Source organism: Equus asinus, chromosome 2 (genome assembly GCF_041296235.1).
Source record: "Equus asinus isolate D_3611 breed Donkey chromosome 2, EquAss-T2T_v2, whole genome shotgun sequence".
Taxonomy (NCBI): domain Eukaryota; kingdom Metazoa; phylum Chordata; class Mammalia; order Perissodactyla; family Equidae; genus Equus; species Equus asinus.
In genome coordinates this window covers 101,306,279-101,450,457 of record NC_091791.1, presented here as the reverse complement: position 1 = coordinate 101,450,457, position 144,179 = coordinate 101,306,279, and the positions used below count along the sequence as shown (strand labels likewise).

The 144,179-nt window shown below is 45.7% G+C and overlaps 3 protein-coding genes and 1 pseudogene across 6 annotated transcripts; 2 read left to right on the top strand and 2 right to left on the bottom strand.

The window, feature by feature from the left end:
• Positions 1–46,428: 46,428 nt before the first annotated feature.
• Positions 46,429–57,190, bottom strand: MRPL46 (mitochondrial ribosomal protein L46). The gene is made up of 4 exons (XM_014842541.3): positions 56,888–57,190; positions 55,369–55,558; positions 54,448–54,621; positions 46,429–48,109 (listed from the first exon to the last, which is right to left on the bottom strand). The coding sequence occupies exons 1-4, from the start codon at positions 57,113–57,115 to the stop codon at positions 47,859–47,861; spliced, it is 843 nt and encodes a 280-aa protein (XP_014698027.1). The 5' UTR covers positions 57,116–57,190; the 3' UTR covers positions 46,429–47,858.
• Positions 51,180–54,138, top strand: LOC106831973 (tudor domain-containing protein 3 pseudogene; annotated as a pseudogene).
• Positions 57,191–57,402: 212 nt separating the features above from the next.
• MRPS11 (mitochondrial ribosomal protein S11) lies at positions 57,403–68,778 on the top strand. Its single transcript, XM_014842542.3, has 6 exons — positions 57,403–57,557; positions 57,680–57,799; positions 63,912–64,010; positions 66,220–66,349; positions 67,615–67,680; positions 68,405–68,778. The coding sequence occupies exons 1-6, from the start codon at positions 57,493–57,495 to the stop codon at positions 68,510–68,512; spliced, it is 588 nt and encodes a 195-aa protein (XP_014698028.1). The 5' UTR covers positions 57,403–57,492; the 3' UTR covers positions 68,513–68,778.
• Positions 68,779–85,848: 17,070 nt separating this feature from the next.
• On the bottom strand, positions 85,849–118,161 carry DET1 (DET1 partner of COP1 E3 ubiquitin ligase). Of its 4 annotated transcripts, XR_011497305.1 has the most exons (7): positions 118,017–118,148; positions 111,609–112,705; positions 108,640–108,827; positions 100,199–100,390; positions 96,712–97,021; positions 95,497–95,589; positions 85,849–94,925 (listed from the first exon to the last, which is right to left on the bottom strand). XR_011497305.1 is itself a non-coding variant. In XM_014842543.3 (5 exons), exons 2-5 carry the CDS (start codon positions 112,692–112,694, stop codon positions 96,832–96,834), a joined length of 1,656 nt encoding a protein of 551 aa, XP_014698029.3. In that variant the 5' UTR covers positions 112,695–112,705; positions 118,017–118,161; the 3' UTR covers positions 96,362–96,831. The 4 variants fall into 4 exon arrangements, 3 of the variants coding, with proteins under 3 accessions (XP_014698029.3, XP_070351711.1, XP_070351714.1); XM_014842543.3 differs by lacking the exons at positions 85,849–94,925; positions 95,497–95,589 and having other exon boundaries at positions 96,362–97,021; positions 118,017–118,161; XM_070495610.1 differs by lacking the exons at positions 85,849–94,925; positions 95,497–95,589; positions 118,017–118,148 and adding an exon at positions 116,748–117,243 and having other exon boundaries at positions 96,362–97,021.
• Positions 118,162–144,179: the final 26,018 nt, after the last annotated feature.

The following is a 144,179-nucleotide window of genomic DNA, read 5'->3' as shown; positions in this document are numbered from 1 at the left end:
CATATTCTGTATTATTTCAATATTTTGAAATTCATCAAGACTAGTTTTATGGCCCAGTATATATTCTAGCATAGTGCACATTCCATATGCATTGGGAAAAAATGTGATTGTATATATTATAGATGATGGATGTGTTGTTCCGTAATTGTCAGGTCAAGTTACTTCGTAATCTTGTTCAAACTTTCTACATACTTATGTTTTACTGGTTCTATGAATTACAGTGATGCTGGTAAAATATCCAACAATGATTGTAGATTTTCCTTTTCCTCCCTTTATTTCCATCAATTTTTGCTTCATGTATTTTTGTAGCTTGTTATTAGGCAAGTACAAATTTAGGATTATCATATCTTCTTGATGAATTGGCCCTTTTATTATTATGAAATGACCCTTTTATCTCTGTAATACTCTTTAACTTGTGTGATATTAATATAGCCATTTCAGTCTTCTTATGCTCAGTGTTTGCAAGTTACGTATTTTTCCATCCTTTTACTTTCGATGTGTCTATTTCTTTAGATGGCAAGTGGGTTTCTCAGAGACAGCATATAGTTGGGTCTTACTTTTTTATCCCTCTGATGACCCCTACCTTCTAATTGGAGTGTTTAGTATTAGTCTTAGTACATTTAACAAATTTATGGATATGGTGGATTTGGTTCTATCATCTTATGATTTTTTGCTTTTTGTCACCTATCTTTTTTGTTTCTCTAGTCTTCCTTTTCCTACTGTCTTTTGGGTTAATTGAATTTTTTTATATTCCGTTTTATCTCCTCCATTGGCTTTTAAGCCATATCTCTTCACATAATTTTTTGGTAGTTCTCTTAAGATTACTATATAATTTATCACAGTGGACCTTGAATTAATCTCATGCTACTTTGCATATAAGAACTTATAACAGTAAAGTTCCATTTATCCTTCCTACCCTTTGTGATATTGTTGTCATATAATTGCCTTTTACACACTACATTGTTATTATTTTCACTCTAAAGAGTTGTCCTTTAAATAATCTATGAAAAAATCTTTCTTTTTCCCATAAATTTACCATTTTCAGCAGTCTTTGTTTCCTCCTGTTGATTCAAACTTCCATCTGGCATCATTTCCCCTTTTCCTCAATAACCTCCTTTAGCATTTCTTATAGTGCAGGTCTCTCAGTCTTCACTTATCTGATAATATCTTTATCTTTGTCTGCATTTTTTTCATTTATTTTGCCTTCATTTTGAAAGATTTTTACACTGGACATAGAATTCTAAGTCGATGGATTGTTTTCTTCCTGATTTTAAACATCATTCCATTCTCTTCTGGAATGCTTTTCATGAGGACCCAGCTGTTATTCTTATCATCATTCCCCTGTGTGCTGCCCTTTTAGACTTTTTATCTGGCTGCCTTTAAGGTTTTTTTTTTTAACCTATTGCTCTCATCATTTTGATCCTATGTGATTTTCTTTGTATTTATCTTCCTTGGGATTTGCTCTCCTTTTTAGACCTGTACATTGCTGTTTTTGATCAAATTGGAACATTTTTAGTCAATATTTATTCAAATATTCTTCCTACCCCATGCTCTTCTTTTTTTCTTTTTTCTGGGATGCCAAGAACATGTATTCCAAACTCCTTAATATTACTTTCAAAGGTTATTGAGACTCTATTCGTTTTTGTGTGTGAGTGTGAGGAAGATTGGCCCTGACCTAACATCTGTGCCAATCTTCCTCTATTTTATGTGGGACACTGCCACAGCATGGCTTGATGAGCAGTTCTAGGTCTGCACCCAGGATCCAAACCTGTGAACCCCAGTCTGCTAAAGCAGAGAGCACAAACTTAACCACTATGTAACCAGGCCAGCCCCAAGACTCTATTCTTTATTTCCATTTTTTTCTCTCTCTCTGTTTCAGTTCAGATAATTTCTATTGGCCTGTCTTCAAGTTCACTCATCCTCTTTTCTATTCTGATCAATCTATTGTATTCTCATCCAACAGAATTTTTATTTTGGATAGTTATTTTTTAGCGTTAGCATTTCCATTTGGTCTGTTTTACAGTTTGTATATATCTTTTAAAATTCTCCTTCTCTTCACGCATCATATCATCTTTTCCTGTAGACTCTAACATATTCATCACAATTATTTTAAAGTCTTATGTGCTAAAATTGACATCTGGAGCAACTCTGTGTCTGTTTCTATTGACTGGTTTTTCTCTTACTATGGGTCTTCTCATGTCTAATCATTATTTTTTATTATATCCTGGACATTGTGGATGATATGTTATAGAGACTTTGGATGCTGTTATCTTCCTTAGAAGAGTATTGATCTTTGTTCTAACAAGCAGTTAAATTAGTAGCAGATAAACTTGATCTTTGGAGCCTTAATTTTAAGCCTTGTTAGGATAGTTCTTTTCTCCTAAGGAGCAGTCCATAGTCCTTGTAAATGATCCTTACCCCTAGAGTTTGACCCTTCTGGCATTTTAACAGAAAAGCTGAGATATTTGTCAAGCTCTTTTATCTTGGCAGAATTTGAACTCTAAATTGTGTGTCCACAGCACTGGGGAGTTGCTGTAATATCTGCTTACTAAGATTCCCTAGAGCATTCTTCTGGGGTTCCTTGGAGTCTTGCTCTCTGTCTTCACAGTTTAGGATTCAACTAAGGATTTCAGAGGAAATTGTATGCAGATTTGGGGGCCCCCCCTCTCACAAATGACTCCCTCCTTTCCTGGACATCCCTCCTTCAATTTTCAGCATCCTGGCAGCCCTGAACTCCAACCTCCATCCGCTCAGTCCTTTCAGAATTCTGTGTGAGCTCTATTCCCATACATTGAGCAGACTGGGGAACACTCTCAGGGAAAAGATGGATAAAGGTAGATCTCACCTAGGGTGTTTCCCTTCTTTCATGGCTTGTAACCCGTCAAGTTTCTGTCTGCTTTTTGTCACTCTACAGTGCCTTCAAACAATTACTTTTATATTTTTGCCAAGAATTTAAAATTATTGTCACTGAGAATGTTAGCCTGATATAAGGTCCTCTGCTATTATCTGGAGCCAGAAATCTTTTGAAATATGTTTACTATTCAAATTGAGCAACATCTTAGTCAGTTGTCCATATATCTCATCACTTGAAACTCAGCCCTCCAGCTTTCTGTCATTTATCTGGCAAGCATCCCAACATCCTTCTAGGTAAATCCATTTTGGTTTGAGTTAATCAGAGCAAGTTCTATTGTTTACAGTCAAGGACTGGAACTAATACCTAGGGTTTATACTGAAAGCATGTTGCTCATATTTTGACTACATGAGTAGCTTCAAAGACCTCGCTACAACCACTGGCCATCCATGGCTCTCCCTGAGTATGTCACCTCAGATCACTGCTGCCTTTAATTTTTTCAATTTTTTTCACTTTTTAAGTTAACAAGTTGACAAAATATTTTAGTTTTATAATGATTATATTTCTGCACATGGCTAAGTATATTCCTTCCTGACACCATTAAGTCATTTCACCCGTTTGTTGGGATACTGCTGCACTAGTCCCTTTACTCTGCACCCTCCTGGTCAGAATTCCTCTCCTTTACTTCAGTTCTAAAGGTCTATAACATCCTCACCAAACCATCTGCCTTGCTCTCCACCGATTCATATACATGTACATGCCCACACACAAACACACACATCTTCCATAGCCTGCAAATGCAGATGTTCCAAACTTTCACACCATTTCCTCCTGGTGACAGGCAGAGAAGAATTCCAGACAATTAGTAAAGGAGAAAAAGATGTATATTTGGAAGGTGGTGTATGACACCAGAGGCAGAAGTCAAGAGAGAGAGAATATTGTGAAAGCAGGAAAGCCGCCCTAGAGAATTTACGGAAGTCCTCGTGAGTTTGTTGGGTTGTGCATTGTCCAATCATTTTCAGAATTCCAAACAAAGTGCTGTGCTTGTGTTAATGACTCTTTAATTTACCCAGTGAAGACCAATTCATAAAATATTCATGCTCCATGATTCAGGATTTCCTCTGTCTCTTTGAGGTGAATCTTTCTCTCCTGGGAGAGACTAAGAATGGGAATGGGCAAAGTCTTTTTAAAAGTGGGTTCCTGGATCACTCTTCCTGCCAAAGTCAAGAAGGAATGAAGAGAAGGAGAATGAATTTTGGTACTAGGCAGACCCAAAGTTAAGTCTCCGCTCAGATTCTCTGGTTTTTTTTTTTTTGTGGTTTTGGGCAAGTCAGTCACGAATAATAATAGCCAGCACATATAGAACCTTAAGAGTTGTGTGTCACTCCAACACTTTAAAAGTTTTATTTCACTTAATCTTATAACTACATATTGAGGTAGTACTACTATTATTCCTATTTCACAGATGAGAAAACACCATCATAACAACATGTCATCTGAGCCCCGTATTCATGGCACTTGATCCTTGGTTTCATGAATGCTGTGCATCAGATGAAAGTGGCAGCAGGATTGCAGCTATAATAGTCTCATTGTATGGTTGGACACAACTCCTGGTTGTGTCAGTTCTGGCTTTGTGGCTTTCAAGCTTGGGTCCTAGACCTTCTAGAGATTCTGTAAGCTTGTTAGTATACTGTATTCATTTTCTATTGCTGTGTAACACATTGCCACAAACTTAGTGGCTTCAAACAGCCCACATTTATTATCTTATAATTTCCATGGATCAAGAGTCCATCACATTTTAGCTAGGTCCTCTGCTCAGGACCTCAGGGAAATCAAAGTGAAGCCAGCTGTGTCCTCTTTGAGAGGCTTGACTAGGAAGATCCACTTCCAAGCTCTCTCAGGCTATTGGTAGAATTAATTTCCCCGTAGCAATGTGATAAAGGTCCATGTTTCCTTAACTGACAGCTGAGGACCACTAGCAGCTCCTAGAGATTGCTTTTGGGTCCTTGCCTCTTGGTCCTCTCTACAATATGGCAGTGAGCTCTTTCAAGGCCAACAGGAAGGTGTCTGCTATTTCTTCTCATATCTTTTAAGGCATACTCTAATTAGATCAGGCCCACCCAGAACAATCTCACTTTTGACTGACTCAAAATCAACTGATTAGGGACCTTAATTATAGAAGCAAAATCTGTTTTGCCACATAATGTAACATAATCCCATGAGTAATATCCTATCATATTCAAAGTTTCTTCCCACACTTAAAGAGAGGGGATTAGACAAGTCATGCACACCAAGAGGAGAGAATCCTGAGGACCATCTTAGAATTCTGCCTACCACATTGCCATAGACTGAATGTTTGTTTCCCCCAAAAATTCACATGTTGAAATGTAATCTCCAGTGTGATGGTATTAGGAGGTGGGGTTTGGGGGAGGTGATTAGGTCTTGAGGGTGGAGCCCTCATGAACGGGATTAGTGCCCTTATGAAAAAGACCCCAGAGGGCTCCCTTGCTCTTTCCACCATAGGAAGACACAGAGAAAGATATCTATGAACTAGAAAGCAGGTCCTCACCAGACAGTGAATCTGCAGGTGCCTTGATCTTGGACTTTCCAGCCTCCAGAACTGTGAGAAATACATTTCTGCTATTTATAAGCCACCCAGTCTACAGGATTTTTGTTATAGCAGCCCAAACGGACTAAGACATACATATCCTATTTTAATTCTCTTCCTGCTTAAACTTGGCAAAATAGATTCTGCTGTCTGCAATTGAACCCTGCACAAAACAGTAAATAATATAAAGAGCAAGAGATTTTGAGGAAATGAGAATAGAGGATTAAGAGGCTATCTAACCTGATGGAGTAAGGATTCAGTTATCAATAAAGGATGTGATATTGTTAGTTGATAAAACTTAGTGACAAAACTATTTCTCAAATATCACCTGTGTCTGAATGGAATGAAGACTTTGGTGGTCAGAGTGGCAGCTATGACAGAATATTATCAGAGGCTTGAGGAATACAAAAACTGTGAACTAGACTAGGATTTATAATTACACTACTAAGCTTAGAAAATAAAAATTAAAAGGCTGATGTTTTCGGTTTTCCACTCAAAGTATGGTCAGAGAACCAGAGAGTTTCTATGACTACCCAGAAAGAATGAGTGTCTTATCTCTAGTAAGGCTGATGTAACTAACATCAAACTCAGACTCTGCTGTAGTTTATTTAATTACATTGGAGCTTGAACTCAAAGCCCTATCATGTCTTTTTTTTTTTTTTAAAGATTTTATTATTTCCTTTTTCTCCCCAAAGCCCCCCGGTACATAGTTGTATATTCTTCGTTGTGGGTTCTTCTAGTTGTGGCATGTGGGACGCTGCCTCAGCGTGGTCTGATGAGCAGTGCCATGTCCGTGCCCAGGATTCGAACCAACGAAACACTGGGCTGCCTGCAGTGGAGCGCGCGAACTTAACCACTCAGCCACGGGGCCAGCCCCTCTATCATGTCTTTTGAAAAGGCAATTGTTAGAATAGAGGAAGACCTCAAGAACTGGGATAGTGACATTTCAGAGGATCCAGATGATACAGGACCCATGAGCCCTGTATCATGAGGCTGGTTCTATCTTCTATCAAGACCCTGTAATGACTTCACCTGAGATAGCTAAATTGTAAGAATTCTCCTTATGACTTATTTCCATCCTCTCATTATCTCCAGACCTATAATGAGGGTCAAATCACAGTATTCCCAAGGAGGCCAACTACAATGTCATACCTGGAAGAAGACAGCCAATACACCAAAAGAAATACAGGATCTCACCATTTATGTCAAAAATATGGGAAGAGAGTCCTGGTTGCAGGTAAGATGGAGTAAGCACACTTTACTCTGTATCTCCCAGTGAATACAGTTTTAAAACCTGGATAGAATGCATGGAGCTACTTGAGGTTTCTGAAAAATAAATAGTACAAGGTGGGGAATTAGACCAGAACTTGAAGTATCACTGAACTAGTGGTGAATATTCTATTTTTTCTCTGGTATCCCCCAGCCTGGATTCAAGAAAGTCAGAAATCCAACAATGGGCACCAGGCACAGACAGAGAAAGCTCAAGGAGGAACCCTCCAGTTCTGGCTCAAGGAGCAAGAAAGGGAACTCCTAATGCTTAGAGAAAGACTGAGTAGAGAATTCCATGGCTTCACTTTTATGGCTAGAGGACAAAAAAGAGAAGCACCAGGAACTGGAAAGTCCAAGAAAGATCACAGAGAGGGAAGAGCTCAGGAAAGTGATCCCATAAAGTTGTCTATAAATTCTGGGCTCACTCCTGAGTTGCACATGTGTGGATCTGGCCCTAAACAGCACACCAAAGACTGAGAATTGAACTGCAGCATAGACCCCCACCCGGATCCCAGACTGGCCACTGGGTGGCACACGAGTGAGACAGATTCCATTAGCACTGCAAAGGCTTTGAAGACCCTACTGGCATTGAAATGACAACCCACAGATGCCTAGTTGGAATGTGCAGGCTGAACCTAAGAGGGTGAATTGCCTGCCATAACAAAAATATCAATATTCTCCATAGAATTTAGATAAGACCCAGAGTCTCCTAACATAATACTTAACATGTTCAGAATATAATAAAAAAAATTACTCAGTATTAGAAGAAGCCCCAAAATTTAAACTCACATAGGAAAAGACAACAAACGCCAATGTTGAGATGTCACAAAGACTTTAAAGCAGTTATTTCAAAAAGACTTCAGAAGTAGGGATCAATTAAAATGAAAAGAAAGATAGAAACCCTCAGCCAAGAAATAGAAACATATAAAGAATTCTGAACCAATAAAAATTTTAGAACTGAAAAACACAATTACACAAATTAAAAATTCACTGCATGGTTCAACAGCAGAATTGGAAGACTGAACAAGATAAAGATATCAATTCTTGCTAAATTAATCTATAGTTTAATACAATTCCATTCAAAATCCTAGCAGGAATTTTTATAGATATAGACAAGTCAATTACAAAATTTACATAGAAGGCAAAGGAATGAGAATAGCCAAAACAATTTTGAAAAAGAAGAATAAAGTGGTAGGAATCCCACTACTCAATTTGAAGATCTACTATAAAGCTATGGTAATGGAGACTGTGTCGTACTGGCAAAAGGAGAGGCAGAGAGGTCCATGGAACAGACGAGGGAGACTGGAATCAACACACGTAGAGGACAACTGATTGTCAACAAAGGTGCGAAACGAATTCAATGAAAAAAGTACCTCCTTCAACAAATTTTGTTAGAACAATTGGATATTCATGCTCAAAAAAAAATTAACCTCATAACTTATTTTTAAAAATTCAAAATGGATCAGTGATCTAAATGTAAAACTTAACGCTATAAAACTTTTAGAAGAAAACATAAGAGAAAATCTTTGTGGCCTGGGTTAGACAAAGGTATCTTAGATCTGACACCAAAATCATGATCAGTAAAGAAAAATTGACTTCATACAAATTACAAACTTTTGCTCTTTGAAAGGCATTGTTATGAAAGTGAAAAGACAAGCTACAGACTGGGAGAAAATATGTGAAATCATGTACCTGACAAAGGACTTCTATCCAGAATATCTGTTTTTATAAAAACTCAACAGTAAGAAACCAGACAACTCCATTTTAAAATGGGCAAAATGGAAGAGAGGATCTATGGATGACAAAAAAGCGCATGAAAAGATGTACATCGTTAGCCATTAATGAAACACAAATTAAAACACATCTACAAGAATGGCTGACATAAAACAGAAAACTGACAATACCGAGTGCTGGCAAGAATAGGGAGGAACTGAAACTGTCATACATTGTTGGCAGAAATGCAAAATAACATATTCATTCTAGAAAACAGTTTGGCAGTTTCTTTTTTTTTTTTTTTTTTTAAGATTTTATTTTTTTCTTTTTCTCCCCAAAGCCCCCCGGTACATAGTTGTGTATTCTTCGTTGTGGGTTCTTCTAGTTGTGGCATGTGGGACGCTGCCTCAGCGTGGTCTGATGAGCAGTGCCATGTCCGCGCCCAGGATTCGAACTAACGAAACACTGGGCCGCCTGCAGTGGAGCGCGCGAACTTAACCACTCGGCCACGGGGCCAGCCCCTTGGCAGTTTCTTATAAACTTAAACCTTCTTATAAAGTTATACCTACCACATGACCCAGAAATCCCACTCCTCAGATGTTTACCCTAAAGAAATGAAAATTTACATTCACATGAAAACCTACACACGAACATTAATAGGGTCTCTATTCATAATCGCCAAAATCTAGAAACAACCAAAATGTCCTTCAAAAAGTGAGTGGGTAAACAAACTGTGGGACATCCATACAATGGAAAATTCATCAATAAAAAGGAGCAGACTGTTGATACACACCAACAATGCGAATGAATCGCAAATGCATTATGATGAATGAAAGGAGCCAGTCTCAAAAGGGTGTATACTATATGATTCCACTTATACGACATTCTCAAAAAGACAAAACTAGTGATGGAGAACAGATCAATGGTTTCTGGGAGTTAGGAGCGGGGTGAGTATGACTACAAAGGAGTAGTACAGGAAGATTTGGGGAGTGATGGAATTATTCCGTAACTTGTGTGTTAAAACTCGTAGAATTATATTCCAAAAAGAGTCAATTTACTGTACATTAATTTAAAAATTAAAAAAATATTTATGAGGAACATGTATGAGAATGGAGTCTCATGGACCTGCCAGGGGGAGAGGAAGATAATTTTAGATCAGGTCAAATTTTCAATTACCCACCAGAGATTCTAGATGCAAAATATTGACTCAAGCAACTGGGAAGGATTCCATTTATTTGCTTGATTGATGAAAGTCAACAGTAACCTATATGAATTTGAAATGCCGGGAAGAACTTGATAGAACATAGAAGAAAGAACCCAAAAAGCTGGGGAGATAAGCATATAAGAGCAGTTTTATCATGTGTTCACAACTCCCACCCCAAAAATAACCCACAAGAGAATTCACAAGACAATCTCTACGCCATGGCATTGAAAAGTACATTGACGAAGAGCACCAACATCCTCTAAAATCACTTTAGTAGCTATCCACTGTAGGTAGAGTATAAAAGTAGGCAACGCTGCCATTATAATAATCCCCTTGATTTAAGTGACAATGATGGAAATATAAGATGACAAAGGTCTAGTAGATGTAGTAAAATACCCGAGAAAAGGTAGACATAGTTATCCTAAAAGTAGTAGAGCCAGAGGAACCAACAGAATGGTTTTACCGATAGAGATCTTTGGAGATAATTAGGCTGGTAGTATAACTAAGATAAATGGGCTACTCCCTAAGGTGTTTCTTCACGTGTGGGACAAAAAAAAAATGCTAGGCTTAGAAAGCAGAGAAGATTGGCTGGAGCCACCATTATAAAGACTCACTACCTTTCACCCAATTCCCAGATCTAAATCAGTGCAAAGAGCCAGCTTTCTGATTGAAAACGAGATTGGGTACCGTTAAAAAAGAATTATGTAGTAACATCACAAGCATGTACCATAAAACTTTCACCTGACTCTTACCAAAGGGAGAGAAAATACATTTCGGGGTAATCGTACCCTGGGGAGAAAAAGGAGTGCCTGGAACTTTCGGGGATTACTTGACCCTGGCTCTGAGCCAACGCTAACCCATGGCAACACAGCGTGTCACTATGGTCCACTGCTAAGGTGGAGGCTTGTGGAAGTGAAGGTTAATGGAGTTGGGTGTGAGTCCTGCCATGGTTATTTCATCAATTCATGATCCTACAGTTGAAATAGAGAATACAGTAGCCCCCCTTATCTGCGGTTTTAGTTACCTGCAGTCAACGGCTCTCCAAAAATATTAAATGGAAAATTCCAGAAATGAACAATTGCTAAGTTTTAAATTGCCCACTGTCCTGAGTAGCATGATGAACTCTCACCCAGGACATGAATCATTCCTTTGCACAGGGTACACCCGCCCCTTAGCCACTTAGTAGCCACCTCCGTTAGATCGACTGTCGCAGTATCACAGTGCTTCTGTTCAAGTAAGCCTTATTTGACGTAATAACGGCCTCAAAGCACAACAGTAGTGATGTTGGCAATTCATACATGCCAAAGAGAAGCCGTAAAGCGTCTCCTCTAAGTGAAAAGGTGAAAGTTCTCAAATTGATAAGGAAAGAAAAAAAAGCGTATATATACTGAGGGTGCTAAGATCTACGGTAACTTTTATTACAGTATATTGTTATAACTGTCCTATTGTGTTTTTGTTATTGTTGTTAATCTCCTAATTTATAAATTAAACTTTATCATAGGTATGTTCGGTACTATCTGTGGTCTCAGGCATCCACTGGGGGTCTTGGAACGTATCCTCCGCGGATAAGGGGGGACTGCTGTACTTACCCGTAAGGCCACCAGCTTTATGTGGGACACAAAGCAAGAGAAGGCTCTGCAGTAGGCCCTGGATGCAGTGCAAAGCTCTGCCTCTAGGACTTCCTGACTGGGTCAAAGTGGCTGGCTGGGAGCCTTGTAGAGCCTGGGCCAATCTCAATATGAGAACTGTAGTGGAGGCATCTGAAACAAAGCCATGCCCTTTCAGGGGATCAATGGGCCTTGGGCTATGCAGCTTCCAGGTGTTCTTGCCAGCCTTTCTGGTCAGAGGGGGAAGGGGTGCTACACTCAGCAGTGGGCTGGGCTATAATTCCCTGGTCAGACTGCACCATCTACTTGGTTCTGCAGATGAGCAAAGCGCTGGTTGGAACTACTACTTGGGCTCCACAGGTAGAAACTCAGCCTGCATAGATCCAAGGGCTGGTTGTTTCAAGCCCCTCCCTCTTCTCCATCCCAATCAGATTCCCAGTGGCAGAGCCTGGCAGGTCCCACTGCAATCCCCATGGGGTGAGACTGGAGTGGGGGCTCCCTAGAAATGACCCACAATGCTGGGCGAGCTGGATGTCCCCTTGGGCTCTCCTTTCCCACTGGAGGAACCATAGGCTCAGGGGAGACCTCTCCACGAGGAGCTGAGCCGGCCTGGGGGAGGGGCAATATGGTCAGCGTGGAGCTGCTCCTCTTGCAGGTCTAAGGCAGTCTGTCTCGGTCTCTGTGGTGCCAGTGAGTGCTTCAGCCTCACCCCTGTGTTCTAGGATTCTCTCAGTTGTGTCTTTCCATGCATAGCTGTTAGTTGTTCTTGTGAGGGAGAGCGAAGTCAGCACCAACCTATGTCACCATCTTGGGGACATCACCTCAACAGTTTGTGGCTTGCTATTAGCTTGGCAGAGACAGAATGTCCAACCATGGGGAAACTGGTGGCCTTGAGATTGAGCTGCCCATTGTGAACTGGGGGTTGCCAACCAGCATTAGGGTGTATCCCAAACACTTCATGATCAGATGTAAGTGGTATATCATGAATAAACTCGGCTGATCCAATAGACACAAGAAAATTGCATGACTCATATTCCAAAGGTGTCTACTCCCTCCACACTTCCACCCCTTCTTCAACCCATGCCTAGAGCCTTAAGAGGTGTTCCATATGACTAGTTGACTGAAAAGGTAAAAACTAGAACCTGATTTTTAGGTGGCTCTGCGCAATCTGCAGGCATCAGATGAAAATGGACTATAACCCCACCTAGGGATATCCTACAGAACAGTAAGGAAAACAAATCTCTCCCAGTGGGCAGACTTTTAAGAGTCTATCTCATGCTTCACTTTGTTTGGAAAGAGAGATGCTCTGGGTGGGGATCTTCTGGGACTCATGGTGTGATCAGACCTGGATCAGACCTTACTACCTCCAAGGTAACAAGACTGGAGATCGGTGACAGAGTGTTGGAGAAGAGGCCTGGGAATGGACCGCTCAGAATGGACAGTGTGTGAATGCTTTGCAGTTCCTACTAAGGAGGAAGCTCACAATAAATGGGCAGATAAAGTAAGCTTTTCTGTGGATGCCAAGGCCTCTTTCCTCAGCTATCCCTATGTTTGCTCAACAGGCTCATGAAAAACATGCCATAGTGACAGGGTTGGACTCAACCACAAGGACTTCACCTGACTGGGATACTGCCACTGCTAAGCAACCAACTTGCCAGTGGTAATAACCACTTGGGATCCCTGGACAAGTCATAGACCCCTGGGGGAAGAGCCTTCTACTTTTGGGCAGATTGGCGGCACTGAAATCCCGCCTCCATGGAGGGGGCAGTAATTTGTTCTTACTGGAATAGACACTTAATTCTAGATATGGATTTGTCTTCTATTGTGGGCTGAATTGGGTCCCCCCCAAAATTCGTATGTTGGAGCCCTAACACCCTGTACCTCAGAATGTGACTGTATTTGGAGATAGAACCTTTTAAAATGTGATTAAGTTAAAAGAAGGGCATTAGGGTGGGCCCTAATCTGATCTCATCTTCTAATAAGAAGAGGAAATTTGGATACACAAAGAGACACCAGGTATGCTTGAGCACAGAGGAAAGGCCGTGTGAGGACACAGCGAGAAGGCAGCCATCTGCAAGCCAAGGAGAGAGGCCTCAGAATAAGCCCAACCTGATGATACCTTGATCTTGGACTTCCAGCCTCCAGAACTGTGAAAAAATAAATGTCCTTTGTTTAAGCCACCCAATCTGTGGCATTTTGTTATGGCAGCCCCAGCAAACTAATACATCTTCTTTGCCTACCATGCTTCTGAAAACCACAATTCATGGACTTACTGAATTCCTTATCCAAAATCGTGGCATCTCTCAAACACTGCTTCTGACCACGGAATTCATGTACAGCAAAAGAATTGTAGTGATGGGCTGATGTGCGTTCACTGGTCTTCCCATGCATTCCATCATCCAAAAGCAACTGGCCTTATGGAACGGAGGAATGACCTGTTGAAGTTATGGCACCAGTGGAAAGTCAACATCTGGATCTGGTGAAGTTGAGGTGTTGCCCTACAAAATGTAGTCCATTCTTTGAGTTAATGACCACTTTTTCACCCCAGGAAACAAGAGGTAAAAGTGAGAGTTGCTCCTCTCATTATGATACCTAATGAACCACTTGCTAAATTTTTGCTTTCTATGACTTTGGGCTCTGCTCAATTAAAGGTCTTTGAACAAAGGGAGGCATACTTTCACCAGGGGACACAATAATGGATCCATTGAACTGGAACCTGGGACTTCCAACTGGAAATCTGAGACTTACCATGCCCCGATGGACAAAATGACGGTCCAGATGATCAGAGTAGACTGCTGTCACACATGTGGACAGAAAGGACTATTTCTGTAAGCCAAGGGATTCCCTGGGGCACCTCTAAAATTGCCATGTCCAGTGATAAAAGTTAACAGAAGGTAACTTCTTGCCCCATACGGACAGAGCCATTTAGTATTCAGATCCCCAAAGAATGAAGGGTGGTTCACCCCACCAGACAAAGACGCATAGCCAGCTGACTCTTTGAGGACAAAGGGAACATGGATGGGGAACATGAATGGGTAGTGGAGGAAGGACATTATAAATGCCACCTGCAGCCTCGTGGCCAGTTGCATAAATAAACTCTGCAGTAGATACCCGTAATTTCTTCTTTACCTGCTGTGTCATGTACATATTTATGTATATTTAATATATTTTCTTTTTTCTTCCTTCTCTTTTTACTCTACTATTTTATATAGTCTATGTGGGTGGTAGTTAACCTTACAATTTTGTCCACAGGCTACAGAATATCAATATGATATAACGACTGAACTAGAGGAGAAATGGATATCACCCAGAAAACCTGAACTCGTATCTGGATGCAACAACTAATGAAACTTTGGGTCCTTCCTTTCAGGGATTGTATTTTCATTGTACGAGTGACAGTTGTATTATATTAGGCAAGCACAGTTATTGTGACTATTATGGTTGGAAATATAAGCATGAAAGCAGGGCACATATTGATGTTAGGCAGCAAAGGGGTAGACTGTAGTGACATCTGTAACTTCTGAACACCTCCACGTCCTAAATCCTGCCTTTCGAAGATATAATCCAAAACCCACATTTCCCAGCCTCCCTTGTAAGTAAGGTATAGACACGCAATGAGCTTCCTTCAGGCAGATGCATCAGCACGAGACTTAGCAGAAGGGAGGATAGTGAGGTCAATCATGAGAACAGTGAGATCACAAGCAAGGATGCGATCTTAGGCGGTTTTGCAGGAGCTGTAAGAGAAGTTCTGGTGCAGCAGAGGTCCAGTTTTTGCTTGTGTAGTGGTTGAGCAGAAGGTCACAACACCTGCAGGATTTCTAGATGAGAAAATAAGTCATCAGGATTTTGATATATCATTCTCCATGTCCAGGCTTTGCTTTCCTCCGTATTGGATTCATTCTGACGCAGGTTCTCCCCTTCACAGTGGCTCCTGGAAGCTTCAAATCCAGTAGGAATAGGGTTTCCCTTGCCAGTAGTAAAAAGTTGGTTTTAAAAGTCCCTAAATTGAATCTCATTGACCCAGTTTGGGTTACATGTTCATCACTGAATCGACTGCTACAGCCAAAGGGATTGACTATGCCAGACCCGGGTGATATGTGTACCCTGAACAGTGAGAACAGGATGCAATCTAAAGGGGAGAATGGATTTCTCCAATATCTTTCCTCCCATGTACTTCATCACCCAAAAGCAACTGGCCTTACAGAATGGAAGATCAACCAATTGAAGTTATGGTACCAGCAGAGAAACAACACCTGGTGAGGTTGAGGTGTTGCCCTACAAAATGTAGCATATGCTTCACATTAGCTACTACTAACCTAAGGGGGATTCTCACACCAAATCAGGATGTTACTAAAGGAAAAGAGGATGGATGCTAGGCAGGTAGAAACAACAACTGTCCACTAGACAGGAAGTTCTGGCTCCTCCCTTCAACTGCAAATGGGACAGAGAACGGCACAGCCTGCAAGCTAAGACCCTGACTATTCTCACTTTGTGATCCCAGCAACACTTTTGGTTTGCTGGAGCAAAATTCAGAAGGCCTGGTTTCCAATTCTGACGTCTGTAAACTTGGGAATCTCCCTTAACTTTGCAGGGCTTCCATCCCCTTCTTCACCAAATGAATAGACATTCAACAAGGTTAAAACTCATAAAACCACTTCGAAATCTGTAAAGTACTCCATAGATATAATGGATCATCTTTATTGCTCCAAGGAAACCAGGGACAACCTGAGCCTGGCTCATCCCATTTGCAAATGATAGGGAAATTGAGGTTGATGGAAGACGGTAAGACAAATAGAGGAGTTTAGATTGGAACCACTGTCACGTGCCCTTCACCATACAGAAAAAACCCATCCACCTCTTTCTGGGCTACTGATCAAATTTTTCTGAGCTCTTCTCCTTCCCTGGACAAGAGTGAAGATAGCAGGTGAGCTGTGACCAAAGGTTTATATGTTTGACACAGAATTCCTCACTGAGAACATTTCTTCTCAGGAAAGAAACTGGATAGAAAAGCACAGATTCCTACAGAAGGACATTTACTGCAACAATTATTGGGATAACAAAAGTTTGAAAGTAAATGCCTCCAATAAAGGATTGATTACATAATTACACAAATTATAGTATTATCTCTTCAGCGGCATACCAGGAGGTCCTATGAAATGATGATATGGATATTATACAGAAGGATATCCAGGATGTAATAGCTAGAAAGAGCATATACAGTATGATCCTGTTTTTATCAATCAATCATACAGGTGTACTCATAGGCATAGACAAGGATTGAAAAGTCATACGGTGGAGTCACACCACACATGAATTTAACTTCTCTGAATTCCACGCTACACATTCCACAGCCAGGTCAGGGGACGGGGGTAGGGAGAAAGAGCAAGAACAACTCTGAAGTTTCAGCCCCTCTCAGTTCCCACTTGCCTTCCAGAATGTGAGCATCCTCCCATGCTGAGTGTGGCTCTAATGTTCCGTGACATATATTTTTCCCCTAAATGCAAGCCAACTACTTTTTCTGGGGCTCAACTACAAAACAGTGATCTGGTCCAAACCCAGAGGGGAAGGGTTGGGTTGCATGGATTGAGAGATAGTAGGCCACTCCCAATGCGCCACATTCCTGAGGAATTGTCCAGGGCAATTTTTCTCCTTATGGACCAACTTTACATCCTGACACCCATGGCCAGGTTTCACCCAACAAAATGTGTACAGTGGGAATCTGTCTTTTTTTCTTTATGATAATCTATATCTCCAAGTTTCCTAAAATGAACATGTATTTATGTAATATATTTTTACAGGATAGGTAAGACCCACTGTCCTAGAGGGTACTTGACTGAGTACCCTCCAGAAAGTTCCACTTTGGGATCTCAGCTCTGTTAGCCCACAGGGCAGCTTCTTTTCAGGGCTCTGTAGAGCCAGCTGCCCTCCTGCAGTGGCCTGCAAAGCTGCTCTCTCCCTTTCTCTCGGCCCTTATCAGCAAGGATCTCCGTGGGTTATAGCATTAGGCTGGGCGAGGCAGCTCTGAAAAGCTGCAGGGCCTAGGGTGCCAGGCAGCTCGGGGCCATCTCAGCCCATCCCTCCTGGGCTCCATCAACCCTTGTTAGTCTTCATTACCAGCCTGAGCCCAGACAGGCTGCCTCCACGCTGGGTCCTTGATTTTTCTATTTTGAGAGGGCTACTCGGGCCAAACCACCAAATCAAGTTACGCCCCTGACGTCTTATGTTTGCGGGGCTCTGACGGCTCCCCACACACTCAGTGCCCATAGGCTAGGGATGGTCCTGCCCTGGCCCCCCAGCGCATAGAAACACACTCTCTCATAAGCACACACACTCGAATGCCCACACACACACAAACACCCTCACAGGCTTGCAAACACACCGATTCACCCACGCTGACACGAATAAGCATCCTCCATCACAGCAGCACGAACACCCACACTCAGGCTCCTCAGAAGTCATGAGAGACCCAGGGCACTTGTAGTTTTGAGGCTTCCAGAATATTAAAGGATGAGAAATTGCTACAACCAAATCCCCATGTTTGTAGCTGTTCTAAAAGTTTGCATTTAACAAATTATCATCGTGTGTTTTAAATGCAATATAATTGTGCTATCCACAAAATAATTATAGGATTTATGAACTATTAATTCTTCAGGCACTGCAGCAGCATGCTTCGGTAACGCGATGTGCTTAGAGCCGTATGATCAATGGCTTCTCCTCTCCATCTTGTCAGCACATCTCAGACTGACTCCGTGTGTAACTTCATTTGGGGATAATATCAAGAACCCATATCTGAAGGCTGTTGTGAGTGTGAGACCCAGTCGAGGGCTCCTTTCAACTCCTGAATACACACCTGCTAGAGAGGCCCTGCGCTCGCACACACTAACACACGCCTATACCTTCCAAGTGAAAATGTGGAGTCCTGTGGCTCATGGTCACTTCCGTTACCTCTTGGCAGTCATGGGAACGTCTCAGAGCCATAAGGGACCCTCTGTGCTGTGATCCAGCCCCTCTCAGGACAGAGGGTTCTCCGGTAACACCCTGAATGGAGGATCACTCGGCCTCATCTTAAGCTCTTTCAGACCATGCCTGACACAGCAGCCTGGACCAGCTCAAAAGGGAAGGAACATGAAGCCAGCCATCCTAGAACTTCCATGAATCAGCATCCTCATCCTCTTCCATCAAGCAGCCCTGAGACAGACATTAACCATCACCACTCCATGCAGGGCTTCTGTTCTGTCCACCTGTGCCTGAGAAGGTGTTGCACACACACCCTCACACTTACCTCTCACACAGACTTACATGCTCACACTCATACATGTTCACACTCATACATGTTCACACTCACTTTAAAAGACAGTATGGTGTCAGGGGAAGCCCCTGGTCTTTAGAAGCAAGCAAGCCACCATCTGAAGCTCTCTTCGATTCCTTGTGAGTGGTCACTTAAAGAGTCATTTGCCCTCTCTATGCCTCAGTCTCTCATATCTTTAAAGTGGATCCAGAAAAAGCCTGCCTCCTAAGCCACTGGTAGGATGTCCCTGAGGTATTTGTACAAGCCCTGGCAAAGTGCCTGGCACACCATTTCTTTGCTGTACCTGTTGCTCTTCTCTGTCAGTTCCTCTGTTTGGGACTGATGTTAAGAAATGACTATCCTTGTTGGGGAAAAAAGTCCTAAATTCAAAGAAAAACTTTGTGTATGCAATATGGGGCAAAGAGCATCAAACTGAGAATCTAAGATCTGAACTCTGGCTCCTGTTCTGCCAAAAGTGAGCTGTGTGCAATTGGCAAGGCATTAAATACGCTCAACCCCAGTGTCCCCATTTATGAAGGGGTACATGGATTAAATCCGGGGTCCTTTTCAGATTCAGTGTTCTAGAACTCTTCCCAGAGGGCGACTCCTTTATCCACAGTGCACACCAACGTTCTCAAACTGGACTGGTGAAATTGGTAAATTAGACCTGGTACCGACATGTCCAACCCTGTACATATTTCTGGCCCCTCGGTAAGATCCTGCCTCTGTCATGACATAAGAAGCCCTAACTCTTTCTGTGTCCCGTCCACTGAGCCAAAAGGAACCTCATGAGTGAAGGCCGCGTAGGCTGCCCTGAGGTGGAGGGTCTCAGGAGCTGGGGGATGGGCAGCCAGGGGCAGGGTAGGCAGAGGAAGACTTCACAATGGAGTTGAGGAAAGGAGGAAGGTTGAATCTGCAAAGTCGGAAATGGGAGCATCAGGAGCTGGGACAATCTGGAGCAGGTTGGCATGTGGCGTGTGGAGGGACAAAGAAAATGGTTCCAGACCAGTTTAGGTGGTGCCAACTGTGTGGCACAGGGCAAGTCCAAAACCACGGAGGGGTCAGCAAACGCTTGGCCAAGGCCCTGGACATCACTAGGGCCAAGGCTGGAAGAGAAAGGCAGAGATGAGGAAGTGACGTTGATCTAAAGGACAGGTCACTTCTCTGCCTCACCTCAATCAATGAATTAAAGACCTTCACAAGGAAGCATCAACACCGGACTTCACCCAGGAGAAAGTCTGTCCTCATCCAGGGAACAAGGTGACAAACCCAGAGGGAAAGCTTGTATTCCTTACAACCCTTTCTGGAGGATATTTGCTCGACAGCCTCTAAATAGAGGCTCGTTCACTACCGGCCCAGCAAGAAGGCGCCCCCACAACAATCCATCATCAGCTGGAGCTGCAGAACTTGAAGGAAATAATGGCACACTCAAACTAGATAATTGAGAAGAGCTCAATAAAGGGGTTATTTACAAAGGGGTGAGCAAGGCTTAGAGGAAACAAAGAGATAGGGCCCCGTGCGGACTGGCAACAGAGGGCAACCCTAACCTCCCACGGGCAGAAATGAGACAAGAGGAGCAGCAGGCGGCAGAGCCAGGAGACAAGGTGGAGAGGACGCCGCGGGGCTGGCAGGGCTTAATACTCTATGTCAAAATGACACTAGAATAATGTTCGTTAATGTTAATATTTTAGTTAACACTTAGTTGATGTTTTGTAATATGTTTATACATATTTTGAATTTGAAAGGTATTAAGGTCTTAGTTTCACTAATTATTTAAAAAGGAATTTTAAATATTTAATTTTAAAATACCAGTATTAAGACTAGTATTTCGGTATCACATAAAATAAATACTAAAACACGGTATTATCATTTCATTCTGATATTGAAAATCAGTCCTCTCTTGGTTGCAAGTGATAAGGAACTCAGTCCACACTGGCTGAAGCAAAAAGGGAATTTACTGCCTTGGTGTCTGAAAATTCCAGGGTGTGGGCTAGCTCAAAGCCTGGCTTGGTGCAATAGCTCCAACAGTGTCACCAGGCCTTGGGTGACTCAGGCTTTTAGCCTGACTCTGGCCTCCTCCATGGTTGTCTTGATTCTCCAACAGGCTCTCCCCTCAGAGGCTCCAGGGCCTGCAGCAGCTCTAGACCTTGTACCCACTCAAAGCCACACCCAGCAGAGAGGCGCTCTCCGCCAGAAGTCCCCTGAGGTCGCGCTGCCTCTCAGTGGTCTGCTGGGGGTTGTGCCCATTGCTGCAGCAATCTCTGAGACCTGGGTTGTGAGCTTCAACCATCCCGGGAGCCTGGGGTGGGCTTAGTCTTGTCTGAACCATCAAGATTGAGGGTAGGAAAGAGGTGGTTCCCCCAAAGCATAGGAAACTGCCCCCAAAAGGGAGAGCTGATGCTGGGTGACAAAACAACACATGCCCACCCCAGCTGTGCCCCTCTGTGCTTCCATGGAACCCTGCACTTCCTTCTTAAGTGACCCGTTCATGCTATTTAAACCAAAAACAAACCAAAAACCCTTAGACTAAATTCCTAGAGGACAGGGACTCTCCTGTCTCCCCATCCCTGGGAAGTGCCGGCATTGCGCAGCTGCTCCAGAACTCATCATGTGATGAGCAGCTGTAAGCAAGGCCAGCTCGCCAGAGGACTCCCTATCCAACAGGCTGATGGGACAAAGCTTCATAGTCGCCCACTGGCTTCTGAACATAAACTTGAATGTGCCCAGGAAGTGCCTGGAGAGCTTTTAAAAATGTAGATTTCTTGGACCTACCCCGGAGGTTCTGATCCAAGAGGTCTGGAGTGGGACCCGAGACGCTGCATCTCCATGAGCTCCCAGGTGCTGCTGGCTGGTCCGGACAGGACTCTGCGCAGCACCGTTCCAGAGGACCCACTAGGGGGCCCAGAGCGTCAGGGAAGAGCGTCATCCTGGCCAAGAGCCGGCCTACCCTTCACGGTAAAACAGCTGTATTCAAAACGGTACTCCAGTGACTGCTGTGTTAACGCAGCATTTTCAAGAGGCTTTGCTCAATGAGGCTAGAAGTTCCAGAACTCTCCAGTAAAAGATTTATGCAATTCAAGTGATTCAATTTGTAAAGGTATTTGTCCCTTCGTGGAGGCAAAGCCATGTTTTTCTAGTTAAAAGCTAATTACTGGCTGATATGCCAGTCTCACTGCTTTCAGCACAGGAGGCAGAGGGAGTGAGAGGGCCTGGTGGCTGTGCTGGACCCCCCGAGAGTGAAGACAAGACGGGCACTTCTCCATCCCTCAGACGCCCTGCAGAACGACCTTCACACCTAGGGTCTTCATTCACTCAACAAGCATCGGAAGTATTTTAAAAGAGAGATGTAAACTGGATCATGTCACTCCCCTGCTTAAGAGGCTCCTGAATGCAGAGGATAAGTACAAAATCTTTGACACAGCCCATGAGGACTAATAAGGCCCCTCCCCATCTCTCCAGCCTCATGTCGTACCACTTGCTCCTTGACTTGAGGACCAGCCATAACAGGCTTCTCTCTTCTGGTTCCTCTAAGGCACCAAGTCTTTTCCTGCCTCAGAGCTCTTGCACATGCTCTTGCCTCCACCTGAAAGGCCCTGCCAGCCTCAGCTGAAATATCACCTCCTCACATAGACCTTTCCTGATCAGTCCTCTCTCAGTCTATTCTTTTATTTTAGAGAACCCATCAGTGAAACAGATTTCAGATTCCAGAGACATAACCAAGTGAAAATATAGCACATGGTCAATATGACATTTTGAATCAGTAGAACAAAGAATGCAGTATTCAATAAATGATGGGATAAACTGTGTCTCTAGCTGGAAAAATAAGTTTGATTTCAACCTTATTCCTTATACCACAATAAATTCATGAAGGAAGAAAGGTCCAAATATATAAAATAAAACCACAAAAGTACCAGAAGAATGTTTACATTTTTGGAGTGGGAAAGGCCTTTTTTGAAGTATGGTACAAACCCAGGAACTATGATAGAAAAGATTGATTACACTAATTTCACAAAAACAAAATTTTCTTTATGAAGAAAAGATAAACAGAGTCACAAGAAGAGTAAAATCTGAGGAAAATATTTGCAACATATATCATAGACAAAAGGCTAAGTCCCTTATATATAAAGAGCTTCTACTAATCAATAAGATCAACACTCCAATAGAAAAATGTGGATAAGATAAAATCATTAACAATAACTGAAATAAAATGGATTTTAAACATATAAAAAGATTTGAAAATTTAAATGAGACACCATTTTTACCTAACAGGTTGGCCAAGTTGACAAAACTTAATAGCAGATTGTTGGCAAGGGTGTGAAGAAACCGACAACCTCGTTCTATGCATGTGACCTTTACGGAGGTAATAAACCATAATACTTAAAATGTGCAGAGTCTCTAATCTAGCAATTGCAATTCCAGAAAATTATCCTACGGATATGCTTGCACATGTGTGAAATGACATATGTATAAGAATATTCATTGTGGCATTGTTAAAAATTCAAAAGCCTGGAAATAGACTAAATATCCTTCAATATCAGACCGGTTAAATAAATCATGTCACAATCCATACAATTGAATATTATACAGCCTTTAAAATGAATGAGGCAGCCCCCAAGAACTGATATGGAGCATTCTCTAAGATATATTATTATGTGGAAAAGCAATTTATTGAAGAGGGTATATACCATGTGAGAACGCGTGTTTAAAAATAAAAGAATATGCACGCATATACTTATATGCGCATTGATTAACGTTGGAAGGAAACGCAAGGGGCTGGTAACCGAGGCTGCCTTCCAGGAAAGGAACTAGGAGTGGGCAGACTCATTTTTCACTGCACAACCCTCTGTAACTTTTGAATTTTGTATGTACTATGTATCAAAATAAATTTTTGATTAAGAACAAATGAATTAAAAGCCATTTCACAGTGGGAAAATACCGAAAGGAAAAAAAGCAGAAGCAAAATGTTACCAACGATTGTGTGGTGGTACGAGGAGTGCCTTTCACTTCTTCTCTGTGTTTTTCTATATTTAACCCTGTTTCTTTAATGAGCATGTACTGATTTAAAATCGGGGAAAGAATCATTTTTACAAAGCGTTGGCAGAGTCACTAATCACCTTCTTTCCCGTTGAGCCGTGTGTGTTCCCAGCTGGAGACGGCATGAAATCCCCCAGCCACATCTGTTAATCCTGCGCCATCCTTGTAAAGACCCTCCGAGCCTCCGCATGTGGCCTTGGGGAAACAGGTCATCCCAGCGGCTTCTCTGGTCCCTCTCCAAGCAGGCTGGGGATGGGACCTGTGCTGAAGCAACAGCAGAGCTCCATCTCCAAGAGCCACAGCGGGCCCCCGCAAACTTGGAAACACCACAAAAAACAGTTCACATTTCAAAAGCGCCTGGGGTTGCCAAAAGCATCTCATACAACCTCTTATTTGATTCTCACAATCGCTGTGAGATGTAGCTCTAATTATTTTCCCCATTTGAAAGCTAGTGAAGCTGATGGTCTTAGAGAGAAAGTGATTTGTCCAGGCTCACACTCCTCCATGTCAGAGGGACGGGAGCTCAGTCCTTGTCTTCTAACTCCAACTGTAAGCTCCTTCCGCTTAATTAGGGTGCACTGCTGTAGACACTAACTGTGCTCACGAAAACTGGCCTCTTGCTCCTGGGCACACAACTAGATTACACTTCCTGCCTTTCTGACAATTAAGCGTGGTCATTGAATTAAGTGTCTTCTTATTCTGATGTTTTGACGTCTGGAGCCTTATTAACCCTGGGGAAACTGCCCCCCAGAGTTAGCAGACTTCTAGCGATAGTAAACCCTGCCAAGAGCCCCCTGTCTTGTGCAGACTGGCCAGTACAAACCCCAGCCCCCAACCCTCTGCTTTCGCGTCTCTTATACTGCAGCTCTTATACTTACACGATTCCTCTGTCCCTACCACCCTGGGGCCAGGCATCAGACAGGAGTGTGGGGGCAGCCCCTAACCCTGAGCCCCCTGAAATTATTCAAACTAGCCAATCCTAGACCTGCTTACCCTGCCTCGCCCGTTCCTTCCCACAAAGAACACAATAGAGGCTTTTCCGCAGCTCCCCTTGCTCCTTCGGGCTCCTGATGACCCTGCCGCTTCCCCACGTGGTCCTGCGTGGCGTGGCGCACCCCCTCCTCTTGGGCACTGTGAATAACACACTATCTTTTCAGTGGCAGATGGCTCCTGATCTGCTGGCCTCACCAATGGAATGTGATCAGGAGTGAAGGCTAACATTTCCAGGGCTGCTCCATGAGAGCCCCTCATACAAGTTCCTCTTTCTCTCTCCCCCACTCTTACTCTCTCTCTCCCTGTCTGTCAGCTGTATGCACAGCATCCCATTCAGCTGAGTATTTTCAAGTCCTAGGGGATGGTAGAGCTGCAAAATGGAAGGAGTTTGGGTGCTTGAGTTACAGCTGGAAGGCCACCTGTCAAACACACATATCCTGCTATCTGAGCAAAAAATAAGCTTCGATTATGTTATGACATGGCGATTTTGAGCTTCTCTGCTACAGCACTTGGACTGCCCTGACAAAGTCAGTTGCCAAAACACGTCTTCGGTTACTTCCGTCTCCTACACAGCTCTGCCTGTTTCCCAGACTTCTGTTCCCCACCCTTCTGCATTCCCCCAAGGCCCTGGAGCTCTACAGCCCCCCTCAGCTTGCCTAAGTCCCCCTGGAAGAGCATCCTATTATGTCAGGTATATTCTCCCAAAATCAATTCCACAAATGTCTGCTAAGGACCTACCATGCATCAGGCAGAGAAGAGGATGTGAAACAAAGGTTCCAGCCCTAAGAGAGGCTGAGCACCAGCTAGTGGAGGTCAGGAGTGAGGCTGGGCCCAGGGGACACAGGGCTGAAGCAGAGTATCTGCCACCTTGTATCACAGACTCTCTGATTGCTACGTATGCAAGTTTCAACAACAAAAGAAAAGGAGAAGGAGATGGAGGAGGAGAGAGAGAATGAGACTGCAATTAACTCAGACTCAAAGAACTGAGTCTTCACCAATTAGGGGCCCAAGAGGGACCAGGGAGCAACTTGAGAACCTCAGGTCACAGGAAAGAGAGGCCCAGGTGCTCTAAAAACATAGATAAGAACACTGGAGACCAGCAACACCCCTGGCCCACATGGTTTTGCAGTGGGCGCTAGAGCTGCCTGCCTTTCGTCCCTGAAACCAGGCCTCCCTTAGGAACATCCAGAAACATCCAGCAGCTCACCCCTCCCCAGTGTCTCGTCAAGTTAAGAAGGGTTTGTGTCTACACTCTGGTCTCGGGCCTCACGCCCTCTGCACTGCTGAACACTCCTCCATCGCAGCCGCAGTCCTGGGAGGCACACATTGCACTCAGCAAACGTGCAGGGTTTGCTGCAAGGAGTCGGGGATGCAGCATGTGTAAGACACTGTCCTAATCAGAGATCACGTGCTTGCAAGGAACATAAAGGCCTCAAATTAGCTCAACTAATGGAGGGTTTTATTGAAGGCTACCAGGAAAACTCAAAGAAATATTGAGCAGGAAGTGAAAGTAACTCTCACAGAGCTGGACAATCCTTCGGGGCTTCTCTCTCCCTCTCCCTCTCCTGTCTCTGGGTGGCATGATCATGTGTTCTCTCTGTAGAACGGCTTCATCTAGGAACTGTGGTTCGGGCTCACCCATGACCTAGGCTTTCCACGGACTTCCAGGTGCCAGGCTGACTTGAGCTCTGAGTCCATAGGACCTCTAAGCTTGGTACCCCACAGCTCATCAACTCCTCCCCTCAGAGTCTTGATTCCAAATTCTTGAAAGATGAACTGAACAGATTAGGTCATATGTCCACCCCTGGCCTAATCAGCTAAAGTTCAGGGGGAGAGAGATGATGTGGAACAAAGAGCTGCCCCTTCCAGAGACTGGGAGCCCTACAAGGTGAATAAGTAGATTGTAGGCAGGCACACAAACTCACTCACACATCCACTGCAGACTGGCCCTGCCTCTCAAAAAGCTCACCATCTACTGGAAGAACTTCAAGTATACTCTCCAAAAACGAAATGAGAGCAAGACATCAGTCCCATTTCCCAGAGAAGAACAATGGGTCCAAAGCAGAAAACCCCATGGCAGGTGAGGAAATCTGGGTCCCTATAGGAGCGATCCACTCACACTTCACACAGACTCATTCTTGTGCCCCAGTGACCAGCCACTTGAGCCTGTAGCCCAAAACAACCTCTCCATCCTCAGCCTGTCATCAGAAACTTCTGGTGTACTCTTATGTGAGAAGAATGCCAAGTTAGAGGTGGCTTTATGACCCAACCAAACAATACCATCCCTGCTCCCTAGGATCATAAATGTCAACACAGACTACACTGATCTGAAAGCATCTAAGATATCACAATGTGAAAATACAGAACGTAAAAAAATAAACTAGTCCCATGGTGGGAGGAGGGCCAGACTAGAAATGCCGAGACCCAGTTGCTTGTCCTGACCCTGAAACTTGCTCACCAAGTGAAAGTGGACAAGTAACCTCCTCTCTCTGCACCCGGATGACCTCTACAGTCTGCCCTTCCAGCTTCTTTGGTTGAGGGACATCTTGGACAAGGTTTGTGGGGTGGTATGTAAAAGAGAAGATGGTTCATGCTTTTCCCTACTTGGAAAAGATTCCCTACATGAGACTGGGTCCCAGAATTGGTTAAAAGATGGAAGGGAGAGAGCAGTTGACAACAACTGGAAACGGTTTTCAGGCCTGGTGCCACCTGGGGGAAGGACTGAGTCGCTATCATGGGACAAGTACATCTGGCTGAACAGCAGACTGGTATCCTGCTGAAAGATTTGGTCAGCCATAAAAGAGAAGGACATCTTGCCATGGTGACAACATGGATTGATCTTGAGGGCATTATGCTAAGTGAAATAAGTCAGATATAAAAAGACAAATACCGCGTAATCTCACTTATATGAGGAGTCTAAAAAAGCCAAACTCATAGAACAGAGAGTAGAATGGTGGTTGCCAGGGGCTGCAGGGTGGGGAAATGGAGAGATGTTGGTCAAAGGGTAAATATTTCCAGTTATAAGATGAATAAGTTCTGGGATCTAAGGTACAGCACAGTGACTACAGTTAACACGACTGTGCTGTATGCTTGAAAGTTGAAAGAGTGGATCTTAAATGTTCTCATCCAAAGAACAAAAAAATGGTAACTCTGTGGGGTGACAGATATGCTAACTAACCTTATTGAGGTAAACATTTTGCACTATCTATGTATATCAAATCATCACATTGTACATCTTAAATTTACACAATGTTATATGTCAATTACATCTCAATAAAGCTGGGGAAAAAAGGTTTGGGTCCTGATGTTGCCTCATGATCCTCAGTAGGTGTGGGTATGCAGATGGAGGAGCTAGAGTAGGAGGGGGCAACCATGAAGTAAAATATTTTGTTAGTGTGTTCTTCTCTACAGGGTCTCTAAGGAGCCTACTGCGGGATTCTTCAAGGCATCCTGATATGAGGAGCACTTCTGTCACGAGGCACAGAAACCCCACCCAAATTTTCTTAAGCCAAAAGAGAATTTAGTGGTACACATAGCTGAAAAGTTCAGAGGCGGGGCTGGCTTCAGGCACAGCTAGATGCAGGCATTCAAAGAGTATCACCAAAACCTCGTTCTTCATCTCTAAGGTCTGCTTTCTCTGGATAGGATCCATTCTCAGAAAGGCTCTCCTGACATACAAGATGACTACAGTGGCTCTAACACCACACACTTCCAGGCTCATCCTATAAGAAAGTGTAAGTCTGCTATCCCAACACTGAAACAAATAAAAATCCCAGAGTTAAATCTCAATAGCTCTGATTGGCCTGACTTGAGTTACGTGCTAGTTCCTGAAGCTATCACTGACCACAGGGGGATGAAATGCACTGCCTGTATACGCCTGAGCCTTATGCTCCAGCCCTGGGGCCAGGGATGAAGTCAAGTCAAAGCACGTGGGCTGAGAGAGAGGGAGGGGTGGACCTTCAGATGAAAATGGGAGCATGCTATTACCAGAAACATGGGGAATAGATGCTTGACAGGCAAATAACTTGTGTCCTCTACAGCAAGTTATCCTAAACTGAGTGGGCATGTTGCTGAGAAGGCATTTCCACTGCAGATGGAAATCCTCGTGGGAAAGAATTCCATCACAGCCACTTCTGACATATCCACCTACCAAGGGCTGGTTCTTATTCATCATTCTACCCCCCGAAGTGCCTAAGACATGACCCACCTGGTAAACAATGGCACTTAATATCTGCTTCTCAGATTGAACTGAATATCTGTAGTGACCTGATCACAATTAGCACTGTATGCAGCACTTTATATAATTAACCAAGCACTTTCATATCCATTATCTCATTTCATCCTCCCAAAAATCCAGTAAAAAGGGCATTATTAGCCTCATTTTACAGATAAGAAAACTGCAGATCAGAGAGGCTAAGGAACTCGTCAACTGGTAAGTGACTTGCCCAGCTGGTGAGTATTGGAGCAGAGTCTTAACCCCAGATTTTTCAACCTAAAACACAGGCTCTTTCCTCTCCACTGTGTGGTCACCCAGGGGAGCATGGAAAGGACATCAGCACCAGGGTTTGGGTCCCTGCTGTCCCAGCCCAGACAGACTCAGACACAATAAACCACCTCCCACCTGCTGGCCAGGCTGGCCGGCGGGGTCTCCTTCCCTACACGCGGGAGATGGTCCTGCTGCCGTGTCATGTGGCCTGGGGGCAGGAATAAATCCTGAGCTGAGCCCTGTGGTGCCAGGCAACCTGATTGATCCTCTGTTAGTGTCCCCACCTCCTGCCAACCTTCAGGCCTCTATTGAGGCTGGGACCAGGGCAGGGCTGAGTTATGAACCTCATTTACTGACATATAAAATCCAAAGCTTTGTTTCCCCAAGATTCCGCTGAGCATGCATGTTTTCAATAATGACTCCAGCCACTGAAAAACATGCCTATCCATTTCATGACTGCCTTTGAAAGAACTGATATGCTTCTCAGCATTTGTTTACTTAATATTTCCAAATAAAATTTAGAATTTTTACAGCATTGACATTAAATGTGCCATTTATTTTGAACTGTATATAAAAGTGTTTATGAGAACTGTATGCATTTCCAAGTGTTTACTTAATCTTCTAAATTAACCTTTGAATTTCTGCAAAGTACCTCGTTAAGCATGTCACTTTTTCTCTTATCACAGTACATTAAAATATTCACAAGAATTGCATTGTTTTTGAGCATTTATCTGCTTAATTGAAAATTTGTGTGTGTTTATGCATTTATTTAATTAATTGAAGGTTTTTAATTTTCAAGAAGGGTAAAGATGGCTAACCAAATGTAAGAACTCTGAGAAACTACAAAGGAACTGAAATAAACTCTAATGTTGAAATAAAAGAATGACAATGAAGACAAGCAGAGGCCTGAGTGGGGAGAAAAGACTAGAAATCCGAGAAAAGAAAATGCTGCAGAACTGACTGGACAAAGAGATGTTCCAGCTATAAATCACCAATAAGTGTTATGGACTGAATGTGTCCCCTCAAAATTCATATGTGGAAGCTCAACCCCCCCAATATGATGACATTAGGAGGGGCCTTTGGGAGATAATTAAGTTTAGATGAGGTCATGAGGGTGGAGCCACCATGATGGGATTAGTGTCCTTATGAGACGACAAAGAGACAACACAGCTGCATCTCTCCACCCTATGAGGACATAGCAAGAAGGCAGCTGTCTGCAAGCCAGGAAGAGAGCCCTCACCAAGAACTAAATCTGCCAGCACCTTGAACTTTGAACTTCCCAAACTCCAGAACCATGAGAAATAAACGTCTGTGGTTTAAGCCACCCAGTCTATGGTGTTTTGTTAGGGTAGGCTGAGCTATAATCAGCATGGTTGGGCCCAAGATAGAAAATATATAACAAATATAAGCATCCCAGGGGACTCAGGCACTGTTCACCTCTCACTACCCCTCTTGCCCACCATATTCAAAACAACAGGGTCCTGGTTTTCTCAGTAATCACCTACAAGAACCAATGGGCTTATCAACCAGATTCTTAATGTTTTTCCCCATCATAACACTTGTGAAAGATGTGAAGAACATAAGTATGATAGACTCCCAAAGTATAAGCAGATTCTAACAAAAACCTCACACCATTTTTCAAGGAAGTAGGATATTACAATAATTCATAGTTATTCCACCAATTATGATTTACTGATCAATAAATAATTTTGGATCATGAGCTACAAATTTATTGCCCATTGGCTAAAAGTAGTCTAGCCAACAGAAGTATTTCCTTCAGCCTGCATAACATTTTTGAAATATTGGAATTTTTTGCTACCATGCAAATGAGATGATTTCATACTAAAAAAACAATCATCTGGGCTTCCAGTTAGGATGAAGAAAGTCATGAAAAACAGTCACTCTCACTATAATAATGAGAAAACATTAGATATACCACAAAACCAAATTTTGGAAACCCAACAAAGAGCTGAGGATACAGAGAAATCTAAATAAACTAAATTCTACAGAGAGAGAAGCCTTTCATAAATGAATAGAGACTAGTGGCTGTTTTTATCCTTGGGGACATGGGCAGGCAGAGAAGCAAACCTGCAACAGGTAGGGGTCCTTTGCTGAATGAAGGGGAAACCAGATTAACTTATAATGACCATTAGGGCTGGCATGATGGATTGGATTCTGATGGAGCCCTCATGTAGAGATGGCACTCACTGCCAAGTCTCCACCACAGGATGTTTATTGCATATGCATCATCATGTGGACCTGGCCTGGAAAGGAGAGCAAGGGATCTCCCACAGGAAAAGATCCCAAGGAAAAGGCCTGAGCACATCCTCAAAACATCTGAAACCAATGGTGAATGAAGCCATTATTTTACTGCTGAGAGAAGAAAGGGTATCATCTCTCTTGGGATAAATATTACCTACTTCATTTTCTACTGTTCTTTTATACACAACCTCTAGCTTGTGACCCAAAATTACAATAAATGCAAAGTAGAATGACAATTCTAACCAACAGAAAAACAGTCAAGAGAAGCAGATCTACAGATGACCTAGGTAGTAAAATCAAAACTGAGAAGAGCTTTGAAATGACAATTACAAATATTTTAAGAAATTGGCATAAAGTATAAATGTAATGGGTAAAAAGATGGAGAATTTCATCAGAGAAACAGAAACTCTAAAGAAGAATCAAATGGAAATTTCAGGCCTAAAAAAATAAATATAGCCATGTGCCACATAATGACAATTCAGTCAATGACAGACCACATATACGACAGTGGCTTCATAAAATTAGTACCATATAGCCTAGGTGTGTAGCAGGCTATACCATCACTTCATGATGTTCACACAATGACAAAATTGCCAAACTGTGCATTTCTCAGAACAGATCCCTGTCATTAAGCAACAGGTGACTGTATCTGAAATGAAGGAGTAACTTAACAATGGACAAAGCAGAAGACAGGACCAGTAAACTCAAAAACGGGTCAATAAGAAATATAACAAAACTAAAGCACAAAGAGAAAAGAATGAAAAATAAAAACAACGTAACATCAGAGTGTGATGGGGGGAAAAAAAATCAAACAGTGTATATAAAAACAGTTGAAATCCAAGAAGGAGAGGAAAGAAAGAACTGGGACAAAAGAAGTACTTGAAGAGATAATGACCAGAATTTTCAAAATTCTGTGAAACGTGTCAACCCAGAGATCCAAAAAGCTCAGTGAATCCAAAGTTGGGCAAATACAAAGAATACCACATCTAAGCATATCATAGTAAAACCACTGAAAAACAAAGATAAAGAGAGAATTTAAAGCAGCCAGAGAAAAGAGGGACATTAAAGTTAGAAGAATAACCATAAGATTTACAGCAAACATCTCAACAACGTAAGCATTGCTTATAGCAAACAACGGAATTCAGAAAACAACAGAATGACATTGTTTAGGTGCTAAAAATAAAAAAAGAGAAAAAAAACCTGTCTATCTATAATTCTATATACTGTGAAAAGATTCTTCAAAAACGAAAGCAAAATAAAGTCATTTTCAGAAAAACAAAATAAGGAAATATTCATCAGCAGTAGACAGCACTAAGGGAAATACTAAATGAAGCTCTTCAGGCTGAGGAACATATGGAGGCCCAGATCTACAGGAAGGAATAAAGAACAGAGAAAAAGGGTAAATATTGGTGATTTTATATATATTTAAAGCCAAAAAAAAAAAAAACACCCTAGCATTGAATTGTGGGGTTTACATCATGCTCGGATGTAAAATACATGAAAAATAGCACAAATGGTGGGAGAAGTAAAAGGAATCACACTTTATAAGATTCTACATTGTTTAATGGTATAATACTAATTAATACTAATTATATGATTCACTAAGTGTGAAAAGTTAAGGGTGCATGTTATAATTTCCAGACCAAACATTTAAAATAATATAAGGAATTATAGTTTAAAAGCCAACAGAAGAATAAAACGGTGTAATAAAAAATGCTTGATTAATTCAAAAGAAGGCTGGAAATGAGGAATAAATACATAAGAAAGACATTGGACACATAGTATAGCAAGAAAGCAAACATAAGGGCCAGCCCAGTGGCACAGCAGTTAAGTTCACCCAATCCACTTCAGCAGCCCAGGGTTTGCCAGTTCAGATCCTGGGTGCGGACCTATGCATTGCTTATCAAGCCATGCTGTGACAGGCATCCCACATATAAAGTAGAGGAAGATGGGCACGGATGTTAGCTCAGGGCCAGTCTTCCTCAGCAAAAAAGAGGAGGATTGGCAGCAGACGTTAGCTCAGGGCTAATCTTCCTCAAAAAAAAGAAGCAAACTTAAACCCGATCATATCCTTAATTATACTTAATGTAAGTACACTAGTCACTTCAACTAAAAGAAAGAGTGTCTGGATAAAGAATCAAGTTCAAATTATGCTGTTTGCAAGAGACACATTTTAAATATAAGGAGACAGTTTGAAAGTAAAAATATGAAAAAAGATATATCATATAAATGTTAATCAGAAGAAACTTGGTGTGGCTATATTCATATCAGACAAATAGACTTAAAGACAAAGACTATTACTAGAAATAAACAGAACATTTTATAATGATAAAAGGGTCAATTCAAAAAAAATAGACAATTCATCAGGAAAGCATAACAACCACAAATGTATATGCCCCTAAAGACAGAGCTTCAAAATACATGAAGCAAAAATTAACCTACAGGAGAAATAACAAACCCCTCAATCATAGCTGAATATTTTTAATTGGTAGAACAACTAATGAAAAAATCGAGAGGAGTATAGAAGATTTGACCATTATCAACTACTTTGACCTAATTAATATTCATAGAAAACAATATTCAACAACTATAGAATATAACTTTTGTTAAATTCACAGGGAACAGTCACCAAAATAATCCAAATGCTGGGACATAAAGCAAGTCTAGATAAATCTTAAAGGGCTAAAATCATAGAGTATGTTCTCTGACCACAATGGAATAAAATAGAAATCATTAACAAAACAAAACCTAAAAACTTCTAAATATGTAGGAATTAAGTTACACCTTAAAAAAAAAAAAAAAAGCTCCAGGAATCAAAGAAGAAATACCAAGGAAATGAAAAAATATTTTGAAACGAACAAACAACATACTAAAATCTATGGGATGCAGCTAAAGCAGTACTTAGAGGGAGCTTTATAGCTTTAAAGGCATCTATTAGAAAAGAACAAAGTATAAAATCTATGGCTACATATTCTACCTCAAGAAGCTAAAAAGAAGAAGAAATTTAACCCAAAGTATAAGAAAGAAAATAAAAACATAAGAGCAAAAACCAGTAAACAGAAAAAAGAGAAATAACAGAGAAATCCAACAAAGCAAAAATTTATGTTTTTAAAGGTTAATAAACTGGCTAATGTCTAGTGAGAATAATCAAGAAGAAAGGAGATAAAACATAATACTAATATTAGGAATAAAAAGGAGAATATTATCGTAGATCCTACAGATATTGAAAAGGTAATGGGGGGATTATGAAGAACTTTATCCTAATAAATTGGACAACTTGGAGGAAGTTTTTTTTTAACTCTTGAAAAACTCCACTTTCTGAAATTGATACAAGAGGAAAGAGGAAATCCTATTTTTGTTGAGTTTATAGTTAAAAATCTTATACAAATCAAACTTCAAATCCAGATGGCTTCACTGATTCTACCAAACATTTAAGGAGGAAAAAAAAAATAGCACAACCAAGAAAGTGAAAAGGCAAGCCACAGAATGGGAGAAAATACTCACAGCACATATGTCTGACAAAGGACGTGTGTTCAGAACATATTAAAAAATAAAGAATATATATATACATATCAGATATATATACATCCAATATATTATATAAAATAATAATAAGGCACCTCAATTAAAAAAGAGGGCAAGGAATTGAAAAGGAACTTGACAAAAGAAAATACTGAATGGCCAATAGATGCACGTAAAGGTGCTCAATTTCATTATTCACTGGGACCTGAGAGGCACCACTGCACACCCACCAGAATGGCCAAAACTGCTAGTGAGGATGGGGAGCCACCGGAACTCTCAAAGATTGCTGGTCAAAGTGTAAGCTGACATAACCTTTATGGGAAACTGTTCATCTCTAATAAAGTTACACAGACCTATCTATGGCCAAGCAATCCCACTCCCATGTATATACTTACCCAAGAGAAATGAGTGTATATGTCTACAAAAAAGATTTACACATGAAAGTTCACAGCAGCTATATTCACAACAGGCAAGAAGTCAGAACAATCCAAACACTCTCCAACAAGAGCACAGGCAAACAAACTGTGGTATTTGGTACTACTCAGCAATAAAAAGAATGAACTACTGATTCACACAACATGGATAAATCTTCAATGTTATATAACACAAGAAAAGTCAGACACAAAAGAATACATATTGTAAGATTTTATTCATAAGAAGTTCAAGATCAGACAAAACTAACTTATGGATATAGAAATCAGTGGTTACCTTTTGGTGGGGAAGGGTACCTATTGACTTGGAAAGAAACACAGGGAACTTTCTGGAAGATGGAATTGTTCGATATCTTTATATGGATGGCGATGACATATATAAAATGTATACATATGTAAAACTCATTAGGATTCATGCATTTTATTATATGTAAATTATGCCTCAGAAATAAAGCCCCACATATATCTTGTTTCTTCTGAAAACATGAGAAAATCTGGTAACACAGCCCACCTTTGGCCACAATTGACTGGAGGAATGCACGTGGTACTACACCACAGACCCCACCACTCTCTATTGTTCACCTCCAACCCATCACACTCATTTCTGTTACCTGCCTGGCTCCATACTGCACAAAGATCCCACCACCTTGGCACCCACCTCAGGCTGGGAGTCCTGAGGGAGGCACCACAGCAGCCACCCACCCAGACCGCCAGCTAGCGGACCAATCAGACTCTAGTTGCTTTTCTGCCCAGCATCTGAAAGCAGGTCTCTGTCCTTCACACTGAGCCAACAATTCAATGGGGCAGAAAGCCTCAAAAAAGAGATCTTCAACTTCTGAATAATAAAGACTGCTCAAGCAATTAATTAGAGAAATAAAAGAAATGTGACGGTATTTGCATTCCAGGCTGGTGAAGCAGTTCATACTGATTACTTTTTTAATCATTTAAGCAAATCATGTGCAAACTCTGTTTTAACAGAGACGTACACTCCCTGTTGCCCTAGTTCAACCTCCAGACACCGGGCTCCACCTTGGTCTTGCGGCTGTGCTGGGGGACACCACGGGGAGGGGGCTTCACCAGGCAGCTGACAGTGCTGGGCCAGATATCACATCCACGAGCCAGGTCCCTCAGCCACTGGCCTGGCACCTCTAGGCTGCAGACCTGTGACACTCGAGTCATTGATCTACTGGTCTGGCACAGCCTTGACCTATCAGAACCGACACCGGCCAAATCACAGAGCAGGGCTCTCACAACCCTCTCAGTTAATGTACCAGCGGGGGGTCGGGGAGCATCAGGAGGGGAGGGACCAGGGCTAATGGGCTAGGAGGTGGACTCTTGAGCAGCAGCTATTTACCAACCAGGATGAAAATTTGTAATATTTATTAAGCAGCCTTATCACACCAGAGCTGTGCTGGAACCAGCTCACGCTACCCCCTTGAAAGCCAAGTTTGGGCGCCTCTTCCCAATTTCTCACTTAGTGACACCACATAGTGGCTCAAAACCGGCCACAGCAGGAGTATTTACACCATGGAAATGGATGAGTGCTACAAAACAGCACTCCCTCCCCACTGCCCAGCACCTCCAAGAACCAGTTCATGCTGCTGGTGCTAAGTATCTGCTACAACCCCACACTCAGGACAGTCTCTGGACTCAGGGACCCGGGGGCCAGGCAATCTTCTAAGTGCTTTAAATACACACACGCATTTAATCATTTAATCCACACAGCCACCCCACCACATATGTCCTATTTGTATCCCCTTTTTGCAGATGAGGAACTGAGGCACAGAGAGGTCAAACAACTTGCCCAAGGCCACACAGCTATTAAGTGGCAGAGCTGAGTTCACACTGGCTGTCTAGAGCAGGAGTCCACATGCTTCATTGCTACATTCCTACCTGACACTGCCCCCCAACCCCTCTGACCCCACCCCCACCCCAGGCAATAGCTTCCGGGGGCCATGGGCTGTCCTCACAGGCAGGGAAGGCCCTAGGATTCAGACGCACACTCCATTGCCCGGGCTGCACTTCTTAAGGAGGGCAGGGAACGTTTGCATCTAGTCTTGAGAAAAATTCCCCTTCCACCACCCCAACCCCAGAAACGTGCCTGCTGATGCCTTCTAAAACGCAAGGTTGAGTTTCCGTTACAGAAACAGGTAGACCATCCGCATGCAGCATTAACAGGAATGAATGGGCTTTCACATCCCTGCCTGAGCTGCAGCCGCCCTGTCCTGCCTTCCTCGCTCCAGTGCTGGGGCAGAGACCCTTCCAGGCCCCTGGGAAATCTTGGCCTGGCCCTAGGCACAGCCAGCACCCCCGGCCCTGCCCCAGCCCTGCGCAGGGCCTGAGAAGGCCTCTGGGAGGCCCTGGCTAGCGGCGCCAGGACCAGATGGCCGGGGAGATTTCCACAATTCAATTTCCACATAATCCATAAACGTGGATGACTCATATTCCGTCAGGTGCACTGTGTTGTAATCCCAGGGAAAGCTGTGCACAGCAAAAAGCCTGGCCCGCCCTACTCCACAGGCCCCGGGGTGCTGGGAAATCCCTGCTTTGCTGGGAGGGGGTCAGGAGGGCCAAGGAGCCCTGCCAGGGGGCTCCTCAGAGCCTGGTATGTGAGGGCAGGAGGGGAGGCCCCTAGGTTTTCAGAGCCTTCCAGAAGGTATCGGATCTCATGCTGGCGTCAGGGAGACTCCACACGGCGTCTGGGCAAAAGCCCCAGTCTGGGAGTCAGGACTCCCAGGGTTGCTCATCCTTGCCTCGGGCTCTGTTTGAGGCCTAAAACGAGACTGGCCCTCTCTGGGCCTCATTATTCCAGATCTAGAGGAGGTGGAAGCAGGGGACTGAAGGAGCTCACCTGCGTGGCCCACTGCTGGGTTTGAATCCAGCCAGCACTGCCTCCCTATCACACGTCAGGTGCTGCTCACCAGACAGACTCACCCAAGGCCACCCTAAGGCAGGCGCCCACCATATTGACTGTTTCTGGTACCCCAGGGTGTCCTTCATGGCTCCTGAAGACCTGGATTTCAGTAACAGCTCTGCCACTTGCCAGATGTGTGACGAGGGCCACGCCACTTCACTTCCCCAGCTCTCAGCTCCCTTCGCCTGTCCATTAGTGATATTTACACAGCCCTGCCTTCCTCGGGCTTGTTGTAAAGATCACATAAATTCAGGACACCAGATGACAGGGAGAATCTAGCAAAACAGTCTGCTCGAAGTAAAAATATATTAAATTGAATCAAATACGTGTGAAATGTTTGGATGTTGGCGCTATTACTTTCTCCCTGGCTCTTCTTCCCTTTCAAATCTCACCTCTCCTGGGCTCCCACACCCTCTTCATGACTCTGCTTAATCCCATGAGCTCGTCCTAATGTGTTGGTGACTTGGTTGGCGACTTCCACCTCACCACATCGTTGCATACTTGCAGTGGCCTTCAATGCCTTAACTCAGTGTGTAACAGGTGGGTGGCCACTCAGAGGCCCTCACATGCCAGGAGGCTCTGGAGAAGGGGCAGCCTGGGCTTTCTGAAGCCCTGGGCAGCCCAGCTTTTGGCCTGGATCATCCAGGGCCGTGGATGCATTTGTGTGTGGCGCCTCCCTTGTGGACACCACATATACTGCCTGGGACCCACCCTGATCACCAAAACCCAATCACCAACGCGTGGCAGCCCCCACCAGCACTGTGAGTCCAACTTCCTTATGTCCCAGTCGAGGAAACCGAGGCCCACATGGGGGCGTATTACTCGTTCAAGATCCAACAGGTCCTTAGACATTTTGCGAACAGGAATAAGTGATGGGTAATAGTCCCTCGTGATTCCATAGGCAAGAACTCTGACACAAAGAACAGCTCGCCACAGCCAGCTTCAGAACTAGGAATTCAGATTTGGGGGCCAGTGTTCAGACCACAGGTGCACATCCCAACTGTTAAGGAAAGAGAGACCCCCCCCCCCCATCCTTTCCTATTTATGTCAGGCAGCGAGAGTGCCCTTGCTCCTGAAACCCTTGCTCTGGCCTACTGATGCTAAATCTGGTTATGCAGGAGGCTCCATGAACATTTCCACGACTCGGCTGAGGGCCATTCTCCCAACACTCTCCAAATGCTCTGGTCTAGATGACGTGGACCCCCACGAGGCTGGGCTCACTGTTGTCATTTGTGATCCATGCAGAGAAGGCTAAAGACGCCCCTGAGCCACCTAGTTCAGGGCTACAACAAGCTCCGCCCCAGAAAAATCCTGGAATGGGTGGGCGCCGGGGGGAAGGTCACTGCACTCATTCATTCAACAAACACTGAACATCTGCTCTGTACCAGGATTGGATCCAACAAAGATCCCAGCACACTTGGAGGAAAGACCATCAGTCAGGGACGAGAACATTCTAAAGCGTAGATGTCACCTGAGCAGCAGTCAGGGTCTGGTTAGGGAAAAGTCACCCACGCCAGGGAGTTCAGAAGAGGGGATTCAATAGAGGAACTAGTCACAAAAGTGTTGGAAAGACCAAAAATCAAAAACAGGCAATGGCGAAGCAACCCAGGGATCAGCACGAGTAGAGCCACCGCCAGCCCTAGAGCTGGAGGCACAGAGGAGGCAGGTGGTGCCGCCAGGAGCCTCAACCATCCTGCAGGAACTGGAATCATGCAGACGGCTGCCTGCGGGAGACGGGACCGCAGAGGGGACATCAGGCGTGCACCTAAGTAAAGAATGAGGAGAAATATCTGCCTTCTCCCTTCGCCCTCCAATCTCTCACCAGCACCTCTCATTGGCCAAACCCAACCGGAAACCAGTAGCAAGAAGGCTTGAGAAATGTAATTTTCAAGGGTCAGCACCTCCCCCGGATACACACCACACACACACAGACACACGCACACTGCAGAGCACAGCAGGGGAAGGGTGGGGAGTGGGTCTGAGAGCAACAGGCAACAACCTGAACAGTATGTGAGGCGAATACTGAAGAGCCTATGTAGGATGTGAACGTTCAAGAATGAGCATGTGTATTATGACATCAGTTTCAGAGGGGTGTGTGTGTGTGTAAGAACATGCATGTTAGCGGGCCTGTTCGAGGGTGTGTGTGTGTCAGAGGGACTTCATGTTCGTATAAACGTGCGACAGGAGCAAGCGTTCGAGGGTGTGTGTGTGTCAGAGGGACTTCATGTTCGTATAAATGTGCGACAGGAGCAAGCGTTCGAGGGTGTGTGTGTGGTGGAACACTCAAGGGTCTGTATATGTGTGACGAGAATATTTAAAGCTCTTGGGGGGGTGTGTGCTGTGAATGTTCAAAGCTGTGTGGCATGATGTTTAAGTGTGTGTGTGTGGCTGTGTGTGAGACAGGCGAGAAGAAGTGGGGATGGGAGAAAGGATGTGTACAGGAATGTCCTCTATGGACATGGTAGAAAATGTAGCCATGTGTCTTCTCTGGGGACAGACCTGCATCCAACCTTTCATTCTCACATATGCACACAAAATGGCTAAGAGGATGGTGTCCACAGAAGGCTGCATAGGAGATGTGGCTACAAGAAACATAATAATTGTTTATTACAATTTACAACTACATAAACAATTTAGCAAACATACTTTTCCATCCAAATGAATATCAGCTGCTTCAAAGTAGTCACTGTAAAAAGTTAAATTCTTATTTTATTGATGCAGCCACAGCTCCATGAAGTTTTGGGGCCTGCTTTCAGGCAGTTTGTGTGCCATACACAAAATCTACAACCATTACTACAGTCATCACGTATTCTTATTGGCCGAGGTTAGAACTACCCAACTTAATCATTCAATCACTCCCATCACTGGCTTGACTTAAGAGCCTTTCTAAAACCCAAATCTCTCTCCTTAAAAAAAAATGCTAATTGGGCCGGCCCCATAGCGTACTGATTAAGTTCAGCACACTCCACTTTGGCAGCCCAGGTTTGTGGGTTCAGATCCTGGGTGCAGACCTATACCACTCGTCAGCCATGCTGTGGCAGCAACCCATACAACACAGAGGAAAACTGGCAGAGATGTTAGCTCAGGCCAAATCTTCCTCAGCACCAAAAAAAAAAAAAAAAGGAATGCTAATTTATCACCGTGGAGGTCAAGCCTCCTTTGGGTATTTGGGTTAAAACACAAGCTTCAGAGCTTGATAATTAGCTGCTGCAGATGAGAGGGTGCAGGGAGCTAGAGGAACAACAGGGAACCAAATGAATACCATAGAATCACATGATATGCACATTTGACTTTTATGCATTCAAACCATTATCTGGGATTTTTTAAAGGTGAGATTAGTAATTTGTAAACAGTGCAGGCATTTCTATCCTCTATGGGTGAGCTTACTGCTCCCATGGGCTCCTGCTCTGGAGTGAGCCTGAGACCGGTGAGGAGAATCCAGCGGGGATCCCGAATGCCTATCTTGGTGAGTGTCACATGATACTGTGTGATTCTGAATCCCCTTTATTCTCCCAAATTGCCCCAAGATGGGCCTTTCCTGGGGAGACACAGGAGTTGACTGCAGTCAATTGCCCCTCAGTGAGAGGTATGGGAGCCCTAGTGCTTTACACACCACAGTCCCTAAACACCAGCCAACTGGTTAACTTTGTGCTCAACCAAATAAACCATGATTGGTCCCATCCCTGGAGAAAACCAATGGACTCCCCTAAGGACCTGTGCCGGTCACCAACGTGACACCTTTCAAAAGGATAGCTCAATGGGAACTTTGACTAGTCATGATACAGGACATATGCACGGACTTCAGGATCCAGCCTCCAGGTAAGATATGGCTCCACGTAATACGAGATCAGGGAACCCATTCTCTTGCCTTCAGACAGAACAACTCTTAAGCAGTCTTGGACAGTTAAGAACTTAGAACACTGTAAAATAATTCCCACACTGCACTCCAGCCCTGCAGAACTTCTCTCAGGTCTCTGTGGGCTACACACACATGCTTCCCACCCTTCCCCTCTGCCCACTCATTCCTCCTTATTCTTCCCATGACTGCCCAGGAGGCCGTCCCTCAGCCTGGACCCGGCTGGGTGCACAGCCCGTGTGTTCCCACGGCACAGCTCCTCCTTGCCAGTTGACAGGTCTGTTTCCCGCCCCCACCCTCACACTAAACCAGCACAAGGACGGTGGCCAGGACTATTTTGATCACCATTTTATCCCCAGTACTTGGCAGTCAAACCACCTCCTCCACAAACATTTGTTGAATGGTAACTGGAAGGTCTCAGGGATCCACTTTAAAGTCTAATAATCCGAAATGTCAAGGCATTCTTCCCACATTGTAACTCCCTGCATTTCAAGCGTACCCCTCTAAGTCAAAGGAGACTGCCCAATACCCGCTCTGTAAGCACACACACACCTGAGGACCATGACTCTCCTCATTCTCCTCTTTAAGTTCAATGACTTCAGTCTCTTCAGTTTCATTGCTCTCAACTCCAAACCCTCTTCCTCTTCTCCCAAATTGCTCCAGTTCAGGCTTTCCAGGGGCCCAGGGGTCTGTAGTTGATTGCCCCTTGGTGACAGGCGTGGGAACTCTGATACAAAGGTAATCATCCAGGCAGCATGGGGCAGTGAGTGGCTTTAGAATCACATAGCTCTGGGTTCCAACCCTGGCTCCACCACACATTGGCTGTGAGAACTTCAGAGTCCCTTCACCTCCCCAACCTTGTCTGCTGATCAAAACATGGTGTGAGTGAAAGTCCCCACACGGGGCTCCCCTGAGAATCATGTGAGACAGAGCACGCGAACACACCCCACACCTGTGCTGGCAGGTGAATGTCAGCTTCAGGCTGCCCCTTAACCCCAGGACAAGGCACTGGGGGCTCTGCAGAGCCTGGGAAGGTTCCTCTCCAAGGCATGAAGCAGCCTAAGGCCAGGCCCAGTGAGGCAGCAAGGAACAGAGTGGTTGTCAGGCAAAACCTGCCACCTTGTGGTGCTCATGCACATGAGCCCCGTCCACCAGTCGGGAAGCCCCGCCTTACCCTCTCTGCCCCCTGCTGGCTGCCTACTGTGGGGGTGTCCTCTCTCCTCTTCTCACCCCTGTCTACCACAAGGCTTCCTGACCTGGAGGTGTCCTCCCAAACTCCCTAGGCCCAGGATGTTCTCAACTTAGCCCACCAGACCTGTCGTTCTCAAAGGCCCCTCCTCTGGATAGTCCTCCCCCTCCTAGGCCAAAGGAGGACCTGGGGGTCTCTCCCCTGACCTCAGGCCCTTCTTCAGCCACTCAGCAGCTACTTGGGGCCTGGGGATCCGACTTTTCAGCGATCAACCGGGTACCTGTACTGCCAAGTCCTCTGAACAAAACCTGCTGCTGGCTCCTCTGCTCCACTTGAGGATGGCTTGGGGCAGGGTAGCTGGTGTGTGTGTGTGTGTGTGCACGCGCATGTGTGCACATGCATACACGCACAGGCACCTATTCCTTGCTCTGGTCTAGCAACGCCCTCCCCAGCCACCCCACCCCGACTCTCAGGGCGCCTCCCAGCGCCAGCCCCGCGGCTGCAGCAGTGATTCAGCTGTCTGGGCCTATTCCTGAGCGTCTCTAGCACCTCTCCTGGGAGCAGGGAGAGCAGTTCCTCCTTCACTTCCTGGGGTCTGAGCAGTGACATTCCAAGGCATATGGGAGGTGACTGATAGCCAGAAGTGACTGGCTATACCCCAGGCTTCTAGGGAGAAGGCAGAGGAACTGAGGCTGCCCTGCGACTCCAGGCAGACAGGCTTTGTCCTGCTGTGTGTGCTTGCAGCCCGGTGAGCTGTGAGCTCTTAATAACAGGGCTGCTGCGACCTTTCGGCTGTGCTCCTTTGCCCCTGCTGGGCTAACAGAATGGGTCAGCAAGTCCATTCTGTTAGGGGTGCCTCATAAGCCTGTGCCTAATGCTGGCTCTGGATTTCCTGGTGCACAGTGGGACAGGGCTGACATGCCCAACCAGCTGGATGCGGTTATGGGACTGACCCGCCACCCACCCATTTTGAGATGGGCTGACAGGAATCCATCAAGGTCCAAATTTCCCATGTCCCTTCCGAAATAGGTCAGAAACACTTGGTTGCCACAATGTATAAGCTGGAAAAGGTGAGAATAGGAGTTGTAAAGGCTAAAGATGATACAGCTGAATTCAGGAGAATTGAGGAGCCTAAACATGCCGGAAGGAGGGAAACATTTACTGAGTGTTTATAACAAGCCATGCACAGTGCTAAGTACTTTCACATAAAGTATCACATTGCCTGAGAAATAGTATCGTCTTCATCTTACAGATGAGAAAGGGAAAGAAAGGTTAAGAACTAGCTTTGTACAAAGATCTGAGTTCTAATTCTGACCCCACTACCTACTAGCGAGTACCCCTAAGCAAGTTAACCTCCGAGTCTATTTCTCATCTATAAAATAGGGACGATGGCCGTGCTGCTGGTTTGAACATAAGTGTACATTGCAGAGATGGACCCTAGCCCAGTTCCTGGCAGTCAGGGCTCATGCCACTGTTGTTAATAGCGACAGCAGGTGTAACTTACCCAAGGTCATAAAACAAATTCAAACACAGGTTTCCTGATTCCCAACTTCAGTGCTCATGGGGAAAGAAACTGACTGACTTAAACATTTTTTGAGTATGGCCATGAGGCAGGCTCTGTCCTAGGATGCAGAAGTTCAGTTAGGTATAGGACCCAGACTAACAAACAAGTCATGGTCCTATAAAATGCTAAGTGTGGAAGCACAGACCAGGTGCAGGAAAGGCTGAGCAGGAGGTTAACTCTTGAGGCTAAGTTACCAGGAAAACAAGTTTCTAAGAGTGGTAGCATTTTCTCCGTAGTACCGGCAATGTTGAAAAACGAGTGACTGGAAATCACGTGGGAAGGCAAGGACCAAGAGGGGACTAAACATTTGCAGGAGCTTACTGGTGAGCTGGGTGGTGTTTTACATGTTACATACACACACACACACACACACACACACACACAGGCATTTCTCTTCTTAGGGTGTTTTATGTTTTACACACACACACACACGGGCATTTCTCTTCTTAGGGTGCATAAACACACCTCAAACTGTAACTCCTGACCCCCACATCACACACGTTACTCTTTCCTCCTCCCACTGCTTTCTTTGAAGGCTCCCATCCCCTAAAACACAGAGAACATTACCTCTTACTTTGTTCCCTGGCGATCTTCTCTCAAAGGATAGACTAGAAACAAGTTTTCAGTCACATGTGGCAGCCAAGGGAAGACTCAGACTGGCATTCAGCATGTATAGTCATTTCTACTAGAAAGCCAAAAAAACTTACATTCTGCAAAATCACACTCCAAAAACTTACAAAGCTTCTGGGAAAGAGGGGTTGGAGCAGACCACTGAAAACCACAGAATGTTGTAGCCACAGCACAAAATAGAACCAAGCCCAAAGATGATGCTCCTGGAGTTAAACTCCCACTGGCATGTGCACTGGCCCTTTGCAGCCTTCAATCCTGGGGCTCATGCATCTTCCTGAGATGTGGGTCCTTTGAGATGAAGGTCCTAGCAGAGACCAGTTCCATCAAAATAAAAAATGTGACCCAGGACAAGACCTTCGTCATCAATTTGGTAAAACAAACAGAAGGCTGGCATAGGCACAGCATCTTCCTTTCTACTCAATTTCCCCACACAGCCTAACACAGTGGAAAGGCTGGTAGTGATTCTTGGAGCTACTAAACTAGCCACCACTTGTAATAAAGGAAGCCACTTCTACAAAATTTTTGGCTTTTTTCTTAAGGTATTCAATTCTGTCCCTGAGCACTTCAAAATATTAATGTTCTGGGGAAAATCTTACAGGAACTAACCTAATTTTGGGTTGCCCTGACACCACTTCTCTATTTACCAATTGTATACATGCTATTTCCTATGAAAGAGACAACTCTGTAACAAAATAAACCATCTTATGACAGGTCATTAAGATTCTGGTCCCAATTCCAGCGTGTGGGTTTTTCCCCTACACCAAGCAATTCTCAGACCCCAGTTGGGTGTCCTACAATTCAACTCAATACTGACACTATCTGCCTGGAAAAAGCATCATATCCCACAGGTTAAGGGCTCAGTCCTACAAGACTCCCCACCCCATTTCAGATGCCAACCCTCCAGTCTGGGTCATCATTTGTGCTTCTAACCAACTGGCCATAAATCAGAGGTTCCAGGGACCCCCTCCTTGGGTTCAATTAATTTGCTAGAGCGACTCAAAGAACTCAGAGAAACATTTTACTTACCAGAATACCAGTTTATTATACAAGGATATAACTCAGGAACAGGCAGACAGAGACATATGTAGGTCTAGGTATGGGGAAAGGGCGAGGAGCTTCCACGCCCTCTCCGAGCACCCCATTCTCCCCAAATCTCCACATGTCCACCAACCCCGAAGCTCTTCGAATGCTGTCCTTTGGGTTTTTATGGAGGCTTCATTACATCGGCATGATTGATTACATCATTGGCCACTGGTAACTGCTTCAACCTCAAGCCCCTCTCCCCTCCCCAGAGGTCGGGGGTAAGCAGGGTTGGCTCCCCAGGTTGCAGCCCCTATTCCTAGGTCACCAAGGGGCTTTCCAAAAGGCACTTCATCAATATAACAAAACACACCTTAATTGCTCTCGACACTTAGGAAATTCCAAGGGTTTTAGGAGCTCTGTACCAGGAATGAGGATGAAGATCAAATATTATAAATCATGATATGACATTCGCAAGCTTGTATCATAAAGGGCCATCTGTTTAACCCAGGAGGCTGTCTGCGAGGAAACCAGGGAGTCTGATGGGATCCAGGACCGCAGCCTTGTGGTTGGAGCCACTCTTCTAGGCAGACAGAGGCATGCCTGAGATCCTCGCTTCTTCCACTCACTGAGCCAATGTTCATTGAGTGCCTTCCCTGTGCCAGGCACTGGGACCAGTGGTGACCCAATCAACACAGTGAGGGGTCAAGAGCCCCAACCCAGAGGCGAGAGATCGGCTTCTCCTGCACCATCAGTGCTGCGCAGGAAGACTCTTAGCTGAGGGCCACTCAGCTGTGATTCCTCTGTTTGTAAAACGGAGACAACAAGCTGACCCTGCTTATTTCACATGACTGTTTCAAAACAGATAAGACAGGATTAAATTCTGTTTAAATATAAAATGCCTTAAAAAAAAAAAAGGAAGAATGAATCAAAGAAGAAAGGAAAAAAAAGGAGGAATAATTATTTCCTAGGTTAAACTGACATACTTTCATATGAAGTAGGAAGGGAGGGAAAAAGAAAACGGAAAACAGCTAAGAAACTACACAAAACTATTTTTTCCCCACAGGGATAGAAGCTTTCACAAAACTCCAGGCTTTTAGAAGCTTGACTGATTTTCTTCTGTTTTTTTCTTCCTGGACCCAGGAAGTCAGCTGATTCACTATAAAGTAATGCAATACTCAATTACCAGCTTGGGAAGAAAGGGAAAGACCCCCTGAGAGACGGCTCTCTCCCTACCAGGAGAAGTCAGTGGTCCTCGAAGGGCCGATCAGCCGAGAATACACAAGGACAAACCCGTTTATTTCTCAGAACGTAGTCTGCTGCTTGATACTCCCTACAAAGATGGGGGAACCACAAAACGTCATTGAGGCCCCAGACGCAGACCTGTCCGAGCGTTGTCCACAGGCAGCTCAGTCCATCAGAGGTCCAAGAGAAATCTCCTAACCTGGGCCAGGTATTTTGGTTTCAAATAGTCACCCAGCTCCTCCTTGCTGACCCACACATGGCGGTCTTTCTTCCCAGCCTCGGAGAAGTCTCCAGTGAGTAGCAGTGCTTTGAAGAAGAATACTTTGGCTCCAAGGATAGTCTCTGTCCTCATTGCCTGGGGGAACTTGAACTTGTAGTGGCCACAGGGTGCATTTCCCAGGAACTTGGCTTCCATGTTGTTTTCTGAGGGGGGGACAGAATTGGAAGATGAGGATACACCCACCTGTTTACTCTGACTCCCAAACTCACCGGGAGTCTCTGGGAGAGCCATTTCCAGCCAGAGGTCAAAGCAATCCCTGGAAGGGTCACTCCTGAAAGGCCTGCTCTCCTCCCATCAAAATGCTCCCGGCGCAGGGCTCCCAACTCCCTGGGTCCACTCCATGCGCCAAACTCCTGCATTTAGACTGAAGGGAGCAATGCGGTTCAAATATCACCACCTGGGAGTCAGAGCGTGGAGCTTCTGGACTCAGCCCCATCTGCTGAGGAAGGACCAAGACACTGGGTATCTGTAAAGCAAAGTTCATCTGCCTTTTAAAGGGACCGTCACATCGAAAGCCAAAGAAGAACCTGATTTAACTTCTGTAGGGTGAAACATCATAATCAAAGTTAAGACAAAGACAGATAGATAGATAATATCGTACCTGTAATCTATAACAGAGGGTTAATAACCCCTACCCAGCATTTCAAAGGATGGGGAAATGACGCATTAATTACTAAAGAGCATTCAGAAAACTGGCTAGCTAAAGAGGAAAAGTGAAGCTGGATCCCTACCTCAGTCCTCACATCAAAAGTGATACCATATAGATCAAAGATTTAACAATAAAAATTTTAAATTTTCCTGAGAGGTTTCTTTATTCTGGATGGTAGTTTCATGGATGTTTAATATTTTCTAAATTTTTCTGTATTTTTTAAGTTTTCATTAAACAAAAAAGAAACCACGACTGCTAAAAAAAAAAAAATGTGGGATACTTTCTGTGTCATTTTTGAGACAGGAAGTCCTAACCAAGACACAAAATTCAAAACTCCAACAAAGAAAAGACATATTTATCTACCCAAAAATCAAATCTGTCTGCAAAGAAAAATGAAGCATAAAAAAGTAAGGACAAAATAGGAAAAATATTTTCAACACATTCAACAAATGAATAATATCTTAAGGTATAAGAAGTACTTAAAAATCAATGAGGAAAAAACCAACAAATCTAAAAGAAAAATGAACCAAGCATATGAACAGGAAGTTCACATGAAGATACATATCAACGACCTATATACTAACTAAAAGATGCTCAATCTTATTAACAATTAAAGAAATACAAGTTAGGGGGTCAGCCCTGTGGCCCAGTGGGTAAGTTTGTGTGCTCCACTTTGGCAGCCCAAGATTTCGCCAGTTCCGATCCTGGGTGTGGACATGGCACCGTCATCAGGCCATGCTGAGGCGGTGTCCCACAGAGCACATCCAGAGGCACTCACAACTAGACTATTCAACCATTACTGTGGGGCTTTAGGGAGAAGAAGAACAAGAAAAAAAAAAAGAAGATTGGCAACAGATGTTAGCTCAGGTGCCAATCTTTAAAAAAAAAAGAAATACAAATTAAAACAACAACATATTATAACTGAAGTTCAAAAATTTTGAGCTATACATCACTTATCAAAAATAAGGGGGAAATAGGTACTCTCACACTTATCGTGGGAGCGTAAATTAGTTAACTGCTCTATTTGGCAAGAGTTATCAATTTTAATTATAGACACCCTTTGATCCAGCAACTCTGCCTCTAGAACTTTATCCTCCCAAATATATTTATTTGCCCACGTGAGCCCAGATGAGTGTACAAGGATGTCCACTGCAGCTTCACTTGTAAAAGTCACAGCCTGGTTAAACAAACTGCAGTACATGCACACCATGAGACAGCATGCTGGTGTAAAAAAGTGTAAGATATGTGTTTGTGTGCTGATGTACAGAGATGCTTAAAAGTATATAAGAGAAGACAGGAAGGTATGCAACCGTAATATATATGCTCCCACCATGTGGAAAAAAGAAACAGATTAAATACACATATGGTTGCCATTTCCAAAAGGATCCACAAAAAACTGCTAATGATGGTTGCCTCTAAGAAGGGAAAATTACTTCTTATCCTACACTGCATTTACTAGACACTGATAACTTTCTCACCATACACAATGAATTGCTTTCTCAATATCAGAAAACAATACCATGACGAGCATTAGATGAGGAATCCATGTATCATGTGGGCTCACCTACCACACAAAATGTCAGCAATGTGTATCTGTGAGCAGAATTATATTAGCAGATAAACAGTTATTATACGTGTCCTCATACTTTTCTGAATTTTCCACTTAATTCTATGAATACGTATTACTTTTCCATAATCTGGAAAAACTGGATTAAAAAATATAATCAGGGGCCAGCCCCACGGCCAAGTGGTTAAGTTCACATGCTCCACTTCTGCAGCCCAGGGTTTCCCTGGTTCGGATCCTGGGCACGGACCTAGTACCGCTCATCAGGCCACAGTGAGGCAGCGTCCCCCATAGCAGAAGCAGAAGGACCCACAACTAGAATATCCAACTATATACTGGGGGGGATGTTCTGGGAAGAAGAAGAAGAAAGAAAAAACAAAGAAGAACGGCAACAGATGTTAGCTCAGGTGCCAATCTTAAAAAAAAAAATAATAATAATCAAATCAAGAAGAAAAAAGAAACAGTTCATTGAGCAAAGAATCTGACTAGGCAGTTCAGGGAAGAAGAAATACAAACAGCCAATAAACATAAGAGAAGATGGCTAATCTCACTAGCAATCAGGAAAATGTTAACACAAACGAGTCATTTTATACTGACTGGATAGGCAAAAGTGAAAGAGAGACTATTTCATATGTTGGTGAGGTCCAGACAAATAGACCCCCCTGTGCACACTCCTGAAAATGTCAAATGTTACATACATTCTACAGGACAAGGGGCAGCACCTATCAAAAACTTAAATGTGCCTGTCCTTGCCCTTTAATTCCACCTCTGGGAATTCCATCTTGCAGAAATACTGGGGAAGTGTGGCGCTAACCAGGAAGAAATGAATGGACTTTGACTTTTTTATATGTATACTTTTATATTGCTTGACTTTCTCTTTGCCATTTTCATTATTTTATGTTATTTGCCATTTTAATAAATTTGCAACAAATCAACATTTTATACGTACTTATGAAACAATTTATCTTTTATATATTTCCTTTCGCATTTATTTACGACAATGAGAATGTTACAGGAGGAAAGTGTAGTGCCAAGTGGTGCCCCTTCCACAGGTACGCAGGAGGTGGAGCTGACAAGCATCACTCAGGAATGTTTGACATGAGGGAAGCTGAGCAACTGAACACAGGATCCTGGGCAGACATCCAGCTGCCAACTCCTACGTGACGGCTGAGGAAACCAGGAGAGCAGAAGTCCCCACCCATTCCATTCTGTCTCGCTACCTCTCCTGCAGGCTGCGCAGGCCCCTCATGGGAAAGGATCAAGGGGACACGCACAGGCTGCTGACGTTTCTTTAGCAGGTGCTTATGCTGGTAGTGGGGCCAGTAAAAGTGGCTCTGCACTGAGACTACCAAATCAACATTCAGCAAGTGCCTACTATGTGCCAGGTCCTTTGCTGAGAGCTGGGGTGACGGAGAGGAGTAGATACTGTGTGCGCCTTCAAGGAGCCAGAATTCTGGATGGGGAGAGAACTGTGCTAACAAACAATTACAGAGCAGTGGGGTAAGTGAAAGAGCGTGTTCTCCACTGGAGCTAAAGCTCCCGGGGAGCAGGGGGAGCGTCCTCTTCATCACTGTGACCCCACTGCCTGGAGAGTGCCCAGCAAACGGTCGGCACAGAGGAGATGTCTCTCGCATAAACTGAGTAAGGCACGCACAGTGCTATGGGAGCCTAGAGGGAGCCTTGCTCTACCTAGAGGCTTGGAGAAGGTTCCACCACAGAGGTATAATGTACGAGCTGAGTCTTAAAAGCTGAGCAGACACACACGGAGGAGAAAGCATTCCAGTCAGGGACCAGCACACCTCAAAACAGAGCTGCGTGAAAGACCACGATTCAAGAAATGCAAAAGGTGCGCCAGGTTAGAACTTAAAACATACACTTATAAGCAGCAAGACGGAAGACTGACAAGCTCAGGACCGGAGCATAAAGGACTTATAGGCCATGCCTAAAAGTCTGAACTTTCATGGGAAGCTTTCTAAGAATTGTAGGCAGAGAAGTACAAGGGATTTGCGTTTTTGAAAGCTCATCCTGGCCGCGCCGAAGGATATGAGACGAAAGCACAGGGGAACTTATTTGGCATCTACTTCAAGAGTCCGTTTGAGTGGTTCTCCGCTACCGTGATTTCACTCCTCAAGTAAAATTTGGCAATGTCTAGAGACATTTTTGATTGTCACACTAGGGCGAGTGGGGATGGGTTAGTGCTACTGGCATCCAGTGGGTAGAAGCCAGAGACCCTGCTAACATCCTACAACACACAGAACAGCCCCCAAAAAGAATTATCGGGCCCCAAATGTCAATTGTGCCAAGGTTGAGAAACGCTGGTCTAGTGAGATGTGAAAGGGGTCAGAGCTAAGGTGTGGAATAACGAGAGGAATATTTAGAACAGGCCAGGTAGGACTCGAGAACTTGTGGATGTCAGAATGAGGTCAAGGATGACTCTGAGGTTTCTCGGGTGAATGGGTAAGTGGCGGTGTCAGTAAGCAAGGCTGGAGGACAGGAAGAGAAGCGGGTTGGGAGGACGGGAGGAGCACTGACTCTGAACGCACTAAATTTAAAACTCCCAGTGGGGAGAGGGTGAGTGCAGGGCTGGCACCATCCTGGAGGGTATTTCCGTAGGTCCCAAGACGCATCCTGAATTGGATGCTTGCCCCTGAGGCCAATGTCTTAAGATAAGCAAACAAGCTTCTTTCACAGAAAGTCTGGGTGCTTTTCCATCAGCTGCCACCGCGCGGGGCCCTGGGGCGGAACCTAAATCACAGCCAGAGCAGCTTCATTAGCTTCATTAAACAGAGTATCAAATACTGAGCAAAATGGAGTCAAAGATAATAATGAACCAGGGTATCTTCTTCGTAATGATACCAGACAGTCAAGAAATAAAAAACCTCTTCATTTTCAAAGAGACACCCAAAATTCACAGTCAATTTTAGAAAGCAGTGGATTACCTAGAAACAAAGTATGGGCTAAAGAAAGAACCAAGTGTGACAGACCATATTCTAGATAGGACAGAAGTAAAGATACTTCATACCCTTTAAGTTCTCAGAACAATGACGGTGCTTTTAAAAAAAAAGGGATCACTCTACGTAAAGCAGATCAGGAAAAGGTCCATCCTATGCAGAGACAAAAGAAAATCCGCTTCCTCAAGAATCCATAGATTATAATAACCAAATATACGTGGGAAAAAAGAAAAACAAACAGCAAACCCTGATCATTTTTATGACAGTAAATCTCAATAATGAAGCTTTCAATGATGTAAGAATTGAAAAGCATTTTAATCTAAATACAGACTTCCAGAATCCTATCTGAACTAACAGTCTCACTGGTCTTCCAAACGGACAGACAGGAATGCCCCTGAGGCAAAGGCGAGTAGGACCTCCTAAGCCAGCAGGGCCCATCACAGCTACATCCTGTGAGGAGAATAGTGGGCCCAGAAGAAGATCCAGACCAATTAAACCAGAAAAAGTACTAGAATTATCTATTCCCAGGGAGCAGGCAAAACTGTGGAAACCTGGAGAAGAAATGTTTGCATTCACTGGGAAGCCGACAAGTTTTACTAAGCAGAAGCTGAAGCTCTCCATTCTCCAGGCATGACAGCAGTTGTTAAATTCACTGATTATGGAAACTCTGAAGAAGCACAACTAAGCAACATCAGGCCCATTCAAATAGAGGCATGGGAGGAAGAAGGTGCCTACGACCGAACGCTTGAGTTCCAGAAAGGAGGTGATGGCCGGCCAAGACAATCCGCTGAGCCAACCCAGCAGTTTACCAAACTCCCCGGGCTCGGAACTCATCTGAGAAGAGTCTTTGCAAAGAAAGGAGTCGTTGACTGAAGCCTCCTGGTCAAAACCTGTTGACAGACCTACTTTCCCTTCAGAATAAGATGCTGCCATGGTGGATATTATTTGGAGAACAAAAAAGCAGATTTTAGGAGGAAAAAAATTTAACCCACACAAAGAATGGGAAAAAATAGAGTTAAACAAAGCAAATATCTTTTTTATAAGTGAAAGAATTTTCTTTCTGCCATCAATAAAACATGCTATTATAGTAAATAAATAAATAATAAAAAAGAAATAAAGTTTAAAAATCTCAGTGGGACAAGGATAGACTTTCACCGGATCGAAGATTTTTTTCTAGCTGAAATGCTTACAAATATCAAAGTGTCCATTAACCTCTCCACCTCCTACTCTTAAAGCTGTCCTCACAGTCAGCCCATAAATCTTCCAGCTGAGACGGAAGTAAGTCTTGTGGGGTTAAGAGGGAGGCAGAGAACTCACCTGAGAGCATGGCGAGGGTTCGCTCTGCTGTTCCCCGCAGGCTCTCCCCAGGCTGCCACTCTGCCTGGGGCAGCAGCCAAACCTCCTGATCTCCGAGCTTTTCTTTGACCAACAGGACAAGGTTCCTGTCCAGCTTCCGGAGCAGTGAGGTTCGGTCATTCTTTTTATCAGCTTCTACGGAGGAAACGGGGTCAGAGGAGACAAGACGACTGTGAGCTGCCAGAACCAAGGGGAGGGGAGTTCTACAGTCTTCCTTTAAGGCAGAGCAACAGTGCATGCCCTCAAAGCACTCAGAATCCAGGGACGACCCTGGCTCATCTCTCTACCTCCAACCTCTTTCAGGGTGGAGTCTCACAACCTTGAGGAAACTAAAATGTAAGAAGAGGAAAGGCAAAGCTGATCTCCTTTGAGGGGCAAAACAGAAAGAAAGCACTTTGAGCCTTTGGAAAAGAAGCAATATCCATACTAACTCAAACACTGCTACTTCATCGGTTTTGACACTATTACTGACTTAACTAGCCCCCACTTTCTCTGTTCTTCAGTCTTCATCTGTGAAATAAGGATAAGAAAATTCAACCCCCAGCTTTAAGAGGGATACTAGTGGGAAAGGCTTAATCTCCCCCACTCTCAGTCTCAATTAGGAGTTAAACTCATATAACATTCATAAAGTTTAACTGAGAGAGGAGGCTATGCCAAGCCCCTTACCTCCCACTCAAAAATAACACAGGCGTCTTAAAACTTGTATGAGTAAATGTGAGGAACAGGGAGATGAATTTACTTTTCTCCCATCTGAAAGCAGTTTTGTTATTTGAAATTATTTGTTACTGAAAACGTGAAGCAGGGGCTAAGCAGCTGTCCCTTGTCTGGGAACCAGAATACCCCGCTTTCCCTTCCTTCTTGCTGGCCTGAAATGCCCACAACCTGTTATGCGAGCTCCAGGTTTGAACTGTAGGAATTTCTGCTCCCACACATCTTCCAAGTCCTGCACCAGCAGGATATTCCGTTCACCATCTTCTTCATCATACAGGTCAGCCTTCCTCTTTGCTAGTTGCTGGGCTTCACTCAAAGCACGGAGCTCATGGTCTGAATACAGGCTTCTCTCGATCTCGATCTGGGAATATTAAAAGGGCAAAAATCTACCCCAATCTGGGAAAATTATAAGGACAAAAAAACGGGCAGAATAAAACACAGATATAGCACACTTGACAGACTCAGAAGTTTACTGCTGAACATAACCAGATATACAACCAAAACACCACAGAGAAAAAAGGGAAAGAAAAAAGGTCACCTGCACTTTGGGCTTGAGTTACATTTGCCAAAATCTTAGAATGTGACTGGAGCTCAAGCCCACTACAAAGAACAAAGGACAGGACAGACACTGCGTGCCCTTTTACACGCTTCTCATGTCACTTTGGGAACAGAATCTCACTCACCGTGGGCTTTCCTGCCTCAGGGAGTTTACAGTTGCTGTTCGTTTTTCCTAGAATGTTTTCCCTCACATTCTTCTCCTGGGAGATTCCTACTCTTCCTTCACATCTCAATTTATTTATCTCTTTCTCAGAGAGATACTCCTTGACACCTCCCATAAAATCAAATTAGATGTCCCTGCTAAACCCTCTCACAGTACCCTGTGTTTTCCTCTACAACAACCGGAATCTGCAATTCGTGTATAGTCATGTGATTATTTGGTTATTGGCTGGCACCCCTCCACTAGACTGAAGCACTCGAGAACGAGACCTGGGTCTGTCTGACTCATCCCCGCTCCCCTAGCACTTAGCACAGTCTCTGTACAAAGTAGGTGCGAAATGATTATCTGTAAAGTGATTAATAAAATATTTGCAGAGTAAATGAATAAACCAAGTAAAAAGCCAGGAAGTGAAGTTTATAGCTCTCAGCAGTTCAGACAAAAATATCGCAGATTCTGGAGAAACATAGCATCCTTCAGTCGCTGTCTTTGGGGATTTAAGACCCTCACAGTCACTACACCCAGTTTTTGCCCCTGTTTCCTCACTTGCCCCTGACACAAACAGACTTTATCACAGGCACCTTACAGATGTGCCCACGGCCTTCTAACACTCGTCACACAAAGACTTTCTCCAAACTCAACTACCTGCGATAGGAACGGAGTCCGTCTAGTTCACCACCGCATCCCTAGTGTGTTGAATGAAAAAGGAGAGCACCTCCAAAGAGCTGCTTAAGGTGACAATAAAGAAGGCCAATGAAAACAAACTGTCTCTTATTAAACGCCTACTACGTACCAAACCAACCCACCAACGTAGGTACCGTTTTGCAGGTAAGTAGACTGAAGTTCAGAGAGGTGGGCCAACTTGCCCAAGGTCACACAAATTAACTAGTCCCGGAGTCGGGATAAACCCAGGTCCACGTGCCTCTATTGCTCCCCAACCGCACCTTGAAGCCGCGACCCGCACCTCAAACCTACCTGCTGTAGCAGAGCCGCCATCTCTTCCTGCAACGGGGTCAGCGGCTTTGAGACCAGCGGTGGCCGCTGCAGGCACATCGCGCCCAACAGGCGCCATGGAGACCCGCTGCTCGAGGGTGCGGCCGCAAGAGCCAGGTTGCGAGAACCCAGGCTACCGGCCCAGAGCCCGTCGAACCGCCGCCAGTCCCTCGCCGCCCCTAACAGAGCCCTCCTCACGGGCGCCGCCATCTTTCCGCCCTCCCACAATGTACCGCGGCTCCCAGCGGGCTCCTGGGCTAATCCCAAATTCCCACAAGGCAGCGCGGGAGCGGCCTGAAGGAAAGTCCTCAGTCCCCGGTACTACTAGAACAAACCACTCCAACATGGAGGGGTGAGCGGAGATCTCATGTGAGAAGATTAGGGAAAAGGGGGGAAATTCTCAGTGGACGCTCGCAACGATAGTTATTATAGAGCACTTAAATGGGAATAAAAAATTTTAATGGGGCTTATGGAGAGGAACCAGGTGACTTTTCCTCTGCACCCTCCCACCCAAGCGCTAGTGGTACTGGCGCCGCCCCAGCTAAGCCGGCTCCGCGGACGGGAGCCGACTGGGGTCAATTCCAGTCATGCAGGTTGTAAGAAACGCGGGATCTTGGCTCCTGCGGTCATGGATTTGGCCGCCGACGACCAGGTAAGAGTGATTACCCCCTACGAGCCCACGGCCACCCCCGGGACGGCCCTCCTACCCGTGTCGCACGAGCCACGTGGACGCCAGTGGCCGCGAGGACCTCATTGAGCTTTCCTTCCCCGCAGGGTCGCGGCCGGGGCGCCGGCCCCCGCCATCCACACGGGCGCCTGGCAGCTGCAAGACGCGGCGGCCAAGCCGGAAGTTGAGAAGGCGGCAGCCCCGACCTCGGGCGGCAGCAGCTTCAGGTGAGGGCCCCTGGTCCAGCCCTCGGGGGGCTGCCCACCCTCCAGAGTCAGAGAGCCTGTGAATTGCCAGCTGTGTCACTTGCCATCTAAAAATGGAGATGATGCCGTGAGAGGTTGAGCGGATCACATGAGATGAGCCTTGGCACAAAGAGGGTGCTCGGTGACCGTTTGACGAGTGAATGAGTGAACGTCGGAGGTGTATGGGAGGTGTCAGCCTTTTTTCCGTCTGAAAGGGAGATCAGGCAGTCTAACAACCTTCCCGGGCCTCGGACACAAAGCGGGGCCGAGGGAGCTACGCTATGGCACAATTATTGTGCACTTTTTAGAGCTGGTCTAAGGTCCTGGGTGGGTTTTGTGCTCAGCCCTAGGGCCCCGCATCTTCCTTTCCGTCAGTCCCACCACCTCTGTGTGCTGAGTGGACGTGCTTCACATCCATTGAACGCACATTTGCTGAGAACCTGCTTGGTGCCAGGCACCATGCCAGGCGCTGGGAATGCAAATACAAAGGGTCGTTCCGCCCCACAAGTAGTTCACGGTCTACCAGGGGAGACAGAGATGCAAACATTTGCACCATAGTCTGATCAAGAGTAGCCTGGAGGTAAGACCTGGTTGCTTGGAAGTGTGAAAGAATGAGCGTCTCACTCCTGAGGAAGTCAGGCGAGACTGTGGGAGATAACGTGGAGCAAAGGACAGAACTGGATGGGAGTTCAACCGGACAAGAGGAAAGGGATCATTCTAGGCACAGCTCACAGTCTAGAAGCGTGCACTATGAAAGAGCATGGTGCGTCAAAGTGCATGTGCGATGGCAGCTGAGGCCAGCGAGTCAAGGAGGAATCAGAATGCTGAGGGTCTTGTCTGTAACCCCGGGGCTTTGACACGGTCCCCGTGGCAGGCAGTGAGGAGCTGCTGAAGGAATTTAAGCCCAGAGTCTGTGGGCATTCAGCGATGTCAGGCACTGTTCAAGGTGCTGGGGACACATCAGTGAATAAACACACAAAAATCCTGCCTCCACGGAATCTTAAGTTCTAGTGGATGGAGGATAACAAATAGAAAACAAGTAAAATGTGAGAGTATGACAGACGGTGAGGGTGCGTCTAGTGTTTGTGAGGAATAGCAAGAAGGCTATGTGGAGTGAGGAGTGAAAATAGGAGAGGGGGCGAGGGCTGCAGCAGGCACACGGACTGCATCCTGTGTGGCTTTGTAAGCCATCGTGAGGACTTCAGCTTTTACTCTGAGTGAGATAGGACGCCACTGAAGAATTCTGGATAGAGAGTTGAAATGGCATTGCTTACATTTTAAGAAGTCCCTTTGGCTGCTGTGTTGATATCGAACTACAAGGAAGCAAGGATGGAAGCTGGGAGAAGTCTTCTAAACAGTTAGATGATTTTTGAAGTAATCTGGGCAAGAAGTGATGGTGGCTTGGATCAGGCTGATGGCTGTAAGGGGAGTGTAAATTGTTGGAGTGAGACAATTAGAAAGTAGAACCAATAGGATTTGTTAATGTCAAGTGTGACAAAGGAGCGGAATGAAGGAACCCTCTAAAATTTTGGCGTAAGCAGCTGGAAAGATGGAAATCGTTTCTTAAGACGGGGCAGACTGTGGGAGTTTGGGTTTGGGTGGTTAAGTTTGAGATGCTTGATTAACATCCAAACAGAGGTACAAATGTGGGCTGTTAGAAATGGAGCTCAGGGGACAGATCTGGGCTATGGATATGCATTTGGAAGGCTTGTCATATAGAGGATTTTTAAAACCATGATACTATGCAAGATCATCAAGAGAGTAAGTGTAGATAAAGAGGAGAAGAGGTCCCAGACTGAACCCTGGAGCCCTCTGACATTTAGTAATTTGGGAGGTGAGGAAGAATCAGGAAAAGAGATGAAGAAGGAACCTCCAGAGAGGTAGTAAGAAAACCTGGAGAGTTTGGGGGTTTTTTTTTGTTTTTTGGGTTTTTGTTTTTTTTTTTTTTTTGAGGAAGATTAGCCCTGAGCTAACATCTGCTGCCAATCCTCTTCTTTTTGCAGAGGAAGACTGGCCCTAAGCTAACATCCATGCCCATCTTCCTCTACTTTATATTTGGGATGCCTGCCACAGCAGGCTTGCCAAGTGGTACCATGTCCACACCCAGGATCCAAACCCAGCGAACCCCAGGCTGCCAAAGCGGAACGTGTGCACTTAACCTCTGCGCCACCAGGCCAGCCCCCTAGAGAGTTTCTTTCTTTTTTTTAGTGTGATTCAAGGGCAGAGAAATCAGCTGTGTCAGATACTGCGATATGATAGGCCCATATGCTGATGACAGAAATGCTCATTGGATTTAACATTGTGGGTTGGTTGGTCACCTTGACTAGAGCATCTTTGGTGGAGTGACAGGGCTAAAGTCTGATTAGAATGGGTTCAAAGAGAATAGAAGAAGGCAGGGAGAGACAGCGAGCATAGTCGTTCTTTAAGTGGGTTCTGCCATGAGGGGGGATAGAGAACTGGGCAGTAACTCAAGGAGGCTTTGGGATCAAGAGGTTTTCGTTTCTCAGTTGGGGAAATGATAGTATGTTTTGCTGATGGGACTGATGCAGCAGAGAGGGACAAGAAGGATGATGTGGGGGCAGGAGCATCGCCAGCATGATGCCCTTGAGAGGCCAACACACAAGTGGAGCATCATAACAGGAGAGAAGGCAAAGATTGCGGGCACAGATGTTTGACAGTGGGAGCTGGAAGAAGCTGATTGCTTCTATTTCTTGAAGGTCATCAGCTGGCAGTGAGGAAGCAGGAAGGAGTTGGAGGTTGGAGGAGACAAAAGAAGATATAAAATAGTCGTCCAGGAGAGTGGAAGGATAATTGAACTGGAGATATGCTGTATGATTGCCAGGCCATGCTGAGGGCCCACTTGATGTTAGAAGTCATTAAAATAAAGCAGTGGTTCTCAACGGGGGGCGGTTTCTGGCTCCAAGGGGACTTTTAGCAATGTCGGAAGACATTTTTGGTTGTCACAGCTTCAAAGACACTATCTAGTGGGGAGAGGCCAGGGATGCGCTAAACACCCCACAGTGTGCAGGACAGCCCTCCACAACAAAGAACTGTCTTGTCCAAAGTGTCACTAGTGCTGAGGCTGAGAAACCAAGGTACGTAGAGAGAGCAGTCGACATTGCTGTGTTTTTCTCTAGCCAGCTGTGCAGATGCATGCACAGGCTCGGAGTGGCTGGAGAGATGGATTTAACCAGGGTTCAGGGTTTGCCAGGAGAGGTCAGTGAAGTAAGAGGGGGCAGAGAAATGAGGGTGTATGCAAGGGAGTAGTCATAAGGATTGGTCATGGGATTCACTGCAGGTCAAGGGGGAAGGGAGGGCATGACGGGTGTGAGGGAAAGTGAACAGGTGGTAGGATCGGGGATTGAAGGGTTCCTTGAGTAAGAGGGGTGGAGGGAGCGGGGGGTGTGCCAGGAGCTGGCGGCCTGAGTGGTGGTGGAAACCACGGTCATGATGGAGTTGCAGGTGTGGTGATGACAAGGGTAGGTTTGACCACAGGAGCAAGTAGCCAGGGTAGGATAGAGGACACGGGATCAGTGGGGAAAAGGAGGTCAAGAAACAGAAGCCATGGGGTTGGAAAGATCTTGCTGAAATTACACATGTACCGATGACGGGAGTAGTGAGCCAGGAGCTATAATCTTTGCGTTTCTCTACACTTATTTGCATTTTAAAAAATGTTGTTAGCCACAATTAGAAAATGGGTTGAAGACCGAGAGGCAGGGCCCTCCCTCTTTGGGAGTAGAGCCACAGCTTACCCAGCCCACATTCCGGCATCTGCCACTGGAGTCAGGGTCAGTTTGTGTTGGTTTGTTCGGGGATCAGCGAACTCCTGCCTGAAGTGCTCACGGCGGAAGTCAGCCTGCTTCTTAGACCCTCAGCACTGTTTCCAGTCCTCCTGGGCCATTCAGAAGAGACGGCGTGTGTGCTGGCCCCTCGCTGCGTTTCCCTGTCTGAGGATGGGCGTGAAGGGGCAGCAGACCAGGGCCAGAAAACTTTCCTTCCTTTTTCTGGGCTTCTTGGGGTGAGCCACTTTTCCGTGTGTACATTGCACCTGGAGGTTTAAAGGACTGATTTTGTCCGTACCTTCAATTAAATGGTTCAGGCTCCAAATCCTTCCTGGTTGAAAACCTTGCTGCACATAAAAGCATTACATGGGTACGTTCAGACTTGAGCAGTCTTAAGTTTTTTGACCCCCAAGTCAATAGGGGAAATAATCAATGGGGAAACGATAATGCTTAAACATTAACGTCATCTCGAAGCCTCGTCCGTTTTCTGTCTCAGTGTGCAGGCTGCTCAGCTGGCCGCTGCGGAGGGAGTGAACCCTCTAAGATCGGGCCCAGCAGGAAGGAATACACTAATGCTTGAATACTACTGTTATTGTTTTGTTTTTTAAAAATATCTTGGGGCTGGCCCCGTGGCCAAGTGGTTAAGTTTGTGCGCTCCGCTGCAGGCAGCCCAGTGTTTCATTGGTTCGAATCCTGGGCACAGACATGGCACTGCTCATCGAGCCACACTGAGGCAGCATCCCACATGCCACAGCTAGAAGGACCCACAACGAAGAATATACAACTATGTACCGGGGGCTTTGGGGAGAAAAAGGAAAAAAATAAAATCTTTCAAAAAAAAATAAAAATATCTCTAGGAAAGCAGGTAGGGCTGGGGAGGACGGTGCTCAGATAATAGTGTATTTTCTGAACAAGAATCCTGTGTCTCAGGAGGCTGTGGGGGGTCCAGCCCGGATCTGATCTGTGTGTGTGGGCAGGGCACAACAGCACGGTCACTGGCTTCTCAATTGCTGAGCGACAGTCGTGTGTATTTGAGTTAAAGAAAGCACGGCTTGGTGAGCCAACTCCGAACTGAGGCAGGTCTCCTGGGTCCAAGGCCCGACTTCCCTTGCGAACCCTGTCCCCCTATTTGTCCCTCGGCTTCTCCACCTGAAAATGAAGAGCACTGACCTAGAGGCAGCCAGAGAACAGGCTGGGCTGAGACAGTGAAAGAGCTTGAACTCAACACCATGTCTAGGCCGGTGTTCTCAACCCTGGTTCACATCTGATTCCCCTGGAGTACCTTAGAAATAGATTCTCGCGTCCCATCCAGAATTCGGGGTGGAGCTTACACATCAGAATCCCGTGGTTCTGCTGTTCGGCCAGTATGGAGAACCCCTGGTCTGGGATAGGGGTTGACAAACTGGAACATAGTCACACCCATTAATTTACTGTTGTCTGTGGCTGTTTTTGTATTACAGTGGCAAAGTTAAGTAGCTGCAACAGAAACTTCATGACCAGCAAAGCCTAAAATATTTACTCTCTGGCCTTTGACAGAAAAAGTTTGCTGGCTGCTATTCTGATTTTTTTTTTAAGTATTATTAAAATTATTTTGTCTTTTTTTTTTTTTTTTTTTTTTTTGCTGAGGAAGATTCACCCTGAGCCAGCATCTGTTGCCAATTCTCCTCTTTTTTTGCTTGAGGAAGATTAGCCCTGAGCTGACATCTGTGCCAATCTTCTTCTTTCATATATATATATATATATATATATATATATATGTGGGTCACCGCCACAGCATGGCTGATGAGTGGTGTAGGTCTGCACCCAGGATCCAAAACCACAAACCTGGGCCACTGAAGCAGACCATGCTGAACTTAACCACTAGGTCTCGGAGCCAGCCCCTATTTTGTCTTTTTTTCTAGAGAGTCAAGATATCATTTGTGTGTGATGAAACAAGAAAACAAGAAATGCCTTTATTTTTTAAATTGCAGAAAGAGCAGCCTATAGAAGATTGAAAACAGTGATCTGGTTATACTACAAGGGATGGGGAAGCTGGGGACTGTGGATTAAATTTTCGTCTCCTAGTCGAAAGTCACTAGGTGTGTCTACAGTCAGCAACTCGAGAAACGGCCGCTTGAGCACCGTGTTTGTGGCTACAAGCGGGAGCACCAGAAGCACTGGGGGTCTCGGGGGCAGGCCCAGGGGAGGGCTGCTGCTCTTAAGTATGAGTTCATCTGTGCGGTTCGATTTTTTTAAAACCGTGTGATGTGTTTCCTTTTTTATTTAAAAAAAAAACCAGCGAATTTTATGTAAAATGTTTCTTCTACTTGCAGCATTTACCCTCCAATTCCAGGACAGGAGAGCTCTCTGAGGTGGGCAGGAAAGAGATTCGAGGAGATCCCGATCGCACACATTAAAGCATCCTACAACAAGTAAGTGGGAGGGAGGCCTGGCGGGCCAGGGTGGGCGCCTTCCTCTTGGCGCAGAGGGCGAGCCAAGGCTGGCTCTGGGCGCCCGGCTGGGGGTGCAAGTCAGGTGCTGCGTTTTGCGTGACAGCTCATGCAGAGGTCCCCCGGGCTCCCTCCTTGTTTCGGGAAACCACCTCTGTCTTTATCAAGTTTATTGAGTTGGGCCTATCATAGTGATAAGATTTCTTTGCTTTCCTTCGGAATAGTATTTCCTGGTCTGTTCAGTCGTTGGAGAGAGCATATTTAGGGGCAGAAGGTCCCTCCATGATGGCCTCTATTAAGTGTTACTGAGTCCTGGGGGATAGGGGATGGGTGATATATAAATAAGGTGAGAGAGATGATTTCAGGATATTTGATTTATTAACAAACTAACCAAAATGTAAACCTCCAAGTAAGTCTTGTCCCTTTGAAGTACTCACCTTGGGCCACAGTGCACTGACCTCCAGCCTTGTGGGGCTAAACGTGAATGGTGATTTCTGTGACAAGACTAGCGTGCTATGTGGCTCACACACGGGTGCCAGGGGAGCTCCCAACTGTGTGTTGGCAGCAGAAGCCTTGCTGATGTTAGTGACAGTTTTGCAGGCCAACCCCCACGATTTAGAGAACAATACAAGAGACTGTTGGTCGTCATGGATAGAGCGTGGGGCACAGGTGAGATGCCCTAGGATTCGTTTCTGCATCCATCTGATAAGCTCAAATGAGAGCAGCTGGATTTCTTTTTCTTCCCTTCTCAGGGTAATGAGGACAGAGGTTAGCCCTCTGTTTTTGTTAAGTGTCTATGGCCTGCTCTGTAGATCTCTGCTGAGGTTGTCTCAGGACAAGCAATTCTCTTGGCTGTCTGTTCAGTAGAGAAAACCCAAGAAGCCCTAATCATAGCCATAGCCAGGCCAACAACAGATGGCCCGCCCCAGGGCTGACCAACCCAGGATGTCTCTTCATAACCCTCCGCCAGCACCCCCTTCACTGTCAATGCTGCAGAGCTCTTCAGACCAGAAGACGGGACGATGATGACCCCAGGGGAGATGGAAAACACGTCTAAGGATTTCTTGAAGTCATCCTTCATTTTAATTTAACTTGTTAACGTTAGAGATGATTAGAAAAAGTTTCACTTATTTAAAAAAAATTTTTTGGTCATAGAATAGAGTATCATAAGCATTAAAATTATCCAATATGGTAATATTGCTAACTTTTTTGAGGTATGATAATGTTTTGTGGGGCTTTTTTGAAGAGCCCTTATCTTTTAGAGATATACGCTGAACTATTTACAGGTGAAATGGTGGGTCTGGGATTTGCTTCAAAATAATCCGTTAGTTGGGAAAGAAGGGAGTAGAAACAGGGTCTGTAGGTGAAACTGAATTGGATATGAGTTAATAATTGTTGAGGCTGAGTGATGGGTCCATGGGGGTTCAATACTGTTCTGTTCACTTTTGTGTATATTTGAAACTTTCCTTAAAGTTTTTTTAAAAATTACCTGATGTGAAACATCTAACTTCTTAGGAAAAAAAGCCAAACAAGGACATCAAATCTAATTTAAGCAGCAGCTACAGGGAAGACCCAGGAGGCAAACGTGCCCCCTTCTTCTGGGTGACACCCAGCCCCCCTCAGATCATGAAGCCTCTCTTATGCTGTAGCTCAGGCTGCTGTAACAGAGTACCGCAAACGGCGTGGCTTAAACAGCAGATGCTTCTTTCTCACCATTGTGGAGGCGGAAGGCCCAGATCAGAGAGCCAGCACAGGCGGGTTCTGATGAGAGCTTCTCAGTGTCCTCACATGGTGGGAGGGCCGAGGGAGCTCTCCGTGTCCCTTTCATAAGGGCACTAATCCCATCACAAGGGCTCCACCCTCATGACCTAATCTCTCCTAAAGGCCCCAACTCCAAACACCATCACGTTAGGAGTTAGGATTTCAACATGCATTTTGAGGGGGCAGAGACGTTCAGTCTGTAACAGAGCTCTCTTTAGTTTATGTGACTTGTCCGTTTTCAATGAGGCTTACAGGATAATTCTGACCCTTCCTGATGCCTCCTATCGAGTTCAAAACACATGCATCCGATTAACCCCAAGTGCAAGCAGCTGGGTGTCTGTCTCATTCAGGCTTGTGGGGGCATGGTTAGCACTGTCCGTCGTTTCCCTGGTCGGTCCTCATATCCTCTGTGCCACCCCTGCCTTCCCAGCACGCAGATCCAGGTCATGTCTGCCGCGAACCAGCCGCTTGCCCGCGCCTCCTGTGGCACAGAGGGCTTCCGGAACGCCAAGAAGGGCACGGGCATCGCAGCCCAAACGGCAGGCATAGCCGCCGCGGCGGTAAGTGTGTTCTCTGCTCCCTCTGCTGCGTGCTCCACCTGCTGTGTGGCTCATCCCTGGGGGGAGTTCTTGAACTAGCTGCTCAGAAGCAGTTGGGTATTTGCCAGCTCTTGGCAGACGCTAACACTGAGGTGGTGCGAATGGGTCTGGTGAAAAGGCTTCTCTTTTCTCCTTCTCTCAGTTTCAGTAGAAGTGACACACTTGCTGTTCACTCCAGACGCAGTAAGAGCAGGTGCTGAAGGCTCAGTTTACAGATCAGGCGAGGGGCCGGGGTTGGTGGTATGTCGGCTTGGAGAAGGGGAGCTATGGTGAGGTCTCCCGTGCAACAGCGGTTTGAGTGAACTGTTGCAGGCCTTTCTAGCAGTGAACTGGCAGTGGACTGCTCAGGGTGTGTTTATCGAGCGTCTGCTCCATGCCAGACATTTACATCTATTGTCCTGGACCCTCAGGAGACCCTGGTACTGCCCACGTTTTGAAGAGCCAGTCGAGATCAGAGCATACGGCTCGCTTGGAGCTGTGCAGCCAGTTCCATCCTCTGACCTGACCCCAGGCTGGCGTGGGACAAAGCCTGTGCGCTGTCCGCAGTAGCACAGGCCTCACCGAGGGTCACACTCTGCCATCCAGAGCATTTCCTGAAGGAAAGCCCTGACCTTCAAACATAGCTCAGGGCCCCAAAATATTGATTGCTGTGTGTTAATGATCATCAAACTGTGCTAAATGTCCACCAGTGGACAGATTATAGACACTCAAAAGAAATACGTCAGCGTTAACAGTGGCTTCTGCGTGGTGGGTCAACATGACCTCTCTGTGTTTTCCAGACTTTCTATAGTGAACTGCCTTTATAATCCAGAAAGAAAGATTTAACTATACCTAAAAGTTTAACGTGATATGGTAACACTTTTTAAGTGGGTGTTTAGGCTCAGCCTTGCAGTCTGGGGACCTCCTCATGGCCTGAAATTCTGCCTTTACCCACCTGAGGCGAATCTGAGCGAGATTAGAAATCTCCATTAGGTGGCAGTGCTGTCCTGAGCTAAAAGGCATCCCAGTTGACTGTAAACCTGTGACCTGACAGGTTCCATGCTCTCTGCTGCTGTCTGTCCTGCACTGCAGCCATCTGTCCTGTGCTTCCTTCCCTGTGCTCCGCCTGGTCACCTCTGCAGGTGCCTCTCCCTGGAGCTCGTCGCCCTGTTGCCCCCGCTGGGAGTACGAGGCCAGTTGGAGCAGTTCTCTCTCCAGAGCACTAACCACCCTCTGCTTCTCTCCAGAAAGCTGCCGGGAAGGGCGTGACCCACATCCGAGTTGTGGTGAAAGGCCTGGGGCCAGGGCGCTTGGTAAGTGTCCGTGAGTCCCGTGAGTCTCCACCACGTGTGCTCGCTGCTTTAGTTAGTGTGAGAGGCGGGGCTTGAGTGCAGAGTCAGGAGAGCGGGAGGCCCTGTAGTGGATTTCCATGATGGCTTAAAGTTTCTTTCTGTTGTTCTGATCTACTAAGCTGCTCAGAACAAGCCCAGGTCACTTAGTTTAACTCATCGGACACTGACTGAGTGCCTGCTGTGTGCCAGGCACTGGGAAGAGAAAGGTGGTCCCTGGGGGCTATCAGTGCCCACTAGTGAGGGCAGTGGGAAAGCTTGTGCCCAGGGTGCTGGGAGTCCACTGGTGTGATCAGGAAAGCTTCCCCAAAGAGATGACATCTCTACTGACTTTTCAGAAATGATGAGGCGTTAGCCAGGTGTAGCGGGAGAGGGACGCTCCAGGCAGAGGAAACTACAAAATGTAAGGCGCAAGGTGTGTTGAGGCTGACAAGTAGTCTTTGTTGTTAGATCGTAAAGCTCAAGGGGGGAGGTGGCAGGTGCAACTAGAGAAGTGGACAGCACTGAGGACTCGGTGAAGGGGTTTGGTTGGGAGACTTTTGTGAGAATAGTGTTGGGATGGGAGGTCTCCAAGCCAGAGAGCCTCCCCACTCTCCTCCCTCCCCACCCCACCCCGAGCCCTGTCAGGACGTGCTGGGGCTTCGTTTCTGGGAGCATGCCATTCTCCTGTTCCTTCTGCTCCTTCCAGTCTGCCATCAAGGGACTGACCATGGGGGGCCTGGAAGTGATCTCCATCACAGACAACACCCCCATCCCACACAACGGCTGCCGCCCTCGGAAGGCTCGGAGGCTGTGAGGGGAAGGAAGCCTGCACTGCACCCAACCTCAGGTCACACCTCTGGCCGGACCTCGTGGATCACGCTGTCAGAGATCACAGGCAGGAGGGGAGAGGTTGCCCCCTTACGTGGTCGCCTCTGCTCCTGCCTTGGGCTGGAGGTCGCTGTGCACTGAAGTGAAGCCGCGCCTCTCTGGGACACAAGGGGAGCCCCAGGGCAGCTGTGGCTCAGGCTCCAGCCAGTAAATGCTGCCTCTGCTCTGCAAAATAAAAACATCTCGACCATCTCTAGTAGTTTAGGAGGTTTTTGCTTCCAGAGTTGCAAACAGTAATCCCTGCTTCCCCTGAAAGAGAGACTGACTTGAGGGGAGACCCTGGATGGCAGGGTAAAACGTCAGTGTGAGCTGCCTTTTACCAGATGCTTCCCTCTTTGGTTTCAGATATTTCCTTTTTAGCCCCTTATCCAAGGTTTCCAGAGCTCATGTAGCAGCTTTTGTTACTAGCTTGTAATTTGGCCCCCGATTGAGAGCTGCTTGCCGCCTTCTCCGTCTGGAGTATCCTGATAATTTCACTGTCAGCGGGCATATTTGAAGTTAGCCCTAACAGTGAGGGAGGGTTGTCCGCAGTTGGCATTCTCTCAGAGTGGACAATCAGAGATTCCCCCCAGTAGTATCATCTTTTACGTGCTCTGTGGGCTTCCGCACTCTCAACACCCAACACTGAGTGGCCCTAAAGCGGGGAGGGTAGAGGTAGAAAACAGGATTCTCTAGAAAACAGGGTGGAGGGAGGGATGGGCGGGAGCAGAGCCCAAATCCGGAAGTGCAGGAAAGCAAGTGGCATGGAGCCCAGGTGGTGCTGACACCAGGGGGCTCAGCTTGGGCCGCCAGGCCTGACCAACTGCTCATTAGTCAAGGCCCTGGGGTCCCTGGATGCTACACGGAAACCACAGGTGAGGGCTTGAGAGACCCTTCCTCCTGGACAAAGGGCCAAGGATGTGAGCACCGCCGGGAGGTCAGGAGGAGGGGCACGTATACACAACAGCACCGCACCTCCCACCACCGAGGGGAGGGCTCTGGGGTCCACGTCTGCCCAGCCAGCTGAGCTTGGATCCGCCTGAACCCCACGTGGTTAACCCCCAAATGCCCTCCTACATAGCAAAGCGGCTGTGTGACCCAGGGTCGGAGAAGGGGGAAGACCATGCCCTGGATATGAATTTAAAGGAAAATTATCTCCCCCCTGCCTTTCCCATCCTTAGCAGGACCTGTGAGGGTTAACTTGTGACCAGTGACAAACCCAGCTGGAGGCTTCTGGTGTTAACCACTGCCGGAAAGAGTTACATTCTGACCACAAAACTACATGTAAACACGATGCGTAAAAAACACGGGGCTGTCAAGAACTGCTCTGTGATTTGCTGTAGTTTGGCCTTTATTCGGGTAGACAGAGGGCCTGGAACCATGAGACAGTCTATCAGTCAGGTCCTGAACAAGAAACAGATGGTTTAAAGGTTTGAGAAAGCAGTTTAATGAAGGTTCTTTACAGAGCTGTAGGCAGGGATGAGGGAGTGAAGAGATGCTGGAGCATTCAAGGACTAGCATGAGCAGGAAGCCGGCACCGCCTCCTGCCTGCAGGGGCAGGGGTGGAAAGTTCCAGAAGCTGGCAGGACCTGTGGTCACAGAGGGATGCAGCCTTTGCCCAAACCATGGCTGGCAGAGGGAAACGGACGAAATGCCCTGGCTGCCCCACCCTCCAGTTGCCTGCTGGTGTCTGCAGAGAGACCCCAAAGAGAAGCAAGAAGGCAGGGAGAGGGTGGTGTGGTCCTCGGAGGGTCAGCCTCTCAGGCTGCAGGATGGGTCTGTGGGGCAAGTGCAGAACAGGAAGCACAGGTGGTCCCTGTCACTCCTGGAGAAATCCTCCGCACACTAGTTTTAGAAAGAGGGCTTTGAGGAGGAAGGTACTGCCCAGGAGAGCCTGTGAGCACAGACAGGACACTGGGAACCCGAAAGGACCAGGGGTCTTGGGCTCAGCAACGGATGCCTGGCACAACCCAGGAGCCAGTAGCATGGGCTGCCATTGCCACGGCGTATGGAGAACGCACGCTGCTTTCCTGGGAGCTCTCCATGTGCACCGTTGTGTCCGGGCTCCGGGAGGCCGATGAAACTCGAGCTCTCTTAAATTGTAGTACCTCTTCATGGTTGGGTTCAGCCCCTCCTCGGGCAGGCTGAGGCACCTTCACCAGAGGCAGACCTATGAAGGCCGTTTACCTAAATTCCCGAGCTGTCCCCGGCCAGCTGCCGCAAGCCCTGCTCAGCAACCGGCCTCCGGCCTGAGAGCACAGGGGGCCGTGTGCTCACGCTTGCCCAGGCAGAGGAGAGGCAGAACCTAGCGCTGGGTCCAACTATCAGTATCGGCACAAGCGGGGTGGGCATCAGGCTCTGTGACACACTTGCTCATCTCCGGGCAGCAGGGCCTCGGATTATTTCTCTAAATGCGCCTGCAGGTTTGCTGCCAGCTCGAAGCTGGTGGCCTAAAGGGAAGCCTCGCCTCTCCTCTGCCTCTGCCGGCAAAAAGACAAGTACGCTTTCTTTCCTTTCAGCTTAGATACGGTGTTTTCCCTTCTTTCAGCCACAGTCATCACCTGACACCGAGACATACTGTCACCACCAAAATAAGCCTGTTTCACACTAGAATACCTGGATGCTGGCAGCGTATCACTCAGCACTTTAGGAGAAATCATTTTCCAATCGCCTCTGCGTGGCCATTAAAAAAAATGCATATGTACCTTCCCCCTGGGGTCCTTTATTCATTTTCTCTATTCATTCTTCCCTATGCTAGACTGACATATTCCCTTTTAAATCTGAGTATTATCAGCCCAAAGTGATGGAGTGGTCACTGCCAAAGCAGAAATTGTCCGTTCAACCAAATTGAGCAGGCACAAGTTATTGCACGAACACAGGCTGGGCACTGGGGGTGCAGGGACATGGCACTGTCATTACCATCCTGGAGCTCACAGTCTAAGGGAGCTAGATAGGCATGTGGCTGAGTTAGTCAGGAAGAAGTTCCATAAAAGAGGCACGAGTGTTTGTTGGTGTTTGGGTGAAAGAATGATCCCCTCAGATTAAGGGATGGAAGGGAAGGCTTTGTGGAGGGGATGGTGGGCAAGACAACCAAATGGGTCAACAGGTGTCCTTAGGATTGGAAACTGGCAAAGCAGCATGGCCCCAGGTTAAGGGGGTAAGACATCATGAGGTACTGGGTATGGCTTAGTTGGCATGGTGGATCATGGGGTTCTGACTGGATAGGAAGATGGAGGTAGAAGCTTATCAAAGGATTGGGGGGAAAGGAATGAGTCAAAAAACTGTGGTCACTCCAAGAATAAAGAGTAGGTTCAACAAAGGTGATGGAGAAACGGAGGGGGCATGTAGAAGGCTGTAGTCAAGAAGGAACTTCAGAGTTAGAGTTTAGAGCTGGCTCATTTAGGGGATGAAGCCAGGTGTGTAGGCATCTAAAATAGAGTGGAAATGAGTCACTGAGGTTCAAGTCAAGAAACTATGAGATGTGGCCAAAGAAAGCTGTCTTGTTGGTGAAGCCCCAAAGCGGATGTCAGGGAAGGGGATAGAGAAGAAGTCTGTGCGAGAGTGAATTCCCCAACCAAGGGGAGAGGCCCAGAGTACAGGAAGCAGCGCAGCAGTTGAGGAAGAGGCGGGTGATGGATAGCGAGAGCTTTTAAAGAGAAGGACTGTTGAGAGGACGTGGCAGAACAATGTCCCGGAAGGGGGATGAGGTGTTGGTAGCATGCTGACACGTGTCCCCGCCACTGGGGGTGAGATGTGCGGGGTTGGGGAGGAAAGGGGAGGAGTGTGGTGATGAGAGGCGTCTCCCCTTAGAGTCGAGCTCCAGGGACCAGAAAGGAAGGGAGGGGTGAGAAGAGTCCTGGAGAAGACTGGGCTGGGAGCTGGGGCCGGGGCTCGGCTGCTGACTGGATGGAGGGGCTCAGAAGCCGTGGAAACAGCAGAGGGCACGTAGAGCCTGGAGGGGATGAGGACAGGGACCTGCCATAGCCGTGGTCTGGACTGGAACCTGTGAGCAGTGTCTGCTCGGCTTCTAACCTGCTTCTGTAGAAAATACAAAAGGTCAGCACCCATGGAAAATACAAAAGCTCAATCTTACTAGTAATCGAGGAAATGGAATTAAAATGCATAACCGTCATTCCCCAAATGATGTAATCAAAGCCATGGTGGGGATGAGATTGCCCGGGGCAAAAAGCAGAGAATGAGGAAAAAAAGACCACCAAGTTTTAGATGCAGCGAGGAGGACGAGACTACAAAGGAGGTGGGGCTGGAGCCTTCAGAGAGGCAGCAGGTGTGGCATCCCGGAAGCCAAAGTGGCGAAGGTGTGAGCTCCTCGAGAAGGAAGGGACAAAGTGCAGACTGTGGCTGAGAGGCCAGCTAGGAAACCCAAGCAAGATGAGGGTGGGCAGTGCCCATTGGATCTGGCCCCGTGACGGCCACCGTTCACCAAAGGGAAAGGGGTGGAGGAGAGGGCAAGGTGAGGACACGGAGATTCGGCCAAGGAGGCTGAGTCTTCTGGTCAAGGCTGTGTCATGGCCACAGGGAATGTGTAAGGAGCCCGGCGGGCCGGGAGTCAGGGTGTAGAGGAGCCCTGGACCTCAGGGAGGAGGGGGAAGAGTGGCGCTAGGGGGAAGAGTGGAGCTGGGGAGAAGTAGACCTCGGCCAGGTGGCAGGAGGCCAGGCCTCAGAGGGGGACAGCCGGTGGGGGCTGCCTGCGAAACGCATGCCCGCTCTAAGCTGGGAACAGCAGCGTCTGACTTGAACAACGTGGCACCGACAGCAGAGACAGAACGTCCTCACAGTCGGTACACAGAGGACGTTTCTTTTTCTTCCCCAGCAGTCCACACCATTGTTCTAAAATAAAAGGGCCTCTGAGCCCTTAATCAGGGAACATCAATAATAGAGCCTCTTCAGAGGGAAATTTGAATGTCTGTCAACATTTAAGATGTACGGCTCTCTGGCTTTGTAATTCCCCTCTAGGAATTTGTCGTAGACAGCAGCCTGTCCAGTAGAACTCGCTGCACAGTGGAGACGCTCTCCACTTGTGCCGCCAGCACACAGCCGCCAGCCCCACATGACTCTCGAGTACTTGAGATGAGGCTAGCATGGCTGAGGAACTGAATTCTAAGTTTTACTTACTGCGAATTAACTGAAATGTATATAGCAACACGTGGCTGGTGGCTACCAGACTGACAGTGCAGCTTGGGTATTCTTTCCCGTGTGTAGCAAGGACGCAAGATAGATCATCACTGAGGCACTGCGAGTAACGGTAGCAGATTGGACCCTAAATGCCCATCAACAGGGGCTAGTTAAAGAAATTCCGGTCCATCCATATAATGGAAGCTTAGCCCTGAAACAAGCCCAGATGTATTGCTAAGTGAAAAATAAAGGGGAGCGGGCAGGACAATGTGCATAGTACAGTCACTGATTTTTGTAGAAAAGACAGGATGTGTGTACATAAATACATATGCATTGAATGTCTGGAAAAACATGCCCCCAAATGGCAGCTTTCGCTCCAGGGAGGGAAATGAGAGACTGGGAGACAGGAGGAAAGAAGAGTTTTTACCTTTTTCACCTTTAGAAGAGGGTGCCAGGTACATGTTGTTGCTTATTCATATTATTTAATGAACCAATTAAAATAAAAACAGAAATAAAGAAGTGGTTTATAAACAATATATAGAAGCTGCAGGGTCAGGCATTACGTACATGATCTGCTGAAGTGTGCAATAACATTTCTTTCAATAAATATTTTGACACCCAGGGACCCTGTAACACCCTGCCCTACTGGTGGTCCAGTATTTGCTGAAATGCAGCAGACTTGGCTCGGAAATTTGTTCTGGTAATTAATCTGCCTTCTCCACTCTGCCCGCCCGGGTTCAAATTAAATTGTGCACATGCTCTGTGATTTAGCATAACAAGTCTTGCCAGAAAAGTTGGCCTCGGTGTCATCCTCGCTTGGCGGGAAGGAGGGACCAACAGAGCAGGGCTCCGTTTCCATAGTGCCCTGTGGCTGCTACACCGCCTTGGATTTGCGTAATCCCCTTGAACTGAAAGGAAATGTCAACTGAGGGGCAGCGTGGTATCACAGGGGCCCTGGCAGGCAAGACACCTGTTGTCTAGACCCAGCATGGAGGCCGTCAGGCCACACTCCTCTCCCCTCACAGGACCTCATTTCCCGCCTCAAGACAAAGAGGGGCTTGCGTGGGACGCAGCTCTTGAGGAGATGGCCTCCCAGGAGCCTCCACTCACTCATGGCTGGGAGGGAAGGTCAAGTCCTGAGGTGCTGGACTGCACTTGGGGAGAGGCTTGGGTGCAACGAAGGCCTGACGGGGGCCCAAAAATGCGACTAGCCCTTCCCCGGAGTGCGTGCCCCAGCCAGAGCTCCCCTGCGGGCTGTCCCCTCCAGCCTGCTGAGGTGGGGAGACCGGCGCTCTGGCCTGGCTTTGAGTCTCAGCCCTTCGTCAGTCTGAACCTCAGCTACTCCGCCTCCCCGAGGCTGTCAGGGGTGCTCGCTATGACAGCTGTGCACTTTGCTGTACACAGCTGGTGCTCATCCAGGACATTTCTGCTCTCTTCTCACCCTGCTCCCTCGGGCCCAGTCTGTGGGGTCCTGGCTAGGGACAGATTGAGGAATGCACACGCATGCCTGTCTTGCTGCCATCATCATCATCGTCGTCGTCGTCATCACCAAAGCTTTTTTCCCTGTGATTTTAATCAGAAAATGTTCTGTAGAACCCAATCACCCAGTCTCCTCCTCCCTTAAATCCACTCACCTGTGGATTAAGCCAGATTGTTAAGAATTTGCGGGCAAAAATTAAATTAAAAAGCCAAATGACTCGAGAGTCTCTCTTCCCTCCCTCCTTCCTGGGAAGTCTATCAATACTCAGGTACGGTATCTCAGGGGTAAACCTGGTCACTGCCCTAAGCAGCGTAGAGGCTAGCGGAGGAGGCAAATTCTGAAAAAGTCCGTTGTCACACCACCAGTGCTCCCAAAGGACAGGGCACCTGTGTGCGTGTGTGTGTGTGTGTGTGTGAGAGCACGTGTGTGTGATGGTGGTGGTATCCAGGAACACTTCCTAGAGGAGGTGACACCTGAGCTCAAAATAAGAGCAAGAGTTAGGAGGCAAATGTGGGGGACGGGGCGGGGGAGTTTCCAGCAGAGAGGACGGCATGCGCCAAGGGCAGAGCACAGAAATGACACATCTGTGCAGTAGGCTGCACACAAGTGGGAGCATGCTGTGAAGTAGGGAGGCCGCAGGAGGCTGAATAAAGGCCTAGCAATCTCAGGCCCTCACCCGGGAAGCTGTACAGGCAACCTTATATGCAAACACGGTCTTTGCAGATGTGATGAAGTTAAGGATCTTAAAATGGGGAGATTATCCTGGATTATCTGGGTGGACCCCAAATGAGAACACACGTATCTTTATAAAACAGAGGCGGCGGGAGATTTGACAACGGACAGAAGAAAGGAAGCCCATGTGACCATGGAGGCGACACTGGAGTGATGCAGCCACAAGCCACGACCGCCTGGAGGCACCAGAGGCTGGAAGAGATTGGGAGGGTCTCTCCCCGAGAGGAGGGATGAGAGATGAGAGTCTGAGGGAGAAGAGCGGCAATCAGGCCTGTGGGGCAGGGCCCATTCTGGAGAGTTCAGGAGGCAAATTGCTACTTCAGGGTCGAAGAAGCCAAGAGGCACTAAAGCTGCCACAGCGAGCGTCTGACAGAGGGGGCTGTGCGGCTGCAGCCGCCCCAGCTCCCCACAGACACCCAGGAACCGGAGTCCCTTCTTGGGCCTTGCGTCCTGGGCCCTCTGAAGGGGCAGAGGGACCTCAGCCGTCACAACCAGCCCTCTCGAGCGCCTCGCAGTGCCGGCTGAGCGCAGAGCTGCGTCCAGGCGAGGAGGATCAGAGGACACATGGCCCTGGGAGCAGGGAGCACGAGTCTTTGTCCTGTTGGGGTTGGGATAATTGGCCTTTAACGGAAATGCATTTCTCACCTATTTTCCGTCTGATTGAAAAGGACTTTGCAGTCATTTAGAGCCCTCACACTCCTGTAATCAGAGCTCAGTCGGAGCTCAGACAGAGGCAGGAAACTGGGTCACCGCGTGGGCTCCAAGCCTCCCAGGATGCGGCCCCCAGGACTAACCAAACTGCAGGCCCTCCCACCACTTGACTTCAGAGCGGAAAGCGGTGGTGGCTGTATGGAAGGTCTCACTAGTGAGCTGTGCTCGTGCAAGACTGGGAAGGAAGGGCCATCCCTTCCCCCTGCTGTGGTTGGGGAGCTGGTGGATTTTCCCACAGCAGCTTTGCGGGTGTTGAGAGGTGACGGTGGCCGTGGCCGTGGCGGCGTCCCCATCCTCAGGTCAAGGAGAGGCAGTGGTCTGAGGTCACCCTCGCCCACAGCTGCTCCTGAGGCCCTGCCTTCCTGATGGGGCAGAGCAGTAGCTCCCCAGAGGGTCTGCAGGGTGTTCCAGGCCCTTCCAACTGCGTCGTAAGCAGCTACTTTCCAGTCAGAAATCCTGTTCTGCCTCAAGCAGCCGAAGTACTTTCGTTTCCTGTAAGTGAGCCCGACTGGCACAGAGCACTTTCGGAATGTCAGTTCTCTTCCTTCGCCTGGATGGGGTGGCGGTTGTGGGATTCGTTTTACTATCTTTTATTAAGTCCCCATGGATATGACCAGCCTTTCTCTTTCCCACCCTTCTTATCCTCGACTGTGCACATGAATCCCGGGATCCTTGTAAAATGCAGGTCGGAGTCAGTGGGTCCTGGGTGAGGCCTGAGACTGCATTTCTCACAAGTTCCAGGTAACGCCTTTGTGGGAACCCTGCCCCAGACCTGCTGAAAAGCACAGCTTTAGGCTGTGAGGGGACTTAGCATCTGTTGTCCTCAGCTGTGGGCCTTTCGCTGACATTCCAAGGCAGCGGGAGGAAGCGCCTTTGCCAGCCTGCACAAGCTGGAGGCCAGGCCAGGTGTGCGGGGCACAAAGGTGAGTCACACACACTGAGGGCCCTTGGGGATTATGTGGGCTGGCTCCTGCTGCACACGGAGCCCGGTGGGCAGTGGGGACACGGCCTCCCACCTCCTCTGCACCTTGTGACTGAAGGAGAAGTCCCACTTCCCAGGCACAGGTCAGCAGTGTTTCCTGGTGGGACCTGGGTTCCCGTCCTCAAAGGACAAGCACCTCAGGAGCACAGAGGAGCAAGGCAGTCCTTCCGGCAGTGGACCAGGGCAGGAAGGCTCAGCGGGCTGCCGCTGCTGAGCTGGACCTTTGCACCAACAACAGGGCGGAGAGCATGGCAGGAGGCGAGGAACAGTGGAACACTGGTTAGAAGGCAGGACAGCCTCGCCCGCTGGCTACATCTTCTGGAAACTCCCCTCCTGAGTGATATGTGGGACAGGGTGGGACCGAGCGAAAGCAGGGTCAGGCTGGGAAGGCCAGGCAAAGGAGTTTGGCACGCGCCTAAGGATTCTGAGTGGCCCTCTGATCAGAGGCGTGACAACATTCAGAGGAGATGGAGCAGGTGGCCTGAGGAGCAGAGACACAGGATAACAGAAATCTGCGTTCACGTGTCCTCCTGCCAGCCCGGGTTACAGGAGCCCGCCTCGTGGAACTTAACTACATTTTATAAACAGAACCATTCACGCAGCGGGCTGTCATATTTCTTCAAAAGTTAGAACAGTAAATGCAACAACAGAAAAGAACATGTTGTCCGTTTAGGTTACTCTATAAACACGGGCTTTTGAAGGGCAGACGGAAAAATATCCAGCACAGCACTCAATAAATACATGCCAAATGTGTCGAATGAATGAATGAATGTATGAGGCTAGGGCCAGCTGCCTTGGAGGGGGTATTCCAGGGGTCCAGGGCTGCCCTGATCACGGGCCGTGTAGCGCTGGGCGGCCGGTTCCTTGGGGATCATCCTGCACAGCCAGCCCAGATTCAGTGAAGTGGCAACTAATCACTAGAAACTTACAGATCTTTTTTGCTGAAATGTCTAATACACATAACATGGCCAAAATAAAACTCTTGATTTTCATCCCATCCCCAGAAAACTCTTCCCTCTCCCAGTCTAAGCTAAGGTAGCTGACGGAAACCCTCACACAGGTCAGGCCCCAAAGCTCTGGAGTCACCCTCCATTCCTCTTCCTTAGCCCTCTGCGGAATTCATCAGCTGGTGCAGCTGGCCCTACCTCCTCAACAGATCCCAGTCTGCCCACTTCTCCCCATGCTGTCACCCTGGTCCTGCCCGGCCTGGAGCCTTGGCCTCCCTGGTCCCCACCACCCCTTCTCCCAGCCACAGTCTATTTTCCACCCGGCAGCCAGAGCGATCTTTTTAAAACAAAGCCATGATATCACTTGTTCATTCATTTCCTCGTTTATGTTCTGTCTCGTTAGCCAGAAAGGAACTCCCAGGGCCTAGACAGGTGCTGCTATGTGGTCAGTGCTCAACAGACACTTGGAGGACTCACTGCATGAAGAAGCCTCCACAGTGGCCTGGGTGGGGCCTCGCCTCTAACCTTCTCAGTCACCCAGGGCTGCCCTGACCAGCCCACACCGCAGGGGAGCAAAGACCCAGCTGCAGACTCAGCCACATTCCAGAAAATGCTGTAAGAATGTCGGGGAGCATTACAAAATGTGATTTTGAAGGTGGTTGACTAGAATGTTTCTGGAGAAACTTTCCAAAATCCTAAGTAGAAAGACTGGATTACCAACAAAATGAACAACTAAAATGATACCAAGGAGTGGGTCCTTGCCTGTGGTCTAGAATTCAAACATTAGTCAGTGTCTTATTCTGAAAGGACACCTTGGCAAAGACACGAAATGTGACAGAAGAACTCACAAATGAAAAGGGTGGGGATGTTTTTCTTTTTTTTTTAAATAGGCGTTAACTAAAATTTGTTTAATGAATCAACTGCTTATATAGTATGAAAAAGAAAATATGCCCAAAATGTCATTCTAAGCTTTAAGGTACAAGACAGACTAGGATGGTTCCAGATGCAGTCTTCTGAAAAGGGGTCACTAGGCATCTTAGCACTGCACACACCTCTGGTAGCCCACCCATATACTCCTCTGCTCCCAAGTTAGGCAAATATTTATTTTGTTGTCTGATTATTTTGAATGTATTTTTGAGAGCTGCTTCAAATCCTTTGTGAAATGAGGCAGGAAACAGACAGAAGGGCAGACAAAACAAATGAAATCAGGAGACCCAAATCAAAGGGGCATAGAGGACACGGAAGAGAGGAGAATCGAGAGTAGGATGGGAGAGAGGCCATTCATGCTGGTCACACATTCTGGGCCTGTCATCCTGGTTTTACATCTTACTTTCTGGAAGGGAGGAGGTTCTCTGATCATTTGGAAAAGCTCCCTGGCCATGGAGAGGTGGAAGATTCCATGGCCTTAGTGATGACCCTGTCACCTCCTGCTGCCATGGGGATGGAGATTAGCAAGCACGAAGCTCCCAGGGCTCGGAGGTGCTAGAAGGGCCAGCCAGAAGGGCCCACTGCGCATCCACCAAATGGTCACTGAGTTGCTGGGTACACCTAATCCAGCTGTCACCACGCATTCACCTTCCTCTGCAAACAACAGCTGGTCGGGGCTTGGCTCCATGGCTGCCCATCTGCCACCTGCCCTCCCTGGTCAGAGAGGGGCCCCGCGGGGGCCTCATCCCTCGGAGCATCTCCCTCATTCCTCCTGGGTTGGATGTGTGGTTCAGACGTGGATTTTCCACCCCTCCCGCATGGCCGCTGCTGGCAGTGTGAGTTCCAGTTACGCCATGTGCCCTCCTCTAGCCCACACCTTTCTCCAGGGCCCCTACATGCAGGGGAGGGGGAGTGGCTGAGCTGCAGACTCTGAAGCTGACTTGAGTTCTGGCTCCAGCTCTGTTACCTTTAGCAAGGTACCTAGTCTCTCTGTGCCTGAGTTCCTCATTTCTAAGATGGAGACAATAACAGTAGGCACTTCAGAGAGCTGAGAGTATTCAATTAGTTCACATCCTAAAGACTTACAGTGTCTGGCTCAAGTGCCCAAGAAACGCTAGCTCTTTTCAGCTCCCCTGCATTCCCTGTGGCCCTCCGGAAGGTACCCCAGGCAGCAGATCTCCGCTGTAACTCAGGAGGGCCTTCACCTCTGTCTGTCTGTGCTCTGACAAGCAGCTCGATAACCTCTCCAGAAAGTGTGCTGACCCCTATGGACAGGCCTTCCGAATCTAGTGGAAATACGATAAACGAAAGGCCTGCACACTGCGCTTGGCCCTGTCAGTGGCTCCCTATTCTCGTTCTCTTAGTTGGTTCCTATTGATGAGGATCCAGGCTGCCCCAGGGAGAGAAGCCCAAGGCATCCTGCCCTACACACCGACCTATATCATCCTCGGGGAAGCATGGGACGTCCTGACCTGATCTGACCTGATTCCTACCCAAAGTTACAGGACCACCCAATAACCAGACCACACCTGCACTGATACCATTTTAACGATGTTTTGCATTATCTTTCCTTTGTCTTGTAAAGAAATAACTCACATACCTATGCCTTATAAATTTAGCCCTGCCCTCAACCCATTGCAGCTCTTATTGCCCATGGGTCCTGTCCCCATGCCTGCAGCTCTTATTGCCCATGGGTCCTATCCCCATGCCTGCAGCTCTTCACTGCCCATGGGTCCTGTCCCCATGCCTGCAGCTCTTACTGCCCATGGGTCCTGTCCCCATGCCTGCAGCTCTTACTGCCCATGGGTCTTGTCCCCATGCCTGCAGCTCTTCACTGCCCGTGGGTCCTGTCCCCATGCCTGCAGCTCTTCACTGCCCATGGGTCCTGTCCCCATGCCTGCAGCTCTTACTGCCCATGGGTCCTGTCCCCATGCCTGCAGCTCTTCACTGCCCATGGGTCTTGTCCCCATGCCTGCAGCTCTTACTGCCCATAGGTCCTGTCCCCAAGCTATTCTATGCTATTCTCTGAATAAAGGAGCACTACTGCCAGACTTGAGAGTCCAAGAAATCTTTCTTTTGACTCCTCAGTTCGCCGAGCCCACATCACTATTCTGTAAAATGGGCATCAATTTGCCTTATCCTCATTACTCCAGCAGTGGATTCTCAAGAATTTTATGCTGTTTCCAGATGTGAACTGTGTTTAGAAAGCACAGTTTGACACTAAAACCTTAGGACTGGGGGCCGCTGCCCCAGAAGGGGCTCCCTGGGCTAGCCCTCTCACACAGCAGGCTCGGAAGTCGGGCAGGGGTGGGCTGACGGGCAGAGCCTCCGTAGGGGAGCTGGGCTTTGCTCCCTGTTAGAACCTGTACAAAGTAGAATCTCACAAACCCAGAAAGAGTTCAAGCGCTGGGGAGCCAAACAGTGACAGTGTCTCTCAGTGGGCATGGGAGGTAGAACTGCGGGGGTGAGCCCAGCACAGTCACGGGAGGGGTGAGCGGAGGCCTCGAGCTTGAACCCGTGGGGAGCCTCTGAGTTAGGCGGCCTCTGACACCCTTTCAAGTCCTGCCTCCCCGCAGGGATGCTGCTGTGTCAGACTGCCTGCAGCTCGGAGGGGCCGGGCCCAGCCACCACTCTCTATCTTCTGGAGAAGGCGTGGAGGAGACGGATCTTGCAGGCCTTCCTCTGCACTGCCACCCCTGGGCCAGGCTTCCTGCGGCTCCATGGCTCACACAGTATAAAACACACACCCAGAAGGTGTCTGCGAGCTGAGACAGCCAGCCTTGGCCTGCACTGTGGGGAAGCCGAGAGGCGGTGGCTTCCCATTCTCACTTCATCAGTAAGAAGCAGCTGGAAGGGAAGCCAGAAGCGGGGCTGGTCACATCCCACGGTCTCTCTAGAAATGGGAAAAGCCAGTCCTTTCTCGCCATGGGCAGAATGACTTGACAATGCCAGGTTAACCCCTCAAACCCTCACTTGCACCCACCCAGACCCAGGGAGAGGACATGTGACCCCTGAGAAAGGGGCTGCCTCGGCTGGTGCTTGACAAGTGCCTTCTGCTACGTGGACAGGGCACTGACTGGTGTCAGACGGGGGCCGGATATGCGGGCTCTTAGTCCATCCTTATGACAACCCTCAAAAGTCAGCGGTATTATGCCTCTTCATACGTGAGCAAACAGGTTCAGCGAGGTGACACGACAGAGCCAGAGAATGAGGAGGTGAGGGGTCAGGATCCTAGGGCCTGATGCTCAGCCTGCCTTGGGGAGAGGCTACGCCCTCTGTCCCTCCCTGCTCTCCGCTGCACGCAGGCCTCTCAGGCTTTCATGAGACCCTCACCTGGGGGGGCCTCAGGATCAGAGAGAATGGGACCCAAACCCTGACCTTTCCATCCACCATGCGTGTTATCTAGGGCAAGTTAAGTCTTAAGGCCTCCATGTGCCCATCTGAAAACAGAGCACTGTTACCTGCCCCCCTTCACAGAGCCGTTTAGAGGTGCAGGAATGTAGACAGCGCCTGGGATAGGTGCCCAGGTTCTCAACAGCAGCTCTGGGAGCAGATCCCTGGGGCTCAGACCCTACTGTCACTCACTAACCAAGGGCCAGCAGCTGTGACCCAGACAGGCCTTCTCCTCTCCACTTGCTGGTCTTCAGGGCGCCAGCCAGAACGGTTCTGCTCCCTGAGGTCGTTGTGAGGGCATAGGAGTGAATCAACTTACAGTGTGACACCATGCTTGGTACATAATAACTGCTCAACTGAATTTGGCTATTGTTACATTTTATTCCCAAACAAAATGCTCTCCTGGGTGATCTCAGGCCCTCCTTGGCTCCTCAGTCCTGACCTGGGCCGAACTCCAGCTCTCCAGGCTCGTCACCCACCTCTCCTGGGCATGCCCTCACTGGATGGTCATGGCCACCAATCTCCTATGTCCAGGACTCTCCTTCCACATGGGCCTCCTCCTGGATCCCCAGTCTTGGCTGGGCACCACCTTCCCCACTTGCCTCACTCCTAACTCTGTTCTTCCCTCATCCCCCCATGTACGACAGCTCACCTCCTCTCCAACCCTTCCATCCATCCCCTCCTCTCCATCCCTTGGCCACTGCCAGGCCACCAGCAGTCCTGACCACAGGCTGCAGGGCACTGAGGCCAGGTCAAGTGTGGCAGGGCCGAGGACCTGGCTGGGACAGGCTGTGGGCAGTGGTGCCCAGTGCTGAGAGCACCCTCCAAGAGGCAGCAGCTTGGAGAGAAGCCAAGTTTCCACCAGCCCTGCCATCCAACAATAGCTGCCCCTTGCTGAGCACTGACTCTGTGCCAGCCCCATGCCAAGCCTCCACATCCATGAGAGTCCAGCTACCAGTTCTAGGAGCCAGTCAGCGTGGGAGAGGAGGGAACCATGTGGGCAGGGAGGCAGTCAGAGGGCAGGCTAGACGAAGAGGCAGGAGGCCCACCCTGGAGCCATTCCTGCCTCCCTTTCATGGGGTCGCTGCAGCCTGGGGAGTGGGAGGGAGGAGCTGCATGTGGATATTTCACTTCCTGCAACACCAGCCTGGCTGCCAGCCGGGCCCTGCTTCCTGACTGCCCACACCACACCAAATCCACTCTGGAGGTTAGGTAATCTGAAGAATTCTCAGATTAAACCCTTCAGGGGCTCTCCACAAACCTCAGCAGGCCACCCCAGGGTGCTCTGAGCCTCAGGCAACCCAAGGTCTTGCCAGTCCCCAGGCATGCCAAGCTCTCCAGCCCCATGCCTCTGGCTTGGGTCCCCTTCTCTCACCCTTCCGGATTCACCTCAGGGGGCGTCTCGGCCAGAAGCCTTCCAAGACCCTGCCAGTCCAGGTCACGTGCCTAGGGTCTCTGCTCCCCTGGCCCCTGTGCACCCCTCTCTCGCCTGCTCTCAGTGAATCCCCCAGCCTGTTTCCTTGTCTGCCTCCGCGTCTGGTAAACTCAGGGCTGCAAAGCCCACACCTCATTGGTGCTTTCAACCCAGGGCCTCACTCAGGCTCTGACACTCAGCAGGAGCTCACAAAATGTTGGTGGAGCAAATGAGTGAAGAATCACGAGGGGACCTCTGCAGATGCAGCCCCACTCCCCACCGTTTGGGAGGAATTGAGGCCCTGAGCATCGTCCCTGAGCATCATCCCTGAGCAGCTGTCTCTCAGGCCCCTTGAGGAAGGGCAGGCTGAGACTGAGGGGGAGCAGGGGTCTGCGGACGTCGCTCTTCCCTCTCCCTCTCCTTCTCCTCTCCAGAGCTGGAAACCGGAGAGGTTAGCCTCCGACCTGGGATGAGACTTTCCTTTCCTCTTGCCCAAGACGGGGTGCTCCCAGGGTCTCCCACACCCCCAAGTCCACTCTGAAAGGCAGGCTCCACCTGCTGTGGGTGAGATCACTCTCTTCCCTCAGCTGCACTTTGCACTCCCAGAGGACGTTTCTAGACTTTATGGCTCCATCTGTGTTACAGCTGGTGACATTCCTTCTACCTGCTCTAATCATGAACTTGAGGGGAGGGGTGGGGTAGGCAGGTCAAGGGTCAAGAGGTTTTAGCACCATATCTGGCTTTGCAGGAGTAACAGGTTCAGATCACTCCCTTCCTCTGGAGACTCAGTCCTAGAGCCAGGGCCCCCACCCCCACCCCAGGCTGTGACAGCAGGTGGACCGGTCACCCTCCTTGTCTGGAGAAAAGCAATCAGACGTGAGTGCTGCATGTTGCTAGGAAGCAACTGGCAACAGCTGGCTGAGAAATCAGTCATGTCCTTGGGAAGGCATGTTCCTGGCCGCTAATTAAATGCTGCGGCAGTATCTCTTCCTTCAGGGAGCTGCAGAAATGTGCTGGATCAATGCGGCAGGCAGCGGCTGTTCGCAAGCCTGTGAGGGCCCCTCCTGCCTGTGCGGAGGAAAGGCCGGGGGGGCAGGAAGGAAACTGCTAAGCCCCCGGGGGGCTGGTTAAGTGAAGAGAACCCTGCCCTCAGACTATGCAGCTCCACCAGCCCACAGTGTCTGCTCAGCACCACCTCTGCTGCTCGGAGTGAATCCATTGGTTAAATACTTTTAAAAGCTCATTAAAGTCCACTTCTGGGTATATATGCCAAAGAACTAAAGCAGGGTCTCAAAGACACATTTGTACCCCCACGTTCACAGAAGCCCTATTCACAGTAGCCAAGAGGTGGAAGCAACCCAAGCGTCCATTGATGGATGAATGGAGAAACAAAACGTGGTGTACACATACAACGAAATATTACTCAGCCTTAAAAAGGAAGGAAATGCTGACACATGCTGCAACATGGATGAACCTTGAGAACATTCTGCTAAGTGAAACAAACTAGACACAAAAAGACAAATACTGCATTAATCCTCTTATATGAGGTAACTAAAGTAGTCAAATCTATAGAAACAGAAAATAGAACGGTGGTTACCAGGGGCTGAGGAGAGGGGGAATGGGGAATTGTTTAATGAGTATAGAATTTTAGTCTTGCAAGATGAAAAAGTCGTAGAGATTGGTTGCACAACAACCTGAATATACTTAACACTACTGACTGTATGCTTAGAAATAGTTAAGACAATAAATTGTATATGTTTTTTATCACAATTACAAATTTTAAAAAACTCATTAAAAATTTTAAGTAATACATGCTCACAGCGAAAGACTTACAGAGACAAAGGGAACGAGCTAAAGAGTAAATGTTCACCTTCCCTCCCTCCCGGGCCCCCCAGAGGCAGCCATCCTTGATAGCACCTTCCGTATGCTTTCAAAGTGTTCTCTGACGCTACGAGCGAGTAAGTATTTACATCTATATTGACTTCAACTTCAGTATAGATTTCAGTTTAGTTTTTTACAAAATATAGCATCCCACTAAACAGTTGTTCAATTAGTCTGTCTCAGAGAGTTTTCCAAATCAATACATATGGATCTGGCGCGTTATTTTCAACAGTTATATCAGAGCCCATTTAGTGGACATTTATAATTTATTTAGTCCTCTATTGATGCACATTTAGTAGTTTCCACTTTTTCATAATCAAAAAGCTGCAGTGAAATAGCCTCGTACACATGCTTTGCTCACATACGCAAATGTTTTGCCTTGATCCATAGAATTTAACTGGGTTAAAAGATATGCATATTTACTAAGACATTGCTGTTTGTCTTTCAAGAAATCTGGTAACTCACTCTCCCACCTACAGCGGGTGAGAGCACCCCACATTCTTGACAACCCTGGGTCAATGAACATTTTTAACCTTAGCTAATCTGATGGGTGAAAAGTAAATCTTATAAGCATGTTTCCTATAGTTGTTGACCATGTGTATTTATTTTTTCTTTGAACATCCTGCTAATAACATTCTTTGCCCATTTTTTCTTTGGGGTTGTTCATCTTTTGATGAACAAAAATATCAAAATTATATATAATTTTAAAAATGTTTTCTACTAAGGAAATCATTCCTTTGATACATGTGTTATTTGATTTTGTTTTGATATCTTTTTGCCATTCATAAGTTTTCATCTGCATGTGTTCAGTTCTATGGGGATTTTTTCCTTCTTAAAATTACTCACTGCAAAATTATAAACAGAAACTCAGAAGACAATGGAACCTTTGCAGTTACAGGTCCATTTTGTGTCTCTCATCTTTCCTGACCTTGGACTTGCTGCCTGCCCTTCCCTGAATCTTCTCTTCATGAGACCCACAGAATGTTCTGGAATCGTCTACCAGCTTCCTCATTCTGCCTTTTTAGGAAACGCAACATTCTTCTAAATGCTTTTCAGCCTTCTAAAACTCATCCCCCTATTTGATAACCAGGAAAATCTCCTGTTCCTCCAAGGTTTTGAAGGGATGTGTCCCAATCATGAATCCCTGTGTCTTCTGCATAACCTCATCAGATTTTTTTTCAAACTCTCCTCAGTTTGTAATGTGAAAACTTACGCATTTTTTCATTTTCCCAATAAAAATGATACCTACTTGTTTTTTTCAAAGGAAACCTACCTCAAGATTCTAACACACTTACTACCTCAAATTTACCCCTATCCTACCCTGAGTTGAGAAGTACTTTGCAGGTAAACTTCACTGTTTAAAAAATTTAAGCAGAATGACATTAAAATATTTTTTAAATGACTGACTTGGGAAAACAATCTAGAGGCAATTTCTTTTGAGTAACACATCCCTCCCTAAAGATAGATTTCAAACCTCATAACACCCAACAAAACCTTTTAAAGACTAGGGTGAAGAGAGTGAGTTGGAAAATTATCTTTCTTTTACTTCTTTGTCCCCTGTCCAGAAAATTTCCATTCCTCCCTTTTTTCCTTCTAGAACTATAGACTCCTCTCTATTCTTTCAACAATTAATTAAAGCTAAGAGACAGTCTCTTCTTCCACTCCCGGGAAGTTGATTTCTAAGCCTGGAAGAGAACCAGTGGCTGGAGACCAGATCTCTGGTCTCAGGAAGCGAATGGAATGGAGAAGAGCTGGAACCGGCTTCCGCCGCCAGAGCGAACGCGGTTTCGGACAGCTGCTCCAGGGCGCTGTAAGTGCTCTCTGCAGAGTGCTGAAACGTTACATGGAGAAGCAGTGGGCTCCACAAAGAAGCAGTCCAACACGTAGCTCTGTCTTCCTGAAGCCACACTCAAAGACTGGTTAACTGGCAGCTTTAGTGATGGTGGGAAGGCTGAGCCAGAGAGACAGCAAGGCATCTTTCTTTCAAGAGAGGGAGACAGGTACTCAGAGGCATCACAGACTAGAAATTCAGCATTGGGGCCATGACTTACACATTCTTATATTCCTAGTTGCTGGCACTTTGTAGGTCCTCAATAAGTGTTTAATACATGAATGAATAAATAAGCCAACTAACGTACTAGGGTTGAGAACAGTGAGAGATATATATCATCAACCTTTAACAAGACACCTTAGTTGGGCCATGGCCCTATCAGGCAGAGGCAGATACAGGCACAAGCACAAGCACATCAGAATTTCCTCTTAATGTTTCTGGTAAACAGTAAAAATACCAGTTTAGATCTATACAAATTCAGGATTTGAATGGATTCTGACACAGGCTGGACTAAAGTTTTACCTGCCGTTAACTAGTAAGGAAACTTTGAGTGAATCGCTTAATGTCTCGGAAGTCAGTTTCCTTATTTATAAAATGGGGATAATACTGCATTTTTCAAATATAAGGTGTCATATTGCAAAACATGCCTTCTTTATGTGAATGTTAAATACATATCGATACATAACAAATTACCCTCAAACTCAGATGCTTAAAATATTTATCTTACGCAATTTCTGAGAGTCGAGAATCTGGGCGCGGCTTGCCTGGGTGGTCCTCCCTCAGGGCTTCTCATGAGGCTGCAGTGATCCTGGGCAGGCCTGGAAGATCCCATTCCAAACTCTCACTCACATGGCCATTGGCAGGAAGCCTCAGTTCCTCACTAAACAGGTCTCTCCAGAAGGTCATCTAAGCGTCTTTACGACATGGCAGCTGGTTTCCCCTAGGTGAATGATTCAAGGAAGGGAGCAAGGTGGGTGCAGAAGCCCAGCCTTAAAATGTCTTCGATAACCTAGCCTTGAACATGACACACCATCACTTCCACTGTGTTTCATTGGTCACAGACACCAATCCTGATACATAAGAGCACGAACCTAGGAGGTGGGATCGTTGTGAGCCATCTTGGAGGCTGGCTACCACAACGTGTCACTAACGAAAAAGAACCCAGATAATTAAACCATGACAATGCTTTTTTTTACTTGGAATTACTATTTTATATTGTATTAGCCATGCCTTTTACTTTCTGTTGCTTTGACATCCTGGGGCCTTGCTGAGCCTGTAGGGACTAGCCCCTCCCAGGGTTAACTAATTCCTAGAGACGGCAAACAGCTCGCCTGGGAGGGCACCTTCATGTGCAACAAGCCAATCCAGAGCCAACACCCCACCCACCTCCTTTATGGGAGTCTCACACTCTGGGCCACTATCCAGTTGCCCTAATCCCCCGAGAGCCAGGTATCAGACAAGTAGGGACAGCCCCTATGTCTCAGAGCCCACCAAAATTATTGAAATTAGCCAGTCCCAAGCCTATGCCCCCTGCCCTCCCTGCTCCTTGTAGAGACCACAATAAAGGCTCTTCCCACACTTGCCCTCACTCCCTCTGCCTCTGCATTGACCCAGGTGCTTTCTCGCGTGGCCCTGCGTGGCTTGCTGTGCCTCCTACTGCTCGAGACTGGTGAGTACAACAAACTTCTTTCTTCATGACACTCATTTCCTTGTCTGTGTCTTACCATGTCCAGTTAAAACAAATCCCAGTATCCTTAAAACATATACTTATCCAAAAAGCACTTTACACCTTTTCTAGATTCAGAGGCATTTGAGGCATGTTTTGGTGGGGGTTGTTTTGTTTTGTATTGTTTTGCTGAGGAAGATTCACTCTGAACTAATATCGGTGCCAATCTTCCTCTACTTTTTACGATGTGGGCCAGCAGTATAGCATGGCCACTAATAGAGCAGTGTAGGTCCGTGTCCAGGAACTGAAGCCAGGCCAGCGAAGCTGAGCACGCTGAACTTAACCGCTGGGCCGCAGGGGCTGGCCCTGAGGCACGTTGAAGAGCACCCAGTTGCATCAGCATTTCCATTTGGACTTCAATTCGAGTTCCATTTTTTTCCTGTATTGAATCACATCTCCCTGGAAGTTAATCAGCTTCTGTTCGAAGTCAGCATGGAGTCCCTGGCCAACTGGTTCCCACCTTCACGATTAGTCCTGTGCTCCGCATTGGTCACACTAGGCCTCTCACTGCATTAAAATCTCTTCCATCTATGCCAAGGGATGCGACAATTTCCTCTTCATTCATTGGTCTCGTTTGGGGTTTGATAGGCAATCCTTTTGCACGAACTTCAGCATGTTGGTAAAACTTCATTTACTAGTGAGGGTCTTGCTTTCCTAGTTCTGAAAAGCACTTGGTTGCTGCTTTGCAAACAATATGGCCTCATGTTCATTCCTCCAGTGGCAAACGTTTGCTTCACTCATACCAAAATTAACCCCCACTCTGCTTCTTTGCCTTTCTAAGTACAAAATAACCTTTCATTACAATACTGAACCATAGTATAATCTTTTCGAAGACATCGTAAACAGCATGTACATTTAACGTGGTATCAACAGTGCATATTGCTCAACAGAAATGATGACAATGTGAAGAGCGTGTTCAATTTGCACATGCACAAGCGATGACAGCAGTGATGTCACAACTGCTGCGTGGCTGACACTGACGCCAATTTTAGATACACTACAATTTTGAAAAATGCATCTCAGAATTGATGAGCTGACGGAAGTATCTTCCTACCTAAGGTGCTTAGCATAGCTTCTGGCCCATAGGAAGCTCTTAATAAATGTTCATAATCAACAATAACAAACTCTCAGCAAACAAAGCTCCTTTTAGCCAACGCGTTTGGCTGCAAAGAGGGTTAGGAATGTTCTAGTCTACTCAGACCCGGGTATGAGAGGACAGAGACTATGGCAGCAGAACAGCACCACCTGGGACGCCACTGGTCTCCAGTGGGTAAGCAGGGGCTTGCCTGGAGAAGGGGCCAGCTTTTGCTGCTTGGTCAGCAGAGAATGAAGAGGTACTACCAGGGCTGGTTGTAGTCTCTGTGACACTAAAGAGGTAAGAGAGCCTCCGGCACAGGCCAAGAGACCTAGAGGAGAAGGGGCCAGCTTTTCTCAAGTACTTACTGGATTAAGAGCTTTAATTAATAGTCACTTAGTGTTCAAATCAACCCTGCAGAGTAGAAATTATCCCCATTTTACAGAGGAGAAACTGAGACAGTAAAGTTCTTATTATCCTAGCTAGTGGGTGACAGAGCCAGGCTTTGCACCGGGCCTCGTTTGCAAGCCTGAGCTGTTCCCACAATCCTGTCAGGCACCCGTAGGTAAAGAATCTGAGTCCTACTATGCCTCCCTCTCCTCCTGCATTATTTCTGCCTCTGCTAATCAAATGTTGTAGGATGGAGGGAGCCTTCAGAATTCTTTTTAAACAACAGAGGGTTACGGCTATAAAGGGTATACACTGAAAAGATTAATGTTTTAAACAAAATTGCCCCCAGAACATCAAAATCACTTAATATGCTCAACTGCTTTCGAAGCACGCTTTGCAGAGAACATTATGCTGATTACCAATAATTATAATCTACTCATTAAGGAAAGTCCCGAAGGGCTTCTACAAAGGAACATCATGGCGGAGATGGAGTTACTCTGTGTACTTGAACATAATGAAGCTACTGTTCTTTTAAAAATTATCTAATTTAGGCCTTACACTCATTTATGCTGTGCTTCTCTGCAAGGACTCTGAATGAAAGGGTTTTGCTAAATCTAAATGGAGCCTTTCTCTCAAAGGTCCAGAGCAGCTTCCCGCGGATGGCTGACATGTCAGCTTCCTGCAGAGGAGGGAGGTGAGGAGACAGGCTCAGGAAAGAATTTAGATCGGAAAGATAGATCCCCTGAAGTCCCTATTTTTCTTAAACATTTTGGTTCCAAAGAACTTGTTTTTCCAAAGATTCTTGAGATTCATTGGACATTTGTGGAGAGAAGACTCTAGATTTACTGAGAGAAGCCTTAAATCCTTTAGAAACAAAGTTAATATAAACAAACACATAGGGGTTGAGAAAGTAACATGGGTCAAGTACTCAATGGGCTGAGTTCTTTTACCTCCCATTTTAGTTATATCCTTTTAGTTACAAGAAACTGTCAGGCCAGCTCAGGTATGCTGCGAGGGCTATAGGAGAGCCAGGAATCTTATAGAAATCCAAGAATAGGAATCATAGGGTCTCATGGAAACTGGAACTGAATCTAAGAAGGTTCCCAGCCATCAGGAATTTCACGACTCTCCACAGGGGACCTGCCTTTCTCTTTGCATCTATAAATTTGCTTTCAACTGCAAGAAATAGATAATCCAATTCAAAGTGGCTTAAATAGTAAGGATACGGTCTCACAGAACTGGAAATCCAGGTGCAGGGTGGGTTTCAGCGTTGTGTGATCTAGTCAACCAACTACGTCATATACAATCCAGGTTCTTTCCTCTTCCTTCTGCCATCCAGAAGGTCAGCTTCATCCTAAGGCTGATTCTTTTTGAGTGTGATCATAGGGTGCTGGAAAGTGGAAATGTGAGCTACATGTTTCCTGACTGACATTTTCAAAAGGGAAATGTTCCCCTGGAAGCCCCAGAAACCTTTACCTCATAGTATCATTGACCTGAATTAAGTCACATGATATACCTAAACTAATCCCTTCTAGTTCTAGTCACAAGCAAGGAGTATAGGCTATTGTGATTGGTTCAGACTGCTCAGGACACATCCTCAGAGCAAAATCAGATATGTGGGTGGTGGAAGGAAAGGAGGGGGACAGAAAAAAAGAGAAAGAATAATTACTAAGTTTTTGGCTCAAGTAAACAGGTAGATCCAGAAGCCATATGGGAAATCTCAGAGGAAAAACAGGTTGGAGGTGGGGGTGGGAATCAGGAGCAATGTTTTGAACACGCTAGTTTCAAAATGCCTATGAGATACCCAAACAAAGACGCCATGTAAGCCATGGGATAGATGAATTTGGAGCTCAAGGAAGGGGTCAGGGCTGAAGTTATAACTTTGAGAAACATCAGCATATAGCTAGGATCTAAAACCAGGGGAATGGATGAAATAACTAAAGAGAGAATATATAGAGAAAAAGAGGTGAGGATCCAAGGCTGAGGGCTGGGGCACTCCAACACAGAAAGGTAGAGTAGAGGAGAAGAAGCCAGCAAAGGAAACCAAGAAGTAACAATCACTAAGGAGGAAGAAAACCAGAAACATGCACTGTCCTGGAAATCAGGAGAAGCAAGTGTTTCTTGATATATAGAGAAATCAGTTACATCCAATGTTGGGAGGCTAAGTAAGAGGGACAAGAGGTGAGCACTGTATTGGCAACATGGACTCACTGGTGATCTAGACAGCTGCAGTTTCAGTGAAGTGATGGGGACAGAAACCTATCTGGAGTGGGTTGAGGAAAAATAGGATTTGGGGAAGTGAAAACATTTAATTTAGACAAGTCTTTCAAGAAGTTTTTCTGTGAAGAACAGCAGAGAAATGGGCAGTAACTCAAGGGGAAATTGGGGTCAAAGCAGTTTTTAAAGAAAGAAGATCACAGAGCTTATCGATATGCCAATGGAAATGGCCCATCAAAAGAAAGATGATGTAGGAGAGAAAATAATCACAGAAGCAAAGACCGCGAGAAGCGAGAAAGACACAGGCTTCAGTGAACAGGTGGAGAAGCTGGCCTTTTATAGAAGCAGAGACATCTCATTCAGAAGGGCAGAGAAGGAGCACAGATGCAGTCATGTGGCTGATGGGGGAAGGTGAGGGGATTCCCACCCGATGGTTTCACTTCTGCCACGAAGCAGGTGGCAGGTGATGGGTGAGAAATGGGAGGAGGGGTTTTGAAGGGAGGTAAAAGTGTAAAACAGCAAGTTCAGGGAATGGGAAAGGAAACAAACAAGGAAAGGATATGAGGATTGCCCAGCAGTCTTGAGTGTCCACTTTAGGCTTGTGGTCCTGAACTGAAGAACAGACGTGGGTTTTCTGCAGCAATTTCCAGCTGTTCAGACACAGACACGTGTAGAGTTGCAGTTTTTCTAAATTAGCATGGAGGAGGTGGAGCAACAAGGAAGTTAAGGGCAATTGCGACACAGTGACTACAGCGATAGACGCTATACAACCCGGGCTGAATAAGGAAAGAGGAGAGGACCTGAGGGGAGGCGACAGCCAGCTGTCCACCAAACTCATTCCCCCGCATGTGAACACGAGAGGCAGGCCAGGCACACATTTCCCAGGCTCTCTAGTTTGTTCTAAGTGGCCAAGTGATTACGATCCCTCCAACATGAGCGGCAGCGATGTGTGCCCCTAATGGACAGGGGCGTTAAGACCAGGCAGAGCCTCCTCCACACCCTTCCACCACCCTCTCCCCAGCTCAATCCAGGAGGATGCCACAGGACCCGGGTCCCTGAAGGGCTGTGTGTGGCAGAAGCACTCACTGACTGTGCACATCTGCCCTGTGCTGTTCCCTGAGAGAGAAACTGCTATGTTGGTCGAGCCACTGCGTTGTGGGGTGTTTCAGCTGGAGCAGTTTAACTTCCCTACTGGTCCAGATTGGGCAGGGGGTGGAGGCTTCAGTGAGGTCAAAGACCGTCTGTGGAGGTAGTAAAGCAAGGTGAGGTGGGTCAGAGGGGAGTGTACTAAATTGAGACTTCAGGGATGGTAGTTAGAGGTGAAGAAAAGACCTAAGATACGACCAAGGGAATGTATGACTAACGGGGAGGGAAGCACATATTAGCCTCAGAAACGCTAGGAAATCAGCCCACAGTCACACAGCTAATGAGCCGCAGGGCCAGGCTTCACACTGAGGCCTGAGCAACTTCACCCTCCAGGCTCCTTCCACTCTGCCAAGTCTTCAGGTCCCATCAAGCAACCTGTGACAAAGAGAGAGCTGCAGGTAAACCGCTTCTCCAAGAAAAGGGTGGTTCAGCCCCCCAAACACGTGACTGCTTTGGGTCCTTGATTTTGTCACAGCCTACTTAGAATCTAGGAGAACACCTACTGTTTCATTCCCCCAGATGCCCAGTGATGCCCCTTCGTATTCCCACTGCTGACTTGCCTGGGCCCCCTCTCTCTCATCTTGATTCCCTCCAAGTGATCTTCAGACTGCTGAAAGTTACCTTTGTGGAATTCTCTTATCCCTTCCATGTGTAAAACCCTAGCACCATGCCCAAGACTTCTCCTCATGATTCAGTCACATTTCCCTGCCCCTCCCAGCTCCTGCTGAGGCCATATCAGACTGCCGCTCACAACCTCAACAGCCCTGTACATGCCTCTACGTCCTTGCACATGCTGGGTCTCTCCTTGGAATGTCCTCTGCCCTGGGTCACACAACACACTGCCATTTATCCAGTTCCACTGTCCCTTCCCCAGTGGAGCTTTCCTTCTCTGCCTTTCCTTCATCCCTCTCCACCGTTCCCAGACTTATACTTTTGGAGCTTTTACCGTTTTGCATTATAATTCTCTTTATTTCATTTCTTTCCTCATCCTTCACATCGTGGCACAGCATCTACCGGACTCATAGTAGGTGCTCAAATCCTGTGTTGAATGAGAATGGATTTAGCTGTTCAATATTGAAGATGATAAAATGAGCTGAACTGTTTTTGGTGGGGCTTGGTGTCTCATGTCACATTTCTATGTTCCCAAAGGAAGCCAAGTCTGGACACTAGAGGGATACAGGATCCAGCTGAGTGCACCCACGGCTCCTTTCACAGCCTGCTCTGAAACCCAACATTTCAAAGCTACCTTCAAAGTCAGATGTTACTAACCAAGCTCACTACATAAATGGTGGGGATATTATGAAGATGAAACATAAACAGCCTGACAAGCCCTCTGGAGGGGACGAGCTGAGGATGTGACAGAGGTTGCTCGCTGGGGGCCAGCAGGTGTTTGCAGAAGAGCAGTGATGGCTCAGCCACCCAGGAACAGCCAGTCTGATCTCTTTCGGGACACCTGGAGCTTGCCAGCTCCCACTACCCAAATTACAGTACGTGCTACACAGTGTTTATTTCTGCTCTGGCCACAGAGAACTGCTCACTCTTCCTCCTGCACAACATAGACAGGGCAGATGGGAGCATGCTTCCACATGAGCATGTGCAATTATGCCCCGCTCCTCCAGCTGGAACAATTTCCAGGAGAAAACCCGAGGGAAGGAAACAATCCTGGCAGCTAACTGTCTGCCACTCTGGCACAGACCACTCAGTTCTCCCAAGAGCAGCTGCTGGATCCATGGCCTCTGGTCCCTTTCAGAGTCCTTCCTGGAACCCATGGATTTGGTGAGATCAGAACATAAGGCAGTCATCCAACAGGATATATTTAAGTAAGAAAATACCAAGGCTTTATTTTTTTTCTTATAAAGATAGCCCTGCTTGTTGGCTAAGTGCACAGGACGTACACAGTTCTCATTGAGTAAACAAGATTTACCTGCTTCAGGCTGCAGCCCATAATGCCAAAGAAGTGACAGGAAGTGGGTAAAGGCATAATGCTCTCATCTTCATGTCAATAAAATGCAAAATAAAACAAAAACTAAATGGACTTAATTAATGCTGGGCATTCCCAGAGGAAAAAGCAAGAGGCCTCTCAGTCAACCAGTAGTTTTTCGTATACAATAAAAAACTCCATTAGCTGAGCCACCCTCGCTCCTCTCTCCAGCTCTCCCACCTGAGGTTTACGAGTCTGGAACCACACAGCTGGTAGTGAGGAGCTTTTGCTTGGCAGTCCACTGAGATATGAAGGGGGCGAAGTCCTGGAAGCCCAGATAGCCTGGCTCTGGTGAGGCACCTACGTGCAGCAGTGTCGCATGTGGAAGTTGACAACATACTCAGCATTAGTCCTCTGCACGGAAATAGCAAAAGGCTCGAAAGGATGGAAGGTGAAGGCAACAAGGCGTCGCACGGCGTGGTTGATGGGGCGGCCCAGCAAGCCCGCCTGGATCTCAAACTTGAGTAGACCAGAGTCCCGGGCATAGAACCTAAACAGAGCAAGGGGAGAAAGAGGACAGTACAGACATTCATCACCATCTTGAAATCTGAACATCAGGGAAATGTGGCAACTCATCTTCATCCTTACTAATGAAAGCCCCTCTCACACCAGCACCAGGTTATCAGAACTAGAAAATCACCTTTGTCTGCACAGCTCATTTTACAGGCAGGGTGATTATGAATTGTACTCTGCTGTCCTGAGTCACTTCTCTCCCAAGATGACCCTTAGTTACAGCCTTAACCACAGCCTCCCCTTTTCCAGAAGCTACCCACCGCAAGATTGTCAAGGCCAGGGCTAGAAAAGAAAAGTAAGCAACAAGTGTAATTTTAAATTTTCAAGTAGCCACATTAAAAAGGTAAAAAGAAAAAGGTGAAATTAATTTTAATAATATGTTTTATTTAACCCAATATTGGCATCCAAAATATTAGCATTTCAACCTATAATCATCATAAAGATATTGAGATACTTCACATTCTTTTTTTGTACTAAGCCTTTGAAACCTGAGGTGTATTTGACACTTGAGCACATCTCAGCTTGGACGAGTCACACTGTAAGTGCTCAACAGCCACTGGTGGCTCATGGCCTCCACAGAGGACAGTGCAGATCTAGGCCCAATTTTAGTTTTTCTTTTTTTTGTGAGGAAGACTGCCGCTGAGCTAACATCTGTGCCAATCCTCCTCTATTTTATGTGGGACACCGCCACAGCACAGCTTGATGAGCAGTGCTAGGTCTGCACCCAGGATCCGAACCTGCGAACACCAAGCCACCAAAGCCGAGCGTGCGAATTTAACCACTCCACCCCCGGGCCGCCTCAGTTTATCATTTTTAAGAATAAAGTCTTTTGGAAGGTTCTTCTTTTTCACACACAAAAACAAAACATTAAGAAGTTTTTAACTTTTCATTTAATACCGTAAGACTAAAGATGCTTCCATCCATCCCAGTACTTCAATACCTCTTCCCATACACAAAATAAGTGCCCTGTGGTATTGGGAACTAGAGATGATCAGCAGGGTTGGGGCTAAATTGGGGAAGTTCTAGCAAATGAAGAGCTCTATAATTTCTCTTTTGCAAAGCAAATATATAGTAGATATAAAGATATTCACAATCCTTTGACTCAATAATCCCGTTTCCAAGAATTTATATCCTCAGAATTTATCTTAAATCAAGTAAATAGTGATATGAATAACGATGGCTACTACAGCATTAGCTCTAATGTAAAAATCCAGAAAGACAATAAATGCTTAGTAATAGGAGAATGGTTAAACAAATTAGGTACATCTACTGGATGGAATAATATGCTGTCATTAGGACTCTAACTATGAGGACTATGTAACAATGTGTTTATAAAATAAAAGCAGATGACACAGTATTACCCTAACCATGATTACAACCATGTAAATGTAAACATGCGTATCGACAAAGACTAGAATGGAATATACAATAAAAGTGTTAGAGTAATGGCATTAGCTCTTCAAATCCCTTTAATATCCTTACGTCTCCTATTTTAAATTAAAAATAAATACAAATTACAAGAAAAACCCCTTTAGTCGGGACAATGGCATTTACAGATTTTGTTACTTAGATGAATCGTTTCAAATGAGAAAGGCAGGGAAGTCAGAAAGGAGAGAAACGTATCTCATGCTACTTTATTATGATATCAAATGAGGCCCATTACATGCTTTTATGTGTGAAAATCACATTCACCTTACCACGTGGTCCCCAACGCACAAAGGGCCTGTGACTTACAGGGAGCCTTTGAGCTTCTAAATCTACCTACCAGTTTACAGGAGATACTGGGGAATGAGGAAGGTGGTAAATGCCACTCCAAGAGTGCAAGGGCAAGATCTAGAATGTGGGGAACGCCACAGGACCAATGACCCGGTTTCTTCAACAATTTCATTGCAAGGAAAATAAGAGAGAAGCAGAATCTACAGAATAAAAAAGACTTATGGGAATAGTAACCAAATGCAACATATGAACCTTATTTAGATCCTGACTGGAACAAACTAAAAAGAATATTTACAAGACAATAGGGAAATGTGAAAACTGACTAGATATTTTGTGGGCTTAATAAATTGCTAATTTTCTTAAGACAGCATAATGGTACCAAGTTGTATTTTTTAAGTCTTTATCTTTTAGAAATTCAGACTGAAATACGTACAAGCAAAATGTGGTGTACCTGGGATTTGCTTCCAAGTGATCCCGGATGGCAATCAGAATGGAGGGAGTAGTGGCAGTGGAAAGAGATGCCACAACACTGACCATGAGCTGGTAACTGTTGAAGCGGGGTGATGGGTACACTGAGGTTCGTTACGTCTTCCATGTTTTATATGTTTAAAACTTTCCATAATAAAAACATTTTAACTGGTTTTTGGAACTTGAGTGCAATTTCCCAAAGGCAATATTATGAATGGTGATTAACTGTACAAAACATGTTACCTAAGCCTATTTACTACACAACGAAGCCGGACTATGAAACACTACCTACTACTGTTTCTATATGAAAAAGACCTTCCACGCTCCGGCTCAGGGCTCCAGGAACACATCTCCCTTGAAATAACCCCACCAGTGACAGTCCCGCCAGTGCCCGTGACAACACATAGAACAACACAGGCTCCCGACACGGAGAGACAGGCAGGTCTGTGGACCGGACATCTGCGAGGGAGAGACTGCTTGTGAGAGGGGAGTTTCAAGCTTCTAGCAATAATACAGTCATCTCCATTCCAAACGCCCCAAGAGAGGAAGCATGAGTTTCTCCAAAACCTGCCTGTTCCCCAAATTCTCCGTGCTGTCTTTTCTACTAGGTAACATGGGGGGAGAAAATAGTTTGAGCTAGAGAAAACTGAAGTCTCAACTATAAACACTAGCTTGAATTGGTATTAGATCATTAAATGGAAAAGAACAGTTTCCTTTCCTGGATACCTTTAAAAGGGAACAATACTTATCTGAATTGGTGTTGTGATGAGAAGCACAGAGAACTAGTTAATTTATCAGACTAGTGCCCACAGGAAAGCACTCAGCACATGAAAGAAGCAGCCTTCCCTTTCCCTCCTCTCCCTGAGCCCAAGTGGACGCAGTCACAGTGAAGTGACCTCCAAGAGGCAGAGAGAGAGAAGGCAGCCATCGTCAGGCCGGAGGTGGCTCGCGGCTGAAGCAGGGCCAGTACCTGATGGGGTGGTCTCCACAAGTCTTGGGCCGCTCCATGACCGACACCCACTTGTCATCGTAGCTGAAGAGGGACAAGTCGAGGTAGGGGCTGCCGCTGTAAGACTGGGCGCTGATGGGGAGCTGGCCGAGCAGCCGGCGCACGGCCTCGGTGTGCCCTCCGTACTTGGCATTCACAATAGTGTCTTTAAACCTACAATAAAGCACCGGTGAGGAAGGTGCTGTTAGCAGGCATACAGAGCCGCCCTGGGTTTAAATTCACAAACATACGTCTAAAAACAACTCACTCTGTACACAGAAATGGAGACACTGAATGAAGTCAGCACTCTCACACATCACAAGTCTGCCTAGCTACAAATACTCTCAAAAAGCAGAAAACAGAATTAGCAATGGGGAACATTAAGTTACTACAGCAAAGTTAACAATGACTCCACAAACAAGTTTAAAATAAATATAAGCAATCTGTGACAGCTATTTCTACTCAAACTTACTTTCCCAAATTAACAGCCTTAGACGCATTAGAAAAGTTATAGAGAGCAGAGAACTCTCAGAAGCAGCCTCTCTCTGACTCTTCTTGGGATCAGTTATGAGCCAACTTTAAACCTTTTGACAAATTATTCATTCTTTATTTAAATAAAGTTTGAGAGCTCGCTACTATATTCCTGCAGAAACATTAGTATCTAGAAGAAGAGTAACTCGGACACAAGTCACATACCTTTTTTTTTTTTTTTTGAGGAAGATTAGCCCTAAGCTAACATCTGCCACCAATCCTCCTCTTTTTGCTGAGGAAGACTGGCCCTGAGCTAACATCTGTGCCCACCTCCCTCTACTTTATATGCGGGACGCCTACCACAGCATAGCTTCACAAGCTGGTCCATGTCCACACCCGGGATCCGAACCCGCAAACCCCGGGCTGTTGAAGCAGAACATGCCCACTTAAACGCTGCGCCACCAGGCCGGCCCCTGACTTATCTTTAATAATGAAGCAGTTATTTCTCACAATTGTAACAAATACTAAATTTAATATCCTTTGACCAAGTACTTCTATTCTGGCAATTTACCCTAAGGAAGCAATCCTATATGCAGAAAAGTCTCTGTGCACATTCAATACAGCATTGTTTATGACGATGAAAAACTGACAGAAAAATTAAAAACCTAATGGAAAACTATAATTTTCAAAGATTATATGGTAAGAGAGGAAACGTTTATCATAATGCTAAGTAAAAGAAGTAGGCTACATTCTACCTATATGGCATGATTAAACACACAAACAAAAAAGTATATGCCTATAAGACAGACAGGTAGAAATACATCAAAATGGTAATCGTTGTGTTTCCATAATAACATTTTGGATTCTTCTTCTTTTTTTCACTTTCCTATAGTTTCTTAGAAAGAATGTCAACTCTCAGTGTATATTTTTAAAAATCTCTATATCACAGCCTATCATATGGTTTAACAATCAAAGCGAAAATAATTTTTTTTTTAGTTAAGAGGGGAAAATATGACCTAACATCTCATCCCTGGAACTAATGGAATAAAAACTAATAAAGTTAAAAACCTGCCTGATCCTAACTGTGATGGGACTGAAAGACAGATTCCATGGGTTTTGATTTTTGTTCTCACTGTCGACCTGGGCTGCTCAGCAGACATTAACACTTAGCCCCCAGAAGAAAGCCTGGCCGTCAACACTGCTTTTCCATTACTCCTCTTGACATTAATTTTCACAGCCTCAGCGTAAATCACAAAATTAAACCTTAGGCCAAATAGAACTGATTTCTTTCCCTTTCATTTGAGCTGGAATCAAACATCCCAGGCTCTTCGATTTTCAGCCCTTTTTCAGCCAAGATCTGGTACTCCATCTCATGACATACCCTCCAACCCTGCCGGCTCACTGGCTTCAAAAGGTGGTTTCAAATGATGGGGGCTGGCCCGCAGCTCTGTGATGATCACAAACCAAAGCCTCCATGACAACCTGTATGTTGAACCAGTTCCTCTTCCCCAGCAGCACCCACCACCTCCCCTCTCCATGCTCCCTACTGACTATAAGATAAAGAAGCCATCCCTCTGATGGCTTCATCCATTTAATTCTGGCTCATTGACACTCTGTCCAGCCAAGCCTCTCTTCATTACTGGTGATTTCAAAATTCTTGGATGATCCTTCCAACACCATGACCTCCTAGTTCCTGCACCTCCTCTCAGCCTCTGCCACTCATTCCCACAGTCACATTCTCAATCTCACCATTACCAATGACTGCAACCCCTGTGTAATCCCAGGGTGGAGGGCCACACTCTCCAACTACCTTCTCTCTTATTTTTCCAGCTCAGCCCCTCTACTCATCCCAGCTTCAACAACCCTTCAAACCCCAAGGGGACCTACAATCCATTGACTCTCCCAACTTCTTGCCATCCTACACCCCCATCATGTCCTTCCTTGTTTCCTTAGCCAGCTTAAACTCCACAGTCAGTCACGAAAATCACTCCATTGCACTCATCCTCAGCAACCTTGTCTGCTCTGCTCTGTGGTACTTACTTGGAAAAACTACAACTCTAGGTAAGCTCAACTCTTCCTATTCCATGCCTGTATCCACTCAGTTTTCTCTATGGCTGGAGAAAAACATACAAAAATGCTCACTTTAAATTTACAACCATCAGCCTCGTGTGGGCCCTTAATGTTGCAGGGCACTCAGACTACATTTCCACAGTCAGTGAGTCTCCCACTCTCTTTGATGACCATTTCACCCCACCCCCATACTCACCATCCCCTAATGGCACTGTTACTTTGTTACTGAAAAATAGAAGCAATGAGAAGAGATCTTTGCAAAGCTCCTATCAGCACATCTGTACCTGTATAGCTGTGTGTGCCACCTTGTAAAGCCAATCCCTCCACTTGGGTACTAGGTCCCACCCCCTCCCATTTACTTAACCCATTCTCCCCACCTCCTTTTCCCAGACCATCAATTTCCCCCATCTACAGGATCAGTCCCATCTGCACACCAACATGCCATCTTTCCTCCCATTCAAAATAACAAAAACAAAAACAAAAACTTAACACCGCTTGCCCTTCCAGCTAATGCACAATTTTTCAGCTCTACTTTACAATAAACTCTTCAAAACACTTTACGTACTGTCTCTAATTCTTCTCTTCCCATTCTTTCTTATACCCACCCAAACAGGCTTTCACCCCCACCATCTCACTGAAATTACTCTCACCAAGGTCACCAATGGTCTCCATGTTGCTAACTCCAATAGCTGGTTATCAGTCCTCATCACACTTGACCTGTCAGGAGAGCTGACACTCCTCCCTCAGAGAAACAACTACCCTCTCCAAAGAACTTCTCATCTTCTCCCCGAACCTGCTCCGCCGACAAGCTTCGCCATCACAGTTGCATGGTAACTCTCTCTTGCAAGTTGATTAAGCCAAAAATGTTAGAATCATCTTTGACTTTGCTCTTTCACAGCCCATTTCCCAGCCTCCTCTAATCTTTTGGGCTCCATCTCCAAACTACATTAAGAATACAATAACTCACTGCCCCCAGTGTTACTACCCTGATCCAAGCACCATTACCCAACCAACGAATAATTACTAAGGCCTAGTATGTGCCAGGCCATCTTCCAAGTGCCGAGGATATCATAAGCGAACAAAAAAGAACCGAAATCCTAGTGGCAGGAAACAGAACCCAATCATTTTATTTATGGATCATTGCAACAGTCTACTAACTGGTGTCCCTGCTGCCACCCTACCCTCCTAGAGTCTATTATTAACACAACAGCCAGAGTAATTCTGTTGGAACCTAAGGGAGATCACGCCACTCCTCTGCTCAAACACTACAAAATCACCCCCAGGGCTAAAGCCAAAGCTTTGCTCTGCCTCCCGCTCACTCCAGCCCAGCCACTCTGACCTCCCTGGGCTTCCTCAGATGCACGAGATCTATCTCAGGACCTTTCGATTTGATCCTCCCTTTGCTTGGTGTATTCTTCCCCCGTTCCACATGACTTGCTCCCTGATCGCCTTCAAAAGATTTGCTCAAATATCACCTTCTCAGTGAGGCCAATGCTGACAACCCTGCTAGAACAGAACTGACAATTTCGTCTTCCTTTGGTTTTTTTGGTGAGGGAGATTCGCGCTAACATAGCATCTGCTGCCAATTTTCTTCTTTTTTGGCTTGAGGAAGATTAGCCTTGAGCAAACATCTGTGCCAATCTTCCTCTATTTTGTAGGTGGGTCATCACCATGGCACAGCTGACAAGTGGTGTACGTCCACGCCAAGGATCCAAACCTGCGAACCTGGGCTGCCAAAGCAGAGCACACTTAACTTAACCACTATGCACGGGGCCAGGCCTGACAATCTCTTCTTAATACACTCAAACCCACCAGATTTTAATATTTAATGATTAAATTTTTAATTAATATTTAATAATGTAATGATTTTACTATTTCCTTGGATACATCCCTCTCGGAAACCTGTGCCCTCTTGCTTCCCCCCATCTAACTGGTGGTCTGTCATCCCAGAACCTTCCTTCACCATCATCCTCGGAGTCCTCTTTGCTTCTCTCCAGTGTCAGACTCTATTTCCTGTACCATTCTTTTGGCATCTGCCAGAAGCATCTTCCAGAAGCTTCCTCAGAAAAGGGAGAATGGGGGTTAATTTTCTGAGACCTTACATGTCTGAAAATGTCTTTGTTCCACTCTACTATTTGGACGTAGAATTCTAGTTTGGAAATCATTTTTTTCACAGAATTCTGAGGGCATGATTTTAATGGCTTCAAGTTTTCAGTGTTGTTATTGCTAAGTCTGATGCCATTCTGATAACTTTTTTTATATGTGAAATGTATGTTCTTTCTGAAAGTTTTTACAATTTTCTCTTTATCCTCAATATTCTAAAATTTCATGATGATATATCTCAGTATAAGTCTTTTTCTTAATTGATTGCACTGGGTACTTAATGGAGCAAGTGATATGCTAATAAAGGTTTAACAATTATTTCTCTGAGGGGAAAAACGCCACACATACCAAGCTCGCCAATTTCTGTGGTGTAATTCCTCCTGCTGTGGTCAATTTCAAGACAGCAATGTGACATTACTGAATGTGGAGTTGTCAAGAGATGAGCAGTAGCACATCACTAAATAGTATTTTCACAATACAGACAAAATAGATGCAAATACCCTCAAGAGCATAAATAATAAAATAGGAAATAATAATTAGGAAATAATTAAGTTTTAGTAATGGCCATGTTTAACAATCAGCTTGAAAAAATTCCTGAAAGTTTAACAATTGGCTCTCATGAGCCCATACAAGCCAGCTCCAGCCCATCACTGGATGGTCCTTGCCAATCTGGAAATTCATACTCGTCGGTACTGGAAAACTGTCCTACATTATTTCCTCCCCTTCGTTTTCTCCACTGCCCCTTCTGGAATTAGATAAATACTGGACGTCCTGAGCAAATCCTCTAATTTTTTTTTACTCTTTCTCTCCCATTTTCCTACTCATCTTTTTATTCTACTTTCTTGCAGAGTTCCTCAACTACGCATATCTAACAAAGTTTACATTTCTAAACATATCACTATTACAGGAATGTTCTTATTTTTATAGCTTCAATTATTTCAGTGAATGCAATGTTGTCTCTTTATTCTTTATACTGTCTGTTTCATTTTGGTCTCTATCTTTCAAGATAAAGGCTTTCCTTAAGTGACTCGTGATCCTTGGTTTCCTTTTTTTCCCTTAAACATTTATTCTAACCTATACTGGATCCATTTTTATTTATTTTACCGAAAGATTATTAGAGACTGTAAAATTGAGCATTTAGAGCCATGTGTTCACAAGAAAAAAAATAATTTCAATTTATATATACATTATATTTTCAAAGCAGCAAGTATAAGATGATTAATAAAATGTTACATTAGGATATAATTCTGTGGGGAAGATGGAATAGATATATGAATTTGAGAAGAAGAAACAATGTAAAATTTCAAACAGTATAAGAATAATTTGCTCAGTACTTTTTATATCAAATATTAAATACCAAATTACTATGGTATTTAGATTCCCTCGGCTACATTCCAAAGTGTTACATTGTACACCTTATACTTACACAATGTTATATGCCAATTATATCTCAATAAAGCTGGAAAAAAACAAGTGTTGTAATACTTTTATTTTTAAATGTCAAAGTTTACTATACAACGAAAATTGCATCCTCTGCCATTACTTAGTAAAAAAATTTAAAGATCAACTTAATTAATGTGAGGCTATCTACAGTTTTCCAAAATCTCTGGTGGTATAAAGCAAAACGTTGAGGATCACAAAGCTGGAAGACCACCTTTCTCTTCAACCTCTATTTTCTCCTCCTGGGGCTTCCTACAATCTCTGAAGTTATGTTTAGAAAACATAGCTTCCTCTAATTCCTGGATGACTTCATTCACCCAACACATACCTAGTGAGTTCCTCCCAGATGAAAGCCACTGGCCTAGGTGCTGTGGCTATGACAGTGAATACAACAGACACAAATCCTTGCCCCCTGGGAGCCTACCTTCTAGTGACTTCTTTGATGTTTTGACTGAGTACACCCAGCTTTTGTTATTAGTTGATAATGAATCATCTGCTTAATTTTAAAGCTAGGTTTAAAAAAAGCAAATTCATTCCAAAATGAAAAAAGCAAAATCTGATCCATGTTCTGGTTCCAAAAATTCTTCCATGCTAATAAGAAATACTAATAAGGCAGAAAACTTGCGTGAACCAGAGAAAAAGGAAAAGGCAAGTTAGTTGTCTGAAAATCAATATCTATCTATTTCTAAGTGAGCACTATCCTTTTGTATAAATATGCTGCCACTGCATTAAGATACCTGCTTTGCTCATTGTTCCCAGCAGCAGCAACGCTTATTCTGATTCATCCACTCACTCTGGTCTGATCTATCTTGGGACCTAAAGCAGATACTTTCCATAACTGGCTCAGGTTGGGGAACAATTCAGTATGCAGAAACCTACATACTAGGGGCTGGCCCCGTGGCCGAGTGGTTGAGTTTGCATGCTCCACTGCAGGCAGCCCAGTGTTTCGTTGGTTCGAATCCTGGGCGCGGACATGGCACTGCTCATCAAACCATGCTGAGGCGGTGTCCCACATGCTACAACTAGAAGGACCCACAACGAAGAACACACAACTATGTACCAGGGGGCTTTGGGGAGAAAAAGGGAAAAAAAATAAAATCTTTTAAAAAAAAAAACCTACATACTACAATTTAGTATGTAGATGAGGCACTGACTGACTAGAGTAGGATTTGCTTGGGCCCTGGGCCCAAAGTAATGATTCATTTCACAATAATGTCCTCGTATAATTATTAGAAGTTCTGTTTTAGAGGAAGACCTTGCTGACTGGTGGGTATCAATTTGGGGTGACCTGGTGTTTTGTGAAGGGACTCCAAGTGTCAAGACCTGAAGGTCTCTTCTTTGGGTTGGTCACTTTCTCTAGGGAAAAATCTCTAACCTCCTGCCTGGCGAGTACAAGCCTGGATGTCATACCTGACAAGGGGGACAGGAGTCTTACCCTTCAGTATGTCAATTTTCACTTAATTCTTGTTTGCAGCATGGCAAATCTCAGCCCTACTCTCAGCTATGCCTCTTGAAGGTGGAGCCAGAGCCTGCAGGGTTCACCTTCTCTGGAGGACACACCTCCAGCCGTCTGCTGAGGTGGGAAGAGACGGTTATTTGGGGGAGCAGGCTTAGAGAAGGGAGCTGGAGGGTCTAATTTCTCCTTTCAAGAACTTCACTCAGTCCTCCTGGTTTCAGCCTAGCTCAGAGGTTAACTTCAGAGGTAGTGAGGGCCTCCATTTCTCTGACCCTTTCCAGAGTTCTCTGTACAAGGCAACTTGTTTCTTGATGGCTAAGCTCTGCAGTCTTTTTTTGTTCTCTGAGATACGCCAAGTCAGTTATCACTCATCCACTGGCTTTTCAGCTTCCAAAACTCAGTTGACATCTCCTGTCTCCAGTCACGTCCTGTCTCCACTGTCTGCTCTCCCATTCTCTTTGTTCTTATAAGTTTATACCTCTTATTCCTTTATTCTCACTTTAATGGGGTTTGGGGACAGACCAGAGATAAAATGTGTGTGTTCAACACACCATGTTTAACCAAAAGTGCTAAAGTTATTTCTTTAGTCATTCATTCAACAAATACATAAGTGCTTGGCAGTGTACCACTGAGGATACAACAATAACAAAAACACAGTCTAGGAGGAATCACAGACAACACACAAGAAATTCCACAGGAGCTGCAAGGCAGAAAGGAGAAGTTCAGGATGATGCAAGGGGTTACAACAGGCAGACCCAACCAGTGCTGGGTGAGCAGGGAGAATAGGGGCAGGTTTCCTAGGGGATACGACTATTGGCCTAACACCAGGGAATTTTAAAAAAAAAAAAAAATTAAGCCTGTTAAGCCTGGTGGAACAGCTTACCTGCGCTGGATCTGTCTTGCAAAATTGTTGCTGGAAGCTGAGCAGGGAAACTGGACTTCACTGTGCAGGGTGGCATTACGGAAGAGGTCACAGAAGTTCTCAAAGAGCTCTAAGAGTTCATCTGATGTATTCTCAAACACAGCAATCACCTCCGTTGTCACCATATTATACACCACAAAGAAAGATGCCTGCAGAGGAAAAGAGAGAGCTATGGGACAGCTGGGTATACTGCCAGGCCTTGGAAACTTATCACATGGCTGAAAATCCAAGTTACCCAAGTAAAACAAGCAAACACCTCTGCTCCAGCACCAGGGCAGAAACATGGCTCCAGGGGATTCTGGGACAAGAGGAAGCCCCAGGGGGCTTCATCAATCAAGGGCCTCGGTACTGCCAGACTTCCCACTCTATCTGTGCTGCCAGAATTACTGAGCTGGCCAGCATATATGTATAAAAGGTTTTCAATCTTTCATTCCAGATTGTGCAAATTCAATATTTTTCCTTCTAAGTGTTTATTCCTTACCTGCTCCCCAAACCAGCCTGAGATAAAAACACTTTTCTAAAATGCCAGATTTAATTTTCCTGCCTGCTGAGAAAGCGATTTGAAGCCTGGAGCTGCCTATTGGCAAATTATTTTCTCTTGTATATGTACAGCTGAAAGTTCAATTTAGGGGCATTTATTTTCCCTCCTAACATTTCTAATATGCAGAGAGATGCCTTAAGCACATTGTGTCCTAAGACTGCCCAGGCAAGTTGTAACCAAGCAGGGTACTGCTGCCAAACAAACGAAAAACAGGCATTTTCCATTTCTTTCTTCACAAATATTCTTTCAGCCAAGAGCAATTATAAGACACATTTGAGATTTGTAGCAATTAAGATCAGAGGGAGAACCTGAAAAGCATTCAAATGCCATAGGTGGCGGAGTCCCTGCTTTTTCTGAATGGGCCCCTGGGTGACTAGCCCTCTTCCTTTAAACCTCCAGTGCTCTGCTTGGCCTAACAAGGAAGCTCCAGGAACCCATGGTTTTTGTCACAGTGAATGTGGCAGTGTGAACCAATTTGCAAGCTTCCGACAGGACTCTAGGAGTTTTTAGAGCACCAGGATTAGTATTCCCCTTCTCTGATTGAGTTTAAATCTTCATTACCAACTTCTGGAGCCATTCGGCCCACCTGTTTTACTAGTAATTAGTCCTTCCCAGAGCTTATATTACAAGACTTTTGCGGTCACCTGGAAATTAAATTTGGCTGTAAATTAAAGAGGCTGGAGGGTAACCTGAGAATAATATCCATAATATTAGCAAGGCTTTGTGTCTGGATGCACTTTTCACTCATTAACCTTATTGGAACCTATCAAATTAAACTGGGGAAGGAGAGAGGAGGACAACTAGGGCAGAGAGACTGGGTGTAAAGTTACAAACTCTGTAAGCAAAGCAGAGCCCTCGTAACGTTTCTAGCTTATTGTGGCTACTAAAAAGAAGTGGGGCATGTTTTAGCAAAGGGAAAAAGGATAATCTCAAGTGTGGCAATCACAGACAACTTATTCCCTCCAAAGTAAAAAGGTAATTATAGCTCAAGCCTAAATAAAAGACTGGCTCATGTCCTTTCTATAGACCTGGACAACACTTTGATCATATCAGGGCTTCACCAGGATCCATCCTAATTATGTGACTATAGAATTACACAAACATGTACTAGCCTTTCCTCCAACGCTGACTTGGAAACACAGGAGAGGAGGGCACAGAAGTCAAGGACTTCACCCCCAATCTCCTATGGCACATAAGGTGAACTAGATGCTCACCTATGATGGCTCAATGGGTGACCGCATCATTGATGGGGAAGAAAAAGAATCCAGAAAAAATGATCTCAAATTATATTACTCCCTCCTTTTTTTTTTTTTCCTTGTAATACACAAGCGATGATTCGCAAGAAAAATGTTAGAAAACGTTCACCATGGCTGGTACAGTCTTAGGAGACAATGCCCTGTACAGTCTCTCTTAAGGGTAGAATCAGAAGCAAGTCAACGGGAGACACCAGACTCAGCTGACTTCAGGGTTTACTGATTTGCTCTTTGTTTTGAATTTCGACTAGAATCTAAGGAGACAATCTGGAAACAGGAGAATCGAGGAGCAAAGGCACAGCTAAGAAGGTCTCTTACCTGGTCAACCCTGAAGTGGAGAGCTTCTCAGAGGGAAACACCCAAGTTACTCTGAATTTCAACATGGTGTTTCAAGCCAAGAGGCTGAGAGCTTCTGTGCTCTTAACAGCACCTCATTCCCATTTGAGAAATGCCAGTCTTCCCTACCAAACTTCCCTACCCAAACTGAAAAAGTCTCAGGCCCTGCAGTCCTGACAATTCGCTTGGGCGATCAGAAATTCTGGCTTCCTTCTGATCTTTTCACCGCTCTACAGCCTATGTTCCAGATGTGGGCAAGGTCAAGGTAAAGTCCACAACTTAAAACTCTGTCAAACGAACTCACCTACTAGTAGTCTTCTAAAGAAGACTGGTGAAGAAGGATATTGACATTAACCATCTGGCAGGAAAGACAGGCTACATTCTTAGAGGATTTTTTTTGTATGGTGGGCTCATTCTCACTGCCAGAACTAAAGCAGTCAGCCCAACAAGCACAGTCGTACAGAATCAAGGCAGCGTCATCCACTGGCAGTCCCAGCCTTGACCGTGTAGCATTTGGGCTTCCACCTCAAGGGTAACGAGAATGTTCTGCAGAAGAAGTGGGGCAACAATCACAGAGTTGACTAGCTACAGGTCAATGGCTTGAGATTTAGCTTCCACTTGTCCAAACACAAATACGTGGCCAGAGAAAAACGGAGCTGTCTTAAGTCTGAGCCCTCCCGGAGCAAAAAATCAAGACTGTCTAAAATGTGTACTTCTGAGAGGCTGGCTAGAGCCGAGAGAGAAACCTGCCCATTTCGCCAAGGAGTTGGAGGGGTCGAGGGCAGGAGCGCACCACCCACCTGTGACGGGTCTGTGACCCGCAGGGTTACTACGTCCTCACTGGTGTACTTGATAAACAGATGGTTTTCATCCAGAAGCTGCATCTTCCACATGCGCAGCTGCCGCAGTTGGTCAAAATACTGGAAGAAGCGCCTCTTGGCCATTGCGCTGCCATCCTGTTCTGCCCGGCGCCACAAGTAGACAAGCAGCCGGTGCTTCAGGGAGTTGATGAAGGGATCTCTGAAAGGATTGGCCATGCCTGTCTGACTGTCCCGCTGCACCTCAGGGAAAACCGCTGACACAGTGAGGAGGTCATCCTCATAGCAGAAGCGGCCAATGGTCCTCACATCAATGAAAGTGCCTTCAGGAGTCACCTGGAAGACATGGATGGTCTGCTGCTGCACCGACAAGATGGCCAGGATGTTTTTGTACAAGTACAGCCCTTGGTTGTGTGACAGGACCACTTTATCACACTTGAAGGTACGTGTGTCACATAAGCGGCCAGTGTGAAGGTCAATGATGTGGAGGGAATAGTCCTCCAGAGGGGACCGCGGGTTGGGGGTCACAGATTCACTGTTCCGATAGACCTCATAGAAAGGAGGGTGTGGCTCGTCGGGAAGGTAGGCTGCAGAGCCCACGATGACACACCGGCAGTCGTCAGTGAAGAGGCTGCACTCCCGGTTCAGGTGCTCGCCATTGGCCGCTACGTTGGTAATGTGCAGCAGGACAAAGAAGCGCTCAAAGAGCCGGCCGCGGATGTTGACTGACCGCTGGTCATTGCCATTGGACAAGATCTCCCCCTCATAGCCCTGCAGTAGGTCCTCGGCAGCCTGGCAGCCCTGGTACTCATAGATTTCGAGAGATGTCTGGTCTGAGGAGAAAGCAATAAAGTAGCGTCCATCAGGTGAGAATTTACGCAAGAAACAAGGAGGCTTTTCAACGTTGACGACTGTGAAGTTGGGGAAGACATTCTGGTGGAACTCTCGGACCTGATGCCAGTGGGTGCCCACCTTGCCTGAACTGATCCGCCGGCGTTCCAAGCGGTGAATGACGTTTTGGTTTTGGATTCTTCGAGGTTTGATGGTGGAAACATGATGATCCATCATCACATCTCTGCCTGGAAAGGTAAAGCAGAAGTCAAGAAAATAAAAGAAAATTTACCAAAACATAAATATACACAAGTCAAACAGATTTCTCTCTTATATTCTGGACCTATGAGCTCCCAAGATGACAATGATCAGCATTTCTCCTTCCCAGATTATAGTCAGCAAGGGATCCTGACATTTCTGAATCTAGAAACAGGTTTGAGGGAAGGACCTAATCCACTAGGAAGACCTTCAAAGCTTAGCTGTTGGGAATATTCAACAGAATAAACCTAGAACTGCACCCAGTTCGCTCAGTGCAAGAGTCATATTCAATGCACGTTCATTAAAAAAGATATTTATTGGGCTGTTAAGATGTCCATACCACCCCAAACAATCTATAAATTCAATGTAATCCCTATCAAAATCACAACAGCATTTTTTGCAAAAATAGAAAAAAACAACCTAAAATGCACATGTAATCTCAAGGGACCCCCGAACAGCCAAAATAATTTTGTAAACGAAGAACAAAGTTGGAGGACTCAGACTTCCTGATTTCAAAACATAGTACAAAGCCATAGTAACCAAGAAGGTGTGGTACTGGCATAAAGACAGACAATACAGCAATGGAATAGAACAGAGAGCCCAGAAATAAACCCTCATTTACGTAACCTGAGATTCAAGAAGTTCAGAGAACCCCAAACATGATAAATCCAAAAATATCCATCCCCAGACACATCATAGTCAAACTGAGAAAAAGTAAAACTCCTGAAAGCAACCAGGTAAACGACATATTACCTACAGAGGAACAACCATTCAGATGACTGTGGATTTTCATGAGAAACTGGAGGCCAGAAGGAAGCGGAACAATGGTTTTAAAGTGCCAAAAGAGCTGCCTCTTTTTCATTATTCAAATCTCAGCTAAAATAGCAACTCTTCAGAATTTTTCCCTATCTTACCTAAAGTAGTGCCTTTTTCCATCCACATCAATCTATCATTTTATCCTATTTTATTTTCTTCAGCCCTTTCTGAACTTATCTAACTTACTGGTCTACCTTTTCAGTATCTGTCTCCCCATTCCAGACCCCAGGGACTTTGTCTAACTCCTTGCTGAAACCCCAGGACCTAGGGAAGTGCTCATATGTTAAATAGATGAATGGAGCAACATTTGACATGGGCCTTGAAGGATAAAAAATTTACTAGACAAAGTAAAAGAGGAACATTCCAGAAAGAATACAGCTTAAAAAATACACTTGGAAAGAGCATGGCACGGCACACTTGGGAAACAGGATAATTCCAAGTGGTTAGAGCACAGGAAGCACAGAGTGACTGACACAAGAGAGCCTAGAAGAGCAGACGGGAGCCAGACTGGAAAATGCTTTGTACACTACCTCACACAAGCCACCACAGGTTTTAACCAAAGGAGTGACTGATTCAGTCTATATTTTAGAAATAAAAGCATACATACAATGTGTATTTATTTATATTCTGTCTCCTTCTAAAAGGGATTTGAAAGGCCTTATATAAGTATAGATATTATTGAATCAAGTTACAGATGTGCATACCTCTATGACTGGGCAAATCAAGTTTCTCAAACTGTTAGTCACACTCATTAATGGGGCCTTGAAATCAATTTAGTGGATATACTAATGGACATTTTAAAAACTGGAATCAAACAGAAAATACCAAACTGTATCACACATAGTAAGGGCAAGCACTGTTCTGTGAAACTTTTGTTTCAGTTACATATATGAGTTATATGTATTGGGTGAGGCTATAAAATATATTTCTACTGATCTAGACTGGAGCGAGAGACTGCAAACTACTGCCCTCAGGCCAAATCCAGCCTACCTGCCTGTTTCTGTAAATAAGTTTTTATCGGAACACAGCCAGATCCATTCATTTACCCATTGCCAATGGCTGCTTTTGCCCCACTAAGGCATAGTTGATTAGTTGAGACCAAAGACCACGTGGCCCACAAGCCTAACAAATTTACTATCTGGCCCTTTGCAGAAAAAGTCTGCCAACCTCTAATCTTGGGCACTGGTTCCCAGCTGGGGCAAGTTTGTAATATCTGGAGACATTTTTGGTTGTCATAACTCGGGAAGGAGGGGTGCTACGGGTGTCTGGCAAATAGAAGCCAGGGATGCTGCCAAACATCCTACAGTAAGCAGGACAGGCCCTCACATCTGGCCCAAAATGTCAACAGTGCTAAAGTTGAAAAACCCTGATCTGGAAAAAAGTCTGCACATATTTAACAAGAATGTCTGTAGCAGGACTGTTAGCAACAGCAAAAACTGACAACACTGCAAATGCCCATCAAGAGTAGACCAGATAAACTCATCCAGGCATATTCACACCGTGGAATCTTAGGAGCAATGAATTAATGCAATACAGTTACAAACAACAATACAGAGGAATCTCAGAGCACAATAGTGAACGAAGAAAGCAAGCTGCAGAATACACACAGTGTGATTCCCCTTACACAAGCTACAAACAATTTCTAGTTTAAGGATATGAATATATACGGTATACAATTACAAAAAGCAAAGGAATTATAAACATAAAATTCAGAATAGTGGTTACCTCTGAGGAAGTCAGAAATGCAATGGGAATCTGGGGACACAATGGCAACTCCAAGGGTACATTTTTTCTTAAACCAGCATTCATTGTACTGTCATCCTTTAAATTACATATATGTTTAAAGTATTATTTGTAAACAATCATTGTGAAGGGCAAACAAAGACAGGACAGTAAGATGAAGCCAGAGGTACACAGAAATGCACAGCATGAGGACCTGCAGAACCGGCAAGGCTGTCATTTGGACCTGACTTTCTCAGCAGACAGAACAAAGAGAGAAATGTCATCAGTTACAGAAACTGCACTGCAAATAAGATAAAAAACTTAACTGTTGCCTGGAAGAAGCAAGGCGCTTCCGAGCACTGCAGTTTAAAGGAAATCTCTCTCCCGAGCTCTCTCAAAGGACCTCTGCATGATTAGTGAGCAATTTCCTCCACATCTGAACAACAAATACAGCACTGAGTTTCACACAGCTACTCCTTGTAACAGTGACATTCTTGATGTGGCTATTTTGATACAGCCTAAAAAACACACTGTTAGAGTTTAAGCATTTTAAAATACCAAATAACATACAAAACGCCTCACTCAATCCCTGCCCAGGACGGCTCTGCAAGTGGCACCCAGCCACCAACTGAAGATGGGGGCTAGAGTCACAAAGGAAACCAGATTGCGAGGAAAGAAGCAGAGAAGGCCCAGCAACGGGAGAAAGAAGAGGCATTAGACCCCATCTAACAGACTACCCGCATACAACTGAGTCGGATAAAGTTTACTACAGCTGTCCAATCAGAAAGAGCCACTGACCGTTTTAAGCAAGGTAGATGCTTAATTCTAAGAAAATTCATGTACATTTTGAACAGTCCCATCTTTCATTCTGATTTGCCTTTTTAAGGGAAAGACACCAGTACTGGGGTGGAGTGAGAGGAGGAGTGGGATGAACAGAGATGAAGGCCTGTTAGCTTCAGCTCCAAACTGTACAGATAGTCTTCACTGAACTTCCCAACACTTCCCTCAGTGTGTTCTCTCTCCCTCTCCATTCATACATATATACACATACACACACATAATATTTTATATCACACAATTTTAGTTTTTAGAAATGGTGGAATTCTAAAAGTCTTTTTCAACTTGTTCTGTTATTGTTCTGATTATATAAATAATACATGCTCATAAAAATTCAAATATAGAAAAAGTACGTCATGAAAGTCCATTCTAGTCAGGGTGAGTATAAAAAGAGAGTTAGAGTAACTTAATTTTCCCCAAAAGCTGGCCCTCTACCAGTTTCCCCAGTCCAGTGAATGTCCCAGCTACTCACCTGCTAACAGGAACCAAAAATCTGAGACACCTTTCCCTCAGCCCCTACACCTGATCGGCCACCAAACTGGAGATTTTATCTCCCAAACAGTCCGCTAATCCTCCACTTCTTTCCATCACGACCTGCCAGCACTCTTATCCAAAGTTTTATAATTTCACATCTGCATTACTGCAACAGCTTCCTACCTGGTCTCCCTAACTTCACTCCTGTCCACCTCCAAAGCACTCAACAGCCAGAGGGATCTTCCCAAAATGCTTTTGTCATGATGTCCTTTCCCCTATGGACTAAAACAGATCATTATCGTCCCTTTGCTCTTAATGATATGGATCAAGATCCTTAACGTGGCAACCAGGTGCTCAAAGGTCTCCACTCAGCCTCTCCAGCCTCTTTTCCCACTGAACTCTAACCATTTCTTCAAGAGGCATCCTACCTCCTGGCCCAGAAGCTTTGCACTTGCACTTGCTGTTAACTTCAACCTAAGAAAGCTGTTCTCACTTTGCTGAGTTAAGTCCTATTTCAGATATCAGCCTAATCATGGCGTCCTAGAGAAGTCTTCCTTCACCTCCCCATTAGACAAAATACCAACTTATTAGCACACCTGTCCTTCATACTACTTTTGACACTTGCAACTTTGTCTCTGCATTTTAGTTATGCCTATGGCACCCGATGGTGAGCTCCTACACAAACATGACATTCTGTATGCCCATCACTGTATCTGCCCACCCTCCCTGAACTTGGACCTGCCTCATGCCAAATTCGTTGCCAACTCAGGCATCCTGTACCTAGAATGCATTTCCCTTGGCCCTGCATAACTTCTCAAGGTGCGGCTTCCTTGAGGAAGTCTTCCCCGACCGTTCCATCCAAAACAGAGCTCCCCACTATTTCTTCTGTCTGACTTCTCCATAGTAACGGTCACAATGTGAATATGTACGTTTCCTTGCATGGTGATGCGTTTAACGACTGACTCCCTGACCGAAGCGTACTCTGCAGACACGAAGGAATCATGTCAACATCGGTCACCTCGGTGTTCTCAGAGCCCAGATCGGGGGCTGGCCCACCGTGCGCCTTCAGCACGTTATGCACGGAACGAAAGAAAAAAGCCCGGCTGCATGGGGCCACTAGCTCACTGTGGGCTACTAAGCAAGCCCTTTTCCCTTGGCTGGGTCTCAGTTTCCCCGCGGGAGCAGGTGCACACATGCCTCAACTCCTTGCCACGGCTTCCAAAACGGGAAGGGGAGACCAAGGGGCGGGCACACACGCCCAAGGGGGCGCCCCCGGAAAGAAAAGCCCCATTGGGGCGGGGCCTCCATGGGAAGAGAATTCGGAGTGAGGGCGGGGGCTGGGGACCCTCGGCGTCATGCGGGGAGGGGGCAGCCCCATGGCGGTCTCCCGAGGAGGCCTCGGGGAAGGCCTGACGGGCTTGGAGGCTGGGCCAAGGAAGGAGACTTCCTCACCTGTCCGGTCCGGGCTCACATGGCTGGGGAAAGGGTCCCCCAGGCCTGCTCCGCGCGCGCCTACCCCGGCCCCGCCCCCGCCATGCCTCAGGACCCGGCGCCGGCGGCCGCAGGCCCCCGCTTCCGCTAGGCACCGGAAGTGCGGCGCAGCGAGACGGGAAGTGAGGAGAGCGCGGCGCCGACCAGCCGGCCCTGAGAGACGGTGCAGCGTACCCTGGTGCCCGGAAGGGAATCGGAGCCCCAGTGGCTGAAAGGAAAAATCAACCCGGCGGCGAAACCTGGGCGCCTCCGTGATCTCCTTATGGCAGTGTCTCAGCACCTGCTGGGCACGTTTGCAAAAACGAATAAGAACTAATTTTTCACTCTTGATTAGATGCGCCATTTCATCAGCTGAGAAACTATCGGCTTCCTGCTGTCTCCTCCTAGACTGTGAGCGCTTTGAGTACCGGGCTGTATTCATCTCTAAACACTCGCCTAAAACATTTGCCGACACAGTGGATGCACAGCAAAAGCTGCTTGCGCCGAATTAATCCCACAACCCTTATTTGCTTGACTTCCACTTCTGTGATCTCATTCAGTTCTTACAAGCTGGTTCCTCCTTGAAAGCCTTTGCTTTGTCTTATCTCTGAGCAGTCTGCCCCCAAGTTTTCCCGCCTCAAACTCTTTGGGATCGTTAAGGTCTCAGCGCAAATGTCACCTCTCCAGAGGACTTCCCTGACCCTTCTCATCCCACGCCATCACGCTATTTCTCATAGCGCTCATCGCTATCTGATACTACCCGGGGTTTTGTGTGTGTGGTGCGTGTGTTCAAATTTCTTCCTTTGTTCTGTTGCCCTTCCCCCTACTAGAATGTAAACCCCGAAAAAGCAGGGGTTTTGTCTTGTTATCCTCACCAAGAACAGGGTTTGTCAATAAAGATTCAATCCGTGAGTGAATGGCTCTGCCCATAGGGTTCACAGCAACTCTGTGAGGAAGGAATGTTTATTGGCTTTTACAGATGAGCAAACTGAGTTCAGGAAGGATAGTGACTTGGAGACATAGCATGGCTAAGAGGAAACAGCGTGGGTCCTTGGCCCAGCCTTGACATTTCCAGACTCAGCGTTCTCAGGTACTGACTTAGCGTCTCCATGTCCTCCTCTGGGAAATGGAGATTGTACGTGCCTTGTAAGGTTATTGAAAGAATGAGAGGTATTTACTTAAAGTGCAAAGCACAGAGCCTGGAATGTGGTAGATGCTCAGTAAATTGTTGGTGTTATAATAACCCGAGATCAACTCCCTTACTACGATGATGAGATTGAGACCCCCAGGAGGGACATGACTTGTGGCAAGTTCATGCTTGTACAAGCGGCAGAGCTGAGACTATGACCCAGGATTTCCATCTGCCCTTTTCCAGGGTTCTCTCCTCCATGTTCAAATTCTGACTCTACCCTTTGGGTTCCTACATGATTTTAGGCAATTCACCCACCCTCTCCAAGTCTGTTTTCCCTTATCTAAAATTGGGCAACGTTCTGACTTGGTTATTGGAGAGATGAGATGGGAGAACGTCATTTAAATTATCAAATGCTGCCCAAATGGAAATGTTTGAGGCCTGCCACCTCTGTGCTAGGACTGGGAATCGAAACGTGGGGTGTCATCAGTGCCAGTTATTGAAGAATAAGCAGTACAATATCATTCCAGTGTGGTTGTGGTGTTGGTCAAGAGACAAAGAGAAAGGAACCAGCTTCAGAAAGAAGCTCTACCCTATCTCACATCACATACAAAAAATTAATTCAAAATGGATCAAAGGCTTAAATATAAAGGCTAACCTGTAAAACTTTCAGAATAAAACATGAGCTTAATTATTTGTGACCTTGGATGGGGCAATGGTTTCTTAAACATAACACCAGAATGACAAGCAACCAAAGGAAAAAACAGATAAGTTGAACATCATCAAAATTAAAAAACTGTTGTGTAAAAAGACACTTAAGAGAAAGTGAAAAGATAACCCACAGAATGGGAGAAAATAACTGCAAATCCTATATCTGGTAAGAGTCTAGTATCAAGAATAGAAAAAGAACTCTTACAACTCAACAACAAAAAGACAACCCAGTTGAAAAATGGCCAAAGGATATGAATAGACATTTCTCCAAAGATATACAAATAGCCAATAAACACACGAAAAAACATCATTAGTCATGAAGGAAATGCAAATCTAAACGACAACAAGATACCACTTCACAGCCCGTAGGGTGGCTATAATCTAAAAAGAAAAAAAAGTGAAATATGTGGTGAGGATGTGGAGAAATCGGAATTCTCATACGTCACTGGCGGGTGGCATAGTGCAGTCACTGTGGAAAACCGTTTAGCAGTTCTGTGCTTAACATAGAGTTACCGTATGACCTAGAAATACCACCTTTAGGTACATAATCAAGAGAAATGAAAACATGTCCACATAAAAACTTGTACACAGATGTTCATAGCAGTATTATTCATAATATCTAGGAAGTGGACACAACCCAAATGTCCATCGATGGGTGAATGGTTAAACAAAAGTTGTATATCCCTATGATGGAACGTTAGTGTGTCGTAAAAAGGAAGGGAGTGCTGATATGTGCTGTACCATTAACGGACCTTGAAAATATTATGCTAAGTGAAAGAAGCAAGACATAAAAGGCCACATGTTGTATGACTCCATTTACATGAAACATCCAGAATCCATAGAAACAGAAGCAGCTTGGTGGTTGCCAGGAGCTGAGGGAAAAGAGGAATAGAGAACGATTGCTAATGGGTACAGGGTATCTTTTTGCAGTGATGAAAAGGTACTGGAATTAGGTAATGGTGATGCTTGCACACTTCCACGAATATGCTAAAAGCCACTGAATTGTACCCCCCCTTTTTTTTTGGTGAGGAAGATTGGCCCTGAGGTAACATCTATTGCCAATCTTCCTCTTTTTGCTTGAGGAAGGTTGTTTCTGAGCTAACATCTGTGCCAGTCTCCCACTATCTTGTAAATGGGATGCCGCCACAGCACAGCTTGATGAGCCCTGCGAGGTCCACGCTAGGGATCCAAACCTGCAAACTGTGGGCTGCCAAAGTGGAGTGCACAAACTTAACTACTATACCACCAGGCTGGCCCCATGAACTGTACATTTTTAAATGGCAAATTTTATCATATGCAGATTATATCTCAAGTACAAAAAAGGAAGGAGCTCTAAATTTCAGGTTGTCCCCAGCTCCACAGCTGGGGTGGTCTGTGGCGCCAGGTCTGGGTGGGTTGCAGGCTTCCCTTCTCTGTTCAGCAGGTCGGATGCTGCCCCTCTTAACAGGGCTTAGTCTAACATGCTCTCGCCCTGTCCACAGCCCTCCATTACCCACTCCTGCCCACCATGGGGAGGCAGGACTTTCTCCAGCTCCTCTGATTTCTTCCAGGAGAGCCTTCCCCATGGAGTGGAGTGGTTTAGACCAAAAGCATTCTGGGACATTGCGTGCATCATACTTTTCTCTCTACTTTTGTATATGTTTGAAATTTTCCATAACAACAACAACAACAAAAGCTGAAATTCCCCTGCAGCCTGTGGGGCACCCAAGCAGCTCGTGTATCACTTCACTGATAAGCTCGCTCTCATGCTAGCCCTACGAGAAGAGAGAGCAATGGGGGGAACTCCCTCCCCTGGGGTGTAGACCATACTTCCCAGTTCCTGGCATGCCACTGCATGGGATAACAGGAGAATGGGGGCTGTGACTTCCCTTCTCTCCTGACCCTTGGCTTGTGAGTTTTCTCCAAGTGCCCATTCCTTAATAAAAGGAGGAGGTTTGCCATGAGACTGGGTTAGTTCAGCCTCCAATATTTCCTACCAACAAGTTACTTAACCTATCTGTACCCCAGTTTCACCATCTGTAAAATGGAGCTAATAATTGCAGCACCTATAGCAAAGAGTCAGTGGGGAATAAAATTAGTTCTTGCAGAGCCAGCCCTGATGGCCTAGTGGGTAAAGTTCGGCATGCTCCACTTTGGCAACCCAGGTTTGGTTCCCAAGCATGGAACCACCCCACTGTCAGTAGCCATGCTGTGGCGACAGCTCACATAGAAGAACTAGAAGGACTTACAATCAGAATATACAACTATGTGCTCGAGCTTTGGAGAGGAAAAAAAAAAAGAGAGAGGAAGATTGGCAACAGACGTTAGCTCAGGGTGAATTTTTCCCAGAAAAAAAATTAGTTATTGCATGTAAACCTCTTAACATTTTCTGGCACATACTTAGCCTCAATAAATGTTAACTCTTAATTTGGTTCTTATCATGCTGGACCACCTTGTCCTGGAATCTTGCAGGTTTGTCTCCTCAATGAGACGTACATTCAGGATGAAGACTCTGTTTCACACGCCCATGTTCCCACCCCAGGCTCACAGATCTAAATTCTCCATGAACATCAGCTCCATCCTGCATTCCTGCCACTGGCTTGTTGTGTGGCCTTGGCAAGTCATTTTTCTGTCTGCTTTCCCATCTGTGGAATAGGTACACTGCAAGGTTGGGGAGCCGTGGTGTTTGCGAAAGACCTGTTTTACACAAATTTGTAAATTAAATAAATATTCTATGAATACGGTTATGCACAACTTTTAATTACACAAATAATACATGAACACAGTACCCTTGGAAAACTGCAAATAATATAGAAATAGAGTAAAAAGTGGATCGTTCACATCCTCAACCCCACCCCTCTCACTGTAGCAATTGTCTTTCTATGCATTATTGACATAAACGAGTGAACACACACAGAGATTTATAGATAGGCTTTTGCTTCACTTTTTTCTTGACCCATGAATGAATATTGACTTACATATTGTTCTACAACCTGCTCTGTCCATTTATCAATGTATTTTGGAGACTCTTCTATGTTAGCACGTGGAGCTCTCACTCATCCCCACTATTCCCCATGAATGTCCCAGGATTTAACTATATGCCTATTTATGGGCACGTGGCTGTCTTCTAATTTTCACCTTTACAAGCTGCCTCGATGAATAATCTGCTATATACATCTTAGGGCACAAGTATAAACATATGTCATATATTTAACAGTTAAATTACTAGGTCAAAAGTTAGGCACTTAAAAGTTTTAACAGATAATGCTAATTAATAGAGAATGCTAATTACAAAAAGATTGTACCAATTTGCACTCTTATGTCTCCACATCCTTGCCCTCACTATATATCATCCATCTGTCTTATTTTTGCAGGTTGCTAACAAAAGATGCTATTTCATTGTTTTAATTTGGATTTTCCTGATCACTAATAAGATTGACTTTTCTTTTTCAGATGTTTATTAGCCACTTTCATATTTACTATGTGTTGCTTTTACATATCCTTTGCCCATTTTTTTTTTTAAGATTTTATTTTTTTCCTTTTTCTCCCCAAAGCCCCCCGGTACATAGTTGTATATTCTTCATTGTGGGTCCTTCTAGTTGTGACATGTGGGACGCTGCCTCAGCGTGGTCTGATGAGCAGTGCCATGTCCGCGCCCAGGATTTGAACCAACGAAACACTGGGCCCCCTGCAGCAGAGTGCACGAACTTAACCACTCGGCCAAAGGGCCAGCCCCCTTTGCCCATTTTTTTACTGGGATATTTTTTCTTATTGATTTATAGGAGCTTTCTAAATATTCTGGACATGGATCCTTTGTTAGGACTGCAAACATTTTCTCCCTGTGTGAGGCTTGTCTTTAATTTTTAACTTTATTTACAGTGATGTCTTTAAAATGCTCTGACTTCCCATTCCTGTTCTTGTTATTTGTCGATTTAATGTCCAGCGTGGGGAGGCCGTCATACTGTGCTTCTTGGAAAATCTGCTAGTGGTAAAGGAGGATTAAGGTACTCTCCCTCCCTGCCTTTTCCAGGAAGCGGGTTTCATTTCATTCTTCCAGCTGTTACTGCTGTCAGAGTGTGATGGGGTTAAAAAGGCAGCCAGAAGCAAGACCATGTCTGCCTTGCAGATCTTTGCAAGGACTTTGCCTTCAATTCAGAGTGAAATAAAAAGCCATGGGAAGGCTTTGAGCAGAGGACTGGCATAAGCAGCCTTATGTTTTAGAAGCTTCACTCTGGCTGCCAGAGGGAGAGGGAACATTGAGAGACTAGCCAGGAGACTGTAAGAGTCCAGGCAAGAGATGATGGCAGCCTGGATTGGCGTGATAGAGGTGGAGGTGGTAACAAGTGGTCAGATTTGGGATATGTATTGAAGACAGAGTTAAATGGATTAGATAAGTGGTGTGAGAGGGAAAAAGGGAAGACACAAGGATGTCCCTAGGTATTTAGCCTAAGTAATTGTGAACGCTTTCACTCAGAAAGTAATAGAGGGGCAAGCCCAGTGGCTGAGTGGTGAAGTTCACGCGCTCCCCTGTGGCGGCCCAGGGTTTCGCCAGTTCGGATCCTGGGCGCGGACATGGCACCACTCATCAGGCCACACTGAGGTGGCATCCCACATTCCACAACTAGAAGGACCCACAACTAAAAATATACAACTATGTGCTGGAGGGAATTGGGGAGAAAAAAAGCAGAAAAAGAAAGAAGATTGGCAACCATTGTTAGCTCAGGTGACAATCTTTAAAAAAAAAAAGAAAGTAATAGAATATTTGGATTGGGCTATGTTTGAAGTCAGTTCCATGAGGACAGGGACCATTTCTGGTTTGCAACTACTGATCCCTGAAGCCTAATACAGTGCCAGGCACACAGCCCCTCAATAAAGATGTGTTGAATGCTGTGTGCACGCAAGGCAGTGCCTCAGTGGGGCAGTCTCCAAGCAGGTTTTATATCCATGGCTCTTCAGCCTGCCTCTCCCAGACATTCCATCTTCTAATTCCCCACCACTCCCTCCCATCATTCTCTCACCCTGGGAAGAGCACTAGGTCATGGGCCCCCGCTGCACCCCCATACTCCTGCCTCCTTTGTCCCTCTCAGGAGTCCCTGTGCATACAGGGTCCCCAAGGGAGTAATAGGGAGGAGGCCTGAAGGACGTGAGAGCTTTCTCTCCACTCGCTCTAGTCCTCCTGCGGCTCTTCTGCCAAGGCTTTTAGCAGCTCTGCTCACTACCTGCATTAGCCACGAGAGGAAAAGATGGGAACAAAAGCAGGATGAGAAGCTCTTGTTCTTTCTCCCTTGCTAGAAGAGGCTGGCAGACCTCTTTTCACCTCTATTTTCAGTGGCAGACATGTCTTCCCCTCAGTATTATACCACCACCTCATCACCATCATCATCATCATCACCATCATCAATCCTTTCATCAAAATAATTTCAATTGCCATTAAGTACCTATTTACTGAATGCCAGACCCCATGTCAATCATTTTGCCTACATTATCTCATCCGTTCCCTGGACGGCCCTGTGAGTTAGGCATTATTATTCCCACCTGACAGACGCGGAAACCGAGGCTCGGTTTTACTTGACCCTCTTTTGGATCCCCCACTCTATTCTTGCTTTCCGAGGCTCACTCCATAATAAGTTCTTTATTTCTACTTGCAGGAAATGCTCCATTTTTGCTTGTAGTTCCTCAGCCCTCAGATTTCAAATCCAAATCCTTAACCACTGTCTGGAGATATATCTTCCCTCCATGCTCTTGGTTACATTCTTCCTGCCCCAAGAGTGGTTTTTCTTTCTCTTTGGTGACCCTGCAGCCTTCAGTCTTTCCCAGACAATCTTCCCACTGGCCTCTGGCACCTGTAACTTAGTGCTCGGGCAATGGGATGAGTTTTTTTCTGCTTGGTTTGGGGGAAAAGAATAAATTCCAGAGGAAGAACATGGCAGCAGCTGTTCGAAGCTTTTAGGATTTTACCCATTTCTTGCCAAAAATCACACACACACACGCACAGCTTTCTCTTGGCTTGGAAATGTTTAGGGAGAATTGCTCTTGTTCACATGGCAGAGAAGAAAAGTATGGGCTTCAGACTGAGACTGACTTGGGTTTGAACAGGCCATCCCTTGCTGTGCTGAGCTGGGATGCCCGGGGAGCAAGAATGAGCCTAAAATCTAGTTCTTGCTGGCTCGGCCAAGCCTTGGAGCCCTGGCTTGGGGCTGCACAAGCCGGAGAAGGAGTTTACCCAGAGGAGTTGCCTTTTTTGCAGTAATTCACTCAGCAAGGGAGCCTTGTCCTAATTCACACAAAGGTGCCTTATGGTGGCAGCAGCCGTGACTCAAATCTCGCGTACGCCCTATGCTAGCAGTGCGACAGGAGACAGATAACTCCACCTCTCTGTTCTGTTCAGCCAAATCCTTTTAGAACGCTGGATCTGTGCCAGGCGCTGTGCTGGGCGTGGCAGGACCAGTGTAGATAAGCCATGATTCCTGCCTCAGAGAAGCCTTCCGTCTGGCTGGAAAGACCCTCACAAACAGCTAACTTTGATACAAAGTGGTGAGCTCAGTTGGAGGTCTGTGCAGGGAGGGTGGATGGGCACTTAACCCAGCACTTCAAGAACAGACGCTACAGAAGATGCTGACCGGAAGCTGGGGACGGTGCTCCAGGCAATAGGAACCATAGGAACCGCCCCGGCCAGGTATGAGATAAAAAACAGCAGCGTCTACAGGGAACAAAGGGCAGTTTGGTGTTATGGAAGTGCAAAGGGTAAGGTGGCAGTAGCAGGAGAGAGGGATAAAGGCTCTGCGGCTTACTTTTCTCATCTCTAAAGCAGGGATAACAGTATTATCTCAAACAGTGCTAGATCCAATCAGGTATTCAGTCAACAATCACTTCCATGCCCAAGTAGACTGGAAATTTCTCAAAGGTAGCTCCCTTGTCTTAAAATTGCATCTACAGCCACGCCTCGCCTGGGCACTGTGCTGAGAATAAAGTCTGTGTTAAATAAGTAGTTTTTGATTGTCGTGTGCCTAGTACGTAGTAGAGGCCTAAAAAGCGTTTGTTGAAAGAGTGAATGAATGAATGAAGCCAGACCTGAAGTCTGGTGCCCTCCTCCTGCTAGATGTGCCTGGGATCGTGGGCTGGAGGGAGGTCTTCAGAGAGCAGGGAGACACAGCGGCACCTTCTTCCCAGAGGTAGAAGCTGCTTCGACCACAGAGCAAAGCCCTATAGAGCATGCCCCTTAAACCGGGGTCCCCGGGTGCCTCGGGGCTGTCCTGTTCCGCCCTCCACTCTCAGGGGCTGGACAAGGAAGGATGGCTGAGGTGCAAGCGGCTGGAGCAGGGGTGCAGGCAGAGCTCCTGGAAAACGATTGCTCATGTCGCTTGCTGGAGAAGAAAGGAAGAGCTGGGGGCCCAGGGGGCAAAGCCCAGGGAACATAAAAGTCTTCACTGCAGGAAAAAGCACTCTTCTTCCCGTGAAGGCAATGAAATTAGAGGTAATTGTGAGACACAGAGATTCGATCAAACCTAGAGAGGCTATCAGGTGAGGGGGGCCAGGACCGGCTGGGGAGATGGAACAGCTGGTCCTCCCCTCCAGCGCCGGTAATCGCCCCTCTGTTATGACGATTAAACAAACAGTCCTTTGTGGCCCCACACCGGCTCTGCCCTGTAATGGGGGCAGCTGGGACGGCTGGAGGAGTGGGGGTGGCCTGGCCACCCACAAGGCATGAGCCTCCTCCCAACCACCACCCCACGCCTGGGGTCTGGGAGTCCAAGAACTGTGGAGTTGGGACCTGCTTGGAGGCAGAAGGCTAACAGGGGTGGCTAAGCTAGGATTGACCTCCTGTCCACCTGTAGGCCACAGGCCACCAGAGGGCCTGGGAGGAGCCTGGAGGCAATCCGTGGGGAAGGGACACGATGGTCTCTCCTTCCCTTTCCCCCTATTGTCCTTCCTTTCACCCACGGAGGATCCAGGGTGAGTAACTCACACTGTAAAACAGAGAATGGTGTGTGGAAGGGGATGGTTAGGGAAGCCCAGGGCCCTGTGGATACACACAGCAGGTGGCAGCTAGCCCAAGTGTTCCTTAGTTAGGGACTTCAAGAAAAAGTGATGTCCAACTAGGTCTGGTGCACGGCTGTGGGGGAGGAGACAGCAGAAAGAGATGGTAGGCAGGAAAAAGCCCAAAGCAAGAGACACCTTCCAGAACATGTGTTTCACTTGGGGAGGCAGGTTTTGAAGGAGGTTGATGAAGCTGCAGAACCAAGGATAAGCAACTTGGAGGAGAGACCAGGAATTACAATGAGAACCATCCGTACCAAAATGTTCATTCCAATAAGAATGCTTCACAGCGGGGGAATAACTAAGAAACTCCGTACAGCCCACCAGGAATATTAGGCAGCTTCCAAAGCCAATGGTAATGACAACTACATCATAACGTTTTATAAGCCGATGATGAACCAAGTGACAAAGTAGGACCCAAATTGCATATACACCAAATCTGAAAGGTTTTAACAAAAACGTATGTGAGGAACAATGCCTAGAAGGAAATATGACAAACGGTTGTGTCTGGGTAAGAGATAATGGGTGGTGTTTCTTTGCTCACATTTTTTTTTCATGAATTATTTTTATGATTTTCACAAACTAAAAATGTTAGAGGTGAAGTTGGGAACAACATAACCATCTTCCAGGAGAGCACTGGTTAAATAAATGAAGGAGGAGCATCAGGCAGTGATTAAAAGTCTGCCATGAGTCTTTGTGTCGACTGGAAAGAATATTCATGACTGTTGTCAACTGCAAGCAGAATGCAGAGTGTGGACTCATTTTAGGGGGAGAAAATGTTTACATGGATAATAAAAAGTCAGCAAGTTTATCCATTGATCTGTTGACAACGGTTATTCCTGGGAAGAGTAACAAACAGAGATTCGCTTTCTACCTTATACACATCTCTGTTTTTTAATTTATAACGAGCATTTTTATTTTAATAATCGGCAAAACCAGTATAGATATTTATACTTAAAGTATTTGAAATAAAACACAAATAACAGCAAAAAAATGGTAGGTTGATAAAAATCCTGAGTTTTCAAGCTGCTTATAACCCCCTTTTCCCTCAGAATAATCCCGTCGTGGCCCGAGCATCTCAGCAAGGACCAATTATGTTTCTTCGTCCTACAGCCGGGAGACACTGCGTTCTGCTAACTCAGTTCAGCTCGATGAGCTCTTACGTGAGTGTCTTCCATGCACAAGTCACCCAACTAGGCACTGTGGGTGGGGCTCATGGGGAGGAGACACAAAAAGAACAAGATGAGGGGGCTGGCCCAGTGGCGCAGCAGTTAAGTTCAAGGGCTCCGCTTGGGTGGCCCGGGGTTCGCAGGTTTGGATCTTGGGCACGGACCTATGCTCCGCTTATCAAGCCATGCTGTGGCAGGCATCCCACATATAAATCAGAGGAAGATGGTCACAGATGTTAGCTTGGGGCCAGTCTGCCTCAGTGAAAAGAGGAAGATTGGCAGCAGATGAGTCCCTGTCCTCAGTTTGACTAGAGTCTGGGGCTGGGAGAGGAAATTCTGCTGGAAAGAATAGCTTGGGGACCTTCTGGAGTCTCCGCTGCCTGGCCTTGGTCTGCAGGGACATGAGTGATGGGAGAGGCTGGACCATCCTTCCAGGTGATGAAGGCCCAGGCCAGGAGGTGTATCCAGGGAGACCCCTCCCCTTGACCCCCAGACCTCTCTTAAGGGTGGCAGGCAGGGAGCAGGCTGGTTGACCCCTCCCCTGATGCCCAAAAGAAGAATGTCCTCTTGACCAAGTAGTTCTCAACCACAGCTGCCCAATGAATGCAACCAGGGAGCTTTAGAAATTCGGAGCCCTGAGTCCCATCCCCAAATATTCCGACTTAATTGATCGGGGGTATGGCTGGTGGCATGGGGACATTTCGGAACTTTCAGGGGGTCCTAAAGTGTCATGGAGTTTGAGAACCACTGCTCTAGAGCACCATCAAACATAGCAGGAGCCCCAGGGCCTGTACCCAGACAAGCTGTCCCACCTCCTTCTGGAATAGATGCCAAGCAGCTGGCCACTCTCTTTATCAGACTCTGAGTTTGGAGCTTTTCTGGGAAGTGACAACCTCGTCCTCTGCAGCATCGAGAGTATTCAGCAACTTCTTCTCAGTATTACCATCACTTTCTACCCTCCGGAAATTTGTTAATCACTTAATCCACTGTTGATCCCTCTTCCTGTTTTCCTCGTCGTTATGAGTCTATTTCCTGCTGTGCATTGCGGCCGTCACCATGGGACTTTGAGAGGGCAGGAGGAAGACACGTGTTCAGAGAGCCACCTCCACCTGGCGGCTCCTTTCTGTCTTTTATGGAGCAGAGGTGCTGGGAAGGCTTGTGACCCTGGGACATCCAGCCTCCCTAGTTCCCAGTAATTGAATCTAGGAAAAGGACATTATTGTAGGTATATGCAGAGAAGCTGGGTTCTATCCCAAGACGGCTGGGGTGGGCATTTGGAATAGGAAGTTGATATTTGCCACATGTAACCAATAACCACAGAAGCTGGATGTGAAGTTTGTCCACTCCTTCCGTGGGTGAGGCCACCCAGAGTTACTGTCTTCTTCCTTCCACCCCTCCGACAAAAACTAAAGGCTGGAAGCCTGGGCCCAGGGCAGGAGGGCGGAGCTGTTGGCCTGTGGCATCTGGGGATGCCAAAGCCCTATAGTGTGACTGCAGTAAGATGTCACCCTCCTCTCGAACAGGAATCTCTCCACGTGGCCAGCCAGGGCATTTGCCATGGTCCATTCCCCTGACAGTCCACAAATAGTGAGTCAGGGAGACAGCCAAGGTCCTTCTACGGGCCTGGCCAGCGGCCTCTGCTGGGATCTGGTATGGTCGGGACAGAGTGACAGTCAGAAGCCAAGAACCATTGGATGGCCTTCTGGCCAACATGGGGCAGGTTGAAGAGATGGGAGGAGGGAAAGGAGGACTGGCAATGCCTTCCTCTGCCGCCTTCACAAAACATTACTGTCTGCTGGGGGCTGGGCCCCTCAGGGCATCTGATAAGGTTGTTAAGTGAGCGGGAACACCTGCCCCGCCATCTGGCACTTTCATCCTGCAGACAGGGCCACCCAGGCCTCCTTGCCCACCTCCTTGAAGCTGGTAGGCTGCAGGGGTTCTAAACACCTGCCAGGGATAATGAAACCCCCTAAGCCCAAGGGCCGTAAAGGCAGTGTTCTGGGTTCCCAGGGAACACTTCTGAAATACTCTGTGGCTTTGTTAGGAGATGTGTCTCTAAGAATGAGGCTCCAGGGCTGGGGGCCCTTTCTAAGGCTCCGGGTAATTTAAACGTGGGTTGATTCTGACCTTGCTGAGATAACAGAGCAGTGAGGGGCAGGGGCTGAAACAGAGTTTAAACAAGGCTGCCCTCTCTCTCCATCAGACTGAACTCGAGCCCGTGGCCCAGGGACCATTAATCATTTCAAATGCTGGCCTTCAGGATCTTATCTGCTCTACAATCACCTCATCCCCTCTCTTTCTGGGCTCTGGAAACCATAGCATTTGGGGAGAAAACACAGTACCTGTGTCAGCAGATCTTGTTAGGCTCCCTCCGGTAGCACATGACCTGGTAATGTATATATTTAGCTGTTCCAATAGAGTTCTGATTTGTGTTAAGAAAAACACAATGGGGCTGCTGGACGTGTTCTGTATCCCGGCCTGCATGATGATTATACAGGTGTATGCATTCGAAAAACATCATCTAGCTGGATGCTTAAGTGTCCTTTCACATGTGCTCTCTCTGTTATTCCTCTACTTATAAATTTAAAAGAAAAATATCTATTAAAAGAAAAAGAGAAATGCACAACCGAGTGATGCTAAAGTCTCAGGTTTAACACTCCCAGGAACTAAGGGGCCCAGGCTGTGTGGGCACACCTGTAGCCTCCGTGCCTGGACCCCCACCTGCAGGGTGGGGGGTGTGGAGCAGCAAGGTGGACAGAGGTGGGATTCGGAGGAGGCACATCTGAATTTAAATCTGGACTCTGCTGTTTCTTAAGTCACTCTGGGCAAGTCACCTGGCCTCTCTGAGCCTCAGTTTCCTCACCTGTGAAGCGGGGATAATATTCCCCGCCTTACCCATTATGGTGATCAAAGACAACTCAGGGGAGAGCACCACACACGTAGCAGACACACACTAAATGGCAGCGCTGGTCACTGTGTAAGAGCTGGTCCCTGGGAGACTGCCTCTCCTGCTCACCTGTCCTTCCCTTAGCTTGACACACCCAACATCTGAAATGAACTTCCACATGACTTAGCACCAAATTTGCCCCCTCCATCTCCTCTCAGGCACTCCAGAGTTTTCTGGTCCCTATTCCAATGCAGAAGTCCTGCTTACAGCCCTTGACCTGTCCCCTGCTCATGCAAGAGTGGGTCAGCCCTTTCTTCTGTCCATCCTGCCTGAGCACTGCCCCCCGCCCCCTCCCCCCATGCTCAGTGCCCCCAGCAGCAGCCCCCACCACACCAACCATGGCCCCCACCCTACCTGTGGGTTCAGGAAACCTCGGGCTGGGATTCCTGTGCTGTAGGAAGAGAACATCAACAGCCTATGCAGCGCTTGCCAACGGAGACCCAAGGGTGGCCATTTCTCAGGACCCAGGGTATAGGTGGTACAGACTCAGTGCCCACACATGAGCTATTTACGTCCAGTCAGGAAGCAGAGCTGTCCAAGGTGAGGTGTCATAGATGTGGATGGACACATCAAAGGCATCAGTGCCCACCTGTGCCCATCCTTCCCTCAGCATGCATGTCCCCTCCCCAAGACAAACTCTTTCCTCTGTGAACCACTTACAGTTTTCAACACCATTCCCTCATGATGGGCCCGCATTTGCTCCCCTTCCTACCAACTAGACCCAGACTAATTCCTTTTCTGTACTCTCAGCCTCCAAATATTTAAAGACGACCATGTCTCCCATCCTCAAAAGGAGTTTTTTCCAGGTTAAAGATCCCCTATTCCGTCAATCATAGCTCAGACAAGAGCCTAAAAAGTTCCACACTTGCTATGCCCTGCCCGGGTTCCGTCATGGAGGCCGTAATGGTGAAATTAAGAAATGATGGCTATTTTCACACCGGCTCCCGAGTGCTCATTCCAGGCCCTCCTCTGTGCTCTTCACACCCTTTCCACCAACCTGTACCACCGTTCCCAGCCCCTTCCATGATTGATTCCCGGTTCACACTAATTAGGCCTTGCTTGGACTGTGACAGGAACGAGAGCTTTGCCATTTTCTTTAAGGAAACCATGTGAGAGGCCGACCTGCTGGTGGTTGCCAGGCAACCTTGATGATCCTACAGGAAAGACAAACTCGAGAGAGAGACAAGGCCAGAGAGCCTAGTTAGCAGCTACTGAATATGAGTCTCTGCTCCACTGAGAGGTGAGAGAAAGGCCTGGCTGGTGTTGGCTTCCATTGCTCCAGCTGTCTTTGTAAATGGAGAGTGTGCGCGTGTGTGTGTGTGTGTTGGGGTACATATACTTTATTCTGGGAAAGAATAAAGTAGTGTCAGTCGTTATGGTGGAATCATAATAACAGATACTGTGGCAGGATAATTTATGAAAAATCACGCTTTATCTGTTTTCCCTTTAATTTTCCTTCCTGCCTCCTCAATTCTGGAAGCCGAGAAGGACTTGCAATTCCTTACCTCCGAACAAGACCAAAAGCAGAAACAGCCTGTTGGCAAAGGACTTTCCCCTCTTGTAAAACATTAAGCCGTAGAAGGAGGGATGACGTGAGGAGTCTTGGCAGGGGCAGGGGGAGAAGTGTGATGTTGGCGGAGGGGGATTCCCGGGGTCCAGGAAGGAGACAGAAGTCGATGTGACTTTCCTATTCAAGGACCTGGACACACTCCCCAGCAGCGCCCCTCAGGGGATGGTAAGATTTCAGGTGGGTCTGAGCACCTGGGATCCCAACATCACCAAATGCTTCCTTGACCCCAGTTGGCACAGAGCCTCCTGACAAGAAGGAACTACACCGCGGCTGACGCAATGCATGGCTCCCAGGAACCCATGGCAACTGGGAGAAACAGAGGGGCCACCTGATGCCTTAGCATATCCAACAACCCAGGACTTTTGCACAACCCTGACCGGAGGGAGAGAAAAGAATGACTTAGATTGCTTTTCTCCCACACAAAGGCCAGTTGGGAGCTCAGAGTAGAGTGGGTTTGATATAGAGCAATCAAAGCTTTCCAAGTGGACGATTTGGTAGTAGCGACCAAATTTTTAAATGCCACGCTCGGTAATTTCACTTGTAATAATGTTACCGATTTTTAAAAATTTTACCAATCCAATTGTTGGGAAATGGCATCTTGTTGTTTTCTTAATGTATATAACATTGAGTGATGGTTTTTCACTTCTATTTCTGTATTGTTTGCATTTTAACAATGGGAATATGTTTGTGTATTAACTTATGTATAAAATCAAAGTAAATAAAAATCATGATTCCTTATGCACTTAAGAGCACGGCTTTGAAAGATATAGAGCAAAAATGGATAGAAAAATAAGATGAAATTAGCAGAAGATTTTTACTATATCTATCAGATATTAGGCAAAAATAAACAAAAACTTGATAACATAATTAAACTTGATCATATATAAATGTATATATATTTATATATAGACACACATATATACACACAAAATCCAATAAAATTATACACACACACAGCATACAAGGAAGAGTCTTAAAAAATTGACCCTGCCTTAGGGTACAAAGGAAAACTGGGCAAATTCTAAAAATCAGAAATCAAAAAGAGGTGACAATCTTTGAACACGGTGGAATAATGTTCAAGATTAATAATTTTAAAAGAATAGCCAAAATATTATCTGCTTAGAAAAGTAATTGAAATATTCTCCTAAATAACTCTTAGATTCAGAAAAATAAAATTACAATTTATTTAGAAATGAAAGACAACCAATTGGTCAGTCTGAAGATTTAAATGTAAACAAAAACTAGATAAATTATGGGTAATTTAAAAAAATAATCTTGGCATATGAAAGGCCTTCTAAATATGACACGAACCTCAGAAATCCAAAAGACTAATACATTGAACCATTTAAAAATAAAAAAATTGAGGGGCTGGCCCCATGGCTGATTGGTTAAGTTCCCACATTCTGCGTTGGCGGCCTGGGGTTTGCCGGTTCAGATCCTGGGTGTGGACATGGCACCACTCATCAAGCCATGCTGTGGCAGCATCCCACATGCCACAACTAGAAGAACCTACAGCTAGGGTATACAACTATGTGCTGGGGCTTTAGGGAGAAAAAGAAGAAGAAGACTGGCAACAGATGTTAGCTCAGGGCCAATCTTCCTCACCAAAATAATTAATTAATTAATTGATTAGAATTTAAAAATTCTATGTGGCAAAAACCACAATAGGCAAAAGCAAATTATAAACTGGGAAAAAATATTTGTGACGTATCATAGACAAAGGGCTAGTTTCCTAATATGTAAAGATCTGCTATAAACCAATAAGAATAAAGACTAACAGCTGGAGAGAAACATGGCCAAAGCATATGAACAGAGTTCATAGAAAAGAGAATTGAAGAAATGAGTCTTAAAACATATGACACGATATCCCATTGCACCCATAATAAAATTTAATTGCAAAATAAGACTACACTGAGATATTAAGTTAAAGAAGAGGACACACTGGATGATGATATTTACCTAAAGTTCAAAAACAGGCAAAACTAATTCAAAGTGTTAAAAGTTAGGGTACTGGTTATCTTCGGGGGTAGGAAGTGGGGGATATGAGGGAGCTGATGAGATTCTATTTCTTGATCTGGGTGCTGTTATAGATGAATTCACTGTGAAAATGAATGGAGCGGTCCACTTATGGTCTGTACACATTTCTGCATGTATGTTATATGTCAGTAAAATTTACTTTAAAATACCATATTGGGATATCATTCTTCACCTATCAGGCTGGCAAAGATCAAGTCGTTTGATGAGGCATTATGTTCATAAGGGTGTGGGGAAAGGGGCTCTCTCATGTATTGCCGATGGGAGTGCAAATTGCTAAATCCTTGATAGGGAGATGATTTATTAATACTCTGGAAGTTATTGATGCACAGGCCCTCTACCTAGCATTTCCAGCTCCAGGAATTTACTTTATAAAGAATATTTGCACCCATATAAAAATACAATGCATTGCCACATCGTTGAGAGATCAAAAGATCAAAAGCTACCTAAACTTCCATCAATGGGAGCCTAATTAAGTAGTTCTTACGATGAAACCCTTACAATGAAAGGCTCTGCCATCATTAGCTCTGGTGAAGAGACATTTTATGTACTAATATGGAAAAATCTCCAAGGCATATTTTAAGTAAAAATATCAATGAAGGTGCAGAACTGCTTGTAAGTTTTTACACAAACTACCACTTGTGTAAAAAAAAAAAGGAAAGATATAAATAGTGATCATATATGCATAAATATCCCTGAATGGATGGTCAAGGAACTGATAGCATTTGCTGCCTTCAGAGACAACAAGTGGTGTCTGAAGAGCAGGAATAGGATGGAGATTTTTCTTGATACACGGTCGTGTGTTGCTTAATGATGGGGATACATTCTGAGACATGCATCGTTTGGCGATTTCCTCCTGTGTGAAATTCAGAGAGCGTAGTGAAGGGGAACAAAACTCGCCACCCCAAAATGTGTCTCTTTAGCATGAGGATTATTTTAGTCTTATTATTAAGAAAGAAGAGACTTAGGAAGTTTTTGTTACCTCCCTCTTTACTGCCTAAAAGAATTCAGATTAAAAAAGCTGTCTCAGGAAGCAAGCTATCACCTTAGTATAACACGAACTAGGTGGTGGACAGGAAGGAACCTAGAAAAGCCTGTTTGTTGGGCTCCCCTCTGTGTTCTTCTGTTTCTGTGTGCCCAAACACTTACTTTCCTAAAGTCTGCTCCTTTTCACCTTCCCGTGAATTCCTTCCTTCCCTTTGAAGTCCCTGACTCTCCCCATCCCAACATCTTCTTTTATCTTTAGCTGAAGATGGTATTTAAGGTGAGGGCTTTAGCCATTTTGGTGAGTTACTCAGTTTTCCCAGGTTTCTTTTGTGTATACATGTTATTAAACTTTTGCTTGTTTTTCTCCCGTTAATTTCTCATGTCAATTTAACTCTTAGACCAGACGGAAGAACCTAGAAGGGTAAATACTCCCCTACAGTATTTACACAAACCTAGATGGTATAGCCTACTACACACCTAGGCTCTATGGTACTCACCTCACGGGACCACTGACATACATGCAGTCCATCATTGACCAAAACGGCACTATGCAGCACACATGACTGTGTGTATGAAAAGAACTGGACAGACACCATTGAACAGACATTACCTCTGGGTTGGAAGTGGTACTGCATGGCAAGGGTGAAGGGGAACTTTTAAAGTTATACTCTGTAAACTGAATACGAGAGTATATTCATGTATTTCAAAGGTAATTTAACAAATTGTTTTAAGGAATAATCTGTCTGCAGTAATACTTGTTGCAGACAAGATGAAGGCTAAAATCAGGGTAAAAAAGTTGGGGGAGAAACAGATATTAGCACCATCTCTAAGTATCTCTCCTAAGATATTTATTAATTACAAAGGGAAAAATAACTTTATAGTAGAGAAATGTGGCATGCACTGCTTTAACCAACTGGGCAGGGCTAACATCACCAGTAATAAGATGACAACGTCATATGCCCCCAGTACAATGCGCTGAGGACACAATATCTCTCATGTAGTAGTCTTCCCAGTAATGCACGGCCTCAATCTAATCGATGAGAAAACACCACACAAACTCAAATTGAGAGACGTTCTACAAAGTTATTGAACAATGCTCTTCAAGTGTCAATGTCATGAAAGACAAGGAAAGAATGAAGAACTGCCACAGATTGGAGGAGACTAAAGAGATATGACAACCAAATGCAATGTGAGGTCCTGGCACAGAGAAAGGGGCATTAGGAGGAAAACTGGTGAAATCTGAATAAGGTCTGTAGTTTCACTAACAGTATTGTAAACTGTTGATTTTCTGGTTTTGATAATTGCCCTATGGTTACATAAGTAGTTGACATTAGGGGAAGCTGAATGAGAGATATACATGAATTATCTCTATTTTTGCAACTTTTCTGTAAGTCTGAAATTATTTAAAAATGAAAGGAAGGGAGGTAGGAAGGAAGGAAGAGCCCAACAGAAGGGTCATTGATAAAACATAAAAAAGAAGAAAGGAAAAGAGTTGGAAAAGCAACATTTGACAGTGCCATGTAAATCAAAACTACAATAAGATATCGCCTCACACCAGTCAGAATGGCTATTATTAAAAAGACAAGAAATAACAAGTGTCTGAGAGGATATGGAGAAAAGGGAACACTCACACACTGCAGGTGGGAATGCAAACTGGTGCAGCCACTATGGAAAACAGTATGGAGCTTCCTCAAAAAATTAAAAACAGAAATATCATATGATCCAACTATTTCACTTCTGGGTAGTTACCCAAAGAACATGAAATCAACAATTTGAAGAGATTTACACATCCCTGTATTCATCGCAGCATTATTCACAATAGCCAAGACATGGAAGCAAACCAAGTGTCCATCAGTGGATGAATGGATAAAGAAGATGTGATATATATATATAGTGTAATACTACTCAGCCATAAAAAAAGACAAAATCATGCCACCTGCAACAACACGAATGGATCTTGAAGGTATTATGCTAAGTGAAGTAAGTCAGACAGAGAAAGACAAATACCATATGACTTCATTCGTATGTGGGAGATAAACAAACATACACACACAGAAGGGGAACAGATTGGTGACTACCAGAGGGGAAGGAGGTGCGGGGAGGGCAAAAGGGGTAAGGGGCACATATATATGGTGACAGATAAAAACTGGACTGTTGATGGTGAACACAATGCAGTCTATACAGGAGCCAAAATATAATGATGTACATCTGAAATTTATACAATGTTATAAACCAATGAGACCCCAATAAAATAATTTTAAAAAATTGATGGTGCCTTAGGTGTCTCTGTCTGGTGAGCAATGTCCTAATTTCAGGAAATGACTCAGCCCACTGGGAGTTTTATTCTATTGTGGAGATAGATGTTCAGGCTACTGAATGTTGGCTGCTTTATGGACAGCTCTAGCCGTTACTCAAAACTTGCCAACTAACCATAGGAACCCATATACAGGGAAAGATTGCACTCAACTGGAAGATCTCCATGCCCAGTCTCCTTGGAAGTTTTACTTGTCATAAATCCATACACTGTCGTTGGCTTCTAGGAGCTCGGTTAACGTGTGACCACATCTGAGGTCTGGTGTGATCTACTTGCTATATGCCAACAAGTCAGGGTTCTGAACCTGTACCACTAAGGGAATAACTGTGTTGCTGTGAAGTCTTTGTAGAGCCCCAAACCCTGTTCATTCAGCATCCAACAAACATTTATCAGCACACGCTATGCGCCAGGCACTGATATGTGCTGGCAACACAACATTGAACAAAACAGACAGAATCCCTGACTTCATGCTGGCTTCCGTCCAGGGGGACACAGACTAGGACACAGGAAAATTAAACATCATAGGCCCACGTTGAAGAAAATTCCCTGGTACCATGGGAATAGATGGCAGGAAGACCTAACTCAGACCCGGGGATGAGGGAAAGCAAAACCGGTCTTTCCATTTGAACCTCAACAGTTCTCCATTCCCAGGGTATGGGAAAAGGCAATTGAGCTTGGGATGGGAATAAGGAAGCCAATCCTTTGTGAAAGGTAAGGTCCAGAGTGCTTCCTGCTGGGAACATAATGTCAATCCAAGAACATACCTGGTTGGGGCAGAAGTGATGTCAGGGTAGATTGATTGTCTTGAGGTGGGTCCAACAGAAACCATAACATTGGGAGGCTTTATGAGTAGAGAATGTATGATTTGCCTCTACAAAGAAGGAATTGAGAGGAAAGGTGGGTAACAGGGTGGGTCCTCATGGCTCCAGATTGATTGCCATTTTCCCTCAGTGTACCTCTAAGCCCTAGGCCCCATCACTTACCTGTTTTGGTCTCTCCATCCCTATACCTATGCCCCCCCATATAAGACCCAAAGTTTTGGGATGTGGAGCAGCTCTCAACCAATCTTCCACAAGTAGGAGTTGCCCCGAGATTTTGGAGGCACAATCTTTATCACATTGCTTTGGCCTGGGCATGACTTAGAACTCAGAAAATTCTATTTTGAATTGTATCTCTGCCAGTAGCTAGCCTTGTACTTTGGGCACATTTCCTTACCACTCCACTTTGGATGCTAGATCAGTAAAATAGGAGGAAATAGTAGACACCTCATAGGGTTGTTGTGGGAATTTAGTGAGATTTATTCAATAAACACTTATTGAACACTTATTATGACAGCGTGCAAGGCACAGTAAATGCTCAATAAATGCTATTTCCCCCCCTCTGCCCAGGTGCAAGAGGACATCCCATTTCTTATAGGGCCCAGAAAACCTATAATCAAGTCTGGCTTCATCAGCATGTGGCTTGTTCAGTCACACAGGGCTCTAAATTTGGTTTAATGCTCTGCTCTTGCTGTCTTTAAAGTCTTAATTCTTTAACAAAAGCCTTATTTTCATTTTTCACTGGGCCCCACAAATTTGTAGCCAGTTATATCCCCCATAACTTCTCTGACACTGAGGTCATAGATGATTTTAAGGGGCTATTACTATCAAACAAAACTGGTAGCAATGATATTAGTCAAGAGGAGTTAAAACAAGATTTAGAGCCCAGCTGGGTTTGCTGGTGAATTGTACCAAAAATTTAAGGAAGAAATGATACTAATTTTCTACAATCTCTCTCATAAGATAGAATCAGAGGAATACTTCCTAACTCATTCTATGAGGCCAGCATTACCCTAATACCAAAATCAAAGACATTGTAAAAAAAACTACAGACCAATACCTCTCACGAACATAGATTCAAAAATCCTGACCAAAATGTTAACAAATTGAATTCAACAACACACAAAAAGAATTATACACCAAGACCAAGTTGGATTTATCCCAGGTATGCAAGGCTGGTTCAACATTCAAAAATCAACTAATGTAATCCATCACATCAACAGGCTAAAGAAGAAAAATCACATACTCATATCAATAGATGCAGAAAAACATTTGACAAAATCCAACACCCATTCATTCATGATAAAGTGAGAATAGTGGGGAACTTTGTTACTGGATAAAGAACATCTACAAAAAAAAATACAGCCTTCATCATACTTAATGGTGAGAAACTAGAAGCTTTCTCACTAAGATTAAAAATAAGGCAAAGATGTCTCCTCTCACCATTTCTTTTCAACTTCATACTAGAAGTTCTAGCTAATGCAAGAAGACAAGAAAAGGAAATAAAAAGTATACATATTGGGTAGGAAGAAATAAAACTACCTTTGTTCATAGATCACATGATTGTTTATGTAAAAAATCCAAAAAGAACTGACCAAAAATGTCCTGGAATTAATAAGTGATTATAGCAATGTTGCAGGACACAAAGTTAATATCCAAAAGTCCATCACTTTCCTATATGCCAGCAATGAACAAGTGGAATTTGCCATTGAAAACCCAATACCACTTACATTAGCACCCCCCAAAATGAAATACTTAGCTATAAATCTAACAAAATATGTATAAGATCTATATGAGGAAAACTACAAAATTCTGATAAAAGAAATAAAAGAAGCAGCAAATAAATGAAGAGGTATTCCATGTTCATGGAGAGGAAAATGTAACATTGTCATGATGTCAGTTATTCCCAACTTGATCTATAAATTCAACATAATGTCAATCAAAATCCCAGCAAGTTATTTTGTGGATATTGACAAACTGATTATGAAGTTTTACGGAGAGGCAAAAGACCCAGAATAGCCAACACAATACTAAAGAAGAACAAAGTTGGAGGACTGATACTACCCAACTTCAACACTTACTATAAAGCCACAGTAATCAAGACAGTGTAGTATGGATGAAAGAAAAGACAAATAGATCAAAGGAACAGAATACAGGGCTCAGAAGTAGACCCACATAAATATAGCCAACTGATCTCTAACAAAGGAGCACAGGCGATACAATGGAATGATAGTGTTATCAATAAATGGTGCTGGAACACTGAATATCCACATGCAAAAAAAGTGAATCTAGAAACAGACTTATATGCTTCACAAAAATTAACTAAAAAACGGATCATAGACTTAAACATAAAATGCAAAACTATAAAACTCCTAGATTATAACATAGGAGAAAACCTAGATAACCTTAGGCATAGTGATGACATTTTAGAAACAACACCAAAGGCATGGTCCCTATAAGAAATAAGTGATAGGTTGAACTTCATGAAAATTAAAAATTTCTGCTCCGCAAAAAACACTGTCAAGAGAATGAGAAGAGAAGCCACAAACTGGGAGAAAATACTTGTAAAAATAAATATCTGATAAAGAACCATATCCAAAATATATCTAAAAAAACTCTTAAAACTCAAAAGTAAAATAAAAAACCTGATTAAAAAGTGGGTCAAAGACCTAAACAGACACCTCTCCAAAGAAGATATACAGATAGCCAATAAGCATATGAAAATATGGTCCACATCGTCAGGGAAATGCAAATTAAAACAAAACTAAGATACCACTATCTTATTTTGGCCATACAAATGGCCAAAATCCAGAACATTGATGCCATCAAACTCTGGGAAGGATGTGGGGAGCAACAGGAACTCTCATTCATTGCTGGTGGGAATGCAAAATGGTACAGCCACTTTGGAAGATGGTTTGGCAGTTTCTTACAAAAATAACCATCTCTTACTATGAGATCAAGCAATCATGCTCTTTGGTATTTACTCAAATGAGCTGAAAACTTACATTCACGCAAAAATCTACACACATATGTTTATAGCAGCTTTATTAATAATTGCCAAAACTTTGAAGCAACCAAGATGTCCTTCACTTTATCCAGTGAATGGATAAAGCAGCTGTGATCCATCCAGACAATTGAACATTATTCAGCACTAAAAAGAAGTGAGTTATCAAGCCATGAAAAAGATAAGGAGGAATCTTAAATGCATATTACTAAGGAAAAGAAGCCAATCTGAAAGTTCTATATACTGTATGATTCCAACTATATGACATTCTGGAAAAGTCAAAGCTATGGAGACAGTGAAAAGATCAGTGGCTGCTAAGGGTTAGGGGGAAGGAAGGGGGGGTGGACCACAGAGGACTTTTCGGGCAGTGAAACTAATCTGTATGATACTGTAATGATGGACCCACATCATTATACATTTGTCAAAACTCATAGAATGTACAACACCAAGGGTGAACCCTAATGTAAATTATGGAGTTTGGGTGATTATAATGTGTCAGTGTATGTTCATCAATTGTAAGAAATGTCCCACTCTGGTGGGGGATGCTGATGGTGGGGAGGCTGTGCATATCCATGGGCAGGGGGGGATGTGGGAACTCTCTGTACTTTCTGCTCAAGTTTGCTATGAACCTAAAATTTCTCTAAAATATAAAATCTATTTAAAAATAAAAAAGATTTATATTTAATACTAACCCTGACTGTTTGGGTGGAGGCACTGTCTTGATAGTCACAGCAGGAGTCCTCACTTCATCTTGTAGGCCAACCAAGAGATAAGTGTGTATGCGTGTGTGTGTGCGTGTGTGTGTGTGTGTGTGTGTATTTGACATAAATTGCAAACCTCCAGTTCACCCCTGGGTCTCTTGAAGTGAAAACCTCATGAAGGTCATTGAGCCCCAGAGCCTGCAGCAACAAGACATTTTTTACCAAGAGGAAATGTTATATTAGAATGAAATCCTAGTCAAGGCTGCCAGGGGCTGTGGAACACAAACCCATAAAGTCAAGGTCCTCGGAGCGCTTAACAAGATTTCCACCTGGTGATAGGAAAACAATGATCTTATTGAGATTTCCCCAGGAAACTGGTTTCTCCCAATCTAGGTGAAAGGCTGAGATCATTTTAGTAATAATCGCGACGATCAGAAGCAGTTGGTCAGCCAGTGCTGCATCTCATGTGCATATTAATTAGCTCATCAATTTCCTTCCCAAAGGTAGGAGAAGATAAGCTGCTCAGAGGCAAGTCTTGCAGCCTTTCTTGTGCCAGGAATGCCAAGAACTCACCTGTATCCTCTCTCAAAAGACTTGCCTCCGTGAAAAAACCATCACTTCTACAAGCTGCCTTTGGTTGCATCTCTGGCATTTTCCACTAAAAGGCCCCTCTGATGGATAGTCCGGCAGATTGCCAAAGGAGTGATTGATGCCCGCAGTTAAGCCCAGGACCTTCTCACCCACC

Excerpts from the sequence above, each read along its gene's own strand:
- MRPL46 (XM_014842541.3), bottom strand. The coding sequence starts at position 57,115 with ATGGCGGCGCCCGTGAGGAGGGCTCTGTTAGGGGCGGCGAGGGACTGG. Across the intron at positions 55,559-56,887 it reads TGGCGGCTCTGCTACAGCAG|ATCGAGATCGAGAGAAGCCT; the intron begins GTAGGTTTGAGG and ends TAATATTCCCAG. Across the intron at positions 54,622-55,368 it reads ACCTGGAGCTCGCATAACAG|AAGCTGATAAAAAGAATGAC; the intron begins GTTGTGGGCATT and ends TTTCCTCCGTAG.
- MRPS11 (XM_014842542.3), top strand. The coding sequence starts at position 57,493 with ATGCAGGTTGTAAGAAACGCGGGATCTTGGCTCCTGCGGTCATGGATT. Across the intron at positions 57,800-63,911 it reads TCGGGCGGCAGCAGCTTCAG|CATTTACCCTCCAATTCCAG; the intron begins GTGAGGGCCCCT and ends TTCTACTTGCAG. Across the intron at positions 64,011-66,219 it reads ATTAAAGCATCCTACAACAA|CACGCAGATCCAGGTCATGT; the intron begins GTAAGTGGGAGG and ends CTGCCTTCCCAG.
- DET1 (XM_014842543.3), bottom strand. The coding sequence starts at position 112,694 with ATGATGGATCATCATGTTTCCACCATCAAACCTCGAAGAATCCAAAAC. Across the intron at positions 108,828-111,608 it reads GGGTCACAGACCCGTCACAG|GCATCTTTCTTTGTGGTGTA; the intron begins GTGGGTGGTGCG and ends TTTCCTCTGCAG. Across the intron at positions 97,022-100,198 it reads TGTGGAGACCACCCCATCAG|GTTCTATGCCCGGGACTCTG; the intron begins GTACTGGCCCTG and ends TGCTCTGTTTAG.